Source organism: Leucoraja erinacea, chromosome 11, assembly GCF_028641065.1.
Source record: "Leucoraja erinacea ecotype New England chromosome 11, Leri_hhj_1, whole genome shotgun sequence".
Lineage (NCBI taxonomy): Eukaryota > Metazoa > Chordata > Chondrichthyes > Rajiformes > Rajidae > Leucoraja > Leucoraja erinaceus.
This window is the reverse complement of record NC_073387.1, coordinates 14,200,141-14,344,319: the sequence shown is the minus strand read 5'-3', so window position 1 is coordinate 14,344,319 and position 144,179 is coordinate 14,200,141. Positions and strand designations below refer to the sequence as shown.

Here is a 144,179-nt window from a genome sequence, read left to right as displayed (position 1 = left end):
GAAGGGTGGATATAATCACAAATAATAGTCGTGATAAGTGGAGAAAACAAAAGACCGAAGATGTGACATGCTGGATCTCCTCAGACCTCTGAGGAAGCAGAGGCATTGGTGAGTTTTATTTCCAGTTGCATCAATATGCTGGATCCAGGATAGATCATCAGAGATGGATACACCCATAAACCTGAAGTTGTTGACTCTCTCCACTGCCATCCCGCCAATGAAGACAGGTGCAAGGTCTATTGACCTTCCCTTCCAGCAGTTAACAATCCACCCTTTGGTCTTGCTAACGTTAACACCACTAAATTATCGATCTCCTTACTGCGCTGTGATCCATTATTCGTCTGATGACGTCTGCATCATGTGAATGTAAAGATGGTGCTGTGCCTGTCTACACAGTCATGAGTATCGAGAAAGTAGAGCAGGGGACTGAGTGTGTAACCAGAGGTGCCCCTGTGCTGATGGTCAATGATGAGGAGGTGTTGTTTCCAATCTGTACTGATTGAGATCAGCCAATGAGTAAGTCAAGGTTCCCAGTAATCAAGTGAATAGTTCTTTCACGTGGATGGGATGGCCAAAAACCTCCTACCCAAGAGTTTTAATATTCCATAATAAAAATACATCTACATCCAAATAAATCTACGTCTATTAGATTCCAGAATTCTTAAAGATTTTGCTTCAAGACTATTTCTCAGCCCAAGTCTAAAAAAAGCAAATGGTTAGTTTTAAAAATAAAGATTTTTAAGAGAGTTGACCAATTAAATGTAAATATTTAAACATACTTATATATACTGTATAAAAACTATACTTGACGTTTACAACTTAGTACAAAACTTGCTCCAAAGCATCAGTTGGAGGGAATATTATACAAAAGCAGCTTGCTAATATCGCCTGTACTAATCTGTAGCCAAATTGAAGATTTATTGTGTGTCCCATTGAGAGGGAGAATGTGACTTCAAAAAAGTCAGGCAAGGATATAAAGCCCTGTTCCATTACACAATGTGATCTGGATAGATCTAGTTTTACTCAGACACTGAATTATTGATAAGACTCTGAGCAAAGCTACAGTTACAGAGACAGATATTCCTCTTCATTAAGGAAATTAAAGAACACCACGGGTGATTTGTAGACCTGCACAGTTACTTACTTCTCAGAAAATTGGTAAGCCTTCACTTGTCTCTGGGTAATGGAAAATCAGTTCAATCAAGTTGACTTAAATAAAGAGACAATTCCGAACCTTGCTGCCACCCCTCCCCCCTCCCGCACTCTTCCTCCTGTTATTACTTCCCCTTTAGTCCATGTAAAGTGACTCATCGGAGAGGAAAGAAACCTAACCTGTAGCTAGTTCTGCACGGTGGGGGAGGAGATGTTCGGCCGATTAGCATAATGGTGGTGCTGATGAGGTGGATGTGATGGCATCACCCTGTTTGCTACATATCTGGTGACTGAGGATTTTTTTTTTACCAATAAGAGTGTACAAGGTTAATTTAAAAAATAATGACTATTGCTGAAGATGTAAAAATTTCCCTAAAAATAAAAGTCCATCAAAGATTCCACGGAGTAGAGCAGATTTGTGGTCCCGCAAACCTGCCCTGCTGTTCAATAAGATGCGCGTTGATTGGACCCTAGTTGTAACTCTGCCTTCTTGCTGTTTCTCGAAGCACCCAAGTCGCCTTTAGCTTACAAATCTTTCCCAGCCTTGCATATATCCAACGATTCTTCTCCCATGCTTCTCTGAGGCAGAGATGTCCAATATCCACAACCCTCAGAGAAGACATGTTTTTGCATTTCCATCTTAAATGTGTGGATGCCTTACCCTAAAACCTGGCCTCCTAGTTCGAGGTACACAATAATATTTTGGGGAGTAGTGGGAGGGCAGCATGACCGCATGTGAGCTGTCAAACACCCTCTCTTTCCAAATGTATGAATGAACAATAGTTTATTGTCACATGTACCTAGGTACAGTGAAACTCTTTGTTTTTGCATACAATCTGGTAAAAATCATACAGCAGGATTCACTGAGGCAGTACACAAGAAGTCGCCATGGTTCTGCTGCTAATGACGTTTCAAAAGTTCTTAGTATAGCCTGATCTTCTCGCAGTGGTGAACCAGGACAGTCACTGCATGTTCCTAGCGATCCCCCCTACCGGGTCCCTCTCTGTTCTCGACAGCATCCCGTTGGTTCCCACGGTGTTCTCGGTGACCCGCCTGTCTGGTCGTTCAGCTCCACAGTGCATCCCGGGAGCCTTCTGCCGCTGTGCAAAAAGATCACGTCTCATTCTTTTAAACTCCAATGAGTACAGGCCAAACTGATCAGCCAATTCATTTTCAAAATCAGCCCCCTCTTCACATTACTGCTGGTGCGGTTTCACAGTCTTCTATCTCCTCTTCAGCAGTCCATTGGGATGGAGGATGACTTGTTTCCACTCCAGTTCTGTGTTGTCTGAGATGGCTGATGAGGCGAAGGTGGGAACCGCAGACTCTTTGACAGTTGTGGTAGGAAGTGGTTGACAGAGGATCCCATGTGAGTGTGAGATCACACACACACGGGGTCTTGAGGTGTCTAAATTCATGGCTTTGAGATTCGTTGAAATGTATTTATTCATTTTCAGTACCACCCCAAATCTCCTGTTTTAAGTGGCCATGGGTTACAGAGAATCCCAGGGTTCAGTGGGGAGTTTGCACTTCTTAAATGTTTATGAGCACATATTGAATCTTTTTCTGTTCACCTAATAATCTTCTCCAAGACCAAGCCCAGGGCAGAGTGTCTGTTTCGGGGATCAGGTGTTGGGCATGCAAACAACATAACCATAGAGTCCTACAGCGCAGAAACAGGCCCTATGACCCAATACGCCCATGCTGACAAAGTGATAACCAAACTTATCCCAATTTTCTCCATTAGGCTCATATCCCTCTAAACCTAAATGTCTTTTGAATGTTGTAATTGTCCCTGCATCAACCACTTCCTCTGGCAGTTCATCCCATATATCCACCATCCTCTGTGTGAAAATGTTTCCCCCTCTGGTCCCTTTAAATATTTCCCCCCATTACCTTGAACGCTTGCCCTCTAATTTTTAATTCCATGTGGGAAAAGACTGCGGGGATTCACCTTATCTATGTCCTTCACGGCATAGTTATGCAGTACTATAAGGTCACCCCCAGTCTCCGACGTGCCAAGAAATACAGCCCTAGCCCAACTCAGGCCTTCGAGTCCTGGTACCATTCTTATCAATCATGGTTACACTCTTTCCAATTTAGGGGTGGTGCAGTGGCATAGCGGTAGAGTTGCTGCCTTACAGCGCCACAGACCCAGTTTCGATCCTAACTATGGGTGCTGTCTGTACAGAGTTTTTGTATGGTAACCCCGTGACCACATGGGTTTTCTCCGATTTTCTTCCTACACTGCAAAGGCGTACAGCTTTGTAGATTAATTAGCTTTGGTAAAATTGTCCCTAGTGTGTATGATAGTGTTAATGTATGGGGTGATCACAGGTTGGAGCAGACTCGGTGGGCTGAAGGACCAGTTTACATACTATATCCGTAAATTCTAAGGACAATTTAGTGATGCCTTTCTTATAGCAGGTCAACCAAAATCGTACAGTACCCCAAGTGCGCCTTCAGTAATATCTTGTACAACTTCAACATAATGTCTCCTCCCGTACATAGTGCCCTGAATGACGAAGGTCAGCATGCAAAACACCTACTTCACTGCCCTACCTGTGATATCACTTTCAGAGAGCTATGCCCTTATACTCCAAGGTCTCTCTGGTCAACAGTGCTTCCCAAGACCCCTACCATTCATTATGAAAGTCATACCTGGTTTGACTTCCCAAAATACAACAGCTCACACTAACTGGAATTGATCTTGGTAACCATACCTTGGCTATTTTCATCCAAATTGTTTAAATAAATGATAAACAACGATGGGCTCAGCACGGGGCCCTGTGGCACATCACAACTCACTGGCGTCCAGTCCGAAAAATGTAAATGGTTAATTACCTGAAATTGTTGTATTCAAGATCTAGTCTTTAAGACGCCAATGTGCCAGAAAGTTGAGATGCTGTTTCTTTATTGGAACAGAGCGGAAAGCCAAAAACAGGGAGACACAAAAAGCTGGAGTAATTCAACAGGTCAGGCAGCATCGCTGGAGAAAAGGAAGAGGTGACATTTTGGGTCGAGTCCCTTCATCAGACAGTCTGAAGAGATGCTGCCTGACCCGCTGAGTTACTCCAGCTTTTTGTGTCTATCATTGGTTTAAACCAGCATTTGCAATTCCTTCCTACAAATATAGAGAGATCAGATTGGAAATGGAATGTAGAATTCAAATAACAGCCACTGACACACCACTAGCTACAGACTGCCAACCTGGAATTCACTCAATTATTCCAACCCTTCTATTATGGAATCATCAGATGACAGATGATAAAATCTGCAGCAACTAACATCTGCTGGTGGAACTCAGTGGGTCAATAGACAATAGACAATAGGTGCAGGATCCCCTCGCATCCTTCTAAATTCCATACAAGCCCAGCCACTCCATTCTCACAGCATATGACAGTCCCAACATCCCGGGAATTAACCTTGTAAACCTACCCTGCACTCCAATTAACTTGACAAATTTTACATTATCAAATTTAAGAACTGTAAAGATGGACACAAAGTGCTGGAGTAACTCCGCGGCAGCATCTCTGGAGAAAAAGGATTGGTGACGTTTTGGGTCACACTTCTTCTGAAGAAGAGGAGTACCAGTCCATACGTCATCCACTCTTTTTCTCCAGAGATGGTGTCTGATCCACCGGCTATTCCAGCACTTTGTGTCTATCTTTGGTATAAACCAGCATCGACAGCTCTTTGTTTCTACATTAAAAATTGCAAACTGTCTGGTCCATAGTTCTGTTTCTCCATGTTGGTTGGGGGGGAATAGACCAGACAGTGTACTTTGGGATGGAGCGGGAGGCAGAGATCCAAATTGAGGAGCTCCTGATGGTGCTCAATGCCACTTAGTCTTTGAACCCGTCGGTATTTAAGCTCTGGATGGCCTTCACAACACTGGAGATTTGACACAACACGATTGTCAGCAATCGATGCTGAATCTGTGGACTTGCCTCCCACCATCATTCTTTAGCTCATGGCTCTGCTCTTGCAACCTGGCCTTCAGACACCTGTGGAACGGTTTCCTTTCCCTTGAGGCCTGGATACATTTTCAATTCGATTACCCTTTTCCCTGGCTGGTTCTATCTGCCAATCATCTCCCTTCCCATCAGGCTCCACCTATCACTTACCAGCCTCTTTGCACCTCTGTCATATTGGTAATCATTCCTCTAGGTCCTGATACAGGGTTTGGCCATGAAATGACAACTTACACCTTTCACATTCACAGATGAGTTATAGATCTCTTTCCTCCAGCTTTCTCTTGTTGGATGGATGTGCTGGGTGTCAGAGTAAAACAATATTAAGGTCAAGACTTTAAACAAGGCACAAAGCCCCTTGACTTCCAAGACATTGTTTGCTTACAGGAGACAATTCAATGCAATGTAGAGATACCACAACAATTGCCCCAGTCAAAGCCCTCCAAATCCAATGGTGGGATATGTGATCCAACACTGGCAGGCTCTCCCAGGACAAGATCCTCAGCACTGAATCCTAATTACATGCAGCCTGACGGGCAATAAAGGTGGCGAGCAACCAATATCAAGCTTTCAAAAAGAACAAGGGATCTGTTAAAATGATACCACTGACTTCATACAACCAAAAGTAACAAAGGGCTATTTATGAATCAACCACAAGATCGTGCATAGAGATTAGACGTGACAAAGTACTCTATTATTGAGCGGAAAAACAGAATTGATTTTTAAATAAATACTCTGTATTACAAATTAGAATTTTAATTGGATCATGGATTTGCAAACTATCCTTGCAAATGACAAATCTACACAGCCGATTAAATAACAATTATACAAGACAGTGGCTTATCCAAAATAAAGATTGCACACTCTCCGTGTGACATACAGGTTCCCTCTGGGTGCTCCGTTTTTTTTCCTCGTCCCAGACTAGCGGCTTTGTAGGATAATTGGCCACTGTAAATTGCTCTTAGTGCATGAAGAGTGGATGTGAAAGTGGGATAACACAGAACTTGTGTGATCAGGTTATTGTTGCTCTCTCTTATATCATATATTAAATATGTTTTATATTATATATTTGTTGCTCTCTCTTATATCAGCTGCATAACCCTCTTTCCATATTAGTTTGTTAATCCCAAGGTTAAAGGGTCTTTCATTGTGCAGTGACCTTAGCAAATGCCTTTAGAAAAGCTAGATATATTATATCCACTGACTAATAATGTCAATGTATTACATCCTGTAAGTACTACGATAAATTCATGAATGTTGATTCCGTTTTCACAAAAAACCATGTTGTTGCTTGACTGTAATGTGATTTTACAAATATTCCCCTGCCGTTACTTAATAATAGATTGTAGCATTTCCCAATGAGAGATGTCAGGCTCACGACATCTTCTTGAGCTTTCTTGTTTCAGACTGCTGGGAGTTTTCCAGAAACTAAGGAAGGTCATAACCATTGCACCCACCAGCAGTGCAGCCAAGTTAAGACTCGAAGATGCAGATAATCAGGGTATGGTGACTTACCACCGTTGGTTCTATTGTTGTACCTAATGAATTTTCTCCAGTGATGGGTTTAATGCCCTTCCCCCTTTTGCACTCAATATATGACTATTGGGGGGATGATTTTGTTGTCCTCTGTCATGAAGACAGACACAAAATAGTTGTTTTCTGCTGTTTCTTTACTTCCCAATGTTAATTCCGAAGTCCTATCCTCAGGCACCAATATATAACTAAACTACTTTCTTCCAGCATATATACTTGAAGAAGCACTTAATGAATCATTTTTACATTTCTCGCGAGCTTACTCTTAATCCATTTTCTTCCATCTTTGCAATACTTTTGCCAATTTCTTCACAACATTGTATGTTTTCTCTTTCACTTTGATGCCATCCTTGTATTTCTTGGATAGCTCAGGATGATGCTTCATTTTCAGTACCTTTATTCCCAAGAGAATATATCGTTGTTGAAAATTATGAAGCATTTCCTCAATGGTCACTGACTGCTTATTGCTGGCCTTCCATTTCCATGTCCACTTTAGCCACCTCAAGATCATACCTTTATAATCATTATTTATCCTTATAATTATATTACGTTTGACCCTACCTTCACAATGTGAAATGTTGTCATGTTCCCAATAAAACTCCAATAATCCTCTATTGGACTATTCAGAAATCCTGATGATAATCTGGTTCAGGGATAGTGATTACCACACTGAATACAGACACAAAATGCTGGAGTAACTCAGCGGGACAGGCCAGGCAGCATCTCTGGATAGAAGGAATGGGTGACATTTCAGCTCGAGTCCCTTCATCAGAAGGTTCCTTCCTAGTGATTACCACACTCCCTTTAACACACCAAAACACCAGCTTCTTCCGCTCCCTTTCACTCACTGGTTTGGTTTTGTATACTCCCTTGAAACTTACTGGGGTCTTGTATTTATACTTCTTTAAACCTCATTAAGTTCACTGGAAAAGATAGAATTCTATAGTATAACATTTAACAAAAGGTGAAATAAAAGTTTGGAGCATTAATAGGAGTTACATTCAAGACTCCAGCAAATCTGCTAGTGTGGCATCAAAGTGTACTAGATGAACCATATTTTACTGCAGTCATTCTAATGGTTTATTCCAATAGTCACTGTTCTGAACGATCTACCCAAAATGCGGTCTATAAATTTACTCAATGCTAAACTTGAGCAGATGGTATGAGGAATTAAGTCATGAGCAATCGGTGTTATAGATTTCTGAGAAGATGCTAATAATTCTTAATTGTGAAGGCAATTAGACTACTAACTGTAACTTCCTTAACTCACTATTTCTTATTTTCATCCAGCTAAAATGATTTCTCAATACTGCACTGATCATGTCCTTTATTAATAGAGCAACCTCACCTTTTCCTTTCCGCTTACTTTTTCAAAAATGTTACAAAACCTAGAATCAATTCCTTGGTCATCTTGCAACTATGTCTTTGCAACAATTGCCAGAGAATGCCCATTTATTTCTATTTGCACCATGAATTCACAAATCTTGTTACAAATGTGGATAAAGATAAACCATTTCTCGGGTGCATTGTTGATTGACTGAAAGATATGGCATGGAAACCGGCCCATCTTCCCACCATATCAACAACAACCATCGATCACCCATTCACACACGTTATCCTACTTTTTCCATTCACTCCCTACACTAGAGGCAATTTTCAGAGGCCAAATAACCATGAAACCCACATGTGAGAGGTAACTGGAGCACCCGAAGGAAACCCACACAGGTGCAAACTCCACACGAACACCAGGGATCAGGATTAAACCCAGATGTCTGGCACTGTAATGCAGCAGGTCTACCTGCTCTTGTTTGTGTACTGTCTCCTCCTGTTACCCTTCAGTTATCATTAGCCATTTTGCAACCTTGCACTGTCACCCTTGAGTTTTCGCTTTAATATTCCAAGTGTGTTTTTGTTGAGGCAGTCCTTTCGGATAGCGGACAACTTGCTTCCACTCCTGGTTTGAAGGCTGGTTGGCGAGACAGTTGTCTTCTGTAGCTGGGGCAGGTGGTGGCCATTGAGTCACATGGTCCATCCCACAGGTGCTCAGTACACTCCTGGTGCAAAGCCTTGAGGTTCTTATCATTTTCAATGCTTCTTCTCCACCCTGTCGTTTAAAGCCCTATCTACATTCCTAGTTGTTTTGATGGTGCAATGGTTTCAAGTTATATTCTCAGCATGGGTTCTACAGCACATCCATATTAAAAGAATATGCATTCAAACTGCATTCTCTGGAAATGGGATGCCTTCAATGGCTTAACATGTGCATATTGAAACATTATTTTTCTCTAGAAGTAGTCTTTTGGAGTCCCAATCCCCTTTCATGTTTGACCAGTGGTCAAACTCAAATTGAACAGAGGATGAAAACATTCTCTGTGCAACAACGGAGAGTAAATCAACTGCGATCTCAAGAGAGAGATAAATGTTAAACACTAATTCTGAACTAGGGAATATCATTCAGGGAATTTACAAGGGTAACAACCATCCACAATGTGTCACTTTTCATGAAGTGGGGCAGGTACGGCTGATGCCGGCAGTCCTCCAAGAAATGGGGTCTGTGTGGAACACAATTGTCAGCCTGTATTCCACAACTCTTGTGACAGATGAGGGAATCCAGAATGCCAGATACTAAATCTAAAATGGATAAATATCATTACTCGTCACTAGTCTTTTAACATCGAACACAAGTTTATCAAAAAGAAAATAAATCAAGGGTCATAAGCATAAGACAAATAACTTCTGAATATTAAAAGTTAATGACTGCTAATATAATTGCATTACATAAATCTGCTATGAAGAGGTCATTCCCCACAATGCTATGCTGTCACAAATCTTTTATGCCCTCTAAAGTGATTTCAGCTGGTGATTAAATTGTTGTCAGTGTTTGCAAATTCATGAAGGCCCACATTGTAAAGTGAGAGTTCGTATAACACCAGATGATGTGCGGTTGTATTACAAGTAGACGGCACAGCACAGCCTCCTCTGCTAGTCTGTCATTCCAGAAAGGGGAATGTTCAATGTCACAGAAAGATGAGCAATGACTGAAACACTAATAGGTCAGCAACACTATACAGCTTGCATCACAGCAAAATGGTTTAGGTTTAAATGGAAATTGTCTAATACAGTTTGGATGCATATTCCTTTAATATGGATGTTCTGTAGAAAGCATTTTATAGGGATGCATCGCAGCATGGTTTGGGAACCGCTCCATCCAAAACCGTAATTGCAGAAAAGTGTGCACACACAAATTCCAGCATATCACACAAACCAACTTGCCTTCCATTGACTCTATTTACATCTCATACTGCCTTGTCAAGGCCACCAGATTAGTCAAGGATGTTGCACCTTTGAACTGCAAGAATTTGGGGGAAAGGGGACCAGAAAAATAGAATAACTCTGCTAACCCCAAACCAGAAAAGTGGGACATGCAATGATGTGCCCTTCTTTGATTACTGTCTCATGCAATTTCACTGGAAACAAAAGCAACTGATATGGGCTCGCAAGAGTGGACATTGTAACCGTGAATTAGAGGCATTGCAAGATATGAACCCAGTCATGTGGTCTCTGGGGAGATGTTTGCGCAGTTATCAGAGTATTTCTTTGTGGTTTCTGTTAAATGGCCTGGTTGTGCTCCTTGTTGACCCAATGATTTTTTCTTCCATCTTTCACAGAAGATTTTACATTTCATTTATGAAATAGGATGGGAGGAGGTTGGAGTTTCACTCTGTTTATATAATATGGGACCTGTTGTACCTTTTGTCTTTCATTTTTCCATGTTAAAAATATAACCAGATGTATAAACTGAGAGTCGGTGAAACAGTTAAGAAAAAAAAGGTTAGAATTCCCAATTGCAATTGGAAGTTTTTAGATAATCAAGCTATGTGGTTAGGGAATTATGTTGTGTCACATGTACTGGAATCTCTTCATTTCAGGCTGTAACAAGGATTCCTTCCCTAAACACAAATGTTTAGGTTGTTTATCAGGTCACAAAGAGCAGTTTGTTACAATAACAAAATTAATAATGTTACAACAGTAATGATTGCTTCAACATGAAAAGGGTCATTTTTCAGACTTCTTCCCCTTCATGCTTGCCCTGGTTTGAACAGAGTAATCCAAAGCTTGCTTTTAATAACTGCAACCATGTTATGCTCCAGATTTATCAATTGATCAGTCTGTGGTGCACCATTTCCTGAAGAGTCCATGGGTTGCACAAAACTTTGTTTTCACATGCTGTGAAAATCCACACATTCTCACCTTCACCCATCACTATCAATTGTGCTCAGAATTAAAGGACGTTCTTTTTAGGAGATGAGGAGAAATTCCTTTAGTCCGAGGATGGTGAATCTGTGGAATTTGTTGCCACAGAAGACGGTGGAGGCCAAGTCAGAGAACATTTTTAAGGCATAGATCTTTGATTAGTGCAGGGGTCAGAGGTTATGAGATGGAGAATGGGGTTAGGAGGATGAGATCAGTCATGACCAAATGGCAGAGTAGACTTGATGGGCCAAATGACCTAATTCTACTATTCCTTATGACCTTGTGATCCCATATCACCAGCATTGGCTGATGTATGGCAGATGGTTATGATCACTTTACTAATGCAAACATCAAATTATATTCCATTGGGAGACTTTGCACCTTTACTGAGCTTGTTTTTTTAAAATTCCTCCCCCAGGTCAATGGACCATCTTCCAACTTCCCCGAGATTCAATTTCACGACAGCTCCTGCCACATCATTGTCTCCTCTTACTCCAAGCATATTTTCACTTTCTTTGTGCTTCCCCTTGTTCAGTTCCGATTTAAATGGTCTACATTATCAGTTCTGATGAAGGTAACACAAAATATTTTTTATAATAGATGCAGATGTATTTTTCGCATTGTATACCTTCATTTCAGATTCATTTTTTCTTAAAAGAAACTTGCTTTTAAACACAAAAGCTTTCGGTTATTGGTCTTTATTTCTTCTCGAGATCGGCCACAAACATGATAACTGTCCATCTCCAAAATTCATTGGCAGAGCTCCCAGGATAACACAGCTCGAGTGGTATTGTGATAGCCCATGTAGAACCTCCTGATGTCTAGAGAAAATCATCTCCTCACAGAACACATTCAGCCATTGGCCAATGTGGCCACTCTTCCTGAGAGAACCTGAAACTCTTTCACCACACACCTGCCTGAAAGCTTGCAGCCCGAAGGAGAATCTCTTAAAACCATAAAAGGGTAAAGTGCAATATGGTAAATCAAACATCACCTATTCCTTCGCTCCATAAATGCTGCTTCACCCGCTGAGTTTCTGCAGCATTTTTGTCTACCTTCGATTTTTCCAGCATCTGCAGTTCTTTCTTAACCATATGGTAAATCAAATTGCCTTACCGGAAAAGGATGATGAGATATTAGACTTAGTAAAGACAACTTAGTCACGTAAGGAAAGACCAGTGCAGTAATTAGAGTAGGAAAGTGCTCAGACTGCACAGGAGAATTAATCAGAACAAGGATAGCTGTGTATTGGGGTTAGAAGGTAGGGCTATCACAGAATAAGTAAGATTTGGTAGGGGCGGGAATGCAGGCCAGCAAAAGTCATCTACAAGAAGGATGGGGCAACTGCTGTCAGGCAAATCCATATAAATCAGTAACTAATGATTACAATCCCCAATTAATAACAGGATTGTGACGATTTATTGTCAAACTGTAAAACCCACATGCAACTATTGTGATGTGAATACTATTAAGTCCAGTCATATTTTTGGGACAGCGCAGCATTTTTGAGCTCGCAAGAATATTCTCCAGTATATACAACAATATGGCCTTCATAAACCTAGTTGTTTGAGAAACTCACCACTGCTGCATGAGTTTTTTTTGTATGCTGTCCCATTCTGAGGCATATTTAAGGAGGGGACTGGACCCCAGTCAGATTCAAGGTACAGGTCAAACAATACCCCCAACACAGCCCCTGCTGGAATATGCTCCAAACTGATGACAACCTCTTGATGGCAAACCTTTTGGGCGTTAACATGTTACAACAGCAAACTTGTGAATGACCCTTGAAGCCATCCCCGGTTTCAATCTCAATGAAAATCTGGACAACTGTAAACCACTTGAGGACAGGTGAGGGAAAATGTGATCACTTTCTCCAATGGCATGATAAGAGCCCACACTGTGGCAATGGCCACCCCTGCTGCTCAGATATTGTATGTAATGTTTACTCTGGATGGAATCATGAACATAACTGAAGCCATCGAAAAGACAACTAACCTTGATGTTCAACACAAAGCTTTTGGTTAACTAAACCTTGCACTGAACCCAAATACTGATTATAGACAGCACATGGTGGGAGTATTGTGTAGCTCTGGTCCACCCATTACAGGAAAGATGTGGTGGAAACAAGAGAGCACAGAAGATACAGACCAAAGATGCCAAATGCAGTGTAGTTATAAGGAGGGATTGAACAGACTGGGTTTATTCTCACTGGGACGTGGGAGTCCGAAGGCTGACCTTGGAGGTTTATAAAATGGTAAGGTGTATAGATAGGACAGTCATAATCTTCACCCCCCCCCCCCCCCCCCAAGACAGTAAAGTCCAGAACTGGAAGACACAGATTTAAGATGAGGGGGAGACATTTAAAGAGATCTGAGGGGTAGGGTTTTCCCCACACAAAGGGCAGTGAATTTCTGGAATAGGCTGCCAGAGGAGGTGGTGGAGACAGATCTATTGCACTGTTTAAAGAGAATGTGGACAGGCACTTAATTGAGGAACTCAGCAGATCATGCAGCATCTGTGGAGTCTCTCAGTTTGAAGGGGCTTGACCCAAACCATCACACATCCTTTTCTCCAGAAATGCTGCCTAACCTGCTGAGTTACTCCAGGATTTTGTGTATCGCTGGAGAACATGGATAGGTGACATTTCAGGTCGGGACCAATCCTCAGACAGGTAGTTAGATAGGAATGGGGGACGAGGGACACGAGACTAATGTGGCAAATAGGTTAGTGCAGATGAGCATCATGATTGGTGCAAAGGGCCTGCTTCTGTGTCTGGTCTGAAGAAGGGTTCCAACCTAAAACATCACCTATCCATACTCTCCACAGATGCTGCCTTATCTACTGAATTACTCCAGCACTTGGTGTCATCTTCCTGATTCTGTGCTGGATATTTTTATGAATCTGTGATTCAAGTGTTTCCCAGTTACACAAATATTATATTCACTTTTTATTATATTACTCTCTTTCTGGAGGCCAGTGTCAAATTTTATTTGATAATAATACTATTGAAGCATTGTGGGACATTTAAATATGTATGGTTCCTATAAAAGTACATAATTGTTCTTGTAGTATCAAATCTTTCTGTGCATCACTATGGGTTTTGAAGTATGAGAGTTATTTTATGAAAATACTGGATGAAGATATAAACAGTTTAAAAAAATTAAGATTTAAAATTTTGCAGAGAAATTAATTCCAAGTTAAATACTAATACATACATTTTTAAAATACAAAATGAAAAAGAGGATTTGAGGGCAATTAAATTAAATGCATATATATATCTGTTAAAATATATTAGATATATTCATACTGAGAATACATATGAAAGTTTATTGAAATGTGGTTTAAATATATGGAGAGCATTTCAGATCACTGATTAAAAATAAATCAAACATCAGTTCTTGCAGTTCCATCCCGATTTAAAATGCATCAACTGTGTCAAAATGTATATTACAATCATATCACAGTAACCCAAAAGGATATTATTTTGGAACGTGTAATCTATCGATTAACATAAATAAAGACCCATTCGCTGCCTATGGTAATATACAGGTTTGAAAGTGATATTGGTTTTAGTCCTTGGGGATCCAGGTTCGAAGGCAGTCACACACAAATATGAAGACCAATGTTTTCTGAATGACATAAATAAAATGAGCAACTGACAGCTTGATGGAATTCCCGATGGAAAAATGTCCACAGCAAAACAATGTCCCCAAGCACCGCTGGAAAAATTTGCAGAGAAACAATCAGACTTTACATTAATTCATTTATTACATATACACCTAAAATACAGTGTACAGAGAAAATAGGTTAACTATTTGTAAATACTTGTCTGTTTTGAATTAACAATACAGATGTTACTCTATTGTGCAAGACCTCTGGATCTATCTACAAACACATGACGGCAGTGAGTTTAATATTATTTTGTCATTTTAATATGAATAAATAGAAAAAGTAATAATTAGTTTCAGAAGTAAACAAATATCTGTTTGAATTAAAAGTTAGATGAGGTAAATAAGGCAACACCGTAGCGCATCTGGTCGAACTGTTGCTTTGCAGCGCCAGAGATCTGGGTTTGATCCCGGCCGTGGATGTTGTCTGTGTGGAGTTTGTACGTTCTCCCTGTGACCACTTGGGTTTCCTCAGGGTGCTCCGGTTCCCTCTCGCATCCCAAGGACGAGCGATTTTGTAGGTTAATTGGCTCTAGTGTGCAGCGAGTGGATGCTTGAACGGGATAATGTAGAACTAGTGGGAACGGGCGACTGAAGGTTGGCGTGGACGCGGTGGGCCGTCGGGCCTGTTTCCATGCTGTATCTCTGAACTAAACAAAATATAGTAAATAGACATTTATATTGTCATATCAGTCTTGAAACACCAGCAAGTATTCTCTTTCAAAACATCTGGATTAACATTGTGATGCACCTAGGGCTCCCACTGTACTTGGTTCAACAAGTTAGCCACACTTACGACCCACTCTTGCCCCACAGATGTACTAAGATTTGTAGCCATGTTGCTAATAATCATCCAGAGGCCTTGATTACACAACCCCCACGGAGCAGGTCAGGTTATAAGTAGTGACCCGGTTCCTCTAGTCTCTCCGCCGGCTTGTGCTACTAAGCACCCGTATAATTATTTTTATATTTCTGATAATTAGAAATGGCTGCAAGTGATTTTTAATTTAATTTAATTAAAAACATATAATTAAAAACATAAATATTCAAAGAAATAACCTGGGCTGAAATGACCTTATTAATTAAGATTGAAATCACATCCATATGAGGTGGCTATGCTACCCTAGGAAGGTAAAGTAGAGGGTGCATCTAACCCACTGACATGTTAAGCTATGAAATGCTGCTGGTTGTGATGATGCAGGTCAAGAGGCTGAGTGAGAGGTCAGGTGCACCCACATCCAATAACATTGGCATGGGGAGCACAGAATGCTTTGATGTGCATGCTGCAGATAGCTGGTGGTTTTCCACTAACCTGTGAGCTGTCTATCAGCACAATCCAGCCCAATGTACTCGGGCAACGCAAGTGATCGTGAACTGCCAGATCAAAAAAACAGTGCGAGAAAAGTAGCAAACTGGCCTGAATTATAATGCAAAACAAATTAAGCACTCAATTCAACAGCATCTACTGATAGCCAAAAACTAAACACATGCAAATTACTGTTCCTGCCCCATCCTCTCTTTAACAGAAGGAAACAACCTTCCAAGACATTTTGGGGTTCAATATATGGAAAAAGTAATTGTTGTGGCATAAGGTTAGAAAATGCACTGGAGATAGGAAGCCTCCTCATAGCAAAAGTGCAAGCATATTTAAAATAAGTCTGACATGGACTACACACAATGGAAATTCTGTTTCGCTTTCTCGGCGTCCATATCGCTGCTGATATCTCCTGGACAGACAACACGACAGCGGTCATCAAGAAGGCTCAGCAGCGGCTGCACTTCCTGAGGGTCCTCAGGAAGCACAACCTGGACTCTAACCTGCTGCTGACCTTCTACCGCTCGTCCATCGAGAGCCTGCTGACATACTGCATTACAGCATGGTATGGCAGCTGCACCATGGCAGACAGGGAGAGGCTTCAGAGGGTAACTAGGACAGCGCAGAAGATCATTGGTTGCCCTCTCCCCTCCCTGACGGATATCTACACCTCCCGCTGCCTTAGCAGGGCAAAGAATATCATCAAAGACAGCTCCCATCCTGCGTTTGGACTGTTCGACCTGCTGCCCTCTGGAAGGCACTATAGGTGCATCAAATCCAGGACAAATAGACTCAGAAATAGTTGCTTTCCGAAAATTATAACTACTCTTAATTCAAATTCACACATGCACTGACTTCACAGCCCAACACCCGGACTTCCATCTGTATATAGCGCCGCAGAATTGTGCACCTATCCCCCCCCCCCCCCCCCCCCCCCCCTTCTCCCTTCTGTTTTTTGTTTTTCTGTTTCTTGCTTTTTGTACTAAATTATATGTATGTACTGAGTACGAGCAGCTTTCAATTTCACTGTACATGTATAGTGACAATAAATGGCATATCTATCTATCTATCTGCCCAGATGTTGTGAGATACCATTAACTTAAACAAGTTGCCATCACCAGTTCTCATTCCCATAATTGTTATAGAGGAAACATCAGAGGCCTCACAATGCCCCCAACTCCACGATAAGAAAATGTTGCATAAGGTATAGCAGGTGGGGCTGGGGTGGAGGAAAATAGATGGCCTGGAGAATAAACAAGCAATATGACCAGCATCTGAAACATCAAAATTACACATTAGTCACAGTTCACTTGATATATATATAAATCAACAATAATGTCAACTCGGGTAATCTAAAGGATGAATAATGTTGTATTTGTACAATACCAGCAACATTCAGTTGTGCAAGACATGGCGTACAACGTGTGCCCATTATAATGTTGTGTGTCAAGTCGTATTCTTGAGATCCAATCACACATTCTAGGCTGCCAGTGCAATGTGTTGCAGTGCATTTCCCAACTTGGAGATACGACATTAAACTCACATGCTCTCTGTAATGTATTTAAAAGATCCATAATAAAGTCATGACAGGAAGAGATGGGGTAGATGCAGAGTCTCTTGACCAGAGTAGAGGAATCGAGAACTAGAGGACATAGGTTTAAGCTGAGACAGGAAAAGATTTAATGGGAACCAGAGGGGTAACTTTTTCACACAAAGGGTGGTGGGTGTACAGAATGAGTTGTTGGAGGACATAGTGGAGGCAGGTACTATCACAATGCTTAAAAAACATTTAGACAGGTACATGGATAGCACAGGTTTAGAGGGATATGGGCCGAACGCAGGCAGGTGGGACTAGCGTATATGGCTCATGTTGGGCAGTGTGGACAAGTTGGGTCAACTGGCCTGCTTTCACACTGTATAGCTCCATGGCTCTATAACACAACTTTCAGGAAGAACTGGAGTCCTCCCAACCAATAAGCAGACAGATAAAGCACACTTTATTTCCTACATATAATGCTGCTTTTAGACATTATACTGCATACATTTCTTATTTACAAAAGGATCTATATTGTCTATGTAGTAACTCATTGAGCATTGGAATGCTTGAGGTAGTCAAATGGAGCAATGCAATATCCCTTTTGGCAACAAATAAAACTGCTTCTCAAAAACAGAGGTGATTATATTAGAATTTTAAATAACACTAGACCAAGTGCAGACCCGTTGGGTCTGCTCCCCCAATGGTGTGATCCCCCAACCCAATATTCCACCATGCACCCGTCTCCTCCAACGGAACTGAACCCGTTCCCAAATGTAAGATTCCAGCACTCCCCTGCCTCCCTCAGCAGTGGATTGAAAAAAAAATTCCAATTGCACCTCCCATGCCTGCTGCAGCAGTTCCAATTGCAATACCAATTGACCCTCCCCCTCCTGTTGAAGCACTTGCTGTGATATCCCATTGAGGTGAAAAGTTCAGAGTGTTCCTGTTTTTCAACTTTGTTTTGAAGTGTGTTGGAAGCTGATAGGAAGGAGCAGCGAATCAAAAGGCAGAAAGGCAGCCGGACGGCAGACGGCAGCCACACAGTTTTAATATATAATAGATAAATCTCCTCACACCCTTCTCATTATCAAACACTAAAGTCAAAAGTTTCAAATGCTTGCTACCTGCAACTTGAAGTACAACTGAAATATTCTACATGAGGAAACTGAAAAGGAGACAATGTTAATTAACAAACACACCTACATGGAATGGAGCAAGCAAGTTATTTCAAGCGGATTACGCAGAAGTTGTGATTATTTATAAGTACGTATTCAGATGTACTCCAGCTGCCTCGTGCACCCTAGAATCCTTCAAAAAGTAGAATTAGAAATAAACTTCACACTTTATAAATTTGCTACATAATCCATGCAGCAGAAAAAAATTACTCAATTTGATAAAAAGCAATTATTTTTGGTGTTTAGGGTATAACATCTTGTCTCTTAGAATTGCATGAAATGGTTTAATTGGCATGGTTAACTGCAGAAAGGATGTGCATTGATTTATATTACATTAATATTAAATCATGATCTCTATTTAAGAGGCAACAACGACATTTTTCAAAGCACATGGCAACCACGGCTTGAAAAGATCTAATGGCGTAAAGCGCTCCGACACACTAGGGACAATTTACAGAAGCCGATGAACCTACAAACCTGCACGTCTTTGGAATGTCGGAGGAAACAGACCTCCATACAGACAGCACACATAATCACGGTCAAACCTTGGCAGTGGCAGCCAGCAAATCGACCATTGCGCCACTGTGCTGCCCCAAATCTTTGTGTTGCAAACCTTTTTGATTTGCCTTTGATTTCAAGGCAAGGTGCATGCCCATCGAGGTTGGCTGCAGAGGTTTTGCAGGGCAATCGCTCTACAAAGCCTTGAATGCACTGGGCATCAACGGAGTGGCAAGGAGAAGGGCCATCAAGAACACCACAGAGGCAGCGGAGAAGGCATCAAGATGGCTCTGGATCAGGAAAGGAGGTCCATGGGGAGGAGCGAATGCCACCTGAACACAAGTCGTGGTCTGATCAACCATGGCTGGGTCGCCTGGGTGAGGGTGTCTGATGTTGAAAGACCCGAAACACCCAATGACCCTAGGTTACATCGCTGATGATGTGTTCAGGAGCATCTATCGATGTATTTGTATAAATCAAGAACATGGTAATTACCATACCCACTATGATTACATTTTCATTGTTAATCTTTAAGATGAAGTTTATGTCATTGATAATAACTAATAAATCACTGAAACAAATCTCATTTTACACCCTTGATGTATTATTCCGGATTAACAGGATAAATTAATTCAATTCATACAGAAGTGGAATTGCAGCACCCTCTGGTGGACACTGTAAAATAACATGGCCACGCTATTAGTAATTCTTTACAAGTTACTTTTTTTTTAAAGAAAATGTATCACTGATATGAATATCAATACTGCTTTGCACTATGTTTTAATTTTGGACTAACCAACTAAATGTTAAAATGAAAACTCATTTTTGCTTGTACAACTGTGGAGAGTTCCATTAACATCACAGCTACACAGGTTCCAGGTTGACTGTAAATCTCTGTGGTTTGTGCAATAACAATGTCTCCAACTTCCACATGTGTCTGAAGAAACTGGTTAATAAATCGTCAGTTGTCAATAAAAAGGGACAGATTACAGATATTTCTTATTCTGTGTCGAAACAACCACAAGTCACAGCAGAAGTTCACATCAGTCACTTCAATTGTTCCTTCCAAAAAGCCAAGTTCAATTGTCAAAGTACCCACTTTTAAAACAATGATGTGTTTGTATGGTTATTTTGGTTGGGGAATGCTGCCAAAAAATCAGTAATGCATTGTGTCAAATCCTTCACTGGAGGTTAATTGACATGTAAAGCCACTTCAGCATCTTTATTCTTCCTAGAGCATTTTCAGGGTCCATGGCTGAATTCTACAGAACTCATTACTTTTGAGCCCCACTTTCACCTCTTCGTTCCTTTAAAATCTTGAATAAAGTGTGAACCATGAAGAATTGGCAGGAAATGTTGGAAAGTAACACATGGCTTACCTTGACTGCTCTGGTGATGTAATTAAACTTATTTTTACATGGAAAGAGTATGTGGAGTTTTTCTGAGGAACATTCATTCCTATAGTCATAAACACCATAGGTTTCTTCATAGACTTAGCACCTTTACAAGTTCCCCAGTCCTCTTACTAGGATAACAGAATTAAAGATGATTAAAAAGGACTTAATTAGAATATATAAAAGATCAGGAGCTCATATAATGGGCCTTCATAATTATCAAAATGCTTTGGAAAAATAGTGGCATCATGGGAGCACTGTAAACAACATAATAGGCAACATGTCTGAGAGATTGTTTTAACCTGGACTATTTAGAATTTACTTTACAACCAATGACTATTGAGATAATATGACATTTATGACACAAAGAAAATTGGTTCACACTTTAAAACATAAATAAAATGGTATCAGAAAAGGTTTGATTCTAAAGTTAAAAGTTAGTGTAACCATTAGGAGGCAATATGGAACTATCAACGTTATGATGGGATCAAGCATATTCACTTTTCCAGTAAAAAATATGTACTTACAGATTTTCAGCTATTTTGCTATCTGTTTCCTCTGAAAGCAATACAAGAAACGTTGATAAAAGATAAACAATATAAATATTAAATGATACGTATAGCTCAATAATCAGAGGTAGGGCTGTTGGGATAGCACTCCTAAACCTGCAAAATCATCACAACACCAAATAGGTCCGTCAGGAGCTAAATTCTAGAAGTTAGATAACAGTTACTTAAAACCATTCTCCAGTTCAATCAGATATCCAGTTATTTGCTTTCTGAAGTTATTGAAATTCTTGATAATGTTTTACAGTTGTAGTAGTGGGAGAGAATTAAGATTTAAATGCAGCAACGTCAAGATATTTTGCAATTTGTAAATCATGACAAATCTAAAACATTGCCACTTCTGCTCTTTTAGTGGAAATTAGTTTACAGAATAAAATATGTCCGTTTGAGATAATTTTCCTATTAAACTAATGTTAACTAAAAATGCTATTAAGCCTAATCCCACTTCTCAGATCCATGCCATAGTGTGGACTATGGATCATCTTGGGTGGCACAGTGGCGCAGCGGTAGAGTTGCTGCCTTACAATGCCAGAGAACAGGTTCAATCCTGCCTATGGGGTGTCTGAAGAAGGGTTTCGGCCCGAAACGTTGCCTATTTCCTTCGCTCCATAGATGCTGCTGCACCCGCTGAGTTTCTCCAGCTTTTCTGTGTAACCTTCGATTCTCCAGCATCTGCAGTTCCCTCTTAAACACTGCCTATGGGTGTTGTCTGTCTGGAGTTTGTACAATCTCCCTGTGACCTCATGTGTTTTCTCTGGGTGCTCTGGGTTCCACCCACTCCAAAGTCCTCCAGATACGTAGATTAATTGGATTCTGTAAATTGTAAGTTGTCCCTAGTGTGTAAGTTAATGCTAGCGTATGGAGTGACACTGGTGGACCGAAGGGCCTGTTTCCATGCTGTGACTAAAGTCTAAATCTAGAGCTCAAGAGTCATTAAATATCACAAAACACATAGTCAATATATAATAAACAAAAACTCAAATAAACATGGAATATCTGTTGAAATGCAATTGTTCAAATGCTGCAGTGCAACTTACTGTCAAAAAAAGTACAGGATTTCTTTGTTACGAATGAATTAAAAATTAGAGGACAATCTTCATCAACAAATTTCATCTACACAGAACATTTAAGGTAGCAAAATGACCCCAAATCAACAATTATCAGTCAAAGAAGAAGCTTCAGATGACAAAGCTCAGTCAGAAGTAAAGATATGAAGAGATAAGCAAATTTAAGGAAGCAATTCCAGGTCTTGGATCCCAGGCAGTTGTGGGAACACCAATGACAAACCGCATTATGACCCAATATACTTCTAAAGATGAAGGCAAATATGGTATTCAAATATGGTACTGAACTCTTCACGAGATTACAATTGAGGCTGCATCAAAACAATGGGAATGATCCAGTTTTGGAGTACCATAACGCACTCACTCTGCATTCACAAATAACATATAATTCTATTCTAACATTGAGGGGGATAGTGAGATAGTGTAGATAGGATAACACAAAACAGCAAACAAAGGCTGCAGAGCACACAAGGAAACTGAAGAAGTAATGATTGGTGAGATAAAGTTTGTTACATTGAAAACGTGTGCGGTATAGCACATACCTCAAAAATAGAGATGGGGGGGTTGCATAAATCCCGACCCTATCATCCATTTCCACTAATCCTCACAGAATCATTTTATGATTGTTCTTCTGCAAATGCATGACCTTATTCTTTGGCCAACTGATGGAGCAAACCTATAGAGAGATTGCAAATAACTGTAAAAATTAAAATAGGGTAATATTAGTTGGAGAATTCAACTTCCCTTATATTGACAGGGTTTCCCCACAGTGTAAAGTGTTTGGAATTCATTTAATATATCGGAGAAAGCTTTGTTAATCAATAAACAGAGGACCCTACTTGAGAGGTGCAACTGCAACATTGGACCTCCTCTTAGGAAACAAGGTAACACAAGTGACTCAAGTATCAGTGAGGGAGCACTTTGGGACCAGCGACCTTAATTCCATTAGTTTAAAATTAGGTATGGAGAAGGATAGTACTGGCCAAAATTTAGGGTCCTAACTTGGGACAAAGCTGATTTTGGAGGCATGAGGCAGGGTAATGCAGAATTTGATTGGTCGACTGTTTGCAGGCAAGGTCTGTTTGCTGGCAAGTGTGAGGTTTTCAAATATCAAGACGACTGGGGAGGTACGTTCCTGCTAGAGAGAAAAGGCAAAGTCTGGCAAGTTTAGGGAACCTTGGTTGATAAAGAGATGTTGAAGCTCTGGTCAAGAAACGGAGGCTTATGCGGATTTATTGGTCTGGATCAAGCAAATTCCCCTGCAAGCATAAGTGTAGGAAGGGCAGTAAGGACAAGCCAGGAAACTATGAGTCCAGAAAGCCCAACGCCAATTGTGGGAAAGTTGTTGGGAAGAGATTCTTAGGGACAAGAGGATCTACCACCATTTGGATAGGCACAGACAGATCAGGGTTAACAGCATGGGTTTGTGTGTGGAAAATCATGTCTCACAAATTTGATGTGTTTTTTGAAAAAGTCACCAAGAGGATTGAAGAGAGCAGGGCGGTGGACTTTAGCAGGGCCTTTGACAAAGTCCCTAACAGTGCACTAGTTTGGAAGGATGGATCATATGGAATCCAAGGTGTACCAGCAAATTGGTTTCAAACTTTGCTTAGTAACATCCTGGTGAATCTCTTCTGCAGCCTTTCCAACTTAATGGCATCCTTTCTAGAGCAGGGTGAACACACTTGGGCTATGCTCTTTCTGCTAAATATCTAGATTTAAATACAAATTAAAGGCCTCAAGCTGTATTCACTGACCAGTTAATAAACATTATGCCCACAGGCTCTTCTTAAAGAGAATTTTGCTATCACAAGATAACAATGACTCCCTGTACAACCTAGTTGCAACAATACAACATGATAGTGAGCTATAGGGTGATTTCACGAAAGGTCACTGGATCATAGATCCTCACCCACGTGGATGCAAAATTTAACTGGGGTACAAACGTCACTTCCGGTACATGTTATTGGTCCTGGAAACGCGTACTTTCACACCCGTTAAAAACCGCAAAAAGTTTTTGAGCTGTAAATAACTGTGCCGGTCGGGGTGACCGTGAGGCGCAGTTATCTTACTTTAGTCCAGAAGATAAAGAAAAACGAAGGTAAAGAGAAGAGGAAGCTGAAGGGGCAACGACAGCGGAAGTGGTTAGCAAACATTGGCCGCTGATCACTAATTGAAAACTGCGGAAATCGTAAGCACATCAACATCATAGATCTTTAATGAATTAGTATAACAAAGACAGCTGAGATAATTATAAGCAAAACTGCCAATATGAAGAACAATGAGTCATAATACACTAAAATCTCTTCAGAGTAAGAGTGAAGTTATGGTTTGAATCAAACTTGAGAAGCTTGACAGAGGAGTCTGTGGAGGTGCAGTCGTTGGTGTAGTGAGAGTAAATGAGAGGGGAGAGTACGCCTATGCTGAGGGTCTGCAGGTCCGAGATGTGCTTTCCCAGCCTCACATGCTGCTTCCTGCCTGTCAGGAAGTTGATGATCCACTGACAGAGGGATCCAGGCACAGTCAACTGGGAGAGTTTGGAGTGTAGTAGCTCTGGCACAATGGTGGTGAATGCAGAGCTAAAATCCACAAACAAAATCCTTGCATAGGTCAAGGTCAGGCACATGCCGTCAGGGTGGGCAAAGTTGGTAGTGCCTACCCTGATTAAAATTATAAAATGGTAATTATAAAATATAAATTGCAAAGACACGGGAGAATTATGCCTACCGAAGAGATCTCTTAAGTAGGCATAATTCTCCCGGGCCTTTCATCCGCAGTTCATAGAAGGATGAGGGGGAATCTGATAGAAACATAAAATTATAAAAGGACTGGGCAAGCTAGATGCAGGTAAAATGTTCCCAATGTTGGGCGAGTCCAGAACCAGGGGCCACAGTCTTAGACGGAGGTGAGAAAAAACGTTTTCACCCAGAGAGTTGTGAATTCGTGGAATTCCCAGCAATGAGGGATAGACTTGGCTATTCTTCAGTACAGCAACATCGTTCTGTACTGAGGGCATAGCCAAGTCTACTTTTCTTGGCTAACAACCTAACCTCAGGCCTCCAAGGCGCAGGTAAATTTTTGTGCCTTATTTTTGGGTAAAAAACTAACGTCTTCATTGCCGGGAAATACGGTATACGTTTTTTAATACTGTATTTAAAGATAAGGCATTCGAAGACAAATTACTTTATAAAAGTCGACTGACAGATTACCAGAGAGGACAACAATCTGCGCATGCGTGATTTTCAAGATTTTTAAAAATGCCGACTGACTGCCTACCCTGTGCCTGGTCAAGGTGCTAGATAAAGTATAGGCCTAGGTTGGCTGCATCATCCACTGATCTATTGGCCCGGTATGCAAACTGCAGGGGGTTTGTGATATTTTTTTGGCAATTTTTAATGAAATAAATAGCTGTACTTACCGTTTAAACAGCAAAAACCAAGATGTTGCCCAACTGAAACAAAAAAAGCTAAACACAACACCAATACATCAATACAGTTGGTTGTAGCTCTTTTGTGATCTTTTTTTTTTTTTGGAATGGTTTTATGACTAATTATTATTTTTTTTTTTAATCGTTCTTTTTTTTTTAATGTTTTCCTTTTTTTTTTTTAAATCATTCTTTTAAACTTTCTTTTTTGAATAATTCTTTTGAATTTTTTCCATCTTTTTCCTCCATGTCCATATATATATATATATATATACACATACATATATATATAATATATAATTTTTAATTCTTTTTTTTTTAAACATTTCTCAAACCATTCCATTGTGGGACTTTATTTCAAATGTGAACATGCCTCTATTAGAAATTCAGATACAATCAGTAAAACAGAAATAAAGACATAAATCCAAACGTATAAACTGTTACAAATTCAGCAACAATATCACCCAATAAAGTAACATTTTACTGAAGTGTGCAAGAACCTTGCACTGAATTCACATTTTAGCATAAACAACCTAAAAATACATTGATATTCTATGCGTTCACAATTCTGAATAACTCTATTATACAAGTATTTACTTACAAAAGAAAGCCGTAGGATATCTGGTTGTTCCACACCCACAAAATAAAAGCTCTACAAATGATCAATTCTAAATGCCTAACTACTGCTGAGAGTTCTCTCAGTACAATGCATCTTGTGTGTTCAACCCAATCATGGTATTTTTTGTGAAAGTTCACAAGGTGGTGACCACCTCAAACCATAGTGCCCTCTATCCCTTTCTTATCCATCCCTCCTCTTCATTATGGTAAATGCTATATATACACACTCACCCATTAAAATGAAAAGTGCAGCCTTCCCTACATCACAGTCAGTCATCTAACAGTACTTGGAATGAACAGCACGAGACATTGAACAGCACAAGACAAGAAGGACAAATAGGATAAAGCAGAGGTGTTAAAAAAAAAAAGTAAAGCAAAAAAAGTCATTGGAATCCTGCAGAATATCTGAGAAAACATGTGACATTTAGGTTTGTAAATGTATTTAAAGGGCCAAAGAAAAGTTTGATCCGAGCGAAGTTCAAAGGATAAATTTGATTTCCAGTTTTCAGTATTTTTGTGAAATTAGTATGTTTCAGTATGTAGCATGTGGTACAGTGAATCAGTAGACAGCATGACATCTGGTAAGATAGACCGAAATCATTTTCACAAGTTATAGAAAATAACTTACTTTTTATTTTAAACGAGATCCCAAAATTAAGCTCTTAATATTCTTAAATTCACTCTCTGATACCATCATCGGTTCCTTCAAAGAGGAAGGGAAAGGAGGGCAATATACGTCTGGTTATCTGAAATATCAGCTATGCCATTTAATTTCTACCAATTGCATTTTCAATCACCGTGAAGTTACATTCATCAAAAACAACTGTAAGAATCTTCTGGACAGTTGTACAAGATGCTGTAGTGTTCATGAATGGCTATTGTTGAGGGATTCCCCTCCAGACTACCTCTGTTTAGGATAAAGCGGCTGCTTTTGGCAGAGATTTATGCAATCACACAGTTGACATATACCAGTCATGGATTGCGACAATTACAACACGATGATAACTGGGTTAATCACAAGATGGCACTGTTTCCAGTTTTTCCTCATTCTGAATAAGTCATCAAAATTAATGGTCAAATATCAAGACAGCAGTAAATAACTTCATATAAAAAGAATCATTTGTAGAATACAGATGATCGTTCAAGAGTCTCAGAATACCCAAAAGAATTAATTCTTACAGTAGGAACTTGAAACTCTCACAATTACACATTATGGTTTTAGGGACACAGCTTAATCAAGATTTTATTTCCATAGCCTCAAAAGAGCCACGTAAAATGGTATTCTTTTGCAACAACTGTGTTTTTTTCACTCAGGTGTCGCTATGCAATAACTGTTCTATTTAAAGCTGCATTTCCACAGTAATTGAAAATGTAAATTAGTTTGCATCAGTATCTACAAGTGCATATTAGTTTTAATTTCAGAAAATTAAAATCCTCAAGCTTGTATTTAGTGAAGAGTGTGGCATGCAGATTTTTGACTTTGCTGAATTATGCATTGTGGATTTACGGCATACAGTCTTGAGAATATTTTTAAAATCACTTTTATATCACTTTCTGCAGTTTATCAAACTAGCCTAACTACAAGTCAACATTTTGGAGTCACGTCAGTGCAAGAAGAAAATGCACGAGAACTTCAGCATCTTACTCTGCCATTTCCAATAGACAAATCTAATTTTGAAATAAGCAATATTTTGTTTATGTAGTTAGAGACATGGAATGAATTACAATGAATGTTGGCTGGAAACTTGAACTAATAGCAGAACTGCCACTGCGGATAATCTATTCCATATAATAGAAACCTCACAACAGCATTCTACCTGTGCAAATGTCAACAAACATGTCAACAAGTTCACAAATATCACCCAGAAAATAATCCCTTTTACCTTCCACAGACCTTGATCTCTAAAGACTGTTCAACCTTGAATGTTGATTGAACACTTACACTCTTAATAACAACTTGCATGATACAAATCAGGTATGGTGGGGTGAGGAGACTCTGATGATCATAATCTCTGCCTGACAAGCAATCTTCTCTGACAGTAGCCAAACTATTGCTATTTAATCCACTGCTATAAGCAACACTTATTTTTTTTGTAGGAAACAGTTGAAAAATAAATGGCTGTGTTCTTTTATTAGCCCTAGCATCTTGAATTGAGAAGCTGGGATTGAATACATATTCCCCTATTTAGCATCAGTAATGTAATGGCAAACATGGTTCAATGTTACCATGCCTGGTCTCTTAGCTGTCCAAGAGTGAAAGTGAAACCAAAAGAAAAATCAACAATGTACAGCAAGTCAAAATTATGAAAAGTAAATTTAGGCAATGAGGATGTTGAGAGATTTCCATTCCTTTTTTTTTAAAAAGGATTCAATATATAGCAAATTAATAAAATATCTAGTCTAACATAGTTGGGCATTGCAGCTTTAATAATAGCTTGGTAAGTATTTACCGTTGACATAGCTCAGCTTTGAAGAATACCATCCTTTATCCAATTAAATATAGTACATGTTATCAGATGCCATCTTGGTCCTACAGTATCTTTTTGTCGTTTACCATGAGGAGTTTTCCTCCATGCCCACCAACACAGCTGAGTAAAACACGTTGTTTAAGATCATACAATGAACTCTCTCCCCTCAATTATCCAAATGGATTTTTCTTTCCTATATAGAACTCAATATTTGCTCTTAATTCACTTTCTGTGCAAGATGGATTTTAGTTACAATTGTTCTTTCTTTTAAAACAAAAAATGGAAAAAAATGACCTTTCAAAAATTTACTTACAGGCTTAAATGTTCTTCTGATCAAAAAAGGCAAAGTATATACACTATTTTAATATACATTCATACAAGGACTTCTGCAAAAGCAGAATGTATTTCTGCTTATTCCCTACTTCACCCATGTTTTCTCCACCTCCCCCCCCCCCCCCCCCCCCAACTCAACCCAAGTCATTCTGTGATTTAACTCCTTAGGGAAATGTATCCCAGAAGCACAGAAAGGAAAGTAACAAGCTTTTTTGTATTTCTCACCAAAATGCTGCAAACATATTTTTTCTTTAAATACAATAAAAATGTTTCTGTAAAATTAGTAAATATATTTAAACACAAAAAATTCACAAAAGTTCATGACGACTGTATGAAAATTCTAAATCCCACTATCGTCTCCATGAGCGAGATTCGTCATCTTCGTCTTCATCATCGTCATCTTCACGAAAGAAGGGATCCACAGGTTCTGATGCCTTGATAAGAGATAGAAACAAAAGTGCTTAATGGCACAGTTTCTAAACCGATGAACTGTGGAAACCATCCACCAAACAAGCCAAATCTTACATCTAAATGTTTGGTAAGACAGTTTCTTTCAATTAGTTTTGAAATTTAAAAACTACCACTTTTTTCCCCAGATACAAGCTGGAACAAAATAAAACAATATAAGCAATGCGGATAAAAATGTGTTCAATATTACCAACAGAGCTGAGAGAGAAATATAAGCTGCTTAGGAGCTGTTTAAAATTTAATGACTTTTCAATAATCTTTCTAACTATTTCCATTTGGTATTGCGGAATACAATTTATAGGGATCAAGAGTAATGAATGAAATAATATCTGTCCATGTCCAGAAGAATGTTAATTCTTCAGTTAAGTTAGAATTAACAACATAAACAGTTCATGTACAAGTTTGTCACTATCATAGTACAAAGACATTGAAAGGAAATTTGCTTATTTTATTCAAAGATATGCTTGCTGTAGAGGGAGTATTACAAGGGTTGAACTGACAACCTTACGGAATGGAAGTATTGTCCTACATGACAGGATTATGCATTGAGGACTATAGAGTTGAGAAGAATGAGAGATGCCATTGAAGCATATTAAATTCAGAGACTTGACAGGGTAGATACTGTAAGGATGTTTCAGTTGGGTGAAGAGACTCGAACTGGGGGCCAGTCTCACAGTAAGGGATTTAGACAAGGATACATTTCTCTACCCATTGGAATTCTCTTTCCAAAAGCACTGTGAAAGCTCAGTCATTGAGAATAAATAAGATAGAGGTTGACATGTTCTTTAATACAAATGATTTGAAAAACCTTGATAAGAGGGTTTTATAAAATGGTACTGGATTACAATATCATGGGTTAAAATGTCATTATACTGGAAGACAGAATGGACATGAAAGGCAAACCACTATTTATTAAGTTTTCTTCAGAAAGACTTGTCAAAAGTGCTTGGAAAACCAAAAAAACAACTTTTTAAAACAAAATACATAAAGTAATAAGTTGCCAGTTACAAATTTAGCAAAAGCTGAAATGAGAATGTGATAGAACTACTCCATAAATAAACAAAATAACCAAAAGATGAATCTCAACATAAGTAAATTCAAATAACATCAAAGGAGGTTCTGGCAAAGCTTCGTCTACCCGCTCAACTACCCCCAAAAACATAATTACAAAAAATCTTTATAATCCTGAGGGATTGGCACAGATTTCTCAGAGATATCTGCAATTTTGGTTTCCCGCCAGGCTTATATTGTTCTAAAAGCATTTATGTACATTAAACACATTAAAGTTTAAATGCCCAAAAGGAAATTATGTCAGCCAAAAATCTATTTACCCATTTGTTGGTTTTGAAATTATACGTTTCAGCTATATAAACAAAAACTGCTGATTTTTAGGATGTCACATGACAGAGAGTCTCCATTTGTCACACCAATCATCATGTGTATACAGACGATTGGCTACTCAGTGTCTTACATGTATTTCGAGATATTGCCAGGAGTCAACATCGTGAGTACACAGACTTGTGGATTTAAATTAAAAAAATCAGGGATAATGACATTTCGATATACTTGATTTTTGATTTTGAGTATATGATGGGCTGGCACAACATTTCGCTAAATATTTATTCAGGACATTAAATAAAATCCACAGGACATTTATGAACGATGAAATGGCACTAGAAGAGGAGATTCATTAAAATGTTGCAAGGACAGGAAAAGTTTAGTTAAGATCAGATAGATCGAGTTGGTTCCTTCGGCTAAGGGGAGACTGAGGTGTTTACAATTAGTAGAATAAATTGGAAGGATACATATTTACCCGAGAAGATAGGTCAAAAACTACGAGGCTCAGATTTAAAGTAATGGTTAGGATTACAGAATAGATAAGTGGTGGTAGAAACAGAAACTCTCACCATGTTTAAATAGTTCTTAAATGCATATGTAAAGTCTCATGACCCACAGACCAAATACTGTAAGACGGGTAGATATTTTTCCAAGTGACACTGACAATGAGTAGAATGACCTTCTTCAATGGCATAAATTTGTAATAATTCTATCCAAATATTGCATGTTGGCCAGTCACCTCCAAGGCTAAACTCCATTCTTTTTAGTATCAGTAGTAATGCAGCTCATCTTCTGAGACCAGTAGACAGCAGATATTGTGCACCCTTCACGAGAAAACATTGTTATTATGAGTTACTGCTGAATAGCAGGATGCACAGCAAGTTTCATTATTCAAAAGCTGATTAATGCCATGCCACTGAACTCTCTGCTACAAGGGTACAACTGCATAATTTGGAAACAAAATGCCTTCTACACAGTATCCTTGTTCTTTTCTTCGTCTGCACCAGCAAGTCTCTTTTGTGCACCTCTGAAAGGCAGTAGATATCATCTGACGGTGTGGTGGTCCTCTCAAAATAAATCCTGATTATTTTTGCAGCTTTCCAGTTCTGATAAAGGGTTACTGACCAAAATCTTTAACTCTGTTTTTCTCTCAATGAAAACTGACTGAACTGCTGAGAATCTCTTCCATTTTCTGTTTTCATTTCAGTTTTCGAGCATCTATTCACTTTTCAATTCTTGCGCTTGGAACAATTAGCTCCAACAGAATTATAACCAAAAAAATATTAAAATAGCATTTTACATCCAAAGAAGGGCAAGAATAAAAATACAGAACACAAGGCCCATTTTTACAAAAAAATTTGATTTGCTCCAGTCGAAAATTGCCATGTTTCCTGTCTGCTTTATTTAAGTGACTATTCTTAACTGCATCTGTTACAAACATAAACATGGGATTAGGGTGGTAATGTAAAATTATTTGGTAGGTCATTCTGAATTTTATCTGTCTGGTTCCATCAGAAAAACTTCCATCCTGGCTTTGTGGATTTTCCTGCACAATTTAAATAATATGTTGGTGCCAACACTATCTTATTTTCACATGAAAAACATATTTTTTTCCTGCTTTTAATGGCTTACCACTGTCCAAATTCTTCTGCCATTTGCTAACCGCAATGCAAATGTCTCATCAGCCGGAAAGCTGCCAACAGTATTTGTTCACGATCCATGGGATCTAAATAGCACAACATTCTACATAGCTTCGTATCATATAGTACTAGTCTGATGTGTGAAAATAATGCTAATCTTGGCTACCTTAATTTGTCTTTAACAATTTGGTCCAAACTTCACCTTTCTTGACATTAAATATCATAGCACGTAGAACAGTGCAGGACAGGAACAGGCCCTATAGAGTACCGCATCTACATTGGCCTTGATGGCAATCTAAAGTAATCCCATCTGCCTACATGTGATCAGCATTGCTCTATTCCCCTAATATCTGGCTAAATGCCACTTAAATATTTCTAGCCCTCTGCTTCTACCAGCCCCCTGGAAACACTTTCCATGCAACTACCACTCTCTGCATATTAAAACACATCTCCTTTAACTTTCCCTTTCCCCTTTGAAGTTATGCCCTCTAGTATTTGACATTTCCATTCTGGGAAAAAGATTTACTGTCTACCTTACCTATCTATGCCTCTCATATTTGTACATATTTCCATCTGATCACCTCAGCCTCCGATGCTCCAGTGAAAACATTAAGTTTGTCCAACCTCTCCTTCTAGCTGTTACTCTCACAGCCAGGAACATCCTAGTGAACATTTTTTGCACCTTCCACATCCTTCTTGTGTAGTGACAATAATTGCAAGCGTGGCCTAACCAAAGTGTTCTGCAGCTGCAACATGACTTCAGCCTGTGAAGTCACTGTCCCGACCGATGAAGGCAAACACGCCATATAACTTTGTAATCCTATCCACTTGCATTGTCACTTTCAGGGATCGATGGACTTGCACCCCCAAGATCCCTTTCTGTGGATCAATGCTCCAAAGGGACCTGGCATGTACTATATACTTCCCTCTTCCATTTGACCACCAAAAATGTATTATTGCACAATTGACAAGATTAAACGTCATCTGCCATTTATCTTCCCATATTTCCAACATATCCTGTTATATTCTTTTTTCTCTATCCACAACTCCACCAAATTTCATGTAATCTGCAAAGTCACTCATCATGGACCCAATCTTCCGGATCATTCTATCATGAAGGAATTTATTAAAATGCTTTACAACATCAAATACCACCAGTCATTTAAATGCCACATACTAAATGTACAACTGTACTGAAACCCAGTGCTCATCATGCATAAACACTAATTAAGATGGCAAAGAAATGCAAAGATAAAAGAACTGGGTAGTTATTTCAAAGAGTTAGCAAAGAAAGATGACAAAATTGCCTTCTTTTTGTGCCTAGAATTTACAAGCAACGAGTTCCTTGACAGACATTTCTTCTTCACAGACCTGAGAGTCAACATTAATCGCTATGACTGCCAAATGCATTTCAAATTTAGTTCCACTGATATTGGAATAACTCTGCAAAAGGACCACAGGGCTTGACAAGAAAAAGTCATAAAGAAGAAACATTAGCTATTTATTTTTTTATCACCACAGATGATAACTGATTTGCTAAACATTGTGTTTTATATCAAAGTAATGCAATTTACATTATTTTTAACTTGCTTGTTTTATGATGGAAATACATAGATGGGAAATTTTAATTTTGCCGTTAACCATCAGTAATTTTATAACTGAAAAGGTCAAACGGTAAATTTGGTACAGTTTTACTATCAAAGAAACAGAAGCCGAAAGATGCCCCTTTGATTAAGTAAAGCAATGAATTATTATGGAAGTAGATCAAGATTTAGTTCAGAGAAGGCCAAAGATAGTTGCTGGTCATGCGCAACAAGTGACTGTATCTGTAAATTCCATCAGACATTTCTTGAAATGAATGTCCCTGAACCAGACAGCATGAGGAAGACATGCTGAGCAAAAAGTGCCAGTGACCACAAGGGATCAAGTCACAAATGCCAAAGACAAAGCCCCAATTGTAATCATTCTAGTTAAGTTGTTTCATTTGTAGCATCAGTATGTTGTGTCTTCCAGGACCCAAATTATATATTATCAAGTTTCAATGCTACGCAGTATATTCACACCCGCAGAAAATAAGGAGATGCCATTTATGTACATATGACGTACAATACTTTTGTTTTAAATAAAACTATCAAACGGAAAGAGAATAAGTTAGTCAATGGTACAGATTAGAAAGGCTAGTTATCTTAAATTGTTGACTTCATCAGTTGTGTACATTCTCCCAGCTATTTTAATTTACATTATTTAATATTTTCATTTCAAGTTTTGAAAAGAGTACCAGTTACAAAGGACAAGTAGTATGCTGACATACCAAGACCAGAAGATGTTTGACCACTTGGAGTAAATAAATTGCCTTCAAAAGGGAGTCACAGAAAGAGGGTTGTCATACCTCTTGAAAAATATCTGCCACTGTGATGCTGTATGCGAAAATGACTCAAGATCTTCCTGTGCATTTTAACCATACTCGTTGTAGCCAAATAATATCATAGTAAATGCTGATAGTACAAGTTTACTACTAAATTAACAGCAATGTTGTTATTGTTCTAAATTATTGCAAAATTGCAACAGATGTATGCCATTCATGTTAAGCTTGCAACAATAATTTCTAATAACAGTTCAATCATCTTGTATATTTACCCTGATATCCGCAGCTTTCCCCAACACCACCACCACCACTTACACCAATACTTTTCATCACTGGCAGATGAAAAACAATCACTTTGTGTTACGATTCAAAACTCATTACAGATGGTCGAGACCCATTTGCCATTTGCCATTTGCTCACTGTGTTCAGGGATACTTATGGTGGCATATTTCCTTTGGGATAGTTGCAACTCTTTCATGGATTAAATCTGGCTTCTCTCTTGGAGCAGATACTTAATCTATATTTGAAAACTAGAGTTTTGGTGTCCTTAATGTGTGCAGCAGCAACATGTTTGGGTTTCAAGTGCCTGCTCAAGTAGAGAGTTACCAAAACAGCTGTTTACTTTGTGCACAAATTGAAGATCTTGCATTATCTATCATAAAACCTTTGCAAACATTAAAGATAATTTTCTTGATGTATTCATCACCTAAGCTACTCTGCTTTTTAATACTTTCTAGCTGCATTATAAAATGTCCAGTTTCAACCGTCAGATCGCTGCATGCATCAACATTTCTGTCCTCTGGATGTGGATGTTGTCTTACGTTGGACCTACCAATATACCAGGTGCTCCATCAGCTAATGACGGAAATAATCATTCTTTCTAATGTTCCAGCTCACTTGAAATGATTGCTAATAAAGCCCTTAAGAAGTCCACCAAGCAGATTGTTCTTTGTTTTAACACAAAAAAGGCAAATTTTATTCCATATTGTTATGGTCTGTAACTCAGAAGACCCATCAAGGGGAGACTTGTAAAAAATAAACTTCCAGTGTACGCTAAATCAGTACGCCATCTTATTCTCTTGTAATTAATGGGGCACAACTTTGTTAGTTTTCAGTTGACATTCTGCAGTTTCCTCGTTGATAATTACAATCTGTGTCTAATAGTAAATAAAATCCCATAGCCCGCAGTAAGAGAGCAAATCATTTTTTTTTCTCAAACACACAAGTTTTAAAAAGAGAAAGGTAGAGTTGATTTAGGAGGAAATTAGAGGGGTTAGGGGCCTGACAGCTTAACACACAGCTGACAACGATACAGCAATGAAAGGAGGTTTGTGAGAGTATGTGCAGCGGGTAAGAATTGGAAGTGTGTAGAAATCTTAGGTTGCAATGATGTACAGCGCCCTCCATAATGTTTGGGACAAGGACCCATTATTTATTTATTTGCCTCAGTGCTCCACAATTTGAGATTTGTAATAGAAAAAAAAAAAAATCACATGTATAAAAATGGCCTTAATTAAAATCACATTGTCAGATTTTAATTAAGGCCATTTTTATACATTTTAGTTTCACCATGCAGAAATTACAGCAGTGTTTATATATAGTGTCTCCCCCCCCCCCACCCATTTCAGGGCACCATAATGTTTGGGACACAGCAATGTCATGTAAATGAAAGCAGTCATGTTTAGTATTTTGCATGCAATGACTGCTTGAAGTCTGCGATTCATGGACATCACCAGTTGCAGTGTGTCTTCTCTTGTGATGCTGTGCCAGGCCTGTATTGCAGCCATCTTTAGCTTATGCTTGTTTTGGAGGCTAGTCCCCTTCAGTTTTCTCTTCAGCATATAAAAGGCATGCTCAATTGGGTTCAGATCAGGTGATTGACTTGGTCATTCAAGAATTTCCCATTTTTTTAGCTTTTAAAAACTCCTTTGTTGCTTTAGCAGTATATTTGGGATCATTGTTTAAGAAGGAACTGCAGATGCTGGAAAATCGAAGGTAGACAAAAATGCTGGAGAAACTCTGCAGGTGCAGCAGCATCTATGGAGGGTAGGAAATAGGCAACATTTCAGGCCGAAACCCTTCTTCAGATTGTCTTGCTGTAGAATAAACTGCCAGCCAATGAGTTTTGAGGCATTTGTTTGAACGACCAGATAGGATATGTCTATACACTTCAGAATTAATTATGCTACTGCCATCAGCAGTTGTATCATCAATGAAGATAAGTGAGCCAGTACCTTCAGCAGCCATACATGCCCAGGCCATAACACCTCCACCACCATGTTTCACAGATAAGGTGGTTTGCTTTGGATCTTGGGCAGTTCCTTCTCTCCTTCATACTTTGCTCTTGCCATCACTCTGATTCAAGTTAATCTTTGTCTCATCTGTCCACGACCTTTTTCCAGAATTGTGGTTGCTCTTTTAAGTACTACTTGGCAAACTGTAACCCGGCCATCCTATTTTTGGGGTTAACTAGTGGTCTGCATCTTGCAGTGTAGCCTCTGTATTTCTGTTCATGAAGTCTTCTGCGGAGTGGTCATTGACAAATCCACACCTTCTTGCGTATGGCGTGCGCAGCCTAAAGATGTAGGACAACTTGTTCTATTTGACCTTATTTGATTGTGCACACCGATAAGGCGGACCACATGAAGGTTGCAATCTCCCACCCCAAATCCACACCTGACTCCTGAAGAGTGTTTCTGATCTGACAGACAGGTATTTGGGGTTTTATCTTTATTATAGAGAGAATTCTTCTGTCATCAGCTGTTGAGGTCTTCCTTGGCATGCGATTTGTTTGCGATTAGTAAGCTCACCAGTGCTCTTTCTTCTTAATGATGTTCCAAACAGTTGATTTTGGTAAGCCTAAGGTTTGGCTGATGTCTCGAACAATTTTATTCTTGTTTCTCAGTCTCATAATGGCTTCTTTGACTTTCATTGGCACAACTTTGGTCTTCATGTTGATAAACAGCAATAAAAGTTCCCAAAGGTGATGGAAAGACTGGAGGAAAGACTAGGCGCTGAGAGCTCTCTTATACCTGCATCAAGGAGGCAATTAAACACACCTGAGCAATTACAAACGCTTATGAAGCCATGTGTCCCAAACATTATGTGCCCTGAAATGGGGGAACTAGTGTATAAACACAAATGTAATTTCTACATGGTGAAACCAAAATGTATTAAATTACCCTTTAATAAAATCTGACAATGTGCACTTTAACCACATGTGATTTTACATTTTTTTACAAATCTCAAATTGTGGAGTAGAGGCGTGGGACTTTGTCCCAAACATTATGGAGGGCACTGTACAAAGTTAGTTCTGCTGGGAAAGTAAGAAAGCAAGTTTACACAAATTTCTTTCCCCTATTTATGCTCATGAGGTATTGTAGCCATCCCAAGCTTTTCTAACTTGAACAAATCCGTTGCCTTTTTCATCTGCCATATATTGGCAGGCATGCCAATATTAGCATACAAATTTGCAAAATTTGGCACTGTTAATTTACGGTTGCTTACTTTACCTTCTGTTTCTTTGGTCTATAAAGGGCCGCCTTGTTTGTTTCCAATCGTTTATGTATGCAGGTTAATTCAAGATGAAATTCAACTGGAAAGCATGCTTTGCTAAAGGAATCTTAACTATGTGATCCTCAAAAGCAAATCTCTGCATGAAAGTAGAGAAGCAGGATCTAAAGCAACAAATCCATTTACAGCAGGTCACTGAACATAGGGTGCAACCACTCCAAACATTTTTATGAACAGACCAAACCATTAACAATTGTTTTAGAGCGATAAAGGAATCGTTTATCGAATAAGACATGCAATCCAGTCAAATTCTGCACTCTGGAGCCAGTTCACAAACAATCAAACAGCTGAGAGAGGAATCCCATTTAATTAAGTGGCATTAGTTACGAAAAACTCTGAAAAACAATCTTCCTCATGTACATTCACCAGAAATCACATATTAGAATAATTTTTGAGCTACGGGTTTTGGCAAATTAGTGCCACCAGAAACTAGGTTTTTGTTTGATTATATTTTTTATTAAATAGCATTAGGTGTCACACAGAGATCATACTAATACTTCAAAAACAGAGACAAGAAAATACTTTATTTCAGGATTCTTTGGTACATATAGTTTATCTGCTACATACATATAAGCATGCATCACAGTATCATCTTTATCTTGCTTACTGATGGGAAATACTTTGAGTGGGAAGGACAGGAAATATATGATACTTTTACTTAATGCAGTCCATATTTCCCCTAATCACCTTTCTCTGTAGTATTTAGATAATGCATTGGAGTACATGCTACAACACGTAAACCTGTAACAAGTGCTGGGCTTTTCAGTTAATTGCTTTGTTCATCATATGCCTTGTGTATAACAGCTATAGTTTCCTCATTCATTGACCTCCTTCCTGTTGGTCTCCCTGGAGCTGGAATAACACGTAATATTTATTTAAACAAGACCCTGCAGATGGGACTGGAAAATCCATTTCTATAACCCACAACTAAAAAATTAATCTGACAGTGGCAATCGTATTTACTTTAAGTATTCCAGCTTCTATTGGAATTTAATTCCTCCTGACTGACTATTCTCAAATATTCCTACATTTACTTACCAATCACAGATTTTGTTCTTTTGAGCCTACTCAAAATGTGTCAATTTAATATACAAAAATTACGTCCCAAAACCATAGGTCCAATTTGAATAAACTAGATTCAAATGAATCAAAAAAAGTGATAGGTTCCCTTCAAAGTATTACATCTTCATTCCTTAACCTTGAAATTGTGCTGTAGAATTTCTCTCTCTCTCTCTCCTGTCAGTAGGAAGTTAACTTAGTTCAAATGAATGATGCATCACACCTTCATCAAACTAATGAAGTTAGAAATTAAAGTAACAGAGACCTACATTTAGCTTCAGCGAAAAACATTGCACATTTTTTTAAATCAAAATTTGACGATTTTATGGCAACCAAAATATATTTTCTCCATGACCAAGAATAACTGTTTACTGCTCAGATGACAACTTCAATCCTCCTTGAACAAATTAGTATTTTTGTATCATTATCTGTCTTCACTTCCATCAGAAAGATAAATTAATTGTAATTTCACAACATTCTGTATATTCAACTAATCAAAATAATTTCCAATTATTGTATCAAGTGGCACTACCAATCTTGATTCAACTACTTGTATCCTAATAATCCAGGAACAGAAGTTTTAATTAGCTTTTACACCTGGCCCTGTTGCAAATTCTTATATCATTCATATAAAGAGAATTTTCTAAAATAAAAGCGTTCAATATGATCATATTTTGTGTTGTATCTAACAGAAGATCCCAAAACACAACTGAGAAATATGCCCTTAAACCTGAACAAGCACTTTTATTGATGCTTATGATTTATAAATAAATTGAAAAGACAAACCCAAATTTTAAAAAGTACTTATTGAATTCTTGAACAATGTTCATGATTTAATTCAGGGAATTACAGACTACAAAAGAAATTCACCACTCATAAAATAAAATATAGTATCTAACAACAAATGTCATTACCTATATAAAGACGTAGCAAAGATATCTTGACAGATTCTTTGCAAATGCAGCTTGTTTAAGATTTTCTGATCAAATCTAGTTCAACAAATGGGAAAAAAATCTGTAGGTTTTACCAAAAAATCTATATCTATTTACATCATGAGAAACATGCACTCGAGAATGCTATGTAACTCTGATGAAAGGCCATCAATCTGAAATGTTAACTATTTTTCACTCTGCAGATGCTGCCGGACACGCTGAATATTTCCAACATTTTCTGTTTCACAGATTTTCAGCATCTGCAGTATTTTGCATTTTCAGGGCTATTGACAGCTTGGTGGTGTTACATTGAAAGCATTATAGCTTGAAGGTGTTACATTGAAGGAATTAAACAGCACAATTTGTTATTACAATTTTTTGTATTTCATAACATTTGTAAAATTGTCATGCCTTCCCCCCACAGTTCTGATAAATCGTTTTTTAGCAAAGCATTAACTTTTCTATTTTTAGTTGGCAAAGTATACTTCTGGCAACTTTTGTTTTTATTTCAAGCTTGCAGTGGTTCTCCATTTCATCTGTATTGATGTTCCGTACAAATCTAAGCGTTGGGAATTTGACCACAGCAATTTAATATCTTTAATAATGTTCAATGAACCATAAACACATATCCTACAGCGAATCATGGACAGCTGGAAATGATTAGCAGAATGAAGGTTAATAGAATTCTCCGAGTCACACAAGCTTCACTTTTAATTGATTTTCAAAGAATAATCGTGAGCTTGCCAAGACTGCAGCACCATGCAAATTGAAGTGTTTACCATCTTTTTAAAATGTATTTCTAAATTTCAACAGCGTCTATGGAGTCGGATGGAAAGTTTGTACAATAAATATAATATCCTAGTGCTAATTGCAGGAGATTACTTAATTTAGTTTTCCCTGTTCAGTAATTAGTTCCGTATACTGATATGAAGCAATGAAATATAGCATAAATTCTAAACGTAATAATTAATTTAATACTTGAAAAAAAGGAAGCTTATAATAAATGAAGTGGAAACACTCACAAAAAAATATTTGATCTGAAAGTATTAAAGCTATCATTGACTAACTATATTGGCCTATAACAGACATACTATATTACCAAAAATAAGTTATACTCATTCCTAAAATCAGTTATGACTTCCTGCATGACAGAGCAAGCATGAAGGGTCAAATGGCAAATTTGCTTAATCTTATGTTCTAATATAGTTAAGAACTTTTAGAAAAGAATGGACACTTGCATTCAAATCCAAATTTGTATTGCTTTGTGTTATCTTAGCAAGTAAAATTGCAGAGATGAAGGATTAGGTCACAGGAGCATGTAAATAACCGTACAAGGAATGGACTCTTGGGTGGGAAGTGGAATGCTGTGGCACCTTCAAGAAAGGAAAGATATATATTCAGTTAATTCACGTGCTTGTCTGAAGTTCACAGTAATGATAGCCCCATCAAATTTGACTTCTGGGCAAGCATTGGTGTTCTGTGGTGTACGTGCAACGGCAACAAGCACAGCTTGAAAGCTTGTGTCAGTAATCAGTCACTGGCACCTATTCAAGCAACATTAAGAATTTCCATCAGTAACCATTAGGCACACTTCAAGTTCGTTCTCACCTCACAAAACAAAATAAATTTAATAATATTTCAAAGTATATAGGTAATGCGGAAAACATTACAGTTAACTTGAACAAACTAAGGAGGCATATTTTCTGGCATGTTCCTCCTCGGGGTATCCTGATCAGAGTGAGATTTGATAAGAATGGTTGAGGGAAGCGGAGGGGGAGGGTGGGGACAGGTGTTACTAGCACAACTGTATTATTCCAAGCAGAGAGAAATTCTATGGCCAGTGCAGTACCTCTTCTTTTGTTTCCTCCTCCTCTGGTTCCGTTGATACTGAAGGTGCTTTTGGCTTGTACCAGGAGATCTGAAGGTTTCGACCTTTGAACTTTGCTCCCTGATTTGCTGCCTGTGCACAATTAAAAAAAAACTTTACATAAAAGTAATTGAATTAAAAACATATTAACATGCTAACAAAAATGAAAACCATTCAAATAAAGTAAAATAACATAAGCACTTACCTTTTTCCTGAGGTTGCACAAAAGTCTTCCCTCGTATGAAGCTGAGGGACTAGATGCAAAGTGCATCCAGCCCCTCGTTAGTATAGTGGTCCGACATTGGCATGAATGGGGAATCCAGTGCTGCCGCTCTGTGCGGCATCAGATCTCCAGCTTGGTTCAGACTTTTGCGTGCATGCTCATTAGTACAAGATTTACAGAACATTACGGTTGAACCATCTGCTAGCAATGGTTCCGTACAGAAATGCTGGTTGGAAGAAGGCACGATTCAACCCACTGCCTCTTGTATTCAGGGACACACAACAACTATTAAAAGTGATCCAATTAATTAAAAATAAAATCACCTGAAAACACACTTTAAAATAAATATTTATTAAGAGAGAAACCTGCTTTTTCTGCAGCCTGAAACTCCCATTAACATCAGTGGGGTCGTAGATTTAACCTTGCACAGGATGCAAGAGTAAATTCCTTAGCATAAACATTGTGGAATTACAGGAAGAGCGAGTTCCACTATTGGATTTCACATGAAGTCCAGCAGTGGAGCAAACAGAAAGGTTCACCATTCCAAACATGTCAGAAAATTTGGGACTTGCGTTGTTTGGAACCATTCCCATGTCTGAAGAAGGGTCTCGACCTGAAACGTCACCCATTCCTTCTCTCCAGAGATGCTGCCTGTCCCACTGAGTTATTCCAGCATTTTGTGTCTACCTTTGATTTAAATCAGCATCTGCTGTTCTTTCCCACCCAGCTCATCCCACATGAGAAAAAGTTAGTTAACTTTCTATCATGTTGTTTGCAATGGCCTTAATACATTTTTTTAACCAACATATTCATGTTCATGCAAACATCATTTGTCCATTATATATTGGGACAGATTAACTTCAGCATAAACTTCTCACTCCCTATCATAACACTACTTACTTGTCCTGCTTAACTTAGTTAAATCTACATACAACTGTGGAAAGTTTTTATATTAAATTCTCATCACCTTTCTTAAAGATAGGGTTTAACCTCGTAGCACAATTGTGTTTTAAAGAATCGATTGCACCAAATTCCACTGTTAAGGACAGGCATTCATTTTGAACATCTTTTTGTCTCTTTTTAAATTATATCGATGACATTCACTCATATTAATCACATTGATGATCATATACCTATGATCATACAAGTGCAAGCTACTTCTTTCTTGATAAAGATTTACAGCATTATCTTGATTAGTAAACCAGATCATGTTTTCACAATAACTAATGTCAAGATTATCTGAAAATCAAAAACCACACATGCTGGAAAACACAACATAAAAACGGAAAATGCTGGAAACACTCAGCAAGTTAGGTAGCACATCTGGTTTAGGTTTATTATCGTCATGTGAATGGAACTACAATTAATACTTTTTAGTTTGCTATCCAAACAGATCAGTTGTACCATACATAAATAAAATTGAACCAAACTCAACCACAACAGATAAAGCAAAAAATGGAAGATACAGAGTGCAGAAACATTTCTGGCCCTGGACCTTGTATCAAAACTGCAACGTCTCCAGTTCACTTTCCCAGTTTTGACAAAGGGTCTTGGATCAGAAATGTTAACTGTTTCTCTTTCCACAGATGCTGCCTGACCTGCTGAGAATTTGAGTTGCAGTTCATAATTCCATCCCTCTCTTTCCTTTAATGGTAGTACAGGTGCACAACCTTTTATCCGGTGTTCCAGAAACCGAAAAGCTCCGAAAACCGGCCATTTTTTCCAGATGTCGTCTGCGCACCAAAGCTCGCGTTTGGCGCCAAACCTGACCCAAAACGACCCACGGTCAACCCAGGTCTGTACTACTGTAGCGGCTGCCTCCTCCCTGGAGACCGGGAGACGCTTAAACATCTGTAAATCATTGCTTAAATGTTAGTCAGTTAGTTTGGAGGGCTTTTATGTGAAGGGGGGTGAAGGGGGTAAACTTTAATTCTTAGTCCCCTACCTGGTCGGAGAGGCGGGGAGCGGTCAATGCCTTACCGGGTCGCTGTGCAGTAAGCTCCGCAGCGCTGTGGCCGGTGGGGCCGCGGGCGGCGCCGGTTGTAGCTCCGACCCCGGCAACTCTACCCCTGGCTGCGAGGCGCTCCAAATCCAGCGCGGCCCGCGGCCGGACGCCCCAGCTCCGCGAATGTCGGGAGTCGGCAGCGTCGCAGCGCTGGGATACCAGCGGGGTGCGGGCAATGCCTTACCGGGTCGCCGTGCGGCAAGCTCCGGAGCGCTGTGGCCGCCGACACACAACATCGCGGAGCGTCGCTGGATTTGGAGCCGCGCAGCCAGGGGTAGAGTTGCCGGGGTCGGAGCTCCAACCGGCGCCGCCCGCGGCCGGACGGAGCCCCCAGCTCCGCGGCTCCAAATCCAGCGACGCTCCGCGAATGTTGGAAGAAGGCGGCCACAGCGCTCCGGAGCTTGCCGCACGGCGACCCGGTAAGGCATTGCTCGCTCCCCGCTGGTATCCCAGCGCTGCGACGCCGCCGACTCCCGACATTCTCGGAGCTGGGACGTCCGGCCGCGGGCCGCGCTGGATTTGGAGCGCCTCGCAGCCAGGGGTAGAGTTGCCGGGGTCGGAGCTCCAACCGGCGCCGCCCGCGGCCGGACGGAGCCCCCAGCTCCGCGAGGTTGGGAGTCGCCGACCAGGTAGGTAGGGGACTAAGAAATAAAGTTTCCCCCTTCACCCCTACACCACCACCACCACATAAAATCCCTCCAAACTAACTGACTAACATTTATGCAATGATTCTCCCGGTCTCCGGGGAGGAGGCAGCTGCTCCAGACTTTTCAAGCCGCCCGCGCTACCTACCTAATCTACGCTAAAAATCTTCCATTCTGAAATCCGAAAATGTCCGAAATCCGACAAGTGTCTGGTCCCAAGGCTTTCGGATAAAAGGTTGTGCACCTGTATTGTATTTTCTACCTTCCAATAAACAGTGGTGCTCCAAATTCCTTGGAATTTATGAAAAAAAACAATATTATCAACTCCAGGAATTTGTTGGCTTTTAATCCTAATTAATGTAATATGTATCTTTAATAACAGTTATTACTTAAGGACCAATTTTTACTTCACTACTCTCTTATTTACAATCCAATAACACCTAGAATCGGTTTTATTCTTGCTAGAAAAAAAAGTGCTGGAGTAACTCAGCGGGACAGGCAGCATCTCTGGAGAGAAGGAATGGGTGACGCTTTGAGTCGAGAACCTTCTTCAGACTGATCAAATTTATTCTTGCTAGTTTATTCTCATATTCTGTTTTGGTTCGTTATTTTTAGATTTTGCACTTGCTTCGCTTTTAATCTGATACCATCCTTAATCTCGTTCATTAGTTGGGGAAAAGTTATTTTCCATGTACTTTTTAAATTTCTCATGCATTGAATAGATTTGTTTGATCAGGCTGAATGCTTGTAGAATTTTCTTTTTATTTCTGACACCAACATATGCAATATCCTGCCATTGTAGCTGGACAGCAGCAGGGAGAACTGCTCAATCACAGATCTGTCCTATCTCAAAACCCAGAACATTATTTCCACCTGCAATGTAAACACACTCAGTTCCCTGCCATACTGATTAACACTAAACCAATTTTGATGAACAGAAAGAAAATATTTGCGCTATATTTATGTAGTTTAATCAGTCCGTGAACCGGGTTTAAATACAGACATGTTGTTGGAGCAGCAATTTTTTTGTTAAAGTATTTGTACTAGAAACTGGACTCTGCAGTTACTGAGATTACACAAAGCCTTACAAATCAGTTAAACAGGAAATTTTACAATTCATAAACATGTTCGACATTTGAAGAACCAGCCTTTAAGTAGGTAAATCTAATTTTCTTTTGGATCTAAAGACTTCACTGTGATATGGAAATATTACAGGAACTATCTTAATACAGAATTACGTTGTCTATATTGTAAATTATCACAATTTGAATACTGCAAGCAGGTCTGACATTTATTGCCCATCCCAAATTACCACTGAACTGTTTGCTGTGGCTGCTCGACTCAGTGGGTTTCAAATATATGTCTCCAAATCGTAGTAGATGGTTGGAAACCAGGTTGCAATTGTGTAAAAGATGGTTAAACTATCCTGGAGTACTGGTGAGTCTTAGTCTCCTTGTTTAGGAAGGGGTAAACTTGCACTTGGGCATTTTAGGTTAACTCGATTGATTCATTGGGTAAAAGGAATATCATGAGAAAATATTAAGCAGGTTTGACTTAAAATTCATCAGACTATAAGAATGAGATGTTAGCCCATTGAAACACAAACATTCGGAAAGGTTTAACAGTTTTGATACTGAGAGGATGTTTACTCTGGGCAAATCTGGAATCGGGGCATTATTTCAGATTAACGACTGGCCCATTTAAAATACAAGCGAGGAAAATTTTCTTCCTTCAGTGCTGCAAGCCTTTGGAATTATTTGCACAGACAGAACAGTGGAGTGTGGAATTACTGAATACAATCAGAGCTGAAAGAGATTTTAGGCGAGTCAACAGCTTAGAGTCAAGAAATGGAGTTGAGGCTTGGATGTTACTGAATGGTAGAGTATATAAGGCTGGATAAAGCACTTGTTATGTTAGTACTCTTTCTTATGTTAATGCAACAATGTACAGTATTAACAAACCACCTTTACTTCTATAAAACATTAAATTTGCCTTCCTAATTATTTAACGGTGCTAACAGCCAAATCTTTGTATTGCATCATTTGATAATAGCTGTACATTCAGATAATATCGTGCTTTTTATTTATTTTACTTGCCAAATTTCCCTTATTTATACTCGATCCGTTATTTTTTTTTTTTTAACTTAACCCAGCTATATCCCTTTGCATACTGTGACGTCCTTACAACTTGCTTTCCCAATTACTGTATAACTTGATCATTAACATAGATTGTATACAAATAAGGCCCTTGCACTGATCCTGGTGGCAACCTACTAGTTATACAATGTCATAAAAATGACCCACATTTCCTGTTAGCTCGTCAATCTATCCATGCTGATATATTACTCCCTTGGCCATGAGCTTTTATCTTGTACAGTAGCCTTGTACTTTAACAAATTTATTTAGGTAGTTAGAATCCATTGCATCTATTCATTTCCCTTTATCCATCCTGCAACCTCAAGATCTCTAACAAATTTGAAAAATATGATTTCCTTTTCATAACTCTGATTGCAAGAGTATGCAATCCAGGACAGTGAAAAAAAAAATGAAGAGTATTATTTCCTATCCTTGGGATGTGCAATACAATAGTTTTGCCCATCCTAAGATGCACTTGAAGACAACGGAGTCAACCATTATGCTTATGCCTTAAGATGTAATAATCTGGCAAAACTCATATAATTAACAGTGCGTCAATCGTACTACTTACATTTTCTGCTTCAATTCTCGACTTAAATGTTATTCTAACACTTAAAGGAGTATCCTCTTGAAAATCTTCTACTTCTCCAAATTTCTAAAGAAACCAGACAAAAGGCATTTTAAAAGATTAAACGGAAAGAAATCTGCTTAACTTAAAATGTGAGCCATCAGCTTCCGTTTCCAAATAATAAAGTACAAAACATGGTAGTCACAGAACTAATGTTAACAATTCAATTAAATCCTTCAGCTAAATTTTTCTGCAAATGTAAAGCTTCTGAAGATGTAAACTCTCAGGATGTTATTTTATTGTGCACTTAAGTTCTTATAGTTTTGTTTTACTCTTTGATAGTTCATAATGATAGTCCCCCAAACAACAGATTGTAAAAAATGTTGTATTTTGATTGCATTAATACAATTGAACATATCTGAAGCCATATTACAATTGGTTTGATGATAATTCCCACTGCATTAATGAGAGCACATATTCTTTAGCCCAAATTCCTCCGTGGGACATCAGCATTCACTTAAGAAGCAACTTTCAGTAAAAATATATAATAGGGAATGGACGATATATTATATAAAGTCAAAATCGTTGCAGGCTAAAGGGATTCTACTTTTATTTGTTAGGCTGTTCTCTCCTTTGGTGCCAAATACATAGTACAATCACATCAGTGGGTCTCAGCATGTGATGGTGGCTGAACAATTTGCTGCAGTCCTAACCAAAACACATTGGTGCAATTTCATGACAATATGAAAAAATTGACAAGCTACCACATGTCCACAAACTGCAGTGCAAATCCAATCAAACTAAAGGGATGAACTTGTGCGATCATGCAAAATTTACTGATCCAGCTCTTGATTATCCATTTTGCCATTTAACAATAAAGTTATGTTTCACAGAAATGTTATACAAATGTTATGGTTATACAAATATAACCATATAACACATAAATCACTTTATTTTATGTATTTTATGAATCCACTGGAAATGTTTTTTTGCTGGTAAAACCTTATCCTGAAAAGTTAGTGCAAACAGTATCAAAAAGAGCCCTACTTTCTAATCATCTAATTTGTGGTTTATGATAGCCCAAAATTTGACATACTATAACCCTGGTATAAATGTTTTATGCTGCCTATTCATTAAAAACCGCCCATTGAGTTAGGCGAGTGCAATAGCCCTTTCCTTCATGAAAGTACCTGGCCAACAATAGCAGGCATGTACTTTTAGTAGCATTGGTCAACAGGAGACGACGAGAAAATCCTCACGGTTAGAGCTACATCTGACAAAATATACGATGGTTGCAACTCCTGCAAGCCAATCATATTTGCTCCAGGACATCAATGCAAAATATCTGAAGACAGCATTCTAAGGCCTTTCATCAGCTGCTTCAATTATCTTTCAATCCTTCAACATAGGTAACACAGCACTCCATTGAAACAGTGTCTAGACAACTGCAAAGGAAGATATTGCCACTCGGGTATCGGGTAAAGGGCATCTCCAGAAACAGCTCAGCCATCTTCCAATCATGTCCAATGGCATCACCAATGAACAAAACTCAAGAGAGTATACAAAGTGCTAGAGTAACTCAGCAGGTAGACAAAATTGCTGGAGGAACTCAGCGGGTGAGGCAGCATCTATGGAGTGAAGGAAATAGGCGACGTTTTGGGTCGAGACCCTTCTTCAGATTGATACTTCAACCTCAATTATCAGTTGTGAAATCCCATGGGTACAATGTAAACCATCAGAACTTGTGGAGCTCTAGCTAAAACTCTGAAGCCATTCCATCAATTACAAACCCAAATCCACAACGTTTCCTGACGATCATGCCATCATAAATATTGGGCCAAAAGTTTGGAATTCCTTGTCTGTACAAATTATAGGATCATCACGAATTGGTAGCCAATCTCTAATATGATTAGGAATTAGTCATATATGTCAAATTTACCAGAAAGCTGCACCCCAACAATTTCCCCTATTCTCCATGCACCAGAGTAGAACCCATCCACCTAATTTAAATGTTTTTGACTTTTCTCTGTTCTTTCACTTACATTGAAATCTAATGGCTCTGGCATTAATCAGGAAGAAACCACCAACAATAACTAATTTCACAACTCACTAATGAGCCAGTTGTACGGATCATAACACAGCTAAAATGTGAAGGAGAGAACTGCAGATGCTTGGTCCTAAAGAAAGGGGACTTCTCTGATGATTGTTTTCCATACTAGATCATCGGAGATGTCCTCATTCTTTAGGAAATGGGGGTTCCCCTCTTCCATTATTGATGAGGCTCTCACTAGGGTTTCCTCGATATCCCACAGCTCCGCTTTTGCCCCCCTCCCCCCATTCGCAACAAGGACAGAGTCCTCCTTGTCCTCACCTTCCACCCCATCAGCCATCGCATACGGCATTTAATCCTCCAACACTTTCACCACCCCCAACAGCATCCCACTACTGGCCACATCTTCCCATTTCCACCCTTTTCTGCTTTCCGCAAAGACCGTTCCCTCCGCACATCCCACCCAAATCGCTCCCTCCCCAGGTACATTCCCCTGCAACTGCAGGAGATGCAACACCTGTCCCTTTAACACCTCCCTCGATTCCATCCAAGGACCCCAACAGTCTTTTCAGGTGAAGCAGAGATTCACTTGCACTCCTCCAACCTCTTCTACTGTATCCGCTGTTCCAGGTGTGGACGCCTATATATCGGTGAGACCAAGTGCAGGCTCACCGAGCGTTGCACTGAACACCTCTGGTCAGTCTGCCTAAACTTGCCTGATCTCCCAGTTGCTCAACACTAACTCCCCCTCCCATTCCCAATCGAACCTTTCCGTCCTGTGCCTCCTCCATTGTCAGAGGAACAGTGCAAATTTGAAGAACATCACCTCATATTTCGCTTGGGTAGCTTACACCCCAGCGGTATGAACATTGACTTCTCTAACTTCAAATAGCCCTTGCTATCCCCTCTCTCCATCCCCTCCTCAGCTCTCCCAGTCTTACTGTGTCCTACTACATTCTACCTCTGTCCTGCCCACTCCCGACATCAATCTGAAAAAGGGTCTCTGAAACGTCACCCATTCCTTCTCTGCAGAGATGCTGCCTGTCCCGCTGAGTTACACCAGCATTTTGCGTCTACCTCCTTAACACAACGAGTTGAACTTTGTTAAATATTTTAAAAATTGCTGTCGTTCTTTGCGGAGTTTTATTAGAAGTATATCAAGGCATAATTCAAATAGAGTCTACCCTCTTTATTACGGACCTCTTTATAATGGATTTTGGTTATAGCGGAGGGAACATCCCCACAATAATCAGTCACCATTGTCTCTTTAAGAACACAGGCTGCTAATTAGCATTGAAGTAGTTATGGATAAGGACTGGGCTGGTCCACCAGTTAAAGTTCTAAACTGGGGCAAGGCCATCTTTCATGGTATTAGACAGGAGCTTGCAAAAGTTGATTGGAGTAAATCATTTGTGGGTAAAGGTATGTCTGGCAAGTGAGATGCTTTTAAAAGTATGATAAAGAAAGATCAAGGCATGTACCTGTTAGAATGAAACCAAAGAACCCTGGAGTGAAGAACCCTAAACGACGAGAGAAATGGAGGCTCTGATCAGGAAAGAAAAAGAGGCATGGGTCAGATATAGGTAGCTGGGTTAAGAGCATCTCTGGAGTATTAGGGTTTGAAGAAGATACTTAAATTGGAAATCAGGAGATCAAAAAGGGGGATGAAATAGTCTGACAGATATGATGAAAGAGAATCCAAGCGATTTTAAGGGGAAACGGGTAACTGCAGAGCAAATAAGGCCGCTCAGAAATCAAAGTAGTTGCCTATCTGTGCAGCCAAAGGAGATTGGCAAGGTACTCGATGAATATTTATCCCCTACCACAGAGAAAAATAAGACCAGGGATTTTCGCAAAAATAATGGAGATGTCTTGAGGACAGTCCATATTAATATCAAGAAGCTGATGGATGTCCTAGAACATAATAATAATAATAATAATCTTATTTATATAGCACATTTTTAGTTAACTTGCATTGACCCCAAAGTGCTTCACATAATTACATTACATTTACACACAGGCAAAGGTGGGTGAAGTGTCTTGCCCCAAGGACACAACGACAGTATGCACTCCAAGCGGGATTCGAACCGGCTACCTTCCGGTCGCCAGCCGAACACTTAGCCCATTGTGCCATCTGTCGCCTAAGGAGATAGATAAATCTCCCGGACCTGAGCGGATATCCAAAACAACTGTAGTAAGCTAGAGAAGAAATGTCAAAGTATAAAGTATCCTTTACTGTCATTCAAACTTGTTAGTCCAGGACAAGGGGTCACAGCTTAAGTATAAGGGGGAAATCCTTTAAAACCGAGATGAGGAGTGGTGAATCTCTGGAACTCTCTGCCACAGAGGGTAGTTGAGGCCAGTTCATTGGCTATATTTAAGAGGGAGTTAGATGTGGCCCTTGTGGCCAAGGGGATCAGAGGGTATGGAGAAAAGGCAGGTACGGGATACTGAGTTGGATGATCAGCCATGATCATATTAAATGGCGGTGCAGGCTCGAAGGGCCGAATGGCCTACTCCTGCACCTAATTTCTATGTTTCTATGTCTATGTTTCTATGTTAGTTTGAACGAAATTACATAACTTGCAGTCATGACAGAGAATAAAATAACAGAACACACAATGAACACAGTTTAACATCCATCACAGTGCACCAGGCACCTTGTCACTGTGATGGAAGGCAAAAGTCTTAAAGTCCTTGTCTCTTCCTTCCTTGTTCTCCCTCTGCGTTGAGGCCATCCAGGCTTTCAATGTTGGGCCCCCTGCCGGGTGATGGTAAGTCCCGCGGCCGAATCCGAGCTCAGCGAACGGGCCGGTTCAAACTCCGCGGCCCGGAGCGGACAAAGCTGCCACCCTCCAGACCAGCAGATGAAGCTGTTGTTGCGGGAGCTCCGGAGATTCGGTCACCAACCAGGGACCTGCGAGCTCCAGATGTTGTCGTCCACTGGGCTCCGAAGCTCCAAAGTCGGGCTGCCGCCGCAGCGCCACCACAGCCCCGAAGTCGGCCATCTTCGCGATGGCAAGTCCTGGCACTACCTCCGAAGCCTCGAGGTCGGCCCCAGTTGGAGGGCGCCAGCTCCAACGGAAAGGTCACACCCCCCCCCCGAAGGAAAAGACTAAAACAAGTATCCTCTGCCCCCCCACACATACACAACTAAAAATAAACTAAAACATACGTCCAACAAGACAAAAGAAGAAAAAAGTCTTGGCTGAGATATATGAAGCATCAATGAACATGGGCGAGGTGCCAGAAGAGTGGAGGGTATCTAATGATGTGCCTCTATTTAAAGGCTGTAAAGAGAAACCTGTGAACTATAGACCAAAATGCCAAACATTAATGGTAGGAAAGTTACTGGAGAGGATTCTGAGGGATAAGATAAACAGCATTTGGAAAGATGGGGGTTGATTAGAGATAGACTGGGCAGGTCATTTTGTGAAACACCTACTCAGGTCCACCTTGGCCCACGCAACCTCCCGGTTGACAAACATTTTAACTCCCCTTCCCATTCTGACCTTTCTGTCCTGGGCCTCTTCCACTGTCACTGTGAGGTCACACGCAAATTCTAGGAACAGCACCTCATATTTCACTTGGGCACCTTTCACCCCAGCAGTATGATATTGATTTCTCTCATTTTAAGAAACCCATGCATTCCCTCTTTCCGCCCCTCCCCCAACCTCGTCGTCCTGCCAGTTGATATCCATATATCCCTTCATTATCTCCTCTTCCACAGCCAACAATGGAACATTGCGGGCTCCACCTTTCCTTGGACATTGGCGCCGGCTCTGATTTGTTCTGAACTTTATCATAATTCTAGTTTTTCTCTCCCCTGACTTTCTATCTGAAGGGTTTCAAACCGAAAAATTACCTATGCCTTTTCTCCAGAGATGCTGCCTGACCCGCTGAGTTATTCCAGCATTTTGTGTCTAACATTCAAAAGATATTTGGATAGGCACATGTATAGGAAAGGGTGAGAGAGATACGAGTCAAACACAGTCAAATGGGACTAGCAAATGGTGTCTTGGTCAGCAAGGACAAGTTGAGCCGAAGGGCCCGTTTCCATATTGAGTGATTATTACTCTAATTAGGCTCAGCAAAAACATCAATCTCTTTCCTATGTCATTGGGCTAGCTATTTCAGATGACAAATACTTCATCAATTTCCTTGCAAAAAAAAAAAATCTGAATAGTTGAGTATCCAAAGAAAAGCATTTACAATGTGTAGGTAGGAACTGCAGAAGCTCATTTAAATCAAAGATAGTCACAAAATGCTGGAGTAACTCAGCGGGAAAGGCAGCATCTCTTTTCTTGCCAATGTCGCTTGTGCCAATGTGCCACAATGGGAAATGTGGCTGGAACTCTGACATGGTTTTGTACTCTTTTCAGAATGGTCCCATTGCAACCTCTGGTTTGTATTGCCTCTTTTCATTCTTCCTACTAAAGACGTAAATAAGCATAAGCATCAATTCTGCATTGACTCTAAAACGTAATCCTTTAAATTTCAGCCATCAGCTCATTCCACTACAAATCTCCATTAAGAACATATTCTATATCCTTTTCACAGTCCGTTTTTCTTCCACATTTGCATATATTGAAGTGCACTATGCATTCCAGTCAGTGTGATCTTGAAACTGTGCTTGCAAGTGTAAGAGTGGAAGGGAAATGCTGCTATAACATGCCTGTCAGTGTCAATGACTGCTTGTCATCAACCATGTTCTTTTTCACTTAACTCAGTCATAGAGTCAATGCAGAAATGATGCTTGTTTATTTACAGTGGACTACATTTTTAATTTAAGGCATAATTTACCAATTACTTGATAACTTAAAAACATGGGTCTGTGAAGTTGTGTTAGCTTTCATTGCAAAAGGATTTGAGTATAGGAGCAGGGTGCAGTTGTACAGGTGCAGTTGTATAGGTGCAGTTGTACAGGGTCTTGGTGAGACCACACCTGGAGTATTGCGTACAGTTTTGGTCTCCAAATCTGAGGAAGGACATTCTTGCCATAGAGGGAGTGCAGAGAAGGTTCACCAGACTGATTCCTGGGATGTCAGGACTGTCTTATGAAGAAAGACTGGATAGACTTGGTTTATACTCTCTAGAATTTAGGAGACTGAGAGGGGATCTTATAGAAACTTACAAAATTCTTAAGGGGTTGGACAGGCTAGATGCAGGAAGATTGCTCCCAATGTTGGGGAAGTCCAGGACAAGGGGTCACAGCTTAAGGATAAGGGGGAAATCCTTTAAAACTGAGATGAAAACTTTTTTCACACAGAGAGTGGTGAATCTCTGGAACTCTCTGCCACAGAGGGTAGTCGAGGCCAGTTCACTGGCTATATTTAAGAGGGAGTTAGACGTGGCCCTTGTGGCTAAGGGGATCAGAGGGTATGGAGAGAAGGCAGGTACGGGATACTGAGTTGGATGATCAGCCATGATCATATTGAATGGCAGTGCAGGCTTGAAGGGCTGAATGGCCTACTCCCGCACCTAATTTCTGTTTCTATGTGAACAAAAATAACAAGTGGCAATGAAGGAAACAAAAAAATCCACAATAGAAAACCCCACAATTAATTTGATCAGTGTATTTAAATGTGAAGTAGTTTCTGGTCGGAACTTACCGAGAAGTGTGGCGTTAATTCATCTTTTTCCTCCTCTGTGAAGCCAAATACTGTTAATATTTTGGGCCTGTGATCAACCACCATATGCATCTGTGCACCTCTTCCTCTCACACTCCTGCCTCGACCTCTGCCTCGTGTTTGCAAGGTCTTACCACGTCCTCCCGGAAGAATGCCCAATCGTGCAGCCTGTAAGCAGACAATGGATTTACCTCTGTCCAATTATATGAGCATTACCATTAAAGACCTGGCACAAACAACGTGTCAAATTTGCACTACACAGCTCACATTATGTAATCGGAATAAAAATAACGGAACTGATTTGAAATGCAGAGATCTGCACAAGTGCAGAACTATAGATGTGCAGTGAGAAACAATTATAAAATATGAGAATTAGCAAAAGTCTACTAAAAAGGACACTGAACAAATTAAATAGCTCCAATTATTTTTGAAACCCTTCGGAACTCAAGACTTCACCGAGTACTTATTATTGAAAATTTCCCAATGGAATATTTTCTGGAATAAGTTTTTCCACTTTCAGAATTTCCTTTACCATGTTAGCAACTATACCTTAGTTTCATGTGTGTGAAAATAGGTTAGAAAATGCAGTAGACATTGATATTAATGGCGAGAAGCAATTGACATCTCAGTTTAAACTAAAATTTAGCATGCCCTTCTTCAGCTATGGAGAATCATTAAGATCAGAAAGCATTGATAGAAACTTAAATAGTATTTATTCAAGTTTCCCTATGCAACAAAGGCAATGTAAAATATGAACACAGCATTTCCTCTGGTCATTTTCATCAAATTAATTTCAGTTGTTGCCAGCATTGCATTTAATGCAACCATTATCCACACTGAAAATGTTATATAACTATTAGTTTAAAAAAAAAGCATTTTGTTGAATCATTGACTTCCCAATAGACTTGATAACAATTGAATCTGTTGATAATGGCTTGACTGTGCTCTGCCATTACTAACACATTTCTCAGATTCCTGAATGCTGCCCCCACACCCCAATATTTCAAACTCGTCAATTTTGCAGAGTCAATACATGGACACTGGGCTCACAACATTTATTTATTCACTGTCACCCCCTCATTCGCTGCCTCTTTTAACCGAGGCTGGTAAGAGTGAAAGGCACATATATTTTATTTCTGACTGTTCATTTCTTGGTCCTTTGCATTTCATTTTATGCATATGTTAATAATTTACACTCGGTATTAAAAACATTAGCAAATTTATAGATATTATAAATTGGCTGGTTGATAAGGATGAAGAAAGGTTTTTATTTCCAGCTGCAGAATGTCTGGTCAGTTAGTCATAAATTCGGCATAATATTTAACGCAGAGAAATTCTTAAACTTGATAAAGTATATAAATATGAAGGGCATCGATAGAGTAGATATTCCGAACCTTTGTTTTACCCGGGACTGGAGGACATAGGTTTAAGTTGAGGAGTCAAAATTTAAAGATGTGCAGGACAAGTTTTTTTTTGTTTCCTTTTGCACAGAGAGTGGTGGGTGCCTGGAATGCTCTGGCAGGGGTGGTAGTGGAGGCAGATGCGAGAGACAAAAGGCCTGTTCTTGTACTGGGCTATGTTCAAAATATGAGTAATGGCATTGATCAGGTGCAACTAGGTACTGCAAATCAGAGGCTATTGTGATGAGGAACAAATAGATCTTAGAACGCATATCCTCAAACCCTTGTGGGAAGCATTATAAAGTGGTTAAAATGAGAAATAGGACGGGTTTGTTTGTTAGTCACAGCAAAGAATATATAGACAGGAAGGCGATGCCAAGTATACATATAGTATGTATTTGGCACTAACTTGAGCATCATGTGCAATGCTGGTCACCACATTATAAGAAAGGTCTGACTATATTGGAGGCGGAAGAGAGGAGATTTATGAGATTTTTCCACGACTAGAAGGTTTTAGCTACCACAAAAAAAGTCTACATATGGCGGAGCCCTAGGGGCATCAACTGAAATAGAGATCTAAAAGAGCCTAGAATGGCAAATCATTGAAAAGACCATACGTCAAATGTTTAACATAAAGTATAAGATAACTTTTGCCAGTTTTAAAACTTGACAAGGATGAACTTTGGCCACAAAAATCACAATCTCATTTCCCCTAGAATGGCAAATCATGAACATTGAAAAAGACCTGAATGCACGTGAAGAAATGTTTTAACAAGTAAAGTTATCACCAGGGCTCTCCCCAAAAGTCTTCTGACCGTTGCCAAATAGGTACAGGTGCACAACCTTTTGCCAGCCTTTTAAAACTTGACAAGGATTTCAGAATGGAAGATTTTTACTTTGGGCGGCAAAAATCACAATCATTCATTTCCAGTTAGTTCCAGGGAAGAGGAAACTTTAATTCTTAGGACACCTGGTGCCAACCTCGCGGAGCTTTCTCAGATACTGCAATCATGACTGCATCTTCAAAGAAACCAGCGGGGACAAATCTGAATGCACTCCAAATTCGCGGAGCGTCGCTGGATTTGGAGCCACGCCCTGGGGGCTCCGTTGTCGCCGGTTGGAGCTCCGACCCCGGCAAGTTATCACCACTGCGGCTCAAATCCAGCGACGCCCCGAAACAGCGCTCCGGAGCTTCTACGGCGACCCGTTGCCAAGGCGCTGCGACGCCGTACTCATTCAAAATCGCCTAAGGAAAATAATGACCGGAAGCTGCATCTCTCACCATACATTGAACTTATGCCCAGGGAGGAGGCAGCCGTGCTACAGTAGTACAGACTGGGGTGACCGTGGGTCGTTTTTGGGTCTGGCGCCAAACGCGAGCGCGCAGACGACATCTGAAAAAGGTTTTCGGAGCTTTTCGGTTTCTGGAACACCGGATAAAAGGTTGTGCACCTGTACTCTCAAAATCACTAAGGAAAAATGAGGAAGCAGCATCTCTCACCATACATGAACTTTATGCCCTAACAAAAAGCTTCAACACCACCAATTGAAAAATGTAATCCTGTGAACTTTCATACATGTACAGATACGTGTGTTTAAGATGTGCTGAAGGTTATCAATAAATAAAGCAAGCACATTATTCATTTACTTAATTTAATGTTTTAGTTATTTACTTGAATTCTAACTGCTTATAATTGTTTTATATATTTGTTAATTATTAGTTTAGTTTAGAAACACAGTACAGAAACAGGCCCTTCGGCCCATCGAGTCCATGCCAACCAGCGATCCCCGTACACTAGCATTATCATACACACTAGGGACAATTTACAATGTTTACTGAAGCCCAATTAACCTACAAACCTGTATATCTTTGGTATGTGGGAGGAAACCGGAGCGCCCGGGGAAAACTCACGCAGGCACAGAGAGAATATACAAACTCTGTGCAGATAGCACCCATAGTCTGGATCGAACCCGTGTCACTGGCGCTGTTAGGCAGCGACTCAACTGCTGCTCCACTGTGCCGACCTAGATTATGATTAAATGTTTTTTAAAGTTTAAAATACTTTAGAATCCAATGAACTGTCATGTTCTGCTTGGGTATTCTGAAGTGGGGTGTTCATATACAACATATTAAGACTACTAACTACCAGAGGAATGTAGGCAGACATACAGTGGCCTGCAAAAGTATTCATACCCCTTGAACTTTTCCACATTTTGTCACGTTACAACCACAAACGTAAACGTATTTTATTGGGATTTTATGTGATAGACCAACACAAAGTGGCGCATAATTGTGAAGTGGAAGGAAAATGATACATGGTTTTCAAATTTTTTTACAAATAAAAAACTGAAAAGTGTGGCGTGTAAAAGTATTCAGCCCCCTTTACTCTGATACCCCCAAATAAAATCCAGTGCAACTAATTGCCTTCAGAAGTCACCTAATTAGTAAATAGAGTCCACTTGTGTGTAATCTAATCTCAGTATAAATACAGCTGTTCTGTGAAGGCCTCAGAGGTTTGTTACGAGAACATTAGTGAACAAACAGCGTCATGAAGCCCAAGGAACACACCAGACAGGTCAGGGATAAAGTTGTGGAGAAGTTTAAAGCAGGGTTAGGTTATAAAAAAATATCCCAAGCTTTGAACATCTCACGGACCACTGTTCAATCCATCATCCGAAAATGGAAAGAGTATGGCACAACTGCAAACCTACCAAGACATGGCCGTCCACCTAAACTGACAGGCCGGGCAAAGAGAGCATTGATCAGAGAAGCAGCCATGGTAACTCTGGAAGAGCTGCAGAGATCCACAGCTCAGGTGGGAGAATCTGTCCACAGGACAACTATTAGTCGTGCACTCCACAAATCAGGCCTTTATGGAAGAGTGGCAAGAAGAAAGCCATTGTTGAAAAAAAGCCATAAGAAGTCCCGTTTGCAGTTTGCCACAAGCCATGAGGGGGACACAGCAAACATGTGGAGGAAGGTGCTCTGGTCAGATGAGACCAAAATTGAGGTTTTTGGCCTAAATGGAAAACGCTATGTGTGGCAGAAAACTAACACTGCACATCACCTTGAACACACCATCCCCACTGTGAAGCATGGTGGTGGCAGCATCATGCTGTGGGGATGCTTTTCTTCAGCAGGGACAGGGAAGCTGGTCAGAGTTGATGGGAAGATGGATGGAGCCAAATACAGGGCAATCTTGGAAGAAAACCTGTTAAGAGTCTGCAAAAGACTTGAGACTGGGGCGGAGGTTCACCTTCCAGCAGGACAACGATCCTAAACATACAGCCAGAGCTACAATGGAATGGTTTAGATCAAAGCATATTCATGTGTTAGAATGGCCCAGTCAAAGTCCAGACCTAAATCCAATTGAGAATCTCTGGCAAGACTTGAAAATTGCTGTTCACAGACGCTCTCCATCCAAATCTGACTGAGCTTGAGCTATTTTGCAAAGAAGAATGGGCAAAAATTTCAGTCTCTAGATGTGCAAAGCTGGTAGAGACATACCCCAAAAGACTTGCAGCTGTAATTGCAGCGAAAGGTGGTTCTACAAAGTATTGACTCAGGGGGGCTGAATACTTTTGCACGCCACACTTTTCAGTTTTTTATTTGTAAAAAAATTTGAAAACCATGTATCATTTTCCTTCCACTTCACAATTATGCGCCACTTTGTGTTGGTCTATCACATAAAATCCCAATAAAATACATTTACGTTTGTGGTTGTAACGTGACAAAATGTGGAAATGTTCAAGGGGTATGAAAACTTTTGCAAGCCACTGTACATTCCTGGCAATTGGCTGGGTAAAGACCACCTCCCCCATTAGGCTTTACCCATTTAATCAACCTCACAGGAACTGTGCACAACTTTCAGAAATGTGAGATTTAATTATGCTACATTTTAAATAATTGAAAATGCATTGATGTTTGATTATCCTTTATTTTGCCTTTTTTCTATCTGCAAATCAACATTTCAACAGTCAACTCAGCGATTTATTATCATATTAATTTGAAGTTATACTTGATTCTTTCATCTTTCTTTGGAAATGCATTATGGAATACAGTAATTTTACTTTCTCAGCTGAAGTGAAATCTGAATTGCACAGGTTAAATGAAGAGGGAAATTTACTCTATTCAAACCACCAACATGCCTTAATCATAATCTCAATCCCATATTTCCTACACCATTTTTAAAATGCGCTCAGTTCGCTTAGACCTGCTGAATCTCCCGGTTGCTAGCCATTTTAACTTCCCTTCCCATAATGACCTCCCCGTCCTGGGCCTTCTCTATTGCCAGAGGCCACCCGCAAACTGGAGGAACAGCACCTCATAATATGCTTGGGTGGTTTACAACCCAATAATTCATTTGCGTATTTTAGGTAATAAACCATCCACCCACACCCTTTTTACCCCGCTTCTTACAGTATCCTGCCTGGGCAGGCACGATAACCCCACTCCCTTCCTGCTATATCCCTTTGTCTGGCTTCACATTCCTTCATTCGTTATCTTGCACCCTTATCTCCTTTTTCATCTCTAACCTATGCCAACCCATCTGCCAATAAAATACTCACCTGTATCCACCTATCACTTGCCAAGCTCTGTCCCACCCCTACTCTTTTTCCAGCCTTCTTTCCCTCCCTACTACAATCAGTCTGATGAATTTCATCTATCCTTATCCTCCAGAGATGCTGCCTGACCGGCTAAGTCACACCAGCACTTTGTCATTTAAGTCAAGTCATTCCAGCATCCAGTTCCTTGGTTTCTACAATTTTGATACATTTTGTAACAATGACAACCTGGTGCTAAAATCAGCTGCATGCTTTGCAGCTGTGCTGTAGATCTGCAACATTTCAAAACCACTTTAGGTCCTTCCAAACCCATTTTACGCAGAAACCGAGATTTAGTTCTATTTTATTTATTTGGTGTCAACCACAAGGTGATAGTTGCGAAATTGCCTATTCAGGTTACTTTGTAAGCTAAATATCTGACTGTCTTTGTTGATGTATTTACGACAAACCTCACCTCCACTTGGAGCTGGTTCAGCTTTTTACGCAAATCTGTCGTATCCTCTCCCGAGTTAAGCTTCTTGTGAAAATCCAGTTCTGCATCCAATAATTCCTTCTGTGCCTAGATACAAAAAAAAAGATAAATCAACCTTCAACTATAACTTCTAAAGTCAACAAAACAGTTGATACTCTAACTTATGGCATTCAATTAGAAAAAAAATGGCAACCACTTAATCTGCTCTAGCCTAATTCTCAAATTGTTAGTTTGTTAAATTACTCAATGTACAGATAATTCTGATTGGAAAGATCACTTGTCCTTCCTTCCAATTCCCAAAGCCTTTTTAAACCATTCACCCCTGTGCATCCTCCATCGTAACTTCTAACTACCAAAGGGTAAAGAACTCATGGACCTTGGGCAATAAGTTTGGCAGGTCCACTGCTTCTACCTCAGATTAGTTTATGTCATGCATACCACGATACAATAAAATTCCTTGTTTGTTTGAAGCTCAGAGTAAACTGTGTGCATGGTAATGGTAATGATAAATACAATTAATGATAAATCTTAACTATTCCAAATACATAATAGTGCAATAACGGAATAACCAAATGAGGTAGAGTTAAGAGTAAGAGTACATGGCAGCACCTCCAGGAAGAGAATGTGAAGGAGGTGACATGTACAAGGCTCTGATAGCAGTGGGTCAGAAGCTGTTCTTCAGTCTGGACATCAGGGCTTTCATGCTTCTCTATCTTCTCCCAGAAGATAATGGTGATCTCCCCTCTACTACTTCAGTCTAGAGAAAGGGTCTCAATCCAGAATGGAGATAGTCTCTTAATTTTGAGATTTGCCTGAATACAAACTGCATTTTCAACTCACCAGTGCAGTATCTAGATTTATTACCAAGCTCCTTTTAGATCAGTAAATGAGATTATAATAACTAATTTGCTATCTTAAAACAAGCTCAGGTAAACAAGTCGGACGAGGAAAGATCTTTGAAGCAAAGAAAGCTGCTTGAACATAAGCAGTTTAAAAAAAAAAAATTAAACTGATGGCAACATTCTTTCTAATGAATCTTAACTAAATCTAGAGCTCAATGGGACAGTATTCAAGCATAAATTTCGTTCTTAAAAGCCAATAAATGACTTTAAAAAAAAAAATAGTGAGTTCTATTGGGCAAGTAAATCAAATGTATTCATTTCCCATTGTAACAATAACCTGTACATGGTTGTAACTTATAACAAACAGAAAAAGGTCATGTCTCAGACCAGTCTTCAGCAAATCTAATTCCTTATATCATTCAACCCCAATATCTACTTTTATAACCTTCCAGAAAACTTACTTCACAACCAACAATTTGTCCTGGTCCAACCACACTGATGTGATTGCCAAGAAATCACGACAACGTCTCAGATTCCTCAGGAAAATTAGCATGTCGGCAATGACTTATTGAACGAATTCTCGAGATCCATAGAAAGCAGATTTGTGGGAAGCATTATAACTTGATTTGGCAACTGCTCTGCCCAACTAGGTAAGAAATTGTGGAGGGTTGTAGATGCATGCAGCCCATCCTATTACACAAACCAGCTTCCCACTTCTGACTTCATCTACACTCCACAATGCCTCGTGAAAGCAAACAATATAATCAAGAAACTCTCATACCAGTCATTTCCTCTTTTCTCCCCCTTTCCCATTGGATGGAAACTGCAAAAGTTTGAAAGCACGTTCCACCAGATTCCGGAACAGCTTCCTCCCTGCTCTTATTAGACGTCTGAAAAATCCTCTCGTGGGCAGAGGGTGTCATCTTGATTTGCAAACCTACCTCATTGTGGCCCTTGCACTTTTCTGCACTCTCCCTGCAGCTGTATCACTCTATGGTATTTTTCTCTTTGCAAGCCTGTTGTACCAATATGGTACAACAGGCTTGATAGTACTCATGAATGGCTTGATAGTACTCATGAATGGCGTGCTTTACTGGATAGCACACAAGCCAACGTTTTTCACTGTACCTTGGTACACGCGACACTAATAAACCAGTTCCAGGACCAAGTGTTACTCTTCCAGTAAAACTAAAGAAATTCTCTTCTTATTATTAACATTTTTAAAAAATAAGGCACTGGTTAACTATATATTAAAAGAATCAGAGACTAACGTCAGATTTAGATTTTGGTTGCGCTGGAACCGATGGCGTTGGTGCTGATGTGGCTTTTAGCTCATCTCGCAATTGTGATATTCTTTCCGTTATATCATTAATTGTTTTCATAATTTTGGCTCTGTCTTCTGTTTTCATATTTTTATTTTTTTCCAACCTGCAAATTAATACCTGTAAAGGAAATTAAAAATATTCAAATAGTTCTCAATCTATACTCAATAACGTAAAATCAATAGTACTATCCTTGCAAAATGAACACTGTCACATGAATTATACAAAATCTTTCAAATTTAGAATGGTACACTAACAGAAGGGAAAAAATGAATAGGTCTAACATATTATGCAAAACTGCAGGGAAAATTGTCCTTATTATCTCAATCTTACATCTGCATTCCTCTGAATAATGGCCTTGCACAACCTACATATCTTTTACTTGTTATTTCCCAAGAGGCCTTTCAATTTAGAGGTGGTTGGATGAATCTTGGAAAATTAACCTGCAGGTACATCTAGCAATTAGGAAGCCAAATGATACGCAAACCATTACTGCAAAGATGTTAGAGTAAGAAAAATGCAATTATATAAGACTCCAAAAGAGACGATGCTTGATGTACTGGGTGCAGTTTTGGATTTCCTACCTCAAGGAGAATATGCCTGTTTTTACCAGGGAGTGAGAGGGTCCTCTTATGAGGAGATATCAAGTGAACAGGGTTATATCAAGTGAATTAGGCTGAATGTCACAGGACATGATCAGAGTCCTGTGACATTTGGCCTAATTATTTTTAAAACACTTGGAACCGAAATAAAGACAAACAATATTCATGAAATTCAGGAAAATTTAAAGAAAAAAGCCACTGAGTCCATCACGTCAGGTGATCAACAAAAAGAGTTGCCCAACCTTAATCCATTTTCCAGGATTTGAGGAATGGCCTTACATAGAAACAAAGAAAATAGGTGCAGGAGTAGGCCATTCGGCCCTTCGAGCCTGCACTGCCATTCAATGTGATCATGGCTGATCATCCAACTCGGTATCCTGTACCTGCCTTCTCTCCATACCCGCTGATCCCTTTAGCCACAAGGGCCACATCTAACTCCCTCTTAAATATAGCCAATGAACTGGCCTCAACTACCTTCTGCGGCAGAGAATTCCAGAGATTCACCACTCTCTGTGAAAAAAGTTTTCCTCATCTCGGTCCTAAAAGATTTCCCCCTTACAAGTCACAGCTTTTCAAACAGACATCGAAGCCCTGGAAACATAGAAAGTGGGTGCAAGAGTAGGCCATTCGGTCTTTCGAGGCAAATTTTCAATGTGGCGAGGAGTTCTGTCTCAATTACCTTTCCAGACATTGAGTGCCAAACCCCCCACACCATCTCAGTCCAATCTTTTTTAAATAATGTGTCAATTCCTTTAGTTTATGGCCAATCACATTTGCAAAATAGGCCCACCTTTTATATTCCACTTAAATTAAGTCTACCCTCAGCTTCCTCTGTTCCTCAAACACCTTCGCATTTCCATCTTTCCACATAATTAAAATTTAGTACTTGCAACATCTTCATAAAACTAGTCTGCACTTTCTCAAGTGCAGTCAGAATTTTCTTATCATGTGGTGGAACTGTATGCAGAGCTCAAACAGTGGCCTAAGTGTTCCATCCAACCCCAGCATGGCCTTGCTCCTTGACTAATGATGGAAAGCAACCTTCATGTAATTTTAACCAGCTAATAAAATGTTACGGGTCTAGATATAAAAGATAATGAATGGCTGTTCCCTTCAGTGGAGGGGTCAAGGATTAGAGATCACAAGTATAAAATATAGGAGGAGGAAATGAAAAGCGACACACAGAAAACCAGTTCTTATTGTGCAGATGGATACTGAAAAGCAATGTCTACAGATTTGGTGAATGCAGATTCTATGTTCATTTTCCAAAAGACCACTGGACAAAAATGTAGTGAGGAATTTTTTTGCAAGGCTACAGAGAACAGACAGGCAATCAAGAATATTTTATTGTCATATGTACCAGCAAGGAATTACTTGCTGCAGATTAACAGGCCTGTAAATGCAATAACATAAATATATAATGAATACAATAAATTAGTAGGCATATTAGGTGACCATAATAATACAAACGTAACATCTGTGGCAACCAAAGACACAGTCCATAGAAGATCATAGTTACTGAGATTAAGTGTTGTGTTGTGTTCAATAGCAAATGTTTGCTGCAAAATAGCTGTTGTTGAGTGTTGTGGTTTGGTTTTCAGGCCTCTGAATTTTCTTCTCAAGGTAATAGCAAAATGCAAGCGTGGCCTGGGTGGTGTGGATTTTTGATAGGTGTCCTTTGGAGGGAGCACCTCCTATAGATCCCTTCAATGGTCATTATCTGTGGACTGTGGCAATGTCCACTACTCTCTGTATTCTCCTTCATTCCTGGGCGTTCCAGTTGCGGAACCAGGCCATGATGCACACTCACTGTTCTCTACTGAAGCTTGATAAGAGTATTCAATGACATCCCGAATCTCCTCAAACTTCTGAGGAAGTAGAGGTGTTGATGAGCTTTCTTTATGATTGTATCAAGTTACTGGGCCCAAAGATCTTCAGAGATATGCACACAGAGGAACGTGAAGCTGTTGACTCTCTCCACCACTATTGACAAAGTCAGGTATGTGATTCCTCAGCTTTCTCTCCAGAAGTAAACAATGAGCTCCTTGGTCTTGCTAATATCAAGAGCAAGATTGGTGTTCTGGCAACAATTAATTATTTTCTTTGGGATGGGAGAGATGGGTGGGGAAGAGTGTAGTTGAACTGATTAGTTGAAATAGCAGTGATCCAGCAGAACCACAAGGGGTCAACTTGCTACCTTCTGTATTCAATCTTTTCTGCCCAGCTACCGTTAAAAATTAGTAGACAAACTCCTGGTCCCATTTGCATTAATGTACCTCCCAAGTAGAATTACCTTGCAATTCAATTAAGCAAATTTCACAATATTATTAAATTCATTTAAACCTTTATCAACATTTGAAATGCTCAGTGATCCAGCAGGTAATAGAAACTTGATCATTAGGAGGTAGTTTAGTAATTAATAGATCGAGGAATATTGGTGTATAGAGAAAGAACACAGCAGAGGATGCAAATTGTTCCCACATGGCAGACTATGCCTGCAGTCCCACAGCAGCCAGCAAATCCATCCCACCGACCCCGTCCCCCCCAAACACTCATTTGTATAAAAAGGTTGGGAGTTCGTAATTTGGAGACAAACTTAATTTTTGACATGTGCTTTTACCTTCTGGTACTCAATTTGTTTTTCCAGCATCTCTTGTTGTTTCTTCCTCATATCTTGCTGCAATTTAAAAGCTTCCTAAAATTAAAAGTAGACATTTTATTTTAGCAATATTTCAAACAAAATCTTTATACTGTTAAACCGCAGTAAAATAAAATTGACCCGGTTATAAAAAACATTTTCTGAAACAGAAATGTTTAATGATTTCTGGAAAAGATCCCAATCTCAAAGTTAAGAACATTGTGGGTCATATTATAAAAGGACTACAATAAACTTGCAACATAGAACACAATTTATTCTGTAGTCAATATTTTACCAATTATGGACACAAATCTGCAAAGTCTATGAAAATTTAGTCATTATTCCAAAGCGTTGGTGTAAGACTCGAGAATAAAAACTCTTATGAGGTGGGCAGCTAGTCATGCAACATTTTATTTTAACAAATATCCCTCACTTTACCAATAAATTTCCTATTATAAAAAAACACCTTCAAAATGTTTCTCCAACCAGGATCTTACCACACTGCCATAAAAGTAAATTCACTTTTATGCCCTTGTTCTAGCTTTTCACAAGTTCACAAGTTTTGGTAGTAGAATTAGGCCATTCGCCCCATCGATTTAATAATGGCTGATCTCTGCCTCCTAATCCTACTTTCCTGCCTTCTCCCCATAACTCCCGACACCCGTTCTTTTCTGTTCTGACAATAGGTTATCCGATCAGTTTATTTAGAAGCATAATTTTTGTCCTCTTGTGTCCCATCCTCTAGGTGATTATTAGAGGAATAAAAATCTGCTATTTTCCAAATCATGCATCCGGTAATTACCGGACACATGATTTGCCACACGGTATAGCAGCCGCTTTTAGCCAATCAGATTGCAGAGATTCTTAGTCTGAAGAAGGGTTTTGGCGCAAAACGTTGCCTATCTCCTTCGCTCCATAGATGCTGCTGCACCCGCTGAGTTTCTCCAGCATTTTTGTGTACCTGCAGAGATTCTTAGACCCATTTTATAATACTTAATATCTTTGAATGATAACTTTAAGATCAGCGATTTCAAAACAAACAACAGCAATAATGTCCAAGTACCTGTTTTTTCTTCTGAGCTTCTTTAGTTTCAAGTGCTTTACTCTGTGCTATAGACTTATGAGTTGGTTTTGTGATAGAAGAACTATAGCCTGCCTTTACCAGACTGGTGGATGAAGGAAGCACCTAGGGGAATAAGAATTAGCACAATAAGTTCACTGTGTTAGAATCACGGTCAAGTATTACACCATGTGAAACATCATCCAATTTCTGCATTAGAACAAAATAACCGGATGGCATCAGAAAATGTTAGTCATAACATTCAGGTGAGGTTGAATAACCGGTTGCAATATCATCTGTAATCATTATATATTTCCATATTTCAAACAGAAGAGCAATCTGCTCTTTCAATTCCACAGTACTCTATATATTACTGTATAATAAATATTTTTTTTGCTGGCAACACATTCAAGTATCTAATTCAATCACCATCACAAGGCAAAATGATTTTCCCACCATACTGCATATTGTGTTTTTTTCTTATTATGTAACTATGAGTACTGTTCTGTTCCAAAACTGGAATTAGTTAAACATTGTTCCCCCCCTTTCTGAAGTAGTCCAAGGCAAACAAACATCCTTCTGAGTCCAGTAGACAAGTGTTACTATGTATCTTATTGCATTCTTATGATGAACCTTTGGTCATATTTTTGAAGTAGGGGAAGAAAAACAGGTCTTCAAAGAACAGTAACTTGGAACTCTGGAAAGCCATGACAGGAGAATACAGGTGCTCAGCAAAGTGGTTGCTAAGTCTGTGCTTGATCTCACCAATGTAGAGGCAGCGATATTGAAAGCGTTTAATGCAATGGAGGAGGTGTCTGTGCATCTTTACCACACCTGGAAAGGCTGCCTAGGTCCCTGGATGGAGTTGAGGGAGAAGTTTCGGGCATACGTGTTGCACCTCCTACGATTGCAGGGGAAGTGCCTGAAGAGGTGGAGGGATGGATTGGAAGAGATGAGCACATGAGGGAATCACACAGCGTGCTGTCCCATTGGAAAGCAGATAAAAGTCTACATGAAGTGGATCTCTGTAACATCATCAGCCCATTCCCCTCTGGGGAGTGTCTGACTCGCCGAGTTGCTCCAGCAGCTTTTTACTTTGCGCTCCTTATCAGGCCTATCTTATACATTACATCAACTCATTACATCAAAAGTTTCAAGTTTAGTATTTCTATCTTGGTGTTCAATTTTTTGTCAAGAGGGAGAAACATGAAAATATTAATATCAGATACCTGCGAAGCTTCTCCACCTGTCCCAAACTGGTTTGAACAGGGTTGCAACCCGTCAGGCTGATTTCCACCAACTGACCCAAGTCGTTGCTTTGCTGGTGTATTTGTTAGCACAAAAGACCCTGGACTTTGGTTTCGATTTAAAATCTAAAACACAGAAAACAGGTCTGAGACATCATAACACTTCTTCCTCCAAGCTCATCAACTTAAAAAAAAAATTCTATGCTTCTATATTAACAATGAGATTTTTGAATGCCTGCTTTTAGAAAATGGTCTGGTCACCCTTTATAGAATCTGCGGTTTATAATAAGCTTTCTCAAAAGGTGTTAAGACTGAATGCAAACATAATCAATAGTGTCACCTCCCTCAAACAGGTGACCATATACCCGAATCAGAAGCCATGGATGAACAGCGAGGTCAGGCTACTGCTGAAAGCACGGGACACCGCTTTCAGGTCAGGCGATGCTCGAGCCTACAGTTCATCCAGGGCTAACCTGAAGAGGGGCATCAGGAAGGCCAAGCACTGCCATAAGCTCAGGATTGAGGAGCACTTCAACAACAACTCCGACCCCCGACGCATGCGGCAAGGCATCCAGGCCATAACGGACTACAGACCCTCCAACATCACCCCCACATCCAGCGACGCCTCCTTCCTTGAGGAGCTTAATCACTTCTATGGCCGCTTCGACAGGGACAATCTAGAGACAGCCATCAAGGCTGTGCTACCTGCCGATCACCAACCCCTCACACTCACCCCCTACGACGTATACGTGGCACTGAGTAGGACTAATGCACGTAAGGCTGCTGGCCCTGACGGCATCCCCGGGCGCGTGCTCAGGGCCTGTGCTGCGCAGCTGACAGACGTCTGGACTGACATCTTCAACCTGTCACTTGCCCAAGCAGTTGTCCCCACTTGCCTTAAAACCACCTCCATCGTGCCAGTGCCAAAACACTCCACTGCGGCAAGCCTCAACGACTTCCGCCCAGTTGCACTTACCCCCATCATCACCAAGTGCTTCGAGAGGCTGGTCCTGGCACACCTCAAAAGCTGCCTACCCCCCCCACACTGGATCCCTATCAGTTTGCCTACTGCAAGAACAGGAGTACGGAGGATGCCATCTCAACGGCACTTCACTCCGCCCTCTCCCACCTCGACAACAGAGACACTTACGTAAGAGTGCTGTTCATCGATTACAGCTCAGCATTCAACACCATTATACCATCAAAACTGATCACCAAACTAGGTAACCTGGGCATCGACCCCTCCCTCTGCAACTGGATACTGGACTTTCTAACCAACAGACCCCAGTCTGTGAGGTTAGACAAGCACACCTCTTCAACCCTCACCACCGGCGTTCCACAGGGCTGTGTGCTGAGCCCCCTCCTCTACTCCCTCTTCACCTATGACTGCACACCTGTACATGGTACTAACACCATCATCAAGTATGCAGATGATACAACGGTGATTGGCCTCATCAGCCACAACGATGAGCTGGCCTACAGGGAGGAGGTCCAGCACTTAGCAGCATGGTGCGCTGACAACAACCTGGCCCTTAACTCCAAGAAGACCAAGGAGCTCATTGTAGACTTCAGGAAGTCCAGAAGCGGCACGCACACCCCCATCCACATTACGGAGGTGGAACGTGTTTCTAGCTTCAGGTTCCTGGGAGTCAACATCTCCGATGTACTCTCTTGGACCCACAATACCTCTACTCTGATCAAGAAGGCTCATCAGCGTTCCTTCTTCCTGAGGAGACTGAAGAAGGTCCATCTGTCTCCTCAGATCCTGGTGAACTTCTACCGCTGCACCATCGAGAGCATCCTTACCAACTGCATCACAGTATGGTATGGCAACTGCTCTGTCTCCGACCGGAAGGCATTGCAGAGGGTGGTGAAAATTGCCCAACGCATCACCGGTTCCTCTCTCCCCTCCATTGAGTCTGTCCAAAGCAAGCGTTGTCTGCGGAGGGAGCTCAGCATCGCCAAGGACTGCTCTCACCCCAACCATGGACTGTTTACCCTCCTACCATCCGGGAGGCGCTACAGGTCTCTCCGTTGCCGAACCAGCAGGTCGAGGAACAGCTTCTTCCCGGTGGCTGTCACTCTACTCAACAACGTACCTCGGTGACTGCCAATCACCACCCCCCCCGGACACTTATTATTATTTATTCAAATCATTTGCTATGTCGCTCTTCCAGGGAGATGCTAAATGCATTTCGTTGTCTCTGTACTGTACACTGACAATGACAATTAAAATTGAATCTGAATCTGAATTCAGTGACATATCATTTTTTAAGTAACATGTTTGTAAAAACAAAAAGCAAACTACAATTGATTGTTTACAGGATGCAAATGACAAAAGCACCTGACCCTACATCAAGGAAGCCTAGGTTACATTTGATAACTAGTCATTTCTGTACTTTTAACAAAACCAGAATGGTAATTTCCCATTCTGTTTTTATTTTAAATGTCCAATCCTTCTGTATAAAGCAAGGATAAACAGTTGAATAAAATACAGTGTGAAGTAAAAACAATGTAGGATAAGAAATGATTTTAATGACTGCAAAATAGTAAAGCAAGGGAGAAAAGATCAAGCAAAAGACATCGACATAGTTTCCAACATAGGGAGCTGAATGTATAATAATAAAATAGTACCTTATGAACTGTGTTGTGTTGCGATACTGCTAATTGTTGTGTCTGAACTTCATGCTGATGCTGATGCTGATGTTGATGTTGTTGATGTTGTTGATGTTGTTGATGTTGAATCCCATTGTTTTCTCTGTGCCAATACACCCTAATAAATCTATTGTTCAATACTGCGGCAGTACTGGAAATGGCTCGCTTTGCCTCCTCATTGTGTGAGTACTGAATGAGAGCTGCTTCTGGATCCCCTCCAAATGCAACCTGTGTGATTAAGCAGGGAATCGAGATGATACAGAAAAAATAAAATTCCTCAAATTCAATGCTCATTAATAAATAAGAATTGTATCGATGTTTACTGCATAATTTAAACATGAAATATTCATGAATTATCTTCCTCCAGTTCTCTTACCTGAATGTTGACAATAGTACCAAATTTACTGAAATGTTCATTCAGCTGGGTAATGGTGTTCATTTCCCTTGGGATCTTGCGTACCTCCAGCTTTGTGTTATCGTAAGCATGCTGAATTTTCTTCTGGAAACCTTGTTTGTTTTGATGGTTAAAATGTTGCCTGCCAAATTTTGAAAAAAAGCGTAGCATTTACAAAATAATACCCAGAATTGAAGACTTTTACACTTGGTTAAGAATCAGCTTTGAACATTAGGATGCAGTGAAATTTAGTTGCAAATGTATCTTTCAAACCATCACTACCAAAACAAGCAGCTTCTAAAATCAACATGCAATTCTATCTCTATAAACACCAGACTGCTCTCTTGTAAAATGGAGGAATAGGAGGTGTTGCCATTATCAAGTTTGCATGAGAGTAAGTGGCCGACACTTCCTAAGGTTTAGATAAGTAAAAATATTGGGATTCCAGAATAGATGCTGTTTAGAGAAATCAGAATTCTAGAACATTCAGATAAATAGCTGCTTATTTTGGACTGAGACAAAGAGAAATTTCTTTGTGAAGAGTCGCAGATAAATTTTGGAAGCTCTCTACCCTAGAGACCTGTGCACTGAGTTCAAAAGTTGATGGTAGATCTTTGAGCAGGAGGAGCTAAGGAGAGGAACATGGGGTGGAAAGTAGATTTTAGCTATGAGATTCCGAATGGCAGGAACGCTGGGGTTATTCTCATTTCTTCATAATCACCTTGTCTCAACATGAAAATGGTTACCAAATTAATGTAAAAAGTATAAAAGGATGTGTTTAATTAAAAACAAATGTTGTAATCTAGACTAGAAAGATACAATACTTTCTCTCCACTGAATGCATAACCTTCATATTTTACTTTCAATAAGCATGTGTCCATTTAAATATATATTAAAAATTCTTCAAAAACAGCTATTATACTGTGGGACAGGGTGCTTTTTCGTTTCATTAGTGACCCAAATCTGTATTTATAACATATTGTGTAAAAGGTTTATAGAAATCATGCCTGAAACTCGTCAAGAACAAAACCTGCACATATTTTTAAAATATGAGAAAAAACTCAAATTTTCCATGAAGTAATTGTCCAAACAAAGCACTTTTGACATTGAGTCAGACGCCAATTGACCAATCACGCGCTTTGTTTCATGCTAACTAGGCAGCGAGCACACTGGGATCAGGGCTGCCTCCTAATAACATCACAACAATAGCAAGGTTTCGAAGGAATAAAGGTAATGCTAACCTTGCTGATAATTTTGTTTTACAACTGATTTATCTTTAAGTTATAATGTTGTGAACAGTGAAATAAAAATGATAAATAAAAATGTAGAGCTAGGGTTAGGATTAGGGTCAGTCAGTCGGTCAGGCTGTTGGCCGGCCGGTGGATGCAGTGAGGGGTCGGGCACGTTGTCGTCGGCCGGCCAGTGGGTGCTGTGAGGGGTCAGTAGGTCTGATCGCTGGCCGGTGGGTGCAGTGAGGGGTCAGTCGGGCTGTTGGCCGGCCGGTTTTGCAGCGAGCGAGTGGGCGGATCGACGGAGCCGGCGCTATGGTGGTGCTGAAGACCCACCCGGGCGGCGTGCAGGGCAGTGCTGCTCCCCACCATGTTGACATAATTGTGACATCGGGTGGGCTGCTGCTGATGACGATCCAGAAGGGCATGCTGGCCGAGGTGAACACACTGAGACCGGCCACATGTATGGAGCCCGCAGCCGATCCCCAAGCAGCTCCAGCCGTGGGCAGCTCTGGAGGGGGGTGGGGGGGGGGCGAGTTAGGGTTAGGCATTTTCCTCTCAGTGAAAGATGCCTCAGCCTTCCCCCAGCCTGGCATCGCCCCCGTCTCACTATAGCCGTGACCCCCACTCTGCACACAGCAGTCAATGGGGTTCAGTAAACAGGGGACCGCACAGAATCTGGCCTCACCCATTAATTAGGTGGGTTCAGGAGCCGGTGAAACCCGGGACCTCAGCGGCAGTCTCACTCAACGGATTCACAATTATATTCATTATATTATTTTTATTATATAACTCCAGTCATATTCACAGTGTGTGTGTGTGTGTGTGTGTGTGTGTGTGTGTGTGTGTGTGTGTGTGTGTGTGTGTGTGTGTGTGTGTGTGTGTGTGTGTGTGTGTGTGCGCGTGTGTGTAATAATATGGTTTAAATAGACCGCAACACGGAATTAGGCTCCCCATAGCGTAATATGAGCATTGAGCACTAGATGGCGCTGTACCTTTTTCGATCTAATTTTCTAATTAGCTTAATTAATTAGTGTGATGAGTTATGAATTCCTTCTCAATTATAATCAGTGCCAAATTTCAAGTAGATACCAGACATGGGTCAAGAACATTAAATTCTAAACACATTTTTGATGCTCGGCCCACAGCACATATCTAAGGAATGACTCTAGACACCTCTTCAAAACAAAAATATGAACCAAAAAAGTGCATAACAATGCAATCTTACTTTTCCATCCAAAGTTTTTTCATTGGTGGCCCATCCAAGGCCACCACAGTTCTCTTTCTAGATTCTGGTTCAATGACCACACGTGAAGCGTTGTTGCCGGCAGTTGCAGCTATGCACATCTCCGCTTGATTAAGTTTTATAGGTACTAAAAAAGTCAAAAATAGGAGAAAGTTAATATCAATGTGTTAATTTACAAAGTGAAGTCACTAATGTTTTATCTCAAACACTAGATTAGTAAGACATTTGAGAGACTGTGGCATTGGCTCAGCACCCAATGGCGATAGGACCATCGACTTGAGTCTTTCCCAACAGATCATTTGCGGGTAAGTGCAACTACCACCAAGCTTTACCGCGGCCCTCAACACCAAAGATCCTATAGACCACTCCTTCTAAATGCAATGGGCTTACGTGTAATACGCAACGGGGCGGAACGTGGGCCTTTTTTTCATCCATTTCAGTAACCCGACCCGACCCGCAGTGTAATCAACGTTGCGGGGGAACAGTTTGTGTTAATAAATTATAATTCTGAAAATGGGGAGAAGATTTTTACCAAAGAACTTTTATTTTTACGAGGATGTTTCCGTAACCGGCTTCCGTCTCCGCATTAGTTACCTTTGCTATGAGATCTTTGGTGCGGAGATGGAAGCCGGTTACCGAAATGGGGCCGAAAATTACCCATGAATTTGCCCATGACCGTACTGCTTATTTTTCATCGAGTGATCTATCTTGCTTGCTATAGGATCTTTGCTCAACACAGAGGTTGGCAGCATTCCTTTATGGTCAACTCTCTGCATTAGAAGACAAACAGGTTTTGGGCAGGGCAAAGTGCCACTTTCACAGAATAGATTATCTTCCAGCAGCAGTCGATGGTACTCTCAGTTTACATCCCTGGGAATAGCCAGTGAAGCACAGTGCTGAGCTACACATTTTTGCCTAGAATCAGTTGGAGACACAAATCTCAACAAAGACCACTGTATCCCTTTCCAGACTTTCTTGACAAACACGCAATCTGTAAGGTGGTGGCCGACTATCTTATCCACACTGCAGTGGCCTCCAGTGAGCATGTGAAGAGGATGAAACATTGAGCAGATTTGTTTCTCAACAGAAAATTTTCAATAAGGAACTGATGTACAACAGAGTACCAGTCCCATCCCTTTATATCTATCTCCATCGTATGATGTTCTTGGGCAAATTACTGCAATTTATTTCAGGCCAAATTCAAGAAAGCAGTCTTTAAGAATAAAATGTCGAATAAATAATTAACACTGAAATCTGCATGGAATGATTTATCCTGAATAAATTAAAAATGATTTCCCTTTAAGATCAAAAACAAATCCTCTTAAGTTAAAGAAAACACAAGTATTTTTGTTCTTTGGAATAAGTGTGTTCGGTATTTCAACTGCGCATGCCCAGGTCATAGGTCACTCGAGATAAACAAGAGCTGCTGTGTGTATACAGACCCGACTACAGTATCCGTTGTCAGGATCGAACCTGGGTCTCCGGCGCTGCAAGCGCTGTGAATTGCTACTGGAGTAAGCAACACTATTTCTCCCCTCTCCACTGGTCCATGCAGAAATCTCAGCAGTGACAATCTAATGTGCACAAACTGCATGTGACAAAAACGTGCATGAAAGGGACAATTTCTCGGCATTAACACTGGAGTTTGGGAGGAAGTGGTGGGGACTATTCACAGGAAGAGAAAGGCCTTAGGGTACAAACCAGAACCAAGGGCCTTTTTCTGTGCTGTGTCCCTAAACCAAATTAATCTAACTAGGTAAACACAAGTCATCGGAGGGCGCAGGAAGGGTGGACACAGGAACAGGTGGGGGTTGAAGGAAGGAAGGAAAGTTGTCTTGGACCAAAAAGAACTTGGGGGCTAAGATGTCAGGGGAAAAATGTAATAAGAACCAGAGGTTCAACTTTTTTCACAGTGGGCGGTGGGGAAGTTACTAAGGCAGGTATAATAACAACATTTGCATGGAGAGGAACCCTCTATCTCTCTGTCTGTGTCTGTCTTTCTGTCCACCCTGCCTCCTATTCTCCACTGTCCCAACAGATGAATCACGATCCGGTGCCCCTCAGTCTGGGTGTATGGGTTCCATTCTCACTCGGGCAGCCCTCCCGGGTTATACAGGGTTATTATACAGGAGCGAACCACGCATCCCTCTCCTGCATAACCTCAGGAGGCAGATTTGTGAGCTGAGTCTCGCTACCGTCCTCGTCCCCTCCCGAGTGTCCCATCCCTGTCCGGGGTGACCCTGGACTGGCGGGACACCGGCCCGGAGCCGTGGCGGCCCCAGGTTTACAGCCAGCGCGGAGAAGAACCGCTAACTCCAGCTCAACTCTGCTCCATCACCCGTGGAACCCGTTCCCCGACGGGCTGGGAACCGTCAGCTGCATCTCTCGCCTTGTCCAGTGGCTGTCGGTGAACCCCACCGCTGTTGGCAAAAGCCGAGCACCAGTCAACGGGAATACACACAAAATGCTGCAGTAACTCAGCACATTGTGTCTACCTATGGTGTTAAACCAGCATCTGCAGTTCCTTCCTACATGGTAATTAACGGGGTATCAATTACCCTATCAAATGTCGATAAAAAGAGAGAGGGAGGGAGGGAGAGGGGGTGGGGGGAGGGACGCCTGTCTGCTATTGAGTTAGCAGAATTCTAGATTAATTCATTGGTAGAATAGCTAACAATTTATGCAGTTTATACAGCCAGCGCTTAGTTTGCTTTTTCTTTATCACGAATGACCTTTGACAAATCCCATGATTCCTTGCATTTTACGGAATACCGAACTCGCTTATTGGGTGTTCAGTATGCCTGTCAAAAACGAACATTAGCTCAGGCAATAAAATTTCAATAGTAAGCACCTACAACACTTTAATTTTATTTTCATGCTCCAATAAATTGTTGAGCAGGAAAAAAATTCCCTCGCCCTCTTGCAAGGTGTATACGCCCGTAAAAATATAACAACGAAATATAATTCTAAATCCAATGACAGATCACTAAAATATATAACCCAATGATTCATGTTTAACCCTGCTGGATTTAGTGATTTGTAATTTCCTTCAGTGCAGAATATTGAATTATATCATTATTTTTATTACAGGCACACATTTTAGGCACAAACACTTCAATATGTAAGAGTTATTCAGATTTACTGTCCATTTAGATGAGGGGCGATAACTGTTTTTTGTTTAAAACTCCATCCTCTTTAGGAACCAAGAAAATCGTAGCCTATTTCATCAATTAAGAACGTACTTAACATGTAAAGAATAATTCACATAATATGCATGCTCAAAAGCTGCCTTTATGAGAATATCATGTGTAATTATTTTAACATTAGATTTGTTGTTAATCCATTAGAAACCAAAAATGTTATGACTATATTGTTGTAAAGCTTGTAAATTTAATAACACAAAAGCTAAGGATTGAGAAGGTTCATAGAAACTTTCATGAATAACACTGGGTGTAAATGTTAATTCTCATTTTGAATTCTGAACCACCAGCCCTTGGCAAAAAACAAATGTATGAATAGGTAACATTCTTAAAGTTTGTACCAGGCAAACATTTACCTCGTTGAGGACTATCCATGGTGCTGGACGTTAATCCAATCAAATTAGGACGCTCCGTCTGAACGCGTGGGATGTAGTGTCGATAGGGAGGTCTTGCACCACCGGTAATACTGGGAGCCTCAGGATTATAACCATCAGGCTCATAGTTATCTGAAACAGAAGCACTTCATTAATCTTTAACAAATGCATAGTGAACTGAAGTAAGGAATATAGCAAAACTGTACCAGGTTGTTACAAATACAATTTTAAAAAAACTTGGAGAAATTAAAATACAAATTGACATGCTTGCTGTGAGAATGAAAATTATAATGACTAAACATTAACTCAGCAATTTCTAATTTAAGAATTCTGTTGAAGTTCTAAAAATAGTAGCTTGGATATTGCAAGTGAAAAGATTTAAGACAAACTCTAAACCTATTTTTAGATTTAGTTGAGCATTAACCTTCTTTCCAGGTCAGATAGAATGCTCATTTTTTATCTTTTATGTATTAAATGAATATAGTTAATAAATGCCAGTGTGCCCAATGTGTCTGTTTACTGAACTATTGCAAATCTTGTGAAGGTCCTTTCTCAGGCACAGTGTGCATACCAGGAATTTGACCCAACAACAATTAAGTAGCAGCAGCAACATGGTTCAAAGTCATGATGGGAGGGAAACTAGCAGTTGGTTGATCTTTGAACTTGTTGATTGCGGAAATTGCCAATCAAGCTGGTCCTACTGAAGAAACTGGGCATAGATGCTGCAATCCATTTTGGTACAAATTGAAGTACAGTGAGCTAGTCAGAGGCAGGGCTGTTTAGTGAAGAATTTTACAATATTGGCTGGCTCTTAGGATTACAATTTAAACTTAATCACTGTTTGAGTGAGGATTGTGCCAAGTGTTCAAGAATACCGTTGGAGATACCCTAATCCAGGGAAATTGAGAGAATCCAATCACTTTCCTAACATTACTTAAATGACAAAGATTTTGGAGTCAGAAAGCAACCCATTCATTATTGGGTGCCCAACCTCCAACCGCTCCCTGTCACAACAGGACAAGTGCAGCAAATCAAATTATCTTGCTCACCAAAGGGACTTTGATGGTGGAAGCCTCGTTAAAAGTAACGTATTTTAATAAAGATGGAAGTGGCTTTACAGTGTAGGCCATGTGTGGCAAAGTTCTGTATTGTTGGACAAATGCTGTCGTAGAACAACTGTGGAACCTATAAGGATACCTATGGAAAACCTATGACGGCAATGAAATAAAGAGATCTCACAAATAGTGAAGATAAAAAATAAGATCAGTTAAACCAAACTATTAGGGCTTAAAGGAGGAGCTGCAAAGATCATTTTAAATATTATTTTTGCACAATGTGATATTGGGTGAAAAAAGTAATTTCTCAGGGCTAGAATACTGCCAATAAATATTAGCAGGATTCCTATCTTGTACGTGATTTAAAAACTCCAGACACTTCTGCCTGAACAAGATGCATTATTTACATTTTTTTGTTGCAGCAGATGTTGTTCATAAATATTTAAAGTTCATGTTAATCCATAATTTTGTTCAGATTCCATCAAATAACTAATTTGAAATCAAATTCTACCTTTTATGCACTATAATTTCTCCAGAAAAAAAACAGAACTATTTAGCCTCGGCCATTATTAAAAGAATAAAAAGCAGGGTAGTTTAGATATTTAAATGCTTCCATATGGATGCCAAAAGTTGCTGGCAATTTTATAAAGTAATGACAGAAAGCACCAACAGATTCACCATCATTACAGACATAAAATACTGACAAAGAAATAAATTCAAAACAAAATGTAATTAAATTCTCTGTCACCTGCACCTTATTTCCCAAGTCCAGCATAATGGCAGTGGTGAGGTGCAGGTTGGAAAGTAGTACAGAAAGGTTGTTGAGTGTTTTTTTTGAAGGGCCTGTCCCTCTTAGGCGATTTTTTAGGCGACTACGACAATGGAATTCACCGGTCAGCACCAGCGACAACCTACGTCACCTGGCGACAACCTATGACAACACCTACATCAGGAGAAGACAAGCTGCGACAAGTCTAGTCGCCGGCAGTCACCTAAAAGGGACAGGCCCTTAACACTCTGCATTCTTTCTCCATCTTTATTGCCCCCAAACTGAGAAAGCTATCCAGTTAATTTCAGTGTCACAGGTCAAATCAATGAACTACAACAAAAAACAAATAAACATTTAAGAGTTCAACAAAATCCTAACATTGAAACCAATTTGATTTAACCGCAATCCAACATCAACTTCCTTCATAAGTGCACAGTTACTGCTACAATTTACCATTGTTTCCTGTACCAAATTTTCCACGCCCATGAACGCTGCCACCCAGAGTAAACCACCATCAAGCTCCTCTCAAATTCAAATAACACACTGATTTATAAACACATTGTTTTCTTTTCCCACTATCAATGTATTACAGATCCAAGAAGTCCAGCTCAACAACGGTCGGAAAACTTCTGTAACATGCGATTGCACGTTCAAATGGCCTGCTCGTGCCTTTAGAAATGAAGGAGTTTGAGATAGGCTTTCAATGCCTGATCACTCAAAAGAAAATAATTCTTGAGACAGTGGTTGTTTGATAATGCTTCTCTGGAGGCTCTTGGGATATTACTTCAAAGACATTAGATAAATACAAGGACCAGTTGCAGCTTTTCAACATTTTAATATAACTAAATCGGCTATAAAATAGAGTTTGACATTTATTGCCTCACCCCACCCCCAACCAAAGGATCTGCATATTGGTGTTTGCATGGTGTCTGAATTTACTTTAGAGAATAACAGGCTATATGTCTTTCAGGTACAACTAAAAGAATAAACTCTGCAGCCATTAATTGTATAATGGTCACCGACTAGTTTGGTTAGGTTGCAGCATGCACACAATGCATGCATTAGAGCATGCTTAAAGGCCAGGCTCTAACCCATCGCTGACTTTCACTGAAACAAGATTGGTGTTGCCCTCAATATCCAATGACTAAAGCCCTCTACAAACCTGTCGCCCTGCTTCCCTCCAACAATAAATGTTCATGTTGAGACCCTGGAAAGCATAGAGCACGTCCTACATCTTGGGTGTCACCTGTCAGTGAAGGCAGAAAATGATGATGAAATTCTCCATTATGTTCAATGAGCCAGAACAACCTTTGGTTGAATGTGGAAGAATGTGTTTGAAGTTCAAGACTTCAAGCCTGCTATAAAATGTATGATTTATGTGATCCCAGCCCTCCCATTTGCTCTGTGACTTGAACTATATAGAAAGCAAACCAATGTCAGTAGCGACTCCCAGGTTAACATCACCAGTGCTGGGGCCCTACATTGTTATTGCTGCACTTTAAATGCACACTATATTGTTAATAATACAATATACTGCACTAGATTGTGTGTTTGTTTTTATATGTTGAATTTTTTCTTGATTATTATAGCCTCTGAGTGCTTTGTTTGCATATCTATTAGAAACATAGAAAATAGGTGCAGGAGTAGGCCATTCGGCCCTTCGAGCCTGCAACACCATTCAATATGATCATGGCTGATCATCCAACTCAGTATCCTGTATCTGCCTTCTCTCCATTGGCGCCCGAACAGGAACTTGAACCCTGGACCCTCAGATTATGTGCTGCAGGTAAGAATTTCCCTTTAAGGGGCATATGCCAATAAAACATTCTTAACTCTCACTCGACTCAGACAGCTCTGTTGGCCATGCCACATTATTCACTTGCCTGACTTACTAGACTCCAAAAATATATAGTCCTATCACACAGAGATTTCCGGGAAGATAGATTAAATAATTCATTATATTCTCAAGGCCTCCTTGAAATAAATGCAATATTCCTACTGACTCTCGGGAACTCCTCGCCCATGACTGCTCAAAGTGGAGAAAGAACATTCGAGCTAGCACAATAAAACTCTTAACCAGCAAACTCGGGACTTTTATCTGTTTTTTTTTTAAATACATTACACAGCAGCAAAAGTTCTCAGGAAGCACTGTCACAAACCAAAATATCAGGATAATAGAATGGCAGATTATTGACGTTTTGCACAATGAAGAACCTCAAGAGAGCAAAGAGTATAAGCAAGTCCTGTGCTAATTACAGGAGTGCACATCTGAAGTACCCAGCTGCCTGCCCCAACAAACAACTCCTGCCCCATTTGTAGAATAGTCTTCAGTTCTACATCTATATCAGCCACCTCAAAACCCCCCAAAAAGCTAAATGAGAAGCATGCCATGTTCAATTGCAAGAAAACATCTAAAGATGCATCTTTGGTATAAACCAGCATCTGCGGTTCCTTTTTATTAGATTTAAAACATCTAAGAAGATGTTTTCATAGATTAACTCACTTCAGTTTCTGATTTGAACAATACTATGTATAATACAACTTAATTGAAATATCCTGATTCTGGTAGTGTCATGATGAAAATTCAACTTATGATTCATTTAACTTACCTACACACAACCAAAGTATCAATAGCCATAATCATAACAAACCAATAAAGAATTTAAAACATCAGTAATAAAGGACAAGCATACAATATAAAACACTGCTGGAAAATTGAAATATAAAGCAAAAATATCTGGAGATGGTCAAAAGACCTGGCAGCACCGATGGGAAGAGCAGCACAAGAAATCTTCCATCAGCTTGAAAAATGATTAACCCGATACATTAACTCTGCCACAAGAGTTGGCTGGCCTCTAATTTCTAGCACTTTTTTTATTTTATGGAAGCGTATCATTATGATAAAAAATAATGCAAGCAGTAAAGGAGGGTTTGTATCCAGCAAGAAAGCTGTATAACTTTAAACACCAACATTGCTGGTTATAACTTCATCAAAGCATACAAAATAATAATTACTATCATCCTGGAGTTTATAAATGCAAGGCACTTACATTCTGAAGTTGCATATGGTGGATACTGTGGTAAAGGTGGGGGCCGTAATCCAGGTGGCGGCAAATTGGGTACTGTAGTGTTCCCAGAGATTTCAATGCCATCTATACTGCTTTTTGAGATTGGACGTGGTCCTATAAAGATAACACAGAACAAATTTTAGTTTGGAGATACAGCAAGGAAACAGACCCATCGGTCCACTGAGTCCACACCGACCATCGATCACTCCTTCACACTCGTTCTATATTATCCCACTTTCTTATCCACTCCCAACATAGTCGGGGGAATTTTAGAGGCCAATTAACCTACAATCCCCACACGTCTTTGGGTTGTGAGGAAACCGGAGCACCCATAGTAAACCCAATCTATCAAATGGAGAATTTGCCCACTTTACACAGGCGACACCTGTGGTCAAGATTGAACCCGGGTCTCTAGGCACTGTGAGGCTGCAGCTCTACCAGCTCCACCACAAATCATGGCTTTCAAATCATTAATATGGAAATGGATAATACAAAGCAGAAACATACATCAACTTATTTAGTATATTGTGCTCTATTTAAATTATTTTCAACTTCACCACTTTAACCCCACTCACACCAATATCTTACAGCCAGGTTGCTAACGCTTCATGTGCAAGTGTAAGAATGGAGTGGCTTTACATACAAGGCAAAATAATTAAAGTATATGACGTACATTCACTACATGAAATTCAACAGTTAATCTTTTTTGAATTAAAGTTAAAATTGTTTTCGTCTCAAACTCCATCTGACATTCTTTGAAAGATCAGTTTATAAGAAACTGGACCACAATTGGGCCATTTTTTAATGTCATGTCTGCTCTGTCATTCATCAAGATCATGGGTGATTTGACATCAAATCGTTTCACTTAATATCCAGAAATTTGGCACTAATTCTTTTGGATGAAGTGAGTTTCCTTAGTATTTTGGGTAGAGATTTGCAGAAGACTTATACCATGTGGGAATTTCCCCTCAACCACTAGTCTATATGAATTCTGAAACTTTGACCTCCAATGCCAGACTCTTCAATTGCAATTTTCTTAAAGGATCTTTACATTTGTTCAATGGTTTTTGATCTGGCTAGTCATGCTTAGACTGAGAAAGATGTCCATCAAGGAATTGAGCCTTGGTCTAGCTCACAAAGTGCGGAGATGCTAACCACTATACTAACAAGAAGCTGAGAACAGAAGCAGTTATGAACCCTTCCAAACTGAGCACATCTACTGATATTTCTTGTGCACAAGACTACTACTTAGTATAATAGAGAGTGGTACCACCATCTACCTGTAGATAAACACAAAATGTTGCAATAATTCAGCAGGTTAGGTAGCATCTCTGCAGAAAAGGAATAGGTGATGTTTCGGATCGGAACCCTTCTTCAGACTCCTTCTGAAGAAGAGTTCAGTCCCAAAATGTCACCTATTCTTTTCTCCAGAGATGCTGCCTGATCCGCTGAATTACTCCAGTGTATTGTGTCAATCTTCGGTATAAATTAGTTCTCCATCTACAGTTCCTCCCCTGAGGGGAGGGAATCCGCTCCCCGAGGGGTGCTATGGGGACAGTGAGCGACAATTATAGCTGCGCCACCCCAAGCACAAGACGTCATTCTTGCACACCATCAGCTTCTGCCCATACGGGCAGGTGTTCTTCTGTCAATTGGAACCCCCTGGGCAATATACCCTGATCTCTTTTATGAGCCCTGGGGGGTCGTTGTTCCCTAAAGGAGCCGGCGTCCGTTGGACATGGCACTGTGCCGCTGTCATCGCGAAGTGAAGACAGTACGGGCCGGTGCAATGAGCGGGGAGCTGGAGAGGGGAGGGAAGGGGTCACACACATGGCCGGGAAGCAGAGGGGTGTTAGGTGGGGTGAAACTGAAGGGAGCGACAATCTACTGCTTTCTTCCCAGCAAGACCATGTCGCTATTCAGCATATTGTCAATTTAACCCTCCCGCGCAATTACCCTCTTCTTCTGGTGGGGATTTAGTTCCCCTTTGTTCTGCGGATAAAGGTTGTGCACCCTTACTAACAAAACTGAGAACAATCAACTCTACTGATATTTCTTGTGCAAGACTACGACTTAGTATTCAGGTGGTACCACCATCTAGCTGTAGATGCATCCAAAAGCAATTCAGCAGGTCAGGTTGCAACAGCAGGGAAGGTGTTTTTTTGACCCTTCTCTTGCTCAACCCCTAGATTGACCCTCTGAAGTCTGGAACATTCCGTTACTCCCTTATGCTAACGAGAGCGAGCCATTGCTGCCCCATACATTTAAAGTCATGTGAGATTCTCTATTTGTATTTAAACAAATTTATCACTTTTAATAATTATCCAAATCAACTTCAATTGCTTGTAAATGCCTCTGATTATCTAATGTATTTAATAACAGAATAAGTGGCAAAAGGTCCTCAGTAAGGCACAGAGTACAGGCTACCCGAGGCTGTTTGCAACTTTCACCCTCTTTTAATCCAAGGCTATAGAATGTAGGCTGCAAAAGGAACAGCACAGCCATGGGGCTAGGATGAGAGGCCAAGCATAAGCAGCAAATTGGACTCATTTTGTACTCCTTTATGTTGTTTTTCATATTCCCAAGTCACTAGGATAAATTAAATGGCAACAGAGGGAATATTATGCAGCTTAGCCCATTTGAAGTAGTCGTTTTTCCCCAACACAGTCTTAGTGTGTGCACTCTTCACTCTGCACATGATTTTGACAGTCGGCAAATTTCAATCTATTCGGATAGAAACATGCCTCCAAAAATGTTTGAAACAATTTACAAAAAACCCAGTTTTCTTTATAATTCAATTCATTGTTAGGTTTGCATCTGTGTACAACCATGTAGCATAGTTCTATTGCATCTTCCAATGCAACACCAAAGAACATTAAAAAAAAAGGAACATCAGCAGTCAGGTTTATAAAGCCGCCTTCACTGCATATCAAGATAATACCCGATGCTCGAACCTTACTGACCACAATTCCTCAATTCACCAAGAATTCATAGAAACATAGAAAAATAGGTGCAGGAGTAGGCCATTCGGCCCTTCGAGGCAGCACCGCCATTCAATATGATCATGGCTGATCATCCAAAATCAGTACCCCGTTCCTGCATTTTCCCCATATCACTTGATTCCGTTGCCCCAAGAGCTACATCTAACTCTCTTGAAAACATCCAGTGAATTGGCCTCCACTGGCTTCTGTGATCCAGATCAATCTTACTTTCAAATAAACAGCAAAGTTTTATAACCAACATCTACAGTTTCTTGTTTCTGCACTTTGTCACCTATTCATGTTCTCCAGAAATGCTGCCTGACCTGCTGAATTACTCAAGCACTTTGTGTCTTCTTTTGTAAACCAGCATCTGTAGTTTCTCGTTTCAACATGAGGAATTTCATTTCATTTAATACAGCATGTGACACAAATCACAAATGCATTGCATATTGATGTGATGGCCTTAAGTTCCATTTTAGCCTTTGAGGAAATCAAATAAACATTTCAAGAAAATTTTGCAAGACCATGGAAAAGGGATCAAGTGGTAGAACTCGTGAGCTGCTGTTTTGGTACAGAAAGGTTGGAAACATAATGGGCCAAATAGCCTAATTCCGTGCTGTAAATCGTACTACGATTATCTACAAATGTGTTATTTTTATTTTCCCTGGTCAGTGTCATTGAGTGATAAAGTGTGGAAACAGGCCCTGTGACCCAACTTGCCCACACATGTCCCAGCTACACTAGTCCCACCTGCTCACATTTGGTCCATATCCCTCCAAACCTGTTCTATCCATGTACCCATCTAACTAGTTCGTAAATGTTGGTATAGTCCCTGCCTCAACTCCCTCCTCTGGCAGCTTGTTCCATACACCCACTACCATTTGAGTGAAAATGGAATCCTCAGATTCCTATTAAATCTTTTCCCCTTCACCTTAAACCTATGTCCTCTGGTCCTCGATTCGCCTATGGGCAAGAGACTCTGTGCATCTAACCGATCTATTTCTCTCATGATTTTATACAACATTGGTGATGGTGTTAAATGGCTCCAGTCGCAAATGATGGGTATTTTCTTTGTACATTTGTCAGTCATTCTGAATTGCTACTTTAAATATTTACTAACCAGATTTACTATTGTATATTTTAATGTTCTTTCTCAATTTACTTTGGTCAATTCAATCTTCAAAACAATAGAGGTTCCTGATCAGATCCAAGAACCTTTTTCTGTACCTAAATAATTTTCAGAACTTTCTATTATGTTCATTCTTCATCCAATGGTTCCTTTCCCATGACATAGCTAACTAACCCTGCGTTGTCTTGTAATAACAGATTTGAAGTAAAATCAACTCATTGCTCAATAAAACCAGCTTGATTATATTCCAAAGAAAGACACAAAATGCTAAAGTAACTCAACAGGTCAGGCAGCATCCCAGGAGAACATGGATAGGCGATATTTCAGTTCGGAAGCCTTCTTCAGTCTCCATAATTTGAATATATTCCATTACCTTACCCTTTATATCTTTCATGTACTATGCCAAATCCATTTGAAGATTAAACATTCTTGTTACGGTATTAACATAAATGCTTCCTTAACTCTGACATATCTGCTGCCCAATACTATGACCAGAGCCGAAGAGCATAGGAGGGTGTACACTTTTCGCATATGCTATTTTCTGCCTTTACTTCGTAGCTCAACCCGAAATAGATCAAATTGTATTACTTTTTTTTCCTCCTTGTTTTTTTGCTCAGATCTGATGAAAGGTTACAAACTTGAAAAGTTAACTATTTCTTGTTCCACACACACTGCCACGTACTGAACGTTTCCAGTATTTCATGTTTTATTTCTCATTTTCAGCACATGGCTAAGGAATTCATGTTAATCAGGTTAAAGAGATGTGCACCTCTATGGTTCTTCAAATGCATGTCAGGGGGCTCTCTATTCATGACCCAAAAGGACAGTGAACACAGATTTTGAAATTCCCATTCACATCCACTGATCATTTATCTCTTCACTTTTCCTCTCATCGCCCACTTTTTCACCTTGCATCATCCTTTTTGCCATTTAATGCCTCCCTAATTTTACCCTTTTACAGAAAGCCCTTTTATTACTCTCTCCACCTGCATCTCTAACCTGTAATTCCAGTGAAAAATGTATTGACTGAAATGTTAAACGTTCTTTTTTTCTCCAGAGACGTCACCAAACCTGTGGAGGATATTCAGCATTTTTTTTTAAATTCCAATTTTGACTCATAGATGAGGTGCTATAATAAAGCTACTCACGGCACTTAGAACAATATTTACCAACATTAAAAAGCTTTTGCCTGAAGGTGGAACTGACTGATCATTGTACTGTTCAACATAACAAATCACAGCAATTCAAGAAAATACTTCTGGGATGCTGCCTCTGCCTGACATAGCCCTATGTAACCATCCATATCAATTTTTCTTTGTTTTTCCCCCAATTGTATGCAACAACATTAACATTAGTTATCATGCAATGTTAAATCAACCATTAACTCTATACTTGACAAAATCAATTCTCAATGCTTGTACATTAGGTATTTTTCAAAATAGTAATCCCAGTTCTCACATCATTAAATCTATTTTAGTATACCAGTATTAATGACAAGATTGTATTACACAAGGGTCCTTAAGTCAACCGAAAACATTAAACAAACCATTGGAAAGTTGTCTTCCATAGCTTGGTTCATAAAAACTTATGCCCCTGTCCATCTTAGGCGATTTTTTTAGGCGACTAGGCTGTCGCCACATGTTCGCCGGGGTGTTGTCTGTATGGTCGTGAGTAGTCTCCTCAATCGCCCAAAGAATCCTAGCGTTTTTCTGGTCACCACTGGATTTTGAAATGTTCAAAATTTTTTGGCAACAGTCGGCTTGACGCCAATGAGCATAGCTTGACCTCTCCTGACGTAGGTGCTGCCGTAGGTTGTTGCCAGGATGACGTAGGTTGTCGCCGGTGCTAACTTCAGTGAATTCCATTGGTGACTACCTACGTCAATCCACGTCAACTGGCGACTGAATTGTCTTAAGATGTCGCCGACAGGGTTGTACCTTGTCATAGCTTGTGGCTGGTGGACGTAGGTGGATCTCCTAATGGGTCACCGGTTGTCAGTAGCTTGACGTCAACTAGGTGGTAGGTTGTTGTAGACATTGTTGTAGGGGGGTCCAGCCGCCAGTTTTTCAGCGACCCGCTACGACTGTGACAGTCGCTGAAAAAAATCGCCTAAGTGGGACAGGCCCATTAAGAGTACTGACAAGCAGATTCACACGACACGGCATTTAATTTCCAAAGAGACCCCTTTTTCTACAAACATTCTCTGAAAAGTCCAAATAAACAACTAAACAATAAGCATCAATTCCACATTTCTGTGTTTCGTAATTCTCTACATAGCAAAGTAAATATGATTTCATAACTTGAATGTAATGTTGTTTAACAGAAGTATTATTTTACACACACAAAATACATGAAATGAACATCTTATTGATTTACCGGCATCCGAAAATACAGACTTAACCAAGGTTCACCAAATACGAGCAAATGATTTGCTGAAATTTGTTTACAACTCAGAAATGGAACATTGATCTTACCAGATACAGAATGGATACCAGGAGGAGGTGGCTGTCCAGGTGGTGGTACAGGAGGTAACCTCAGGCTTGGAGGCAGACCTGGTAGAGGTGGAGGCAAATGATGTCCGGGCGGAGGCAACTGATGGCCTGGCGGAGGCAACCCCGGAGGTGGTGGCGGAAATGGAATCATCCCTGGAAGAGTGACGTCTTCCACTATTAATGGGTCATTACCATGATCGAAGAGGCAGAGATCACCACGCATACAGAAACCTTTTTCTGACAACAAGAAAAATAGTTCAACACATCACATTCAAAATGTATGCTTCTCACTCCAGAAAGTAAAAATGCAGTCGTGATATTGCACTTATTCACAGGTCACCCTGACTGTACATGATTGCCTAATGACCTTCAGAAAAAGTTAGTGCATAATAATTAATTTAGTTTTAAAATGGAACTGTAGACCAATAATAGTTCAGCTGATATTCAGCTCACTAATTTTTGAAATGACTCAAATATTTTCATCTGTCAAAGGAATTAAAAGACTGATTAAACAATTACAAATTAGAAATAGCCATTTTTCCACTTGAAGAACATTTGAATTCAGTTTAGTACTAGGTAATATATTTGACTTTTGTCCTTAAGTTATTGCCAAATTTCATGTTACATCACCTGTCAACCGGGGCTGCATGGTGGCGCAGCGGTAGAGTTGCTGCCTTACAGCGCCAAAGACCCGGGTCCGATCCTGACTACAGGTGCTTGTCTGTACGTTCTCCCAGTGACCTGCGTGGGTTTTCTCCAGTTTTCGCCCACACTCTAAAGACGTACAGGTTTATAAGATAATTGGCTTGGTATCATTGTAAATTGTCCCTAGTGTGTGTAGGATGGTGTAAGTGTGCAGGGATTGCTGGTCAGCGCGGACTCCGTTTCCACACTGCATCTCTAAACTAAAATTCTTACTTTACAGCCATTAATCTGCCTGATTTATAACGAGTTTTAGTCCAAACCATCAGCGCAGTATTCACTGTCAAAATGAAAAGGACATTAAATTATAGTGCAAACATTTTTGCAGTAATAAACATGAAAAATAGTACACATCACTTACCATCATAGTCTCTGCACCGGCGTTTTGGAGCTGCATTTCTACCGAAGGAGTTTGAACCCGTGTGGTTGTTATAGAAATTAGACCAGCTCTCAGTAGTGTTGTCAGGATGGTGGACAGGAGCTACCACCGTTACTGCACTCGGAGCAGGGGGCCCTCCAACAAAATACTGCTCAGTTGAACTGCTTACTGATGTACAACTGGGAACATACATATTCTCCGTGGCCTCATTTCTTTCCAATTCAAATTTTGATCTCTCCTTATGTTGATCTGTTAATTTAAAAAGTTTTTCAAATTAAATAATTTTAAAAATAAAAATCAGTCCCAAAATGATCTTGGATGCTTGCCAAATTGTTCTCCGAAAGAGCTTCAGTATTTGAATTTCATATCCATGAAATCAATATTTGCAATCGTTAATTGGTCTCCTAAAATCATGTCAGTCTTCCAAAAGGTTGAAGACAGTCCATATTTTGCTCATGTCAATTTTGCTCTTTAATCTGGCATTCTGGAAGCATTTACATAAAATAATGAATTGCCAACAGCCTTGCATAAATGCCCTTCTTACATAAGCAGGTCAGCAAAATTCACATGACAATAAATTGAAACCTGTACCTGTCACATGAATTATTCTTGATAGATTACTTTTATCTGTAAATTTAGACCTAGTGATACCTCTTACAACAATAAGATGGTTATCTTGCCGTCTTTTTTTTTTAAATGCTGATTTACATTTTTTTCCCGTACCTGAAGAAAAACTTTGAAGTCTTAATAAACAACAGTTTAGGTTCATTATTGTTTATTCACTAGTTTTCATTATTCTCTCACAAAGGCATACATTTTCTAATGGAATATACCACCTGGTGCCCTTGCTGACAAATAAAAACGCTTTTGCAAGTATAGCTTACAGTTTTAAGCAACAGAGACCTAAAGACACGATCTGAATCCAGAGGGACTGTGCTACTGCTTGCACTGTGTACTGCTCCAAGTCTCTAAATATCACAAGAATTTTCATTTGTAGCAGGACTTGTCACAGCTAAGCAGTCCAATGATTAAAGAACATAATAATGGGAGTTATGCTGGTTTATCTGTTAAAAGCAAGGATCCAGTATTTAACCTGACCTACAAGACTTCTTAGATACCTCGTAAAAGTTATGGAGATATGAGCGTCAATTGTTACCAGGAATAGCAAAGTCTGCAACTATTTCTAACCTACAATACCCCACGGAGTCAATTATCAGCATGAATCCAACTGTGGAAAACAACGACAGGTGCAGCAGAGAATACTTAGCTCCAATCGTTCCAATATGTTGAGCACACATTCGTGATCAAGTAAAATGCAATTTTTGAGTACTATTTTGCTTCTGAAAAGGAATATTTAATCACCTACTTAGATATTTTATAACTTGCTCTTCCATTCATTGGCAGTCAGTTAGATATACGGTTGAAGTAGAGATAAATTCCTGCACTCAATATTATCGGCATTGCAGTAGAGTTGATGCCTTACAGCACCAGAAACCTGGGTTCAATCCTGACTATGGGTGTTGTCTGTATGGAGTTTGTACGTTCTCCCCATGATCACGTAGGTTTTCCCCGGGAGCTCCGGATTCCTCCCACACTCGGAAGACATACAGGTTTGTACCTGGCTTCGGTAAAAATTGTTAATCGTTCGTAGTGTATAGGATAGTGCTGGCATACAGTGTGATCGTTGGTCGGTACAGGCATGGTTGACCGAAGCACTTGTTTCTGTGCTGTATCTCGAAACTAAAAATTGTCAAATTATTTAAAATTATGTCGTTATAATGGGCACAAGAAAAATGTTTAAAGCTGGCCCCTGTACACTTAGAATACATTTAATTTCCCAAGATGCATACAATCCAGCCCCATTTAAAAACCCAGTAATAAAACTAAAATTCATAAACTTGATTCATAAAGCACTTCTATGTAAAAAATGAGTGGTGTTCATCTATGAACACAATACTTCTATACAGAGAAATCTAAGACCAGTAACCTATTCACTCCACCTTTGCCATATTCTTGGAAATCCTTTTTGCACTGTTCCCAATTAAATGACATATTTCCTATAAAAGGGTAACCAGAAGTATAGATGGTGTCCAAATGTGGTCTTGGCAAGGCCTTGCACAGTGGTAACATAACATCCTGACTCATGTACTCATTACCATGATCAATGAAGGCAAGTGTTCCCAATGCCTTCTTCACCACCCTTCTATTTGTGGCACCATTTTCATAGAACTATGTACCTGCACTTTAGGTCTCTGTTCTACAACACTCCCCAAAGGCCATCAAATTTACTGTGCAACTCAACCATGGAAAATACAAAAAATTAAAGATGTATTAAATATAAAAAGTCTCGTAAAGTTTCCAGAAATAATGAGCCTCAGGAGCAGTAGCATTTTTCAATTCAACGAAAAGTGACAAAGTCGTTGATACAGAAAGTGTGAGAGTAAATTAATAACAGAGATTATCTAAGCTTTTTTTTTGCATGCAAATGGGAAATGACTGGTGAGACAAATGCAGGGGGCAGAGAGAGATAGAATTTAGAAATGGAGAATAAAAGAGAGGAAATCTGTGTCTGTGTTTATAGAAGGCTCCAGTGCCACAAAGGAAATACACACATTTAGTATTATTAATAAAATACAGCAAGTGAAGTTTATGGCCCGATAAATCCCAAACAACTGTTGGTCTTTATCCCAAAATGTTGGAAGACCATTGAGATAGTATCATCTTCCAAAATTTTAGAGATTTTAAATGGTTCCTGCACATTGGAGGGTAGTAAAATATGACAACATTATTTGAGAGAAAGAGAAAACCTGGAACAACTGATTTGTTGGCTTCACAAGTAGTTGGAAAAAAAATGAAGGGACCTATATTAACAGTTTAGTAGAAAATTAATACATTTGATTTGAGATAAGATGAAACTTCAGAAAAATCAGGTTTGACGAATTTACTGAAGAGCCTTTACTGAAGAATTATGGTATATTTCAACTTCCACATTTGAGGTCATTTTACAAAAGAAAGAGCACATGGAATTGGTTTTATATACTAGTGTGGAGTGAAACAGTAAACAATGATAGAACGATGATGTACGGGATTCACAATGACTTATTAATAGACGACAGAGGGCTGTCGTAGAAAGTAGATATTCTGGCTGGATGTCTGTGAACAGTGGAGTTCTGCAGGGTTCTGTGTTGAAACCTCTGCTGTTTGTGATATATACAAATGACCTAGACATAAAAGTAGATGAATGGTAGGGAAGTTTGCTTATGACACCAAAATTGGAAGTGTTGCAAATAATGAGAAGGGCTGTCAGAAGGAACAGCAAGATAAAGATCAGCTGCAGAAATGGACAGATAGAGTTTAATCCAAGCACGAGGTGTTGCACTCTGGGAGGTTAAATGTAAGGAGAGAGCATACATTTAATGGCATGACCCTTGGCAACATTGATGTGCAGAAGGGTCTTGGAGCCCAAGTTTATAGCTCACTACAGGTGACAACACAAGTAGATAGGCTGCTAAAGAAGGCATATGGTAAGCTTGCCTTCATTACTAGAAGCATTGAATACAACAGTCAGGAAATCTATGATGCAGCTCTGTAGGCCTTTGGTTAGGCCACATTTGGTACAACGCATGCTGTTCTGGTTGCCCCTTTACAGGAAAGATAAGGAAACTTTGGAGGTGGTTTACCAGAATGCTGCCTGGATTAATGGGTTTCAGCTATAAGAAGAGGTTGGATAGACTTGGATTGTTTTCCCTGGAACAACGGAAGTTGAGGGGAGACTTGATAGAAGTATATAAAATGATAACAGGCATAGATATGGTAGATAGCCAGAACCTTTTTCCAGGGTGGAGATTTCCAGGCATAGCTATAAGATGAGAGGGAGAAAGTTTAATGGAGATGTACAGGGCACGTTTCTGTTTACACAGAGGGCGGCGGGGGCCTGGACATATTGCCAGGGGTGGTGGTGGAGGCAGATACAATAGTGCTATTCAAGCAGATTTTAGACAGGCACATGAAAGTGCAAGGAATAGAGGAATGTGGATCATGTGCAGGCAGATGGGATCAGTTCAGTTAGACATCGTGTTCCACTGCAAACGGTGGGCCAAAGGGCTTGGTTTCTCCGTGCTGTACTGTTCTATGTTCCATATAAATATTATTTTTTCAAGAAGGCAGGCTATGGCTAGTGGAGTAGTCGACAAATTGGGAATTGGTAAGTACAGCATATATTTTTTGGCTGGGGTGGCATGGGGAAATTATGTGAATAAATTATATTCCATTGTATATGACACCAAAATATACAGATCACTCTTTCTGTCTACTCGGGTCACCTATTCTGTTATTACCTCCTTTGTTCCTGACAATTTCTGCCTGATTTCTCTCCTATAAAAAAGAGGTTCATGACAGTGATCATTCAATACTAATAATAAATACTACCCACAATATAGCCTTCCTATTATTGAAAATATAAAAGCTAATGAGGAAATATGATATAAATAGAACCGCTCGGATAATGACTCGGATAAAAGTTGGATAATTTGCAAAAGAAAAGCTTAAGGTTTTCCTGACGAAATAAACTGCATTGATGCATACACACACACAGGGAAGGATGAGTCAAGACATAGAACCGGTTAACCTAAACCTGCATAGCTTAGTTTATTGCTTTGAGGCAATTGTATCGCTGGAGGAAATTGTATTTGATATGACTGTGTGTTGAAGAATGGATAGCTGAATAGGAGCCTCTTCTTAGGCCAGAGGTAAACTGCTCTTTCCTCTATGGCTGTTAAGCTGTGAGGTTTATGCAGAGTGAGACAGAATTCAAAGCTGAGAGATAATAGACCCTGTAGTTAGCCTTGGCTATGTTAGATTATAATGAGATTGTGATAAGGGATAGGATGTATGTGAAGGGGAGTAGATGCTTAGGAGAGGAAGATAATTTGATTGATGGATTTGTTTATAGAAAGTCGAAGAAGCAGATGTAATTCAGATGTAATGGTCTGAGTTGTGAATTTACACTTTGTTCTGTAATATTTGTAAATGGCCTGGTAGAGAGATTGGAAATACAGCTCCCAGAGATAGGAGGAAAAGGGGCTGCAAATTAGAATTGAGCTGTATCCTGGCACCAAACTAAGTTGACAGATTTACGACCCATGCATGCTTGGTTGGGAGATGCGTGTTTTGAACTTAGAAACTGTAATTCAGCAAACTTATATCATTAATGTTTTAAAGACATAGGCAATAGTATTTTAAACTGTGTAACATTGTAGTAAAACAAATTATGAAATGTATTGTCTTAGTAGGAATGTAAACATTAGACTTATAGAAATTGTTTAGATTTATAGAAATATCTTTCTTCTTGGTATGCGAAGTGTGTATGTCTTGTGTGATCATTGTATTACATATGTATCTTATATTTTGAGGAGTGTTCTTTGATAATTGGGCCCACTGGGGTTTTGCTGTATTGAAATAAAATAATTCTAAAGCAAAGTTACACCACAGGCAAACAAAGGTTGTAATGAGGCCAGGGAAGGGGGATCATGTACCTGATGTTGTAAATCACCAGAAGGACACAGATGATTGGTTACTAGCTTGTCATACCCTCTGGATCTGAAATGTCTAATACCTATATAAATGACATGATCAAAGTTACTCCTCTCTGGAATCAGCTTTGTGTTGGAATGTTCATAGACTAGTCTCAGCTGAATAAATAATCGATTTCAACAGCTACAAGTGTTTGAGTCAAATTGACTTTAGATTGACAAAATAACTCAGTTTAACACTAATCTGTGGAGTCACAGATATCTGGACAAAAACAGAAAAAACAAGGTTTATAGACCTGCTCACTTACCCCTACTTGTGCTATTGCTGCGGCCAAGTACTCTATTCCGGTCCCGACTGCGACTACGACTTCGACTTTTGGTCTTCAATGGACTGTGGCTATAACTCCTACCCCTACGACGGTCATATCGATCTCGATAAAGATCTCTAGAATGGGGGTATCTCTCAAAGTCTCTGCGCCGTCGTTCTTCGCGCTTTTTCTCGTCACGGGCTCTGAAAAATTATTTTATCCTTTAATAAATTTATACCCCTGTGGATTAATATCCTTATAAAAATCCAAATTTTAGCACTAAATGGCAATGTTGAAGAAAAAGTGTTTGAGAGCACAGGTATAAAAATCAAAAAACAGTGATTTACAAATATTAAATGAACACACGGGATGCTTTTGGAAGCAACTGAAACACAGGGGTGTCATGGTGACGCAGTGGTAGAACTGCTGGCTTACAGCGCCAGAGATCTGGGTTCGATCCTGACAATGGGTGCTGTCTGTTAAGAGTTTATATATTCTCTCCATGGCTGTTGATTCCATCGTTTGCATGTTGTTCCAGTGAACGCACAGATTTCCTTCAAGTGTTCAGACTTACAATATCTCAAGGACATGGAGTAGATTAATTGACCACTGATAGAAGCTGGGTGAGAGGTTGGTGATGTTGGCGAGAGGTTGGCGAATTGATGGGAAAGTGGGGAGAATAAAATGGGATTAGTATAAATGGGCGCATGATGACAGGTGCAGTTTCATGTGATTAAAAGGCCCATTTCCAGGCTGCCTGACATGTTACATGCCAATTTCCATAAAGTGATTGATTTTTGATTAATTGTTTACTAGCAATTAACCAAAACTCAATCCATGCAAATCTCATGCCTAATGAGATCCTTCATCGCTTTCTTAATGCTTTTCAAAATATAACAATGAGAGTAAGAAAATCACACTGAAAGTAAAAAGATGTGGTTACCAGTATACATAGTAATATAGGATCTTAAATACAATACATATTCGGCAATGGCAACAAAGCAATCCTTCTTGAGCTACAGCTCGCAGCTTTGCTAATGCTGTATGAGTAACAAAGGCTCATTTTTCCTGCGGCTACATTTATTAAAACAACTAAAACAGCAAACTTTTGAATTGATTCCATATTCTTCACATTAAAATGAACCTTAAGCACGTAACCTTGGCATGACACAAATCAGTGTGCAAACAGAAGTCAAACTCAACTTTAAGCACACATTTTCAGTTAATAATTAGTCATGTTTCATACCTTGTATCAATAGGTCCTAAAAGGGGTTTAAAAGGACTGTGGCTTTTCTTTAATAAAGGTTTTTTACCATCTTGGTCCTCATCATACAGGGGAACCTAAAATAACAGGAAGTAATGGACAAAAAAAAAGTAAACCCAGACGTTTATTACAGTCACAATGTCATAAAAATGTAGGCAGAAAACTCGATGCAACTCATTTATCGCCCTTAAAATTAATGGAAAAATTCATATGACGGCACATAAATAATCCCAATTCACACCACATTGAGACTTGTCATTGTGACTCTGACAACACAAACTTGACAGGAAAACTTAGCATTCATTACAAAATTTGACTGACTTCATGGGCATTCAATTCTGTTTTAAGCTTTTATCAATACCCTAAATTTGTCAGTTGGTATAATTAAAATTTATTCGGGTATCTGCAGGTCCAAGAAAACTGGCTCAATTTTAATTATGTTTCCCACCAATGTGTGGTTGAGAAGTGTTAAAGTTCAAATGATTAAAAGGGTAAACACCAGAGTAGATTTTTTTCCCCATTTAAAATAACTAGCTGAGTTTTAATATTTTATTTAAGATACAATTTCACATGGTAACAGTCGTACAAAGTATTTCTGTCTGTCCACCATCAATTAAGTTTCTAAACCTGCTTATTTCCGAACAAAATATGACTATATATTCCAGCTATGCGCTGTTCTTCAATCTGCAGTCCCCATCATCTATAAAGCAGCACCTTGCAGCTTTAAAAAAAAAACCTAGTCAGTCATAATCCCTAATATTAAGTTACAACTCAAGGATTAACCAAAACCTTGGAGAAACATGTGGCACAAATTCTACTTGAACCCATGGTGAAATAACTAAATAGTCTCCAGGTTATAAAAGCCTTGAATTATGAATTTTATGAACATTTTCCAATGATTTTTTTAAACATTTTTTGAAACAAGTTGAGCAACAACAGTCCTAAGACATGGATAGCACTGGCAAGGTTGTTTTTAAACTAAAGATCTTTCTCCTGAAAGTCATTACTGACACAAAGGGTCACACGACTACAGGAATGAACTCAAAGGCAGGTTACTCACTTCTTTTTTGTCCTCCCTCTCTTGCCACATAGGCTGCATGTCCTGCTTCAATGTCTCCTGGACAAGCTGTTCTGGTCGTTGAACGTAGTTCTTTGTGCTTAAAGCATCAAAAAGTTTGTCCACAAAACCAACAGTTTTTCTATCAAATAATTAGAAATTAAATTAATTTAAATGCAGCATTGAGAAATGTATTCACACTCTTAATTAAATTACTACATGCAATCTACACCTGAACATGTACTGCATTCTCATTCTTGCTTGCTTTCCCACACGGGACTTGCTTGCTTTCTCACACAAAGATTCTTGTAAACCATGAGTAACATCTCCTTAAAAAAGCACTAAGTATTTCTGCAACTCTGCTGTCAGAAGAAATCAAACCAAAAGGAGAAATTGCAAAAAGGTACAAGTCTTTTACAAAACAAAATATCCTTGTATCTCATCCACCTGATGGTGAATTAATCGCTCAGTTAGTACCCTATAACAAAAATGAGCCACCAAAATCTCACCCACAAATAGAGACTAATAAAACTATTATCAGAATTGCCATTTTTCCTCTGATAGGATTTTTTTGGCCGACTTAGAAATTGAAAATAAAGAAACTGGAAGGTTCCTCCATTAATGGAATCAAAATAATGTACAGGGAAGAAAAATAAAAGTTTCAGTAACTACCTAGGCTCCTACCAATGGACACACAATGATGATGGAAAATAATTGACAATGCCAATAGTTTACTTCATATAAGTTAGGTGTCATAACCTGAACCCCGAGCAGTAGAATCCACACCAAACTATAACTGCTTCGACCATATTTTTCCTATCATTGGCTCCTTGAAACACATGGACAAGAGTAGCAGGCAGATAAAATGAGTCAGGACTCGACCTCTTAAAAATACGTTCAATTACTTGCACCAGCTCTTAACTGACATGTTTATCATCCAAATGTCTAACACTGATACAAAACACTTTGAACTACAGATGAAACAATTTTGAACTGTCTTCCATATTCCATGGAATTACAATAGATTAAATAATATCTTATTAAAGAACACATTAACAGTCAAACTTCCTTCCCAAACGTAGAACAAAAAACAGTACAGCGCTGGAATAGGCCCTTCGCCCCACAATGTCTGTGTCAAACATGTCAACTCAAACTCTTATCTGCCTGCACATAATCCATGTCCATGTGCCTACTCAAAAGGCTCTTAAACGCCACTATCATGTCTGCCTCCACCACCACCAGTGGGTTTCAGGCACCCATCACCATGTATAAGAATACCTCCCCTGCACAGCACCTTTAAACTTTACCCGTCTCACCACAAATCTATGCCCTTTAGTAGCGGATTTTTCCCACCCTGGGAAAAGGTTCTGACTGTCAATCTATGCCTCTCATAATTTTATATACTTCAACCAAGTCTCTCCTCAACATCTGGTGTTCTAGAGAAAACAATCCAAGTGTGTCCAACTTTTTGGACAGGCAGCATCTCTAGAGGGAAGAAATGAGCGACGTTTCAGGTTGAGACTCTTCTTCAGTGATGTCATGGGAGTGGGCGGAACAGAGTTAGAACGTAGTCCGAGACAGTAAGACTGGTGGCAGAACTGGGAAGGGGGAGGGGATGGAGAGGGAAAGCAAGGACTAACTTCTAATAGCTCTTGCTTTCCCTCTCTCTCTTCATCCCCTCCCCAGTTCTCCCAACAGTCTTACTGTCTCCTACTACATTTTATCTCTGTCCCATCCACTCCCCTGACATCAGTCTGAAGGGTCTCAACCTGAAACGTCATTCATTCCTTCTCTCCAGAGATGCTGCTCGTCTTGCTGAGTTACTCCAGCATTTTGTCTACCTTCGATTTAAACCAGCATCTGTAGTTCTTTCTCCCTGTAGATAATGTCCTCTAATCTCTATCATTTTAGTAACCCTCCTCTGCATTCCTTCCAAAGCTTCCACGTCCTTCCTGTACTGGACTGACCAGAACTGCATGCAAAACTCCAAATGGGCACTAACTAAAGTCTTATAACGCTGCACCATGACTTCCTGACACTCAATAGCCAAATAATGAAGGCAAGCATTCCTATCATTTGCCTTCTTTATCACTCTATCTACACAACATAACCACAACACAACACAATGGCACCAAAGTTGAGGAAGGAACCAAAGTCCAGCCAGCCTCCCCGCCGATCTTCCCAGATGTTCACTCGTAGTCGGGGCCTCCCGAGCACCCGCAGTCGCTGCCACGGGCGGCCCGATGCTCAGGCCCTCACGCCGGGATGATGGAACCCCGACGCCGAACTCCGACGGAGAATATCCTCAGCGGCCCGGACCTCCAGATCAGCCACTTCCCACCGGAGACCGTGGCTCCCGAAGTCCACGGGCTGAGCCGGGCGGAGTCGCAGGACTCCGCGATGTTGATCCGCGTTGGGAGCTCCCCGAACCACAGCTCCGCGATGCCGGTGCAGCAGGCCCAGCACTCCGGGGCTCCAAACAGCAATCCCCAGTAAGGCATCGCCCACCCCGTGATGTATCCAACGCTGCGCCGCTGCTGCTGGAGCACTGGTCGGCCCCGGTAGGAAAGGCCACGCCAATCCAGTAGGTAGGCGGGGGGGGTGGGAGGGGGCGAGGATGTAACTCGAATAATAGTCGCATCCTCTCCAGGATGCGACTGAAGGACGGTATCCCTCTTCCCCCACATAAAGACATTAAAAAAACACAGAAAACGCTTTTCAACATAACTAAAAAAAAAAAAAAGATACCGGACTGAAGGTGGAGGCAGCTAGCACCAGCGCCACCGGAAATACAATAGCAGCATAATCACTGATTAGCTGAAAATCACTAATGCAGCAAGTTAAGATTGGGAAATCACCACCTTGAAGCATATTAGCAAAATTTTGAATTGGGGATTTTCATCTGTGCTATATTAAAATAACTGTCAATGCTTCTTTGAAGAACAAGGGGATTGGCACTAATTTGCAAGCTCTTACAAAGAACTGACAAGGTATGATGGGCCAAATGACCTTCTTACTTAGGCCCATGAAACTTACATACTAAATGAAGAGATAGATGGTCGTCAGTTGGATAGGAAAACGGCAAATCCAATCAATTGTTAGATGAGAAGTGATGCACTTGAATGGCTGTCATAAATGTTATGGAAGATGTGAATACATATTCACCAGTTTATTTACAGGCAGTGGGACAGGCTGATAAGGTGATTAACAATTCCTTAGCAGTCAAAGTAAGAAAGGAAAGGTTACATTATAAATCTATCTAATATAAGATAAACCACAACTGTGTACAGTTCTGGTCACCATACTAAAGAAGTAATTACAGTGGTGAAATTGCAGTGGAAATTTACAAGACTATTGTCCAGACTGGAAAACTATATAGGAAAGAAGGGATAAACTGGGGTGGTTTACTTCTGAACAGAGTCATAGAGGGGTGGGAGATTGCAACCTTCATGTGGTCTGCCCTGTTTCGATGAATGCAATCAACCTGGTGTGCACAATCAAATAAGATCAAATAGAACAAGTTAAGTTGTCCTACAACTTTAGGCTGTGCACGGCATACGCAAGAAGAAGAGTTATAGGAAACACCACAGTGATATATTAAATCATGAAAGGGTTAAATCATAAAGTAAACAGACATAATTTTACTTAGCAGAGTTTTCAAAAATTAGGGAGATGGCATTTGAATAATTTTCAATAGGGAAAGGTTTTTCTTCTTTTTTTGCTTTAGAATGTAGTATGAAAAGGTATGGATGTATGCCAATGACAATCAGCAAAGCTACAGACCAAGTGCTGAAAAATTTGGTCTTGCCTGCTTAAGAACAGGCTGAATGCCTTTGTTTTCTATTAGCAAATCTTCTAGAAGGATAGCCTGCTTTGGTTTGTGGAAAGTTATCCATGTTCACTTCATACACCGAGAACATTAAATTTCCAGCCAGTCATACATGCAAACTATTACCATTGCTTGCATAAAAATGATTATGCTTAATGTAATGTTCAATACAATAAATGTAGGCCGACTCCTCATTACACAGTAAAGAATTGCCATACAGGCAGACCCCATTATAATGGGTAAGCGGCGGTTGTTTTGAGAAAACAGGCTGCATCATGGTTTGCTATGTTAGCTTTCATAGCAAAAGGATTTGAGTATAGGAGCAGGGAGGTTCTACTGCAGTTGTACAGGTTCTTGGTGAGACCACACCTGGAGTATTGCGTACAGATTTGGTCTCCAAATCTGAGGAAGAACATTATTGCCATAGAGGGAGTGCAGAGAAGGTTCACCAGACTGATTCCTGGGATGTCAGGACTGACTTATGAAGAAAGACTGGATAGACTTGGTTTATACTCTCTAGAATTTAGGAGATTGAGAGGGGATCTTATAAAAACTTACAAAGTTCATTGGCTATATTTAAGAGGGAGTTAGATGTGGCCCTTGTGGCTAAGGGGATCAGAGGGTATGGAGAGAAGGCAGGTACGGGATACTGAGTTGGATGATCAGCCATGATCATATTGAATGGCGGTGCAGGCTCGAAGGGCCGAATGGCCTACTCCTGCACCTAATTTCTATGTTTCCGTGACACTTAGCCGCATTATCTGCACATGCGTCATAAGACACAAGCTGGAAAAAGCAGTAACATTTATTTCCTTCCCCCATGACCCAAAAATAAATTGAAAGTGAATTTTAATTCCTTATTATCAAATTTCTGTAATATGAACAGTCCTATCTCATGGTAGTTTTATATTCTGCATTTGCCAAAATGTTCAAATATGAATCATATTCAGTTTAGTTTATAGCAGGGTGCAATGAATGACACTAAAATAGTTGGTATCCTGGACAGCAATGATGGCTGGCAACAATTACAACTGGGCCAATGAATGGCAAATGGAGTACGAGGTGTTATATTATGAAAGGTCAAACCAGGGTAGGACCTTCAGAGTGAGTGCTGGGGCCTTGGGGTGGGGGGGGGGGGGGGGGGGGGGGGGGGATGTTGTCGTGCAGAAGGATCGAGTACAATTAAAATGGCCCAGAATATCTTGCTAGGAATGAAGCATTCATGCTTACCACTGACTAATATGAAGTCCAATTACACTTTTTCCACAGATACCATGACATATTGCTGCTTAGAACCAGCTGACCATTGACGATAAATTGTGTTGTGGCACAGAATTACATATATCATGAAGAGGAAAGGAACGAGAAAAAACAAACTACAGCAAAAGATGTGGAAATACTTGCTGGTTTAGCGAAGTCCCAGGCTTGCTGGGTGGGAAATATTCTAAATATCTGAAACTATTCCAAATACATTTTTTTTTTAAAACATATATCAGTAACTAAAGCACACAAAGATATGGTTTAAAAAAACATTAACCACCTTAAAATGCACCCTTCCTTTTTACATCTACACTGCAATAACTTAAAGCCGTTTCAACAGCATCCCAAATAACCATGATCTCTAGCACGAAGAAAGGACAGCAGTCACACAACATCATGACGTGAAAAAACTGTCATCATGCTTTTTCATCATTGCCAGGTTAAAATCTTGGAACTCTTGATCTAACATCACCATGGGAATATACTGGTAGGAGCTACAGCAGCTCATCACAATCTCCTCCAGAGCAATTAGGAACAATATAAAATGCTATACCACACCGAGAGTTGAAACGTTTTTTAAAAAGTCACTGGAATCGTGTAAAAAAAAAAGTTAATCCACACAAGCAAGATCCTATAAATTGCCATAACTATGTCAAAATATTGTTTTGGTAATGATAGTAGGAAAATAGATATTGACCAGGACATTGGAGGCAAATTTCAAACTCGCAATTGACAAAAAAAAAAAATTGTACAGATTCAATTAAGTTACGAAATTGTTAAAACCAGGAAATTTGCATCTGAAGAAAAATAAATACAATTAAATGGCCACAACAGAATTTTAACCTAGTTAGTAATCAGTCTGGGGGGGGGTGAAAGAACGGTGGGAAAAGTCAGCTTCTCTACTGATTCAGTTGATTAATGCAGTATACTATGAAAGGAGGTTCAAGCGATCATTTGCTACAAACAGATGCATCCTTTTGATGTCAGCTGGCATAAAGCAAATCTGTGATAATTCACATACCACACCAATCTCAAATAAACCCTCACATCTTCACCCAAGATTTGTTCAGTTAACCTATGTTTGGGCATACCAGCTGGATCAAAAAGATTGGGTAGTTCCAATCAATTCCCTTAAATAAAGTGTATAAGATAGCAATCAGGAAATAAAATATAAATCTTACCTTTTTGCAGAAATACGTCCAGTTGATCAACGCACAAAGCCTTCAGTTCTTTTTCTGGTTTATCTTTCTTAACTAAAGCCACAACATATTTTGCTAGAGCTGAAGGATCAGCGTCACAACTGTAAAATAAGATTATTTTTTTTTAAATATAACTTAACTGATGCAAATTAAAGGTTTCTGCTTTCCAAAAGAGATCAAATCTAGCTTCAGAGTTTTTACTGTACAATTGAAGAGTAATCCACAAAATAAAAAAATCAATGTACTCTTTATACTAGTGTAATCTTTTCAATCTCAACTGAAGAAATAGCTATCAGCATAAGAAAGAGCATGTGTGGGCATTTGGCCACCATTGAAAAATTAATCGTCTACTTCAGTGACATTTTGCTCCATTAAACCAATTTCTCTCGACATCTAAATATCAATGAATCTCGATCTTAAATATATTCAGTGACTGAACTTACCTTTCCTGCCTTTCCCACATGTGAAGAATTTTGTTTTTGTCTGTCCTGAATGGTCCGTCCTGAAAGGTCTGTACCTAATTTAAGATTAATCAGATTCTAGACATCCTACCCAATAAAAAAACAACTCCACATCTCTCCAGTTAAGCCCCATGACAATTTTATATGATTCCATTGGATCCCTACCAATATTCTAAACTCTGGAGAGTAGAAGCCTCATTTGTTTAATCTCGTCTCAGGTGACAAACCTATACTCCCAGGAATTATGCTGAACCATCACCGCACTCTCACTGTTCCAAATATATTCCTCATTACATAGGGAAAGCAGATCCTTTTACAATATTGAAGATGCGATTTTATGAGGTCCTATAATATTGGAGCAAGCTGCCTTGCGATAAAGATCAACACATTATTTGTCTTCCAAATTATTTTCAACCTGAAATGTTAACTGGTTCACTTTTCAAAGATGCCATATTTCCAGCATTTTATTTTAAATTACCTACATTTAAAGGCCTTTTATTTTCAATTGTGTTCACTTTTAGTGATGTTTAGGGCTCCAGCCCCCAATTAATAATTCAATGACACTTTACTGTCACATGTACCTAGGTACTGTGAAAGTCTGTGTTTTTGCATATACAGGTGCACAACCTTTTATCCGAAAGCCCTGGGACCAGACACTTTTCGTAATTCAGAATTTTTCGGCTTTCGGAATGGAAGATTTTTAGCGTAGATTTTAACGGCTGGCGCAGTGGTAGAGTGCTCGGCTCATATCCGCAAGGTCGCGAGTTTGCGCCTCGATCCCGGCAGTTACTCGATCGCGAGTTTGAGTCTTCAATGTAGTTTTTTCTTGCAGAATAGGAGAGAATAGGGAGGGTTAGGCTGGTCATTTTCTGCGAGATGATCTTAGTGCGGGAGACAAGTGTAGGAGAGGTGTACTGACTGTGTGGGCAGAACTTTGGAAGTGATTGCCCACCATTCTCAAAAGCCGCTGTGTCTCCCTGTCCCTCCAACTCCAGAGGAATCCGCTACCCGATGGGCCGCTACGGCGACAAGTGGCAGTTCGCCCACAGCCCAAGCTGCGCCCCCTCATCCGCAACCCGGGTTCCTCTGGAGTTGGAGCGGGGCTGGGCTAGAATTGCTGCTGGCTGTGAGTCTCTGGGATCTCCGTGCTTGCAGTCGGTGTCCCGTTGGTCCTGACGTCTCCGGTCACCCCCCTGGAATGGAGCTGAGACTGGGAACTGTACCGCTCTTGCCCCCTCTGCAACTGCAAACAACCCCACAGTTCCCAGTCTCAGCTCCTGTACAGGGGGGGGTGGCCGGAGACGTCACAGCCCGAGCTGCGCCCCCTCATCCGCAACCCCATGAACAAGACGTACCTTGCACACCATCAGCTTCTGTCCCTACGGGGAGCGTGTTCCTCTGGAATTGGAACGGGGCTGGGCTGCTGCTGGCTGTGGGTCTCTGGGATCTCCGTGCTTGCAGTGGGCCTGGGAACCGATGTCCCGTTGGTCCTGACATCTCTGGTGACTGGCACTGGCTCCGACGTGAAGACAGTGCAAAGCCCCCGCGCCGGTGCAATGGGCGGGGAGCTGGAGAGGGGAGGGAAGGGGTCACACACATGGCCGGGAAGCAGAGGGGCGTAGGTGGGGTGAAACTGAAGGGGGCAACAATTTGCTGCTGCCTGCCCGCTGAGTTAAAAAGTTCCCACGCGTGCGGGCAGGCAGCAGCAGATTGTCAATTATTAACCCTCCCGCACAATATACCCTCACCTTCTCTTTTATGAATGGGGATTTAGTTCCCCTTTCTTCGAGGACCGACCGGAGGTTCCGCTGTCACCTCTGCGGGCCGCCCTCGGTGAACGTCTTCAAGGACCTTTCTTCAAGGACCGAAAAAATGTCCGCTATTCGGAGCTTTTTGTTATTTGGAACTTCGGATAAAAGGTTGTGCACCTGTAATACGCAAAGTACGCAAAGACTCGCTACATTTCTGGCATCAACAGTTACAAAAGGAATTAATAATTCTGTATAAAATACTGACAAGATAGTGCACAAAAGCCAAGGCAACCAGCTCCAAGCAATTTTTATTCCCCACTATGGTGTGAAGCATGTGGATTAGATTTGAGGCCTCTTCAGTGTATGGGTTAAATAATAAACTTAATTGATAAAGCATGCATATTTATAATGTCTTCAATCTTAGACCCCCATGTCTCTCATCCACCAGCAGGCCTGGCTTGCCGTGGAGCCGGGAAACCTGTTCCCAAGAGGCAAGCCACGGAGCAAGCACAGCTCGCCCCAGAGTCCCGAGAGGAGGCGAATGTTTCAGGAAGTTGGTGGATGCATGGAACAAAAGGTCAGTCGGCAGACCATCTGCGGGAAACAGTGCAGGGCACCCTGAAGGTGGAGTGGGCCGCTGGAGGCTCTGAAGCAGCCTGGGACTCCGCTGCATCAAAGAAGCCCAGTACGTGGCGACTAAGTCGCCATTTACGTGGCAACTATTTGCATACCTGCAGCAGCACAAAGCGGTGGAGAATTCCAAACGCTACACTTGGCCAGCCGAACCTACAACCCCACCAGGAGAATGGGCCTTTAAGGCAAGGTTTAGAACAATGCATCCATAACAACGGACTTGAAAATGGTGGCAAACCTGGCATTCTTGTATACTGTCGCAGTGTACCATTCCTATACACTTGTACTGAATCTAACAAGTGCTTATGTATTGCAATATATTTTTACTAAAATGTATTTAAAAAATAATTTCACTCTACCTCAGTGCAAGTGACAATAAAATACCATTGAACCTTTGGATCAGTGCACATAAAAAGGTAGCAACAAGCTACAATGTTTTTCCCTTGTATTTGGGTATGAATGACAGATCCAAAATGAAAGAGAATCCAAAATACAAGATATATATTGGCCAATTAGTGCATTGCAATCTCCTTCAAACAGCATTATGACAACAGGTAGTTTTAGTAACATTATTATGAAAAGGATAAATAACACAAACAACATGGTTGCACGAGCAGACCAGAAATTACCACAACAGAAAGCATCAAACCAAGAGTCTAATTAATTTTGCTGTCACCTGGATGAATGCCACTCCAAAACCACCCAGAAATCCATGCAAACATCCTAGGCAAAGCAACAGCCATCTACCTCAGTGAATTCCATCTAGTATCCCAGAAAGAAAACTAGCAACTAACCAAGACTTGTTTGGGGTCAACCCCCAAACATGCAGCATCTATCACTTCAAGAAGTCTAAAATTAAATTTCAAACCAAGTCACACATCATCCTAAAAAGTAAATTCCATAAACTGCTAAAACTTGTTACATTTAAAAATTCATGTTTTTGAATATTAACTGTCATTTTTTGTAAATAAAAAGGATTTTTTTTTTTTTTTTTTAAAGTTGTTAAAATATTCAAACCGGTTCTCAAAGTATAATTAATATGGTAAAACAACTAAATGCTTTGGCAAAGTGTAACATTTAGTAAATGCTTTCTTCCTGTACATGGCAAATTCATGACTTGCTCACTACAGAGTAATTACTTATACCTTACACAAATATACAGCATTGCCACCTTGCTAAAATAGATACAATTCACGTGGAAGTGTTGACAGCAATAGAAACACATTAGAAGACTACAGAGAGAAAAATGGGATATATTGTCTGACCCAGGCCCATATTTTCTTCCCTTAGAACAATGGCCATGTAAATCACTATGTCGTAAAAGAAAGATTCAGAAAATTAGCAGGTTAAAAAACAGACTGAAAAGTACAGAGCTTCACAATCAAAACTACAATTGTGTTAATGCACTGAGGCCAGTGGATATCAAAACTTCAATGGATTCTGGACGTTGTTGTACGTGGCTTTATATTACATGTTGTTATCATTGAATTGACCTCGCATCAAACTCACTTTAGTGCCGATAATATTGAATTCAAAATATCCTGACCAAATAATGGATATTGAATTTAAAGCGGATAGATGACAAACTGAAGCTGCAACTAGAATGTTGTATCTTGTGTAAAAAAAGCTTTCTATATAATTCAGCCGTCAGTTTTTTTTTAGAAGTGCAGTTCGCCTTGCTGCACTTGTCTGGCCTTTTCTGCTTTTATTTGCAATTCATCAGGCGTTTTTTGACAAACAAAGATGGTAAAAGTAACAGTCCATTAATCCAAAGCAATTAGCAGTAAAGCAATACTGATTCTTCAACTTACCCAATGCATTCAAAATTGAATTTTAAGACCAATATCTTCCATCATCACTGTGGCATGATGTTGGTGGTTATTGGTATTAAAATTGGCAGTAACATTTCTCCTATTAAAGCTCACTTAATAAACTAAGTACACTTAACCTATTCTTTGGGATAGGGGACGCTCCCAGTTCATTTTGATGGTAATTTCATGAAGCTGTCTAGGAATCAAAGGTCATACCACAGATTGGCAAGGAGGAACCCAATAAACCAGGTGGGTGGGTAGACTGAGATGGTACAGACTTTGTCATTTGAGCTGGGCTTCTTTTTCCCCCCCAACATACAAACATGAGATTTACTCCACCATTCGAATGCTCCTTCTCTTTGAACAGCCATTGGCCAGGGATTCTGAGGTCAGCAGACATCTTGCAATTTCCCAAGAAATAAAATTGAAAACTTTGAGTCTTTTCCTGTGCCCACCTAGCAAACTCTTCCCATGAGCATGTTAACAACACAGCCTGCTAAACAGAGCCCAAAACAATCTCAATGCCAAGGACGTTAAAGTGAGAATTAATGCTAATTTGATTATCTTTTAGATTTAGACATTTTTGGCATGCATTCTTTCCATGCCTTGACACTGCAAGTAGTCAATATTCTATAACCACATGGAAAGGCAGAGATCAGCACTTCCTGATGGAACTGGTGCAAAGCCCATCGTCTGAGGTGTGGACTTGTGAACACCCATTCCTGGGTCCATTAGAACTGAACAAGATGGTAAATTTTAATCAACGACAACTACTTTTTTTTTTTAAGTGTAGGTTTCCGGGATACAGAAGGCAGTACACATTTTCCAGGGTCTCATGAACCATTAGAAGACAGTCAGCATCACAGTGCAGACAAGATCAAGTTACGCTGTGTCATTACTCCAACACTTTTTCCTCTGCATTGTTGCAGTTAGTTTCCCCGAGAGTGGCGGTAACCTATAAAATCTACAGGCAACTCACCATAGTACCTATATTCAAACTAAAGTCATCCCATCCCCACTGGTTAAACTACTGTGTCTAGGTAATATCTACATATGTTTGGAGACAAGAGTTCAATGTCATCACTAACAGGCTCACAAAAACAAATGAGTGTTGGTCTTACACTCGACATCAGCAAGAAAAAGGCCCTCGAACAACCAGTCTTAACAATGCTACACTCTTATCATTAAAGACCAAATAAAATAATGATTTATCCAACTTCAATAGCAAACCTAGGCACCCTTAACATGTTGCACATTTTATTATTTCTTTATATTATTCCTTTATATGTAATGTAATACAAAAATCCAGTTGTCATCTCAAACTCCCCAGGTATCAACAATAAGATCTTTTAAAAGAGAAACAAATGGAAATATTCATCAGACAAAATAGCATACGTGATAATGTTTTAGGTCAATGATATGTCATCACCTCCCATGAAAGGTCATCAAACTGAAACATTAATTCTGCTTTACGCTCCAGAGGTTTCTGGACTATGATTTCCCCGCAATTGAGACATTTATTTCAGAGTTCTACCATCAACAGTTATTTTGCATTTCAGCGTATATTATGTCACTATTTGGTCAAAGTTCGCTTCCACATTCAAAACAAAAAAATTCCAAATACAGAAGCTGACAGCTGATGTTCTATGTCATTATAAAAACACAATATTCTTATAAATTTAAAAAATCCAATTATATCCACTAATCTCCTAAGTGGGACAGGGGCTTAAGATGACCAACTTCCAAACGACACTGCTGCCAGATTGGGTCCTACAGCAGAAAGTGAGTAAATCAATATATGGGGAAAACTTTACCTTCTCCTCTGCAATTTACTTGCTAAAAATGTCCATATTAGCCAAGTCTTTTTTTTTTGATGCATCAGCATCACAAGCATATACTTTCAGATAAACACACAGAAATTATACAACATTTCTTCCCATTTTCTTCCCGGCTGTTATCAGAGAACTGAACTATCCTACCACAACTAGAGAGCAGTCCTGAACTACTATCTACCTCATTTGGAGACCCTCAGACTATCTTGGATCGGACTTTACTGGCTATATCTTGCACTAAACATTATTCCCTTATGATGTATCGGTACACTGTGAATGGATCGATTGCAATCATGTATTGCCTTTTCCACTGACTGGTTAGCGTGCAACAAAAGCTTTTCATTCTACCGAGGTAAACATAACAATAAACTAATCTAAAAGCGAAAAGAAAAAGGAACGTATACAAAACAAAGACATTAGTGCAAAATATAACTGGAAAACAAGTCCATGGTAGTGCAAGTGGTGCTCCCTACCCAGAGGGTGCCGACCGGAAACGTCAACTATCTATGGTCTCCAGGGATGCTGCCTGGCCCAGTGAGTTAATCCAGAACTTTGTGATGTTTTTCGCAAACCAGCATCTGCAGTTCCTTGTTTCTACAGGCGATTCCTACTGTTCTGATGCAGAGGTATGATTACGGTTGTGCATTAATACAAGAAATTTAACTTAACATACAATAGAAGTACTGGTGGAGATAAAATCCAGAATTCACACGGAGAGCATCTCTATTGTGTTGAGCTTTGTACAACACATCCCTTGTACCAACAGAGACAAACTCAGAGGCAGCAGTTCAAAATTCATCACCGATGAGGGCTGTGTGTGCCATTGTCATTTGCAGCATCATGGCCTGGCACATCCCTCATTCTAACATTCAAACCAGGGGATCAGGGTACAAAAATCTGCAGACTGCAGCCAGGGGAATGTACATTGGTTTAATGAAGAGTTTTAATGACAAAGAGCATGACGAGGCAGCACCATGCATACCTAAAATTGAAGCAATAATCTGGTGCAGCAATGTCATGAGGTTGAATGAGAATCAAGGTGCAAAATAAAAATTTACATTAAGACTAAAATAATCCCACCGCCAAAAAAAAAAAAAAATCAGATTTTCTTCTTCTTCAGCAATTCCTCAGGATTGAGGTTGACTTACTCTCTGGCTTTATGGGTTCTGGGCTTTCTATTGAGGCCAATGTTGAATTGCACACCCACGAGACAGAAAGTGGTTGATAGGGCAGGCAATTAGGTAGATTCTGAGGCATTGTGTTTCTTCCAGTGCTTATGCAGGGATTCTGCGCATCTAACACATGGACTTAAAATGCTCAATACCATCCAAAATGCTACTTCTCATTTGTCAGTAGACTCCCGAGTCAGTGAAGTTGTTGTACTTCAAGTATGGTTTCAACACTGACATCTCCCTTAACACATGGAAAAGTGACTAGGTATGTTCAGTTCAGAAAAAGGCAACAGATCCAAAACTGCTGGAAGATGTCATTAGTGCTCTCAAATAGTCCTTCACGCATCAATAACTTGCAGAAATTGGCCCAGTTTGTTGGGACCACTGACTCCAGACCAGTCCAAATATGGACCAAATAGCCAAATTCCAATGTAATTAATTATTGCTTTAACATCAAGGCAGCATTTGACCAAGTCTGGCATCAAGAAGTCTGATAAAACACAATCAATGGGAAAACATTCCAATGTTTAGAGTGTAACAATGTTACAAAATTTTGAGATTTAAAAAATCAAGTCTGCAATTTATCCCTTCAGATAAAGCATAACAATAAGTTTAATTTGACACCAAATTCACTTTCATATCTCTAGTATTAAAAAAGTTATGACCATTTTCATACTCGGAAATTAGCATCTTGTTCCCTATTGATTTTCAATGGACATTACAAAAAAGCTGTGATCTTGGATAGTCAAACGCCCATTTCTTAAGGAAAGATTAACATTTTTAAATAGCCTAAGTGTCCAAAGATTATTCACAAATAATTCACAATATAACATGATTTTTATATCTAATTTACATTAATTTATAGGCCAAATGGAAGGAATTTAGTGTTCAATTGCTGTAAATAAATGCCCATCTAAATCGGCTTTCTAGTGGGTTCATGTGGAACGCGCTGGTTTAGAACGTTGACATAGCGCTGGATTAGTGCCCTCAAATGCCGAGAAAAATACTGCGGGATATAAAAAGCCCAAAATGAACTATTCGTTATAGATAACTTGATATTCAGGGTTATATATATGCCCCATTTAATGTAAAAATAAGGTACATACCTTTAATTGTTTGCTTTATAAAACCCTGGGGCTGCGAGAGGTTGCGAAATCAGAGAGTAATTTTAAAACTATTATAACTATATTATCGAGGCCTATAAAACTAATAATACCTTTTGCGACCGGGTCTTGCAGCGATTTTTCGTTAATGATTTACTAGGCTGAACATGTGCGATTAGTACAGCCTAGTAAAAATCGCGTTTTAAACCCGCCCCCTCCAAACAGCGCCAAAATCGCCGACATGGCTGAGGGCAGATTCCCAAAGACGATTCAGGTAGGTTTTGTAACATACCTATAGAGTGCACTCAGCATAAAGGAAGATGGTTGTAGCTGTTGACGATTAATCATCTCAGCCTCATAACATCATTGCAGGAATTCCTTGATAGTATCCAATTCCCAACCACCTTCATCTGCTTCAATAATCTTCCAAATATCAGGAAGTACAGAGGAAAGATATTTATTGATGACTGCACAACTTTCAATTCCACTTGTAGCTTCACAGCAACTGAAGCAATCCAGGTCTGTCTGCGGCATGTCCCAGATAGTATTCAAGTGTGAACTGGTAAGTGGTAAGCAATAACTGCGACATCAAAATGTCAGGCAACGATCAGATTCAGATTCAATTTTAATTGTCAGTGTACAGTACAGAGACAACGAAATGCATTTAGCATCTCCCTTGAAGAGCGACATAGCAAACGATTTGAATAAATAATAATAAGTGTCCGGGGGGGGGGTGGGGGGTGGTGATTGGCAGTCACCGAGGTACGTTGTTGAGTAGAGTGACAGCCGCCGGAAAGAAGCTGTTCCTCGACCTGCTGGTTCGGCAACGGAGAGACCTGTAGCGCCTCCCGGATGGTAGGAGGGTAAACAGTCCATGGTTGGGGTGAGAGCAGTCCTTGGCGATGCCGAGCGCCCTCCGCAGACAGCGCTTGCTTTGGACAGACTCAATGGGGGGGAGCGAGGAACCGGTGATGCGTTGGGCAATTTTCACCACCCTCTGCAATGCCTTCCGGTCGGAGACAGAGCAGTTGCCATACCATACTGTGATGCAGTTGGTAAGGATGCTCTCGATGGTGCAGCGGTAGAAGTTCACCAGGATCTGAGGAGACAGATGGACCTTCTTCAGTCTCCTCAGGAAGAAGAGACGCTGATGAGCCTTCTTGATCAGAGTAGAGGTATTGTGGGTCCAAGAGAGGTCATCGGAGATGTTGACTCCCAGGAACCTGAAGCTAGAAACACGTTCCACCTCCGTCCCGTTAATGTGGATGGGGGTGTGCGTGCCGCCTCTGGACTTCCTGAAATCTACAATGAGCTCCTTGGTCTTCTTGGAGTTAAGGGCCAGGTTGTTGTCAGCGCACCATGCTGCTAAGTGCTGGACCTCCTCCCTGTAGGCCAGCTCATCGTTGTTGCTGATGAGGCCAATCACCGTTGTATCATCTGCATACTTGATGATGGTGTTAGTACCATGTACAGGTGTGCAGTCATAGGTGAAGAGGGAGTAGAGGAGGGGGCTCAGCACACAGCCCTGTGGAACGCCGGTGGTGTTCAGGGTGAGGGTTGAAGAGGTGTGCTTGTCTAACCTCACAGACTGGGGTCTGTTGGTTAGAAAGTCCAGTATCCAGTTGCAGAGGGAGGGGTCGATGCCCAGGTTACCGAGTTTGGTGATCAGTTTTGATGGTATAATGGTGTTGAATGCCGAGCTGTAATCGATGAACAGCATTCTTACGTAAGATGCATGAAAGACAGACCACATATCTTTGACATTTAATGGCATTAGTATTGTTGACTCCCCAAATATTCTGGGATCACCACTGATGAGAAATCCATAAATACTATGGCCACAATGCAGAGGCTGGGTAAACTACAATGAATGTCTGACTTCCTGACATCACAAAGCTTTTTCATCTTTTACAAAGCACAAGTTGGGTGCATTATGGAACATTCTCAGCTTGCTGGTAGAGTGTTGCTCCAAGGAACAGTAAAAATTCCACATCATTCAGGACAAAGTACTCCATTTAATTAGTACCCATCCACAACTTTAAATATTCAGGTACCATCAAAAGAAATGCAGCACAGAATTAGAAGGAACACAAAAGCAATGACACTGCCCTCTGCAGGTTCCAAACAGTCCTTCTTCACTGCCACCGTATCCAAGGCCTGGAACTCGCTGTAGAGTTGAGGAATACCTTCAAAGTAAGAACTGCTAAAGTTTAAGGTGGTAACTCGCCACCACCTTTTCAAGGACCGTTGGAAAGAGCAATAAGTGCTAGTCTTGACAGATACCCAGATATCTCTCCCCCCCCCCCCCAAAAAAAACAAAACTGAAGACTGGCATAGGCACCATTAATGATAGTTTGGAATTTTTAATGAAAAAACGTTTAAGTTAATGAACTTAAATTTCCCTAATGCTGTGGTAGAAAATATTCTCTTTTAAATCAACTGAGCATCACTCAAAGCTTATAATCCCTACATCACTGGGATAGAGAACCTCCGCTGTCTGATATGCAACCTCTTGAGCAACTGTGTACATCTCAACACAAGCCAGAATTAGAAACCAATTCATTTGTGAAATTGGAGAATGAGAGAGCTGAGCAACACAGAAGAATTCCAAACGGAAGCATATCCACATGTAACACAATTTCAAAAGTGAAAATTAAATAAGTAGAAATAGGGTCATCCATAATAATAACCATTTCAAAGATTGGAACTCCTACTTGACCTAATAGTTCCTTCTTTGAAGAATTTCTAGCTCGTCAACAGTCAGAAGCTCGAATAATAAAAGTGCGCAACGTTTAAAGCAATGGTCCCCATTCCCTTGGGAAAAGTCATCAGGTGTCCATTTATAAGACCAAAAAAAACTGACATTTCCGGGATGCTCATCTATATTATTACAGGTGCACAATCTTTTATCCGAAAGCCTTGGGACCAGACACTTATCGTAATTTAGAATTTTTCGGCTTTCAGAATGGAAGATTTTTAGCGTAGATTTTAACGGCTGGCTCAGTGGTAGAGTGCTCGGCTCATATCCGCAAGATCGCGAGTTTGCGCCTAGATCCCGGCAGTTATTCGATCGCGAGTTTGAGTTTTCAATGTAGTTTTTTCTTGCAGAATAGGAGAGAATAGGGAGGGTTAGGCTGGGATCATTCTCTGCGAGATGATCTTAGTGCGGGAGACAAGTGTAGGAGAGGTGTACTGACTGTGTGGGCAGAACTTTGGAAGTGATTGCCCACCATTCTCAAAAGCCTCTGAGTCTCCCTGTCCCTCCAACTCCAGAGGAATCCGCTCCCCGATGGGCCGCTACGGCGACAAGTGGCAGTTCGCCCACAGCCCGAGCTGCGCCACCCCAAGAACAAGACGTACCGTGCACACCATCAGCTTCTGCGTGTTCCTCTGGAGTTGGAGCGGGGCTGGGCTGGAGTTGCTGATCTGGGATCTCTGTGCTTGCAGTGGGCCTGGGGGTCGGTGTCCCGATGAGGGGGCGCAGCTCGGGCTGTGGGCGAACTGGCAAGTCGCCGTAGCAGCCCATCGGGGAGCGGCTTCTGGTGGTCCTGACTTCTCTCAGCTCCTGTCCAGGGGGGTGGCCGGAGACGTCAGGACCAACAGGAACCCGCTCCCCGATGGGACACTACAGCGACAAGTGGCAGTTCGCCCACAGCCTGAGCTGCGCCCCCTCATCCGCAACCCGGGTTCCTCTGGAGTTGGAGCCGGGCTGGGCTAGAGTTGCTGCTGGCTGTGAGTCTCTGGGATCTCCGTGCTTGCAGTCGGTGTCCCATTGGTCCTGACGTCTCCAGCCACTCACCTGGACTGGAGCCGAGACTGGGAACTGTACCGCCCGTGCCCCCACCCTCTGCAACTGCAAACAACCCCACAGTTCCCAGTCTCAGCTCCTGTACAGGGGGGTGGCCGGAGACGTCACAGCCCGAGCTGCGCCACCTCATCCGCAACCCCAAGACGTACCTTGCACACATTCTGCTTTGTGTTCCTCGAGTTGGAACGGGGCTGGGCTGCTGCTGGCTGTGGGTCTCTGGGATCTCCGTGCTTGCAGTGGGCCTGGGGGTCAGTGCCCGTTGGTCCCGACGTCTCCGGTGACTGGCACTGACCTGCTGGCATCGCCGACGTGAAGACAGTGCAAAGCCCCCGCGCCAGTGCAATGGGCGGGGAGCTGGAGAGGGGAGGGAAGGGGTCACACACATAGCCGGGAAGCAGAGGGGCGTAGGTGGGGTGAAACTGAAGGGAGCGACAATTTGCTGCTGCCTGCCCGCTAAGTTAAAAAGTTCCCACGCGTGCGGGCAGGCAGCAGCAGATTGTCAATTATTAACCCTCCCACGCAATATACCCTCACCTTCTCTTTTATGAATGGGGATTTAGTTCCCCTTTCTTCGAGGACCGACCGGAGGTTCCGCTGTCACCTCTGCGGGCCGCCCTCGGTGAACGTCTTCAAGGACCTTTCTTCAAGGACCGAAAAAATGTCCGCTATTCGGAGCTTTTCGTTATTTGGAACTTCGGATAAAACGTTGTGCACCTGTACTTTATTCTTATGTGAGGAAATTTGAAAAAGCCAAGCTGAAAATAAAGATGAGATCAGACCAATTAAACGAATAAGGATCACTGTGCTGATCAGTATTAGAGTATATCATGACAAATCAATGAAACGTGTTGAACCTCTAAAGACAGAAAACTGTACTGCATAATCTTTCAGACTTCTGAACAGTCAATTACAGTCTTCACGATGCACAGATGATCTAAGAGATGACCAAATTTATCTGCACTATGCATGTCAACAAAAACCAAAACATTAAAATCTATCCTTGCCAAAACTTGAAACAAAATTCATCTTACCATGAAATAAGCAACGAGATGGAAAACAGAACCAGTTGCTAAAACTCACTGCACAAATCCTTGATCCAAGAGACCACAAATAATCCAAATTATATTGCCTTCTGAAAATCAAAGAGATTACAGATACTGGAATTCTGAAATAAAAACAGAAAATGCTGGAAATACTCAAAGGAGGAAGCTGAATATTTCCATATTTCCAATTTTTATTTTAAATACCTTTTTATATGCAATCCTGTGAGCACATATGTTTTCTTCAAAAAATTCCTGCATCTCCCAGTTCTGCACCAAAGTCATTTCTCCCTCAACCAATAGCAGAATAATAGAATTTAGTAAATGTACTAAAAAATCTTAATTCCACCCAACCATGAACTATCTTGCCATTAAACTGAATCAATAATTAACTATTTTTAATTTAAGCATAACACCAGCCATCTTGAAATAATTAATTAGCATATCTCCTACTTGCTCTTATCCAATTTAGTTTGAAAATATTTGGAAGGCCATGCAATGGCCAGTAGGCAATCCAGATATAAACAATAGGGATTGTACTTATATCTGGGTTTTCTATATCTATGATATTATTTAGGGTTGGATTTGCAAGTCTCCATCAATCGCACTGAAGTGGAGATGTTCAAGAGCTTGAAGTTTCTCAGCACAAATATCACCAACAATTTGTCCTGGTCAAACAAAATTGACTATATAGCGAAGAAAGCATAACAAGAAAGCCTCAACTTCGTCAGAATACTAAGGAAATTCAGCCTGTCTTCAATGACTCTTACCAGTTTTAAAGGTGCACCATTGAAAGTACATTAGCTGGATACATCACAGTTTGGCATGACAACTGCTGTGCTCCAGACTGCAAGAAATTGCAAAGTTGTAGATGCAGTCCAGTACATCATGCAAACCAGCCTTCTCCCCCCCTCACCAAATCAACTCTATCTGCACCTCATTCTGCCTTGGGGAAACAGCACACAGAATCAAGGATTACCAACTTCCTGATCTCTCATTCTTCTCTCCTCTCCCGTCAGGCAGAAGATACCAAAACTTGAAAGCATCTACCATCACATTTAAGAATAGCTACTTTCCCACTGTTACCAGACTCTTGCTGTTTTTAAAATCTGCACTTTGTAGCCATAACGCTATATTCTGTACTGTTTCCTTTCTCTTTTTGCATTACCGTTGACACTTGTAGATATTCTTCCAATGTCATGACCGATTTTTCTTCATAAATAAGTTGTCTTGTATACTTTCAGGTACATTGCACCAACATACACATTTGCAATGCTCAACCAAACTGTGCAAGATTCCAAGCTTTCATATATTCCACGCACTTTGCTTTTCATTCCTGCGTGACATGCCAGTACTTCTGATTTCAAGGCTAAATATACTCTGCATCAAATCTTTTCCTGATATAATTAAGTACCACAGAAAAACATGGATTTGATGAGAACTATTATGTGAGAATTATCAAACTCAATTCAACAACTATATGTATTATGACATTCATAAAACCAAAATACAGAGCAAAGCATCACTAAAGCAGAAGAATTCAGCAGCAAGAATAAAGCAGCACTGGGAAACTTATTTAAAAATCCAAGCAGCAACAGTGTGCCACTTCTGTCACACTTTAAAGATGGGGAAAAAGACACATTTTAATCCCCATTAACTTGCAAATGTAATAATGATCCAGCCACCAGAATAATTTACAAGCCCTGATGAGCCTAAATCAGAAACAGTAACACCCTTTGACAAATACCACTGTATATTACTCCCATCCATGTCCAGATAATTACATGTCCACAAACAAATTCAACTGAATGTTCCATTGTGTTGAGTTGAATGCCTACAAATACAAAGTCAAGCAAGATGTAGAGACCAAGTAATATACAGCAAACTGGATTGATTAGTCTTCGATTTTTTAAAATCTGAATATTAAAAGTGCAATGACTAGCCAGTGTGTCCATTCAGCCAGAGTTTGGTCCGGCTCACAGTTTAGTTCAGTTTGCGTCAATAAGCCACAGTGTGTTTTAATGTGCAGGTCAAAGTAACAGGTTAAAAGTAGCATTCTTCCACAATCCTCAAGCCTATTAGAATAGTGAAGTACGTGTTATTTGTTTCCTATCTTGGCCATTGCACCTTGATCCCCCAAATTGGTATCTAATCAACAAAGCTTCACACAGCTTTAGCAGCTGGGTACACCAAGTCACCAGTCTCCAAAAGGCTTACTGTCCATCAAAAACTGAATGCTTGCCAATGTCTGTCCTCAATTTTTTAAATGCCATGACACATTGTTACTATGAAAGTAATCATAGTTAAACATGTGAAACATAAAAGATTAAAACTGACTTAAGACAATTATATACAGACAAATAACAAATGATTTAAATATTAGAAATGCTTGAAATGTACCCATCTCCTCCCAGCTATCTCCTCTCAACTGAGATGAACAGTCACTGAAGAATAAGGCAAAATTTCAAACAAAACTGCAGAAATTTGGAAGGCGATTGGAATGACAGTAACAAAAAACTATCCAGATTTTTACGATTTTCTAATACGTGCACATGATTAATGCAATCCTTGCGTATTGCAATTGCGCACAACTAGCTTTGCCTGTGATCAATCAGTGCAACTTTGGTTCTTCACTTTTTAAATAAGAGCTGAACTTCACTTCTCACTTTAAAAAGATTTCACTGAGCGAGCAGGATTTTATGCCAATTCGCCGTTCCTCCATCGGATAAATGTTCATACCCTGGTGAATTTCTTTTATATATAATCGCATAAATATATATATATATGCTCGAGTCAGCACATCAATCACACTGCAATAAAAGCTTGCAATTAGCTACCAGTACATCCCCCTCCCAATTTTGCTATTATTTCCAATGTAAAGCTATTTTGAGATTAGAACTTCTATAAAGTATTTATTTCTATTGGAATATCCAGAGCAATGTCAACAGAAGTAATTTTCGAGAATATACACTGTCCAATATTATTAACTGCACAAAGAGATCAATAGCTTGGAGTTATGGATTTAAGGTGATTACCAAGAGACTAGTGGCAATATGATTTTTTTCTTCATTGAAATTCAGGAAACTACTGTGCTCTGAAGTGCACTACCCAAGAGAACGATGAAAGCAGATTTAAGCAAATTGGATAAATATTTGAATTATGGGGAAAGCTTACAGGATTATTGGAAAGATTGAGTAGAATTAAATGGATAGCTCAAGAAAGAGGCTATGCCACAATCAACTGAATTTCCACCTTCACGCTGTAATAATCCAAGACTCCGTAAAATAACAATGTAAAATTAAAGTCATACTAACATTCTTTAAACCAGTGAGTGCAGCTCTGGTCACCACATTACAGAAAGGATTTTAGAGAGGGTGAATAAGAGGTTCATCAGGATGTTGCCTCGACTAGAGGGGATTAGCCATAAAGAGTTTGTACAAACGTGGATTGCTTTCTATCGTGCATCGGATGTCGATTAGGAAAGGGGGAAATGCAACGAGACCTGGGTGTGATGGTAGGCCAGTCATTGAAAGTAGGCATGCAGGTGCAGCAGGCAGTGAAGAAAGCGAATGGTATGTTAGTATTCATAGCAAAAGGATTTGAGTATAGGAGCAGGGAGGTTCTACTGCAGTTGTACAGGGTCTTGGTGAGACCACACCTGGAGTATTGCGTACAGTTTTGGTCTCCAAATCTGAGGAAAGACAGATTTCCTTCGTGTAGAAGGGTTTCTTAGCCTATTTGCCTATTTCCTCCGTGAAGAAGGGTTTCGGCCCGAAACGTTGCCTATTTCCTTCGCTCCATAGATGCTGCTGCACCTGCTGAGTTTCTCCAGCATTTTTGTGTACCTGAGTAAAGACATTCTTGCCATAGAGGGAGTACAGAGAAGGTTCACCAGACTAATTCCTGGGATGTCAGGACTTTCATATGAAGAAAGACTGGATAGACTCGGCTTGTACTCGCTAGAATTTAGAAGATTGAGGGGGGATCTTATAGAAACTTACAAAATTCTTAAGGGGTTGGACAGGCTAGATGCAGGAAGATTGTTCCCGATGTTGGGGAAATCCAGAACAAGGGGTCACAGTTTAAGGATAAGGGGGAAATCTTTTAGGACCGAGATGAGAAAAACTTTTTTCACACAGAGAGTGGTGAATCTGTGGAATTCTCTGCCACAGAAGGTAGTTGAAGCCAGTTCATTGGCTATATTTAAGAGGGAGTTTGATGTGGCCCTTGTGGGATCAGGGGGTATGGAGAGAAGGCAGGTACAGGATACCGAGTTGGATGATCAGCCATGATCATATTGAATGGCGGTGCAGGCTTGAAGGGCCGAATGGCCTACTCCTGCACCTATTTTCTATGCCTCAAGTGGTCAGGTATAACCAAGTGGTTTGCTCAACCCTTCAGAGGCAATAAAGAGTCAATTACTTTGATGCAGTACAGAAATCACATAGATCTTCATGGTTTATACCAAACAAATTGGATTTTACAACAGGTGCCATAGTTTAATTTCTAGATTTGGTATTTTGCATAGTTTAGTTTAACACATGGGCAAATGAATAATCATTGTAACCCCAGAATAGCTTCCTGAAGATAATGGCAACTGGTGGGTCTGTAAAGAAATTATTCAACTGCTGTCAGTGTCCAGAATTCAGCAATATAGCCACATAAACCCCAATACGATTCTCACCTAATTTACTTATACGTTCTATCCAGCGGGGATGATCAAATAGCAACTGGGATTTCTAAGCTATACAAAGACTGAGATCAACCATGACAACATCTTTACTTCACTGTCAGAAAAAAGTAAGAATCAAATAGCAGCTGATCTGTGTAAGTTAGTACAAGTGCACATTTTAACCATCAGGGAAACATTTAAAATGCAATAGTGAAGAGTAAAAAAAGTCAAAAATTGCAATCCCCAGTTCAATTTTTCGTTAAAAAGATACCGTAGGAATATTCTGACAAAAAAAGGCAAAGGATGAGACAATGTACATAAAATTATTTTCTTCTTGGCTGTATTTTAAAGCAAACTGAAATGTTGTGGTAGTTTACCAATGTTTTTTTTTTCTCTGGTGCCAGCGCACAAATGAATTTTATCACAATGATAGTTAGTCTCAGCATCTCAGGATTAGTTAACTAATACAAGATATTGAGAAGATCATTTGATGGTTTAGCAAAGTAGGCCAGTAACTTGTCATAGCATCTAACTCCAATGATGAGGGATAGCATCTAACTCCAATGATGAGGAAAAAGACACCATGAGCATCTTGGAAATGAAACTTGAGATGATTATATAGAGTGATTTCACGAAAGGTCACTGGAGCGTAGATCCGCACCCACGTGACCGAAAATCTCAAGTGGAGGACAGGCTAGACATCCGGTACATGTTAGTGGATGGGAAAACACGCACTTTCCCACCCGTTAAAAACGTAGAAAACGGCAAGGTTTTGATCTGCAATTTATTGTGTCAGCCGGGGTGACCGTGAGGCACAGCTACCTAGATTTACAGTCAAAAAAAGATAGAAACTAAGATAAATTAAAGGGAGAGCTGAAGGTGCCAAACCAGCGGAAGTGAACAGCGGACATTTGCCGTGGAGATTTAAAGGTCCAAAATATCGGGAAATATCGCGTTTGCTCGCTGAATTTCATCAAAAGTCAATAATGCCTTACTTTTGATGAAATTCAGCGAGCAAACGCGATAATTCCCGATATTTTGGACCTTTAAATCTTCACGGCAAATGTCCGCTGTTCACTTCCGCTGGATTGGCACCTTCAGCTCCCTCTTTAATTTACCTTAGTTTCTATCTTTTTTTTTACTGTAAATCTAGGTAGCTGTGCCTCACGGTCACCCCGACTGGCACAATAAATTGCAGATCAAAACCTTGCCGTTTTCCATGTTTTTAACGGGTGGGAAAGTGCGTGTTTTCCCATCCACTAACATGTACCGGATGTCTAGCATGTCCTCCACTTGAGATTTTCGGTCACGTGGGTGCGGATCTACGCTCCAGTGACCTTTCGTGAAATCACCCTATAATCATCCATTATTTTTAAACACATCCAGGACCCCACGAAACCCACTCTGTAGCATTCTCTACTCCGCTCAGTCCGTCTTAACCAAGCAGATCTCCCAGAGGACCAGCACTTCATCTCCCCCTCCCATTCCCAATCTGACCTTTCTGTGCTGTCAGAGTGAGGCCCAGCGCAAATTGGAGGAACACCACCTCATATTTCGCTTGTGTAGTTTACACCCCAGCGGTATGAGCGTTGACTTCTCTAACTTTAGTTAGCCCTTGCTCTCACTCTCCTTCCCCTCCCCATTCCTCCCACTAGTCCCACTGTCTCCAACCACTTTCTTTCTTTGTCACTTTCTTCAGTCTGAAGAAGGGTCTCAACCCGAAACATCGCCAATTCCTTCTCTCCATAGATGCTGCCTCACCTGCTGAGTTTCTCCAGCATTGTGTCTACCTTCAATTTTACCAACATTTGTAGTTATTTCTTATACAAAAGTTGTAGTTATCTGATAAAAGCTGAAGCTAACATAAAAACAGTTGGAAATTTCCATCTCTAAAGTTAAATATAATGACCAGATAACTATTTTCAGGTTGCACATTGAAAGTGACAAATACTCTGATAACATCACACACATTTTCATCACCATGAATTCAAACAAATATGGAATGCGTTTAGCATAATATTTATTAGTATGACTTTTGTTTATATGATGATTCTGGAATACAATAATTAAGTGCATCACAAATTTAGTCACTCTACGAATACAGAGAAGCATGGCTACTTAGACACAACAAAGTCCGACCTTTTGTGACAAGATAATTAATTAATTGATTATTTAATGACATTGGCTGCAAAGATGCATGTAGTTGTTGAGGTGCACACATCACACCGCTACAAAACCAGAGCATTAACAATGGGCTTTGCAGATCTACAGTGTAATAACACAAAGCTATCAATTTGAGAATGTCATTGATTACTTATATATTCACGTCGGTTCTCCAAATTCTCTAATTCATCGTGTGTTTATTGTAACACATGAAACGTACTGCACATGGAATAAGTAGAAACTTTTGAAAGTAATGCGAAAATCAATCAGAATCTCAAAATAAAGTCAGTTTAATTTCTTTACCCATAAACAGAGAGTGAATTGACTTCTGGACTAATTTAGAAGGCAAGTATTAACGCCAAGTTGAAAGTTGCAAACGTTTTGATTCATATAGAATATCCGTTTCCAAGGAGTTAATACTTCACAAGAAAAAGTCTTTCAAGAGAGCGAAATAGCTGATTATAATCCCATCTAGTTGTAATCGAGATAATACAACGGTATAAGCGTGTGGCCTTGCAAGCCTGCCTCATGTGGTAGTCGCAAGGCCTAAAAAGTAAGTACCCACGCGTTCCCAAACACCGCCACCCCAAAAATAAAAACAGCACACCCCAGTATATTTGAATGAGGTGCGTGGAATAATACTCACATAGGGTCCAGCGCCCTTGACAACCAAGATCTGAAAGCGTCCAGATTCTCTATGATCATCTTCCCAAGGTCTCTTACTCAGTGCCAGCTGCACCATGAGAATGATCCGCCTCAGTGAGAGTCCGCCAGCGACATGACAACAAACGGGGAGCAGGCCGCAGCGCACCGCGCACACAAACCTCGCTCGCTCGCTCGCACCCGCCCACCCCAAGCTGACGGACAGGGCCGCCCACTAATCACCCGCCCGCTCTCCCACCGCCCGGCCAATGGGACGGAGAGGGAGGCGGGACAGGCAGCAGGCAGCAAGTTAGATTGACGGTCGTCAACGGCCTGTGAGGACGAGCAGTCGATCAGTCCAAAGTTAGATTTTTTTCCCTCTTCTTCTCCTCGCTGTAAACAAAATGTCGCGTCTCTAGAGGAGGAATATATATATATATATTTTTTAAATGATACAAAACAAAAGCGCCGCGAGTTTACTGACACAACGTCGAGGTGGACTAGGCCGCGCTGTTTGACGTCGCGCGGGCACGTACTGTTTGATAGGCAGCTCCCTGGTCCAATCACAGCGTTCGGTCCGGCGTGTTCCGCTTCCTCATTGGACAGGTGGCCGGAGGGGGCGGGACGTTCGCGTCTGACTGGGATCCTCGAGGCTGCCCGCGGTCAGGGGAGAAAATCATCAAAACCGGCCGTCAGCTTTATTTCTGAGGTGATTGCATCGGGAATATTTAATCAAACATGGGCAAATTCCAGTGCAACGCCACAGGTCGCGTCACAGAAATAGGCCGATGTGATTTGACGGGCATCACGCCGGCCCCGCCCACTGCTCAGTGATATCTCGCGAGATGTCGCCCCGGGCAGGGTCTCCGCGCTGACGTTCAGCAACAACGCGTCCCGGGGTCACAGCAGTACAACCAAACCCAAAGATCCTATAGCAATCTCCGCTATAGGATATTTGAGTACAACCCCAGTGCTGCTGCAACCCCGAAGAGCCGCATCGGCACAGGCATAATGCTGCTCTCCAACACTTTTGCAAACCAGCAGCTGACACTAGCTCATGGCTGCACCCCGGCGCTGTTGCAAACCCGAGTTTACACTTACTCAAAGTGTTCAAGAATACCTACTCAATACTGCATTCCAGCGCTGCTGTAAACCAAAGGACCTGACGCCAGCTCAAGGCTGTACCTCACACCTTCTTCTGAATTTGTAGTCGGCAGGGCAGTACTCTGCATATCGCCAACACCAATTCAGTGCTGTAATCTAGCTGTGTTGCAAACCCGCGTTTACCATCGCCCGCCGGGGGCTTTGACTCGGACATCGGGAGGAGGATGAGAGAGTGCAGGGGAGAGATAAGACTTTGCCTTCCATCACAGTGAGGAGGAGATTCACTGTGATGGATGTTTGTGTAAATTGTGTTGTGTCTTGGTTCTTTTTCTTGTGTGTATGACTGCAGAAACCAAATTTCGTTTGAACCTCAATGAGTTAAAATGACAACAAATAAATTGTATTGTTATTGTATTGTACCCAACTCAGTACTTCACTCCAGCGCTGTTGCAAACCCGATGAGCTTACACCAGCTCAATGGTTCAATGGGGCTTTTTTTGTCACATATGCAACTGTACAGTTAAATTCTTTTTGCATATATTACACATGCTGGCACTGCCATTTTTGGCCCCATTATTCAGTCATGTTGGCTCGCGTGCTCGATGTACTGGAGCAGTTACCATGAACCGATATCCCTCTCATCGTCCTGTCATCTCTGTCTCAGGCTCCTAGGAAATCTACAGCCCTGCATGAAGCTGAGAAGGACACTTTCGATGTTATGGTGGTCAATCACATTTCTTCATCTCGTCTGGAGGAAAAGGTGGCACACAAGGCAGAGGATGCCGCTTTGCAGACACTCGCCACCGTCATTAAACATGGATGGCCCAGCAAACAACGCATGCTTCCGCCTGCTATTCGGCCCTACTTTCCTTTCAGAGACTAATTAACCATTGATGATGGGCCACAAAGCAGTTATCCCGGTTTCACTTCAGAGGGAGTACTTTGGTACTCCACACGGGACATCCTGAGCAGGAGCCACAGTGAAAAGAGCAAGTAGCATGGTTTTCTGGCCTGCAATGACGGATGACATCCACCAGGAGGTACAATCGTGCAGAGAGAACCACTTCTGCTGCACCCAGTTCCAGTATTGCCTTGGTCTTTGGTGGCAACCGACATCTTTGAATGGCACAATCAACAATATCTGGTACTAGTGGACTCGTATTCCAGCTGGCATGAGATTAATCTGTTCCGCACAGCCTCATCAACCGCGGTGATTATGAAGCTAACGAGACATTTCTCGGTCCATGGAGCACCACATACTCTCCTGTCAGCCAATGCTGGACAATTCACAAGCCAGCACTTTAAAGATTTTGCTGAACAGTGGGGCTTTAATCATATCACCAGCAGTCCAGAATATCCCCAATCAAATGGGCTAGCTGAGCAGTGCAAAACAAGTCATGGAGAGATCTCACAGAGCCCGGTCGGACATTTTCTTAGATCTTCTTAATCTGAGAATTGTGCCACGTGGCACAGCGCTTGGCTCTCCAGCACAAAGACTGATGTCCAGACAAAAGCGTACCACCCTTCCAGTCTCAAAGGAACTGCTGGAGCCGCACATGTACAAGCACAGGAGGTTCAGTCTCAACTACTTAATAAACGACTCACAAAAGGCATGGACAAAATGAAAATGATAGGTGGGGGTGGTAATTTGAAAGCATCGGTGTGTGTGTGAGCAGGTGGACCATCAGGGACCGTCTGAGGAAGGGTCTTGACCCGAAACGTCGCTTATTTCCTTTGCTCCATAGATGCTGCCTCACCCGCTGAGTTTCTCCAGCATTTTTGATATGATGTTATGATCAATCGAGTTGACCACTACAGCCTTTGGCGGAAGGACAGATTGTCAGGGCCCAAACCCCGGAAGGCTATAATCGCATGGGCACAGTTAAAGAGATATGCCAGGAGCCCAGATCTTATATTGTTCAATCAGAAGGAAGGTTCTACAGGAGCAATCAAAGACACATTTTACCGGTAGACGAGCATGTGCCAACACAGGAAATTCCATTCGATATTGCTGATTACCCGGACACAGTAATGGGGACAGAAGATGAAAATGTTCTTATGAGTGATGGTCATGTGACAGTGGACCCTGAACAGTTTTGGTGTCTCCACCTGTGAATGAACCCCCTGTGATATCGGTGCTTGTGGAGAAATCACCTGTAAAGTCTGTGCCCGTGGTGAAATCACCGGTCAGAAGTACCACAGGGGGGTTTTACAAGACATGTGCAGGACCTGTACCTGCAAGCCTAATCCTAAATACAGAGGCTAAAGACTGAATGTTTTTTACACGACCGTCGTTGCTGGTATTGCTTGCTTTGCTACAGGGGTCAGTTAGTTGGTCATTTTCATTCATTTTATATAAGCTTTGTTATATTACAGGTATGCATGTTTGTTTTCATTCATGAGGCATGAGCTAAAGAAAGAGGATGTAGATCAGTCACTATATTCCTGATCCATGTCGGGTGTTTGTACTGACCTCCGATGGAATGTGATCGCGCGCACGCGTGTTATCCAGGGAGTGGCTCATGCACTCTGATAACGATTAGCTGGAATAGACAATAGGTGCAAGTGTAGGCCATTCGGCCCTTCGAGCCAGCACCGTGTGGCTGATCATCCACAATCAATACCCCGTTCCTGCCTTATCCCCATATCCTTGACTCCGCTATCTTTAAGAGCTCTATCTAACTCTCTCTTGAAAGCATCCAGAGAACTGACCTCCACTGCCCTCTGTCAGATAATTCCACACTCACAACTCTGTGGAAAAAGTATTTCCTCATCTCCGTACTAAATGGATTACCCCTTATTCTTAAACTGTAGCCCCTGGTTCTGGACTCCCCTTCAACATCGGGAACATGTCTCCTGCCTCCAGCGTGTCCAAACCCGTAATAATCTTATATGTTTCAATAAGATGCCCTCTCATCCTTCTAAATTCCGGAGTATACAAGCCCAGCCACCATTCTAACAACATATGACAGTCCCGCCATCCTTGGAATTAACCTTGTGAACGCTGCACTCCCTGCAAGAATGTCCCTGGGGTGGGAGATTGCAACCTTCACGTGGTCCGCCCTGTAATTACGGCGGCAGGCGCGGGCACACCGCGACGCCCTGTGTCTCCCTTTCAAGGGAGATGCTAAAAATGCATTTCGTTGTCTCTGTACTGTACACTGACAATGACAATAAATTGAATCATTTCAATCATTTTCAACCAATGCAATCAACCTGGCATGCACAATCAAATAAGATCAAATAGAACAAGTTGTCGTACAACTTTAGGCTGTGCACGCCATACGCAAGAAGAAGAAGAAGTCCCTCAAATTTGGAGACCAAAACTGCACACAATACTCCAGGTGTGGTCTCACTAGGGCCCTGTACAACTGCAGAAGGACCTCTTTGTTTCTATACTCAACTCCTCTTGTTATGAAGGCCAACATGCCATTCGCTTTCTTCACTGCCTGCTGTACCTGCATGCTTACTTTCAGTGACTGATGAACAAAGACCCCAGATCCCGTTGTACTTCCCCTTTTCCCAACTTGACACCATTTAGATAATAATCTGCCTACCTGTTTTTTGCCACCAAAGTGGATAACATCACACTTATCCACATTAAACTGCATCTGCCACGCATCTGCTCACTCACCCAACCTGTCCAAGTCACCCTGCATCCTCATAGCATCCTCCTCACACTTCACACTGCCACCCAGCTTTGTGTCATCTGCAAATTTGCTAATGTTGCTTTTAATCCCTTCATCTAAATCATTAATATATATTGTAAATAGCTGCGATCCCAGCACCGAGCCTTGCGGTACCCCACTAGTCACTGCCTGCCATTCTGAAAGGGACCCGTTAATCCCTACTCTTTGTTTCCTGTCTGCCAACCAATTTTCTATCCATGTCAGCACCCTACCCCCAATACCATGTGCTCTAATTTTTCCCACTAATCTCCTATGTGGGACCCTATCAGATGCTTTCTGAAAGTCCAGGTACACTACATCCACTGACTCTCCCTTGTCAATTTTCCCAGTTACATCCTCAAAAAATTCCAGAAGATTAGTCAAGCATGTTTTCCCCTTCATAATTCCATGCTGACTCGGACCGATCCTGCTACTGCTATCCAAATGTGCCGCTATTTCATCTTTTACAATTGATTCCAGCATCTTCCCCACCACCGACGCAGAGGCTTTGTTCTCAGCCTTTGAGTCTTATGGTTAATAAAGAACTTTATATGGTTAAACTACTTGTTGTTGTTCTTATAACTTCATACACCGGGTACGCCTTCTACCGCCGACTTTGGTGCTAGAGACATTACCCGGGTTAACCCTCCTACCCGACGAGCCTTTGGGCAGGTTCCCAGTCCCATTGACCGATGAGCCTGCAGGCGGGTCCAGTACTGCACCCCAGTGTTGTTGCAAACTGGAGGAGCTGACACTAGCTCAGGACTGCATCCCAGATCCTTTGCAAACCTGAGATAAGCTGACACTATCGCCCAGGAGTGCCATCAGCAGAGGAGCTATTGAGCCAAAGACCATAACTTATTGAAGACACAAGAAACTGCAAATGTTGGTTCACCCAAATAAATCACACAAAGTGATAGAATAACTGGAGTTGCCTATCCATTATTCTCCAGAGATGCTGCTTGTCCCGCTGAGTTACTCCAGCACTTTGTGTTTGTTTTACCATTATTTCTTGCACATCCTCAATTGCACAGAAAGGTTGATGTCAGGTTCTGACTCTGCAATTGTCTATGAAGATGCTTTGTGCAATTCTTTCATTCTGTGCGACTATGGGATATTAGTCTTTAAATAAACAGAAACAATGCACAAAAGATCGAGAAGGAAATTAGAAATAAAACCAAATTATGTGATCAGGGAAATATTTTAAAGGCTAGATTAGATTGGGTTGTCTTTGTGTAAATGCGTGACGTGTGATTAATAAAGTGAGAGGCATACAAATGTCCCTCCTGTGTTTTGAGAGGTGGGGAACGACCGCCCCCCCCCCCCATTTTTTGTAATCCGTATTTTAAAACTCCGTGAAATCTCCGCTTTCCGCAAGACAGTGAGGGTGGGACTGCTGATCGAGGGTGCCGATTGGACGGGACCATGATAATTCAACGTGATGATTGGAGGAGGGAAGTGTCGGTTAGAGACGGAAGTAGGGGGTGGGACTGAGGATAGAGCGCGGTGATTGGAGGAGGGAGACGTCTGTGGGGCAAAGATCAGAGTGTGTGTGTGTGTGTGTGTGCGCATGCCCACGCGGCCGCCAAGAAATTGTGTCTCCCCTGTCCCCCGGTCCCCTCTATGTTTTGATAGTGATATCCATGCCTGAACATGACTACTTTCATTTACATTCATTTACAAAGATCATGGTGCCCTGAAATGGGGGGGGACTATGCATAAACACTGCTGTAATTTCTACATGGTGAAACCAAAATGTATAAAAATGATCTTTATGACAATTTGACAATGTGCACTTTAACCACATGTGATTTTTTTTCTATTACAAATCTGAAATTGTGGAGTACAGAGGCAAATAAATAAATGATGAGTCTTTGTCCGAGACATTATGGAGGGCACTGTATATTACACATGCTGGAGAGGCATTGGGACACATTTTCCTCCCAAACATTAATGGATATCAATGAGGAAGTCCAGTAATGTTGCTGACTAAAGTTGACGTTGCCATCTTTCACTCGTTCCTTCAGGGCTACCTCTGCCTGGGTGCTGACCTGATGGGCTCCTTGTGAAGTACATCACAGTAACACAATGGTTCACAGTTCTGCCTCAGAGCCTGTGCAAGAAAGGCAGGGACCATTCAAGTTGAGGGAGACTTCAGGCAATCTTCCAAGGGAGAGGTAAGTACTTATGTTTTTAATATAAATTTGTTAGTTTTGTTTAATTCCCGGGACGGCAGGGCTGACATATGATGAAAGAATGGGTCAACTGGGCTTGTATTCACTGGAATTTAGAAGGATGAGAGGGTTTCTTACAGAAACATATAAAATTCTTAAAGGATTGGACAGGCTAGATGCAGGAAAAATGTTTGTGGATTTTATCTTTGCATTCAACACCATTGTGCCAGAGCTACTACACTCAAAAACTCTCCCAGTTGACTGTGCCTGAATCCCTCTGTTAGTGGATCATCAACTTCCAGACAGACAGGAAGCAGCATGTGAGGCTGGGAAAGCACATCTCGGACCCGCAGACCTTCAGCATATGAGCACCGCAAGGCTGCATACTCTCCCCTCTCCTTTACTCTGTCTACACCAACGGATGCACCTCCACAGACTCCTCTGTCAAGCTTCTCAAGTTTGCGGATGACACAATCCTGATTGGACTGATCCGGGACGGGGAGGAATCTGTCTACAGACAAGAAGTGACACAGCTGCCATCCTGGTGTCTTCGTAACAACCTGGAGCTCAATGCTCTTGAGACAGTGGAATTGAAAGTAGACTTTAGTAGAGCTTCCCCTCCACTCTCCCCACTCACCATCAACAACACCACAGTCATATCTGCTGAGTCCTTTAAGTTCCTTGGAATCATCATCTCAAGGACCTTAAATGGGAGGCCACCATCGACTCCATAGTCAAAAAGGCCCAACAGAGGATGTACTTCCTGTGACAGCTGAAGAAACACAATCTGCCACAGGCAATGATGGTCCAATTCTATACTGCCATCGTAGAATCTGTCCTCACCTCCATCATGGTCTAGTTTGGCTCAGCCATGAAGCACGACATCCGGAGGCTCCAGCGAATTGTTCAATCAGCTGAGAAGGTTGTTGGCTGCAACCTTTCACCCCATTGACGAAGTGTACATTGCAAGGGCCAGGAAGCGAGCGGGTAAGACCATCTCTGACCCCTCTCATCCTGGCCACTAACTCTTTGAATCACTTCCCTCTGGAAGGCAATACGGGACTGTCAAAGCCACCACAGCGCGACAAAAACAGCTTTTTTCCCACAAGCTCCACTCAATAACCAGAAGTCTGAGCCTCTTTTTGCTCTGGTATTTTATTTCATTCACATGTTTAAACTATAATGTTTTATTCTTAATATTGTAATGTTTTATGTTTTTATCTTAATGGTTTACTGTATGTTGTGTTGTTACTTGTGAGCGGAGCACCAAGGCAAATTCCTTGTTTCTGTACATACTTGGCCAATAAATGTATTCATTCATTCATTGAACTTATTTTTATTGTTTATTATGGTATCTACTGAGTACTATGTTTACATACCTGTTGTGCTATTGCAAGTAAAAATGTCAATAAAATACTCATGACTCCAGCAACATTTAAGGTCCTTGAGAATCACCAACAGCATTAACAGCATGAAATATGGAGGTGGGCCTCACTGGCCATCAAAGATATTTTGTGAGTGCAGCCAGCTGTTAGTGACATACAGCCCCTGGATTCTTCTGCTTTGTGCATTGGTGCTGAAATCTGCGCTTCCAGCAGAAGGTTCACTGGCAACTACTTTGGAACAACGAGCCTGATTACATGGGAGGTGGCCTTCGACTCTGGGGCAATGGGACATTTGCAACAATGTTCACATGGAGTCAAAGGCAGGATCTATTTCCTCAAAGTAACAAAACAATAAATGACAAATCGTCCAGGGTGTATTTTATAGGACATCAATAGCTGGAATACCATCTCTCTATCTATCTTCTATACTATTACTAAAACTCTCATCTTGACAACTTCCAGTCTGCGTTATAATTAACGGGAAGTCACCTCCTTTCCCCACACCCCCCTTTCCCCCCCACCCCCCCCCCCCCCCACACACCCCCTGCCCCACACACACCCTCCCGACACCCCCCCCCCCACACCCCCCTCCCTAACCACCCTGCATACCCCCCACAACCCTCTCTCCCCCACACCCCCTCTCCCCCCCACACTGCCTCCCCCACACCGTCCTCCCCCCCTCCACCCCCTCCCCCCCTCCCCCTCCCACCCACATACCCCCCTACCCCCCTCCCCTACACACACCCCCATACCCCCCCCACACCCCCCCCCCACCCACACACACACCCCCCACACACACCCCCCCCCCCCCCCCCCCCCCCTCACCCACACACCCCCTCCCCCACACCCTCCACCTTTAGTTGAGAGATACAGCGTCAACATATTTCCTTCAGCCCACCGAGTCTGTGCCAACCAATGATCACCCGTTCACACTAATTCTATGTTAGCCCACTTTCTCATCCTAGTCACGAAGGGGAATTTACAGAAGGTTCAAGATTCAATTTAATTGTCACATGTACCAGTTAAGGTACAGTGAAATTTGAGAATCTAATTAACTTACAACCCTGCACTTTTTTGAGATGTCTATAAAAAACAGAACACCCGGAGAAAACCCACACAGTCACAGGGAGAACTATAAACTGCACACAGACAGTATAGAAGTCAGAATAGAATCCAGATCTCTGGCAGTGCAAGGCAGCAACGCTACAACTGTTCCACCTTAAATTGTAATTATCAACAAATCCAAGATGAAATAAGTGGTAATGGGGAACTTCAGCGACCTTGATAGTGATATCAACATCCTATGGGTTACGGACTAAGAAGCAAAATACTTTCAGAAAATTGCTTGGGAGAATTTGCTTCATCCATGTTGTTACTATTAGTCAAGGAGGAGCAAATAATGGGTCTCTGATCTAGAGGCTTGATGAGCATTCAGTGGTAAGCATATTTTACGCGAGTTATGCGGAAAAAGCAGCAAAAAACCTGGAAAAAATAGAACTGGAGAAGTGGTATTTTCAGCAAATTGAGAAGGGTGTTGCACTGGGTAAACTGGCATCAAAGATTGGCAAGCAGAAACATAGTGGGGCAAGAAAGAGAGCTGGATTGGTTACAAGCTGAGTAACTTCCCACAAAACATAAATGGAGGCCAAACTCTTGCAAGGTAAAGGTGTTGAGGAATAGGATGGAACAGATGGAAATTTAAAACTGTATTGTACAATCAGCCTGAATGTGACGAATACAGAGCAACACTGAAAAAGAACCGGCAGCAGATGCCACAACGTTCAAGTTCAAGTTCACATTTATTGGCACATGCACCAATTAAGGTACATTGATATTTGAGTTACCATACAGCCATACAAGTAAAAAAAAAGAACGCTAAAAGAAAGCAAAAGGATTTGAGTAAAGGAGCAGGGAGGTTCTACTGCAGTTGTACAGAGTCTTGGTGAGACCACACCTGGAGTATTGCGTACAGTTTTGGTCTCCTAATCTGAGGAAAGACATTCTTGCCATAGAGGGAGTACAGCGAAGGTTCACCAGACTGATTCCTGGGATGTCAAGACTTTCATATGAAGAAAGACTGGATAGACTCGGTTTGTACTCGCTAGAATTTAGAAGATTGAGGGGGGATCTTATAGAAACTTACAAAATTCTTAAGGGGTTGGGCATGCTAGATGCAGGAAGATTGTTCCCGATGTTGGGGAAGTTCAGATTGGGGAAGTTGGGTCACAGTTTAAAGATACGGGGGAAATCTTTTAGGACCGAGATGAGGAAAACTTTTTTCACACAGAGAGTGGTGAATCTCTGGAATTCTCTCCCGCAGAAGGTAGTTGAGGCCAGTTCATTGGCTATATTTAAGAGGGAGTTAGATGTGGCCCTTGTGGCTAAAGGGATCAGGGGGTATGGAGAGAAGGCAGGTACAGGATACTGAGTTGGATGATCAGCCATGATCATAATGAATGGCGGTTCAGGCTTGAAGGGCCGAATGGCCTACTCCTGCACCTATTTTTTATGTTTCTATGTTTCTATACTATAAACAATAATTTTAACATAAACATCCACCACAGTGGAATCAACATTCCACACTGTGATGGAAAGCAATAAAGTTCAGTTATCTTCCTCCTTTGTTCACCCGTGGTGGTCAGGGCCTTGAACCCTCTGCACTGCCTCTGCCGATGGCCCGATGTTAAAGCCCTATCGTTGGGATGATGGGGACTGCGGCGTCGGGACGGAATGGAAACACTCCGCTGCATGGAGCTCCCGAGTCGACCTTTTCTTCCCGGGAGACCGCAGCTTCACGGTGTTAAAGTCCACAAGCCCCGCGGTCGGAGCACTTCCACAGCGATCCTCGGCAAAGGATCGCAGCTCCGCGTTGGTACGTCCGCGCCATGCTTGCGGCTTGAAGCTCCTGGCCGGTCTCCAGGAAATGCCGCACCAATCCAGTTGTTAGGCCACGGGGAGGAAACGGAGACGTGAGACAGAGAACAATCACATCTCCGTCGAGGTAAGTGACTGAAGACGGTTTCCCCCCACCACCCCCCACATAAAAACATACCGAGAAACATTAAAACATACATTTTAGGCACACTAAAAATAACAAAAAAGTCAAAATAAACACAGGCTGCTGGCGAGGCTGCCATCTCAGCGCCACCCGATGACGTTTTTAATTAGCAACGAACTTAAGATGCTGAAAGAATATTTCACATTTGTATTTATCATTCGCCATTTTGTCAAAGCAATTGCATTCAAGGACCAGCTAGGATAAATCATTAAATAAACATAGATACCAAGGAGGAAGGCAACCTTGACTCAGTTGATAAGACTCCAGTCTATTAATCCAGAGCAAGTTTCTGTGAAAAGATGAACAAAAATACGAGGTTCACATTCCAATTCAACACTGAAGGCTTGAATCTCTGTGAAAGTTTTAAAAAATCCTTTTTCAGTCTCTGGACATCACTGACAAGACCAGGATTTAATGTCCAGGTGAGGTCGAGTCATATTCTTAAACTGCAGTCCCTCTGTTAAAAACACTTTCACAGTCTTGTTGGACAGTGAGTTTCAGGATTTAGACCAAGCTGTAATAGAGGAATTACATTATACTTCCAAGTTGGAGTCATGTGCTACACAGGAGAGAGACAAAAATCCTTATTTTCTTCTTGTGGTAGAGTTGTGTTAGTGCTGTGTTTATGATGGAAAGGCTTTGAGGTGGTGAGACTGCACATGGAGTATTGTGTTCAGTTTTGGTCACCTTGCTCTGGGAAAGATGCCATTAAGCTCGAAAGGCCCCCAAAAAGATTTATAAGGATACCAGACTAAGTGGGACCCGTTGGGTCCCATGTTCACACGGGAGGGCTGGTCCCCCGGCACAATATTCCACCTCTCCACAAATTCCAATATTGGTGGCCAGTGGGGGGGCTTTCTGGAGCACTGGTATGGGTTCTTGGGGTGGCAGCTCAGTCCCTCAAGCCTGATCTGCTGGCAGCTCACTCATGGCTGGTGGGCTGGCAGTTGACTCATGGCTATTCCTTGAAATTCCATTTCAAGCAGGGTGCAAGGCCACCAAATTCAAATCCATTTTCCTACCATTTCAAGCAGGGTGCAAGGCCACCAAATTGAAGTGCAGTTTCCTACCACTTCAAGCTGGGTGCAAGGCCACTGAATTCAAGTGCAGTTTCCAACCACTTCAAGCAGGGTGCGGCCACCGAATTCAAGTGCAGTTTCATACCACTTCAAGCAGCATCTAAGGCCATCAAATTCAAGTGCAGTTTCATACCACTTTCAGCAGGGTGCAAGGCCACCAAATTCAGTGCAGTTTCATACCACTTCAAGCACGGTCCATGCCGCAAAATTCAAGTGCAGTTTCATTCCACTTCAAGCAGGGTGCAAGGCCACCAAATTCAAGTGCAGTTTAATTCCATTTCAAGCAGGGTGCAAGGCCACCAAATTCAAATTCAGCTTCATACCATTTATTGCAGGGTGAAACCACCATAAACCCACACAAAACACACAGTTCAGTAGACATTCAGTGTGTTCAGTTGATTCACAGCTCAGACAGTCGTGAACTCTATCCCCAATCATGCAGAGACTAAGCCACACCCACACTTCTGAGTTTTATAACCCCGCCCCCTCCCACCGGAAAAGGTGTGGCCTTCATGGCGCGATTGACAGAGATTCTCAACATTTTTTAAACACTAAACACTTTTATTTTTCATTGATGGGAAGAATTCTCTGCCACTGCTGAGCAGAGGGGGACTGAGTAAGATGGCCAAAAATCACAGCCGTAAGTGGTAGCGTTTTATCTAAAATCAATATACAATGCAAACAGGAAATAAGTGCATTTGCATTAGTGCCTTTCAACTTCAAGCCAAAACACCCAACCCACCATTTGCAGTAAATAGTGCCTTTTAACTTCAAGCCAAAGCACCCAAACCACCATTTGCAGTAAGTGGTGCCTTTCAACTTCAAGCCAAAGCACCTAAACCACCATTTGCAGTAAGTAGTGCCTTTCAACATCAAGCCTAAGCACTCAAACCACCATTTGCAGTAAGTAGTGCCTTTTAACTTCAAGCCAAAGCACCCAAACCACCATTTGCAGTAAGTAGTGCCTTTCAACTTCAAGCCGAAGCACCCAACCCACCATTTGCAGTTAGTGCATTTCAACTTCAAGCCAAAGCACCCAAACCACCATTTGCAGTAAGTAGTGTCTTTCAACTTCAAGCCAAAACACCCAAACCACAATTTGCAGTTAGTGCCTTTCAACTTCAAGCCAAAGCACCCAACCCACCATTTGCAGTGCCTTTTAACTTCAAGCCAAAGCACCCAACCCACCATTTGCAGTTAGTGCCTTTCAACTTCAAGCCAAAGCACCCAAACCACCATTTGCAGTAAGTAGTGTCTTTTAACTTCAAGCCAAAGCACCCAAACCACCATTTGCAGGCAGTGCCTTTTTACTTCAAACCAACCATATTTTCATTTTCAAACCACATTAAGGGGACTCACAGTTGAGTAGACATGTGTTCAGTGTTATTCAGAGCTCAGAGAGACTTGACCCTCTGGCATCTTGCAGAGACTGAGTGAAACACACCACTTCCGGGTTTTTATAGTCCTTCCCCCCTCCCACCAGCAGGGGCAGCAGAGAGAATGGCAATTTTAAAAAAAACATTAATATCTCTCTGATTTTTCATCGATGGGAAAGATCCTTCAGTCCCGGAAGGCGGAGGGGGATTCTGAGCGAGGTGGCCAAAAATGACGGCAGTAGGTGGCAGCGTTCTCTCGGAAATTACGCCACAGCGAGCCAAAAGCGGTCAAGATCAGACTTTTAGTAATATAGATAGACAGGACTCAAGGGCCTGAACTATAGGGGCAGACTTTGGACTTTATTCAAAGTAACATGGGAGGGGGGCAGGAGGGGTAGGGGCTGGACCTGGCGGTGTGATGGGTACTCACAGCAGGCGCTGGTCGCTGGTCGTTCTCCTCTGCCGGGATCAGAGTCTCTGCTTTCCGTTCGGCGACATGTCCGACTCTGGGCCGGAGATTTTTAAACCTTGCTAACTTTTACAAAATTCAACCAATCGTAACGAAACTTGGTGCACTCACAGCACAGGAGAGCGGTGAGTGAGGCTGGCGAAACGTCGTAGTGCAATCGCATACCATTTTGCTCAAAGAAATCAAAAGATTATGTTCTGATGAATATTCTGTTATGCAGACTGGCAAAATGTATGTAGCAGAGTTCACAAATGGGAAAGAAACTCACTGGTTGAAACTCCATACAGGAAAGTTTGTCTAGAGCAACGATTGGCAGGAGAAATGAGGAGAGTCAAATGGTATAATTTTAAATGGGGTGCAGGAAAAGAGCAACATCCAGGTTGGCAGGAGACAGCAGTGAAGTAATTAACAAAGTGTATGGGATCCGGGGCTTTATAAAAAGTACAGCACTCAGACAGTTTTGTTGAATTTCAACATAATACAAATTCAACCTCATGTTCAATCCTAAACGATATTTTGGGACAAATATGAGTGCTATTTGGAGGATACCAGAAGAGATAGACAATGTTCCCATGGACAAAGGATGATTCCATTTTACATTGACTGGAGAATGTTGAATTGTGCTGATTGGAGCATAAAAGGCTAAAAAGGGGATTAAGACCAGAAATAATTTTGGCGTTAAAATTTGTGGGTCACAGTATTTTTGCTAATGAAAATTGCAGGCGCAAGAATTTGAATGGAAAGTTTTTGCAGAATAGTGTTTTCATATTTCACTTTATTGCAATGAGCGTTGCAGATGTTGGCAATGTTCCCTAATCGTGCATTGTACATTTTCAGCACATACTGTCTCTGAAGCCAACTCTTAAAGGGACATACGGCAAAGCAGGCAAAACTCTATTGGCTACTGTGGAATGTTGGTACTGATAGAATAAACACTTCAGTGGTGAAAGGAAGATCTGAGTGCTCTCGAAGATATGAAGGCACCTGGGTAGGCTGATGAAAAACAGTACCCATAGGAAGCAAGATTTTTATACAAGGTGGCCATGGGGATCCTGATGGGCTACAAGTGGATACATCCACCAGGAGGTTTCTGTGGAGGTTTTTAAGGATATGAGTACATTCCTTGAGTGTCTGCACTTTCGGGAAACATGCACTGCAAGCAGATGCTGGGTCGAAGAACAAAAATAAATTAAATATTCTTTCCTTGTTTATGGACTTTGGGTGATCTGAATACAACAGTAAGCTACAGACTGTGAAATGTAGCAGAGATCGGCAATGACAGCCTGAAATAGTCCTGACGAGAAAGCTAAAAATGACTATGACACTTAATTTTGTGGATAAAGCAGTCTCGGCACACATATGGAGTTGTAGAAGGTCAGTGATCTCAGTGAAAAACAGTGAATACAACGAATATGGTTTGAATGTCAGCCCTTAGCATTATTTGGGGCATGTGCTGGGAGGGGGAGGGGGGGGGGAATTGTTATTTTCTTCAAGTTTTCTTCACAGTTCTTCTGCAGCGTTCAAGGCCAGTGCTTATATGGGGATATTGCTGCCAATGAATTTTCTGTCTTGCACTAATAATGACATTGTTTGTGAAAGATTAACATGGGAAAAATTGCGTTCAGGAGACTGGAAAGCTAATTTTCTAATAGGCGTTAAACTACCTAGAAAGGTGCATAAAATTTCACTATTCACCTTGATTTTCAATGGCTTGGCATGACTTTTTGCGGAGTTGTGCTAATAAGTTTTTAGTCCTCAATATTTCAAATCATAAAAAAATTTGGATAGAGTTAATGAAATTAAGTCATTTCTGGAATGAGAAGGTTAAAAAATCAGAGGGCACAGATTTAAGTAATTAGCAAAAGGAAAAAAGACAAAATTATGAGAAATCTTTATCAGAAATGGATGGGATTATCAATCGATTCAATGATACTTTATTGTCACATGCACCTAGATTCAGTGAAACACATACAGCCAGGTAAAATCATGTAGCAGATCCCTTAGGGAGTACACAAGTGTCGCCACGTTTTGGCCCGACAAAGTTATAAACGACACTATCTCCATCCGGCCGCTGCACACTGCACCGACTGGTCCCATCTTGGTTCTCACATAACCCAGGTTTATCTTCATTCTTGGTGGCCCTCTTTGCTCTTTGACTGCTCTCACTCAGCTCTACGACGCATCTCCTCACTCTCCGATGGCCCTACTCGCTCTACGGCGGCGCTCGCTGACAGCTCTCCTCACTCTTGACGGGTCCTCCCAATCTCCGATGATCATCCTCGCTCTCTGATGGCCAAATGACAGAGTGATGAATATAGATTAAATAACAGCTTTCCAAAGTGAATTGGATAAATGTTTGCAGAGGAAATAAATACTGGAAAATGAAGCAGGAACCAAGGAATGGGGCAGTAGATTGGTTACTTCTTACTAACCAATTGTAGTGTTTGTTAGTAGAAGCGCCTATTATGCGGTTTATATCATCAGGAATTTGCCTACGTAATTTAGTCTGAGTAACTGCTGGTTACCAAAGATCCTCCGCTATAGGATCTTTGCTGGTTACTATACCACCTTGCAGACGAGTGCTGTTCTACCTTGATGCGTGCACGACTCGACTCATTACATTACTTTCAGAAAGCCTTTGATAAGGTCCCACACAGGAGACTGGTGACTAAAATTAGAGCACATGGTATTGGGGGTAGGGTGTTGACGTGGATAAAAAATTGGTTGTCAGACCGGAAGCAAAGAGTAGGAGTGATCGGGGCCTTTTCAGAATGGCAGGCAGTGGCGAGTGCAGTGCCGCAAAGCTCGGTGTTGGGTCCGCAACTGTTTACCATATATATAAATGATTTGGAAGAGGGAATTAGGAACAACACTAGCAAATTTGCGGATGACACAAAGCTGGGTGGCAGTGTGAACTGTGAAGAGGATGTTAGGAGGTTGCAGGCTGACCTGGACAGGTTGAGTGAGTGGGCAGATGCGTGGCAGATGCAGTATAATATAGATAAATATGAGGTTATCCACTTTGGCGGCAAAAACAA

General features: G+C 40.9%; 1 protein-coding gene and 1 long non-coding RNA gene across 7 annotated transcripts; one reads left to right on the top strand and one right to left on the bottom strand.

The window, feature by feature from the left end:
- Positions 1 to 25,892: 25,892 nt before the first annotated feature.
- On the bottom strand, positions 25,893 to 127,273 carry rbm27 (RNA binding motif protein 27). Of its 6 annotated transcripts, none has more exons than XM_055642688.1 (22): positions 126,833 to 127,270; positions 105,723 to 105,841; positions 99,456 to 99,592; positions 98,378 to 98,472; positions 97,132 to 97,334; positions 91,275 to 91,541; positions 90,194 to 90,448; positions 83,592 to 83,723; positions 81,704 to 81,787; positions 78,700 to 78,849; positions 75,126 to 75,270; positions 72,651 to 72,810; positions 72,254 to 72,502; positions 69,602 to 69,745; positions 68,376 to 68,498; positions 67,295 to 67,369; positions 64,022 to 64,192; positions 61,891 to 61,995; positions 55,453 to 55,638; positions 47,794 to 47,877; positions 42,198 to 42,308; positions 25,893 to 29,407 (listed from the first exon to the last, which is right to left on the bottom strand). In XM_055642688.1, exons 1-22 carry the CDS (start codon positions 126,889 to 126,891, stop codon positions 29,324 to 29,326), a joined length of 3,138 nt encoding a protein of 1,045 aa, XP_055498663.1. In that variant the 5' UTR covers positions 126,892 to 127,270; the 3' UTR covers positions 25,893 to 29,323. The 6 variants fall into 6 exon arrangements, with proteins under 6 accessions (XP_055498663.1, XP_055498667.1, XP_055498666.1 ...); XM_055642691.1 differs by lacking the exon at positions 25,893 to 29,407 and adding an exon at positions 38,811 to 39,209; XM_055642690.1 differs by lacking the exon at positions 25,893 to 29,407 and adding an exon at positions 39,216 to 40,998 and having other exon boundaries at positions 90,194 to 90,364; positions 126,833 to 127,273.
- A 96-nt stretch (positions 127,274 to 127,369) lies between these two features.
- On the top strand, positions 127,370 to 135,426 carry LOC129701482 (uncharacterized). Its single transcript, XR_008724204.1, has 3 exons — positions 127,370 to 127,537; positions 133,628 to 133,777; positions 134,059 to 135,426. It is a non-coding gene; the product is annotated as an uncharacterized LOC129701482 (long non-coding RNA).
- Positions 135,427 to 144,179: the final 8,753 nt, after the last annotated feature.

Coding starts and splice junctions, on each gene's coding strand:
- rbm27 (XM_055642686.1), bottom strand. CDS start 126,891: ATGATCATAGAGAATCTGGACGCTTTCAGATCTTGGTTGTCAAGGGCG. Junction 78,850..81,703: donor GGAGGGAAGCAGGGCGACAG/GTTTGTAGAGGG, acceptor CTTCTGTTTCAG/ATAACTATGAGCCTGATGGT. Junction 72,503..72,650: donor GTACTATTGTCAACATTCAG/GTAAGAGAACTG, acceptor TTAATCACACAG/GTTGCATTTGGAGGGGATCC.